This window comes from Ursus arctos, unplaced genomic scaffold (assembly GCF_023065955.2).
Source record: "Ursus arctos isolate Adak ecotype North America unplaced genomic scaffold, UrsArc2.0 scaffold_14, whole genome shotgun sequence".
Classification (NCBI taxonomy): domain Eukaryota; kingdom Metazoa; phylum Chordata; class Mammalia; order Carnivora; family Ursidae; genus Ursus; species Ursus arctos.
The window spans coordinates 28,283,750-28,386,497 of record NW_026622808.1 but is presented as its reverse complement, the minus strand read 5'-3'; the positions used below and the strand labels follow the sequence as shown (position 1 = coordinate 28,386,497).

General features: G+C 56.0%; 7 protein-coding genes and 1 long non-coding RNA gene across 16 annotated transcripts; 3 read left to right on the top strand and 5 right to left on the bottom strand.

Annotated features, from left to right (window-relative positions):
* Positions 1-5,653: 5,653 nt before the first annotated feature.
* Positions 5,654-32,754, bottom strand: KLHL26 (kelch like family member 26). The gene is made up of 3 exons (XM_026500557.4): positions 32,641-32,754; positions 10,728-10,910; positions 5,654-8,519 (listed from the first exon to the last, which is right to left on the bottom strand). Exons 1-3 carry the CDS (start codon positions 32,715-32,717, stop codon positions 6,938-6,940), a joined length of 1,842 nt encoding a protein of 613 aa, XP_026356342.2. The 5' UTR covers positions 32,718-32,754; the 3' UTR covers positions 5,654-6,937.
* Positions 32,755-47,087: 14,333 nt separating this feature from the next.
* TMEM59L (transmembrane protein 59 like) lies at positions 47,088-52,357 on the bottom strand. The gene is made up of 8 exons (XM_026500555.4): positions 52,108-52,357; positions 51,019-51,175; positions 50,808-50,917; positions 49,525-49,677; positions 48,832-48,934; positions 48,208-48,325; positions 47,990-48,107; positions 47,088-47,734 (listed from the first exon to the last, which is right to left on the bottom strand). Exons 1-8 carry the CDS (start codon positions 52,270-52,272, stop codon positions 47,606-47,608), a joined length of 1,053 nt encoding a protein of 350 aa, XP_026356340.1. The 5' UTR covers positions 52,273-52,357; the 3' UTR covers positions 47,088-47,605.
* A 6,136-nt stretch (positions 52,358-58,493) lies between these two features.
* On the top strand, positions 58,494-71,802 carry CRLF1 (cytokine receptor like factor 1). Of its 5 annotated transcripts, none has more exons than XM_057311645.1 (9): positions 58,494-58,637; positions 63,233-63,514; positions 63,818-63,947; positions 64,116-64,285; positions 65,300-65,457; positions 65,548-65,716; positions 68,055-68,242; positions 68,359-68,401; positions 69,481-69,578. In XM_057311645.1, exons 1-9 carry the CDS (start codon positions 58,526-58,528, stop codon positions 69,576-69,578), a joined length of 1,350 nt encoding a protein of 449 aa, XP_057167628.1. In that variant the 5' UTR covers positions 58,494-58,525. The 5 variants fall into 5 exon arrangements, with proteins under 5 accessions (XP_057167628.1, XP_057167629.1, XP_048083150.1 ...); XM_057311646.1 differs by having other exon boundaries at positions 68,354-68,401; positions 69,481-69,570; XM_048227193.2 differs by lacking the exon at positions 69,481-69,578 and adding an exon at positions 71,759-71,802 and having other exon boundaries at positions 58,495-58,637.
* Positions 69,526-72,323, bottom strand: REX1BD (required for excision 1-B domain containing). Of its 2 annotated transcripts, none has more exons than XM_026500554.4 (5): positions 72,188-72,323; positions 72,011-72,093; positions 71,424-71,628; positions 70,392-70,471; positions 69,526-69,775 (listed from the first exon to the last, which is right to left on the bottom strand). In XM_026500554.4, the coding sequence occupies exons 1-5, from the start codon at positions 72,287-72,289 to the stop codon at positions 69,757-69,759; spliced, it is 489 nt and encodes a 162-aa protein (XP_026356339.1). In that variant the 5' UTR covers positions 72,290-72,323; the 3' UTR covers positions 69,526-69,756. The 2 variants fall into 2 exon arrangements, with proteins under 2 accessions (XP_026356339.1, XP_026356338.1); XM_026500553.4 differs by having other exon boundaries at positions 69,526-69,756.
* A 1,491-nt stretch (positions 72,324-73,814) lies between these two features.
* On the bottom strand, positions 73,815-77,334 carry UBA52 (ubiquitin A-52 residue ribosomal protein fusion product 1). Of its 2 annotated transcripts, none has more exons than XM_026500552.4 (5): positions 77,220-77,334; positions 76,022-76,135; positions 75,667-75,753; positions 74,103-74,205; positions 73,815-74,012 (listed from the first exon to the last, which is right to left on the bottom strand). In XM_026500552.4, the coding sequence occupies exons 2-5, from the start codon at positions 76,122-76,124 to the stop codon at positions 73,919-73,921; spliced, it is 387 nt and encodes a 128-aa protein (XP_026356337.1). In that variant the 5' UTR covers positions 76,125-76,135; positions 77,220-77,334; the 3' UTR covers positions 73,815-73,918. The 2 variants fall into 2 exon arrangements, with proteins under 2 accessions (XP_026356337.1, XP_026356336.1); XM_026500551.3 differs by having other exon boundaries at positions 76,022-76,132; positions 77,220-77,326.
* A 693-nt stretch (positions 77,335-78,027) lies between these two features.
* KXD1 (KxDL motif containing 1) lies at positions 78,028-86,266 on the bottom strand. 2 transcript variants are annotated; one of them, XR_006409772.3, is made up of 6 exons: positions 86,140-86,257; positions 83,192-83,313; positions 82,044-82,196; positions 80,350-80,396; positions 79,089-79,389; positions 78,028-78,662 (listed from the first exon to the last, which is right to left on the bottom strand). XR_006409772.3 is itself a non-coding variant. In XM_026500550.4 (5 exons), the coding sequence occupies exons 2-5, from the start codon at positions 83,290-83,292 to the stop codon at positions 79,160-79,162; spliced, it is 531 nt and encodes a 176-aa protein (XP_026356335.1). In that variant the 5' UTR covers positions 83,293-83,313; positions 86,140-86,266; the 3' UTR covers positions 78,028-79,159. The 2 variants fall into 2 exon arrangements, 1 of the variants encoding a protein (XP_026356335.1); XM_026500550.4 differs by having other exon boundaries at positions 78,028-79,389; positions 86,140-86,266.
* Positions 79,970-81,860, top strand: LOC130543607 (uncharacterized). Its single transcript, XR_008959079.1, has 2 exons — positions 79,970-80,281; positions 81,677-81,860. It is a non-coding gene; the product is annotated as an uncharacterized LOC130543607 (long non-coding RNA).
* A 5,985-nt stretch (positions 86,267-92,251) lies between the features above and the next one.
* FKBP8 (FKBP prolyl isomerase 8) lies at positions 92,252-102,122 on the top strand. 2 transcript variants are annotated; one of them, XM_026500548.3, is made up of 9 exons: positions 92,252-92,336; positions 93,731-94,086; positions 96,880-97,049; positions 97,251-97,339; positions 97,622-97,839; positions 98,475-98,647; positions 100,425-100,502; positions 101,019-101,150; positions 101,591-102,122. In XM_026500548.3, the coding sequence occupies exons 2-9, from the start codon at positions 93,756-93,758 to the stop codon at positions 101,675-101,677; spliced, it is 1,278 nt and encodes a 425-aa protein (XP_026356333.2). In that variant the 5' UTR covers positions 92,252-92,336; positions 93,731-93,755; the 3' UTR covers positions 101,678-102,122. The 2 variants fall into 2 exon arrangements, with proteins under 2 accessions (XP_026356333.2, XP_026356334.2); XM_026500549.4 differs by having other exon boundaries at positions 97,619-97,839.
* Positions 102,123-102,748: the final 626 nt, after the last annotated feature.

Genomic DNA, 102,748 nt, shown 5'->3' with positions numbered 1-102,748 from the left:
CTGACTGCTTCTGCATCGTTGTGGCCCCTTCACAGCTGGCACCTTCTCATCTTTCAGGTCTCTCCTCTCTCCTCTGAGAGACCCTCCCTGAAATCTGTCCCCGTGTGTGTTCCATGACCTGGGAACATCCCACTCTCTGAAAGCAGCTGTTTCCAGGGTCCTATCTGCTCCCCGCTAGTCCGACTGAGACCAGAAGCTGAAAGCATATTCACCCTACCCAAACATTCCTGGGCTCAAGTTCCCTGTGTGATGCACAAAGGACACAGACATACCAATTCCTTAGTCTTCAGGCTTATTCTTTATCCGTTGAGGATTCTGTGCACTTTAAGCCTCATTTTTTAAAAAAATATTTTATTTATTTATTTTAGACAGCGAGAGAGAGAGAGAGCACGCACGAGTGAGGGGAGGGGCAGCGGAAGAGGGAGAAGGAGAGAATCTCAAGCAGAATGCTGAACTCAGAGCCTGACCCCTGGGCTTGATCTCACAACCCATGAGACCATGACCTGAGCCGAAATCACGAGTTGGTTGCTCAACCTGACTGGGTCCCCACAGCTAACACAAACTAGGCACAGAGGGAGAGTTAGGAAGTATTTGTAATCATTTTCTGCCTGGGAAACTCCTGTTCATCCCTCAAAACCCACCTGAAATGCCCCCCCCTCCAGAAAGCCCATCCTGACCCCTAAGGAGAGCTGTGTTCCTCCCTCTAGGGTCACCTGGCCCTAGGTTCTTCTCCAGCCAACCCTGACCCAAAGGGGCTGGCAGTGTCCAGTCGTTGAATAGTTTCACTTTAGTTGCACAGCACATCCAAGTGTGACCTAAGAAGTGAGTCCTTTTAAACCACTTCCTGCCGCCTGCAGGATATGGTTTTCTCTCCTCTGCTTCACGGTCCTGCCTAGCTCCTTTTGTTCCTGGCCAGCTTCTCCAGCATCTCTCCCACTCTTCCCTTTCTCATGTCCACCATTCCAGCCTTGCTGCATTCTGCCACAGGCTGTCTCCCTGCCTAGAATGCCCTTCTTCTGCATCCAGGCCATAGCACTCCTCAGCATGAAGCTTCTAAATACAAGCTAAATTAAAACCTAAACTCCTGGGGAGCCTGGCTGGCTCAGTCGGAGGGGCACACGACTCTTGGTCTCGGGGTTGTGGGTTCAAGCCCCACATTAAGTGTAGAAATTACTCGAATGAATCTCTAAAAATAATAATAATAATAAAATAAACCTAAACTCCTGAGCATTCCTTTGTGGTCCAGCCCTTACCAATTCTCTACCTGTGTGACGACGGAGAAGTGACTTCACCTCTCTGAGCCAGGCTGTCCTGTGTTAAATGCAGATGGTGGTACTTACTCCTCGTTGCAGGCTCTTGGAAAGATTAAATAGATAACGCGTGTAAAGCACTTAGCTCAGCGCCGCCTTCCTCGCAAGCATTCAATAACTGTTAGGGAAGAAAACCCTACCTCGAGATGTTAGTTTTCATGCCTTGCTTTTCTGCACTGCCTTATATGGAATCTTAGTCAATCCGGGGTACCCACATCTCGTGGAGGTGAATTCGGGCCATCGGAGCGGGAAGGCAAAGAGGAAAACCATCCAGGGCCCGTCTTTGACTTCCAAACCAGGCACTCATCAAAGTTTTGAAAGGCAAAGCAAGAGCCGGGTTTGATTACGAAGCAAAAGGGGAGAACCTGAAAGAAGCCAGAAATGCCAGGCATGGAACTCACCCCTTACCATGGAATAGGAAGGGGTTCGCTGAGGACCTAGGCCCCTTGTCCCCCCATCCCAGACTGAGTGTAGCTGAAAGTGGGGGGACAGGGCAGGGCTACCCAAGAGGGTAGCAAGAAGCTGGAACTGAGGGGGCAGGGGCCCAGGGGACAGCTCTATGGGATGGCAGGACAGGGGCAGCGCCAACAGTCCAGTGCCTCCCTGGAAACCACCCATGCTGAAGGGATGTCTGGGGTAGGCCTTCCAATGACACCACGGTGCCCTGAGACTTGGACATGCTCCCACTGAACTCCCCACACAGACTCTCTCCCTGCAGCCCAAAAGCCCAGGACGCTTATAGCCCCAAACCCCATGACAGAAAAGAGGACTGGCTATCGGGGTAGATTGACGACAGGAACCGTGGAGCAGGCTTTTCTTTTTGGCGGCCCAGGATCTGAGTCTCCATCCAAGTCTGGGGAGTCCCCACAATGTCAAGTAGGCCCCACTGACAACAAAAGCTTCAAAGCCACTGGAATGACTGATCAAACGATGGGCCTCAGTCCCCCTTTGTTCCTGTGTCCTGCCCTTTGCAACACTCCTAGGTAGGTCTTCCTTCTTAAGTTTAAGGGTATGTCCCCGGCCCTGATTCTGGACTTGACCATGTCATCTGCTTTGGCCGAAGGCATAGGGGCAGAAGGAAGAGACAGTTTCCAAACCGGGACCTGACAAGGGTCACGTGATTCTGCTTGTCCGCTGTAGAACTATAGAACATAAGTTGGCCAGCTGCTAGTCCGAAGCTGTGAGACAGGTGGATCTGAGACTCCCGGCTACTCCACAGCCTTGCACCTGGAGGCAGAGCATGCCCAGAAGAGGGCAGCCCAGACAATCACCCCCCAGCTGAGTCACAGACACAGGAAAAACAAACACCCACTTTTGCATGCCATTGAGACGCGGGGCTGTTTGTTACCCAGCAGTGGCAGCTAACACACTGAGGTACTCTTTTCCCCACTCCCCAGGCAGCTAGGGTGTTGACACAGGGCATGGGCTAAGCCAACAGGATGTTCGTGCTCTGGAACAAGTGGCGCAAAGAAGTAGCATCGAGACAGGGGCATCTGGTTTCCAGGGGCAGCTAAGGCTGAGTACCAAGCGCAGGCAGATGCCAGTGCCACCTGAGGCATCTGGATTCCATGGTGATGGCAGAAGTGTCTCCACCAACCAGTTCCCCGGCATGATTTCAGCTCATCGCCCTGGCTGCCTCGCCCCCTTGGTTTCTACTGTTTTGAGCCTGGTTTTCCTGCCTTCCTGCCACTTCTGTGAGGAAACGAACAGCCTTCCAATGCACATTTTGGCCATTTAAATCAGCCTGAGGCAGTTTCTGTTGCTTGCAATAAAAACCCTGACTTATATAAGATGGGCAATACCCAGCATGTTACATTTATAATATAATTTTGAAACTGTTTGAGTTACAAGTATCGGAATGTCTGACCACTAGTATCTTAGGCAACACAGTCATTGTGATTTCTCATAAAAAGGAGTCTGGAGGTCAGAGGTTCCAGGGGACAGGTGGCCCTGTGATTTCAGGGCTTTGGGAGGTGGCATCTCTGCACCTCGCTTAACTTGCTCCTCATGGCCACAAGATGGCTGCAGAAGCTCCTGGCATCATGTCCTCACAGGAAGCAGTAAGGGAGGAAAGGGGGCAATAAGGCCTCTCTTGTGTCCAGAAACCCCTACCCCAGACCTCCACTTAAAGCCTGCTGGCCAGATCTGGGAAATGCGCCCAAATCAAAAACAACTCTGGCAAAAGGCATTGCCAAGAATGGCTCAGCCAAATCCTAAATTAACCCCCGAGGCTGGGCACGCTGCAGCTGGCACCAAATCAGGGCTCTGTTGGTGAGGAGGGAGAAGTGGCTGCCAGGATGGCAATAAGCAGGGTCAGCCACAAGATGTAAGCTGGGGCCTTGCTGTATGCAGAAGTGTGGCTTCATGGCCCTTTTGTCCTTGGGGCCCACAGGCAGATGGTACCCATGGACCTGGAGTGGATGAGGCTCTGCTCCCACCTCCCCAACCCAGGACCTCTCGCTTGTGCGGTAAACATTCGGACCATGCCTCCAAGGCCAGGTGCCCCTAATAAAACCCATGCACAGAGTCTCCACCATGAGAAGCAAAATCTCTGGGGCCTGTGAGAACACAGGAGAAGGAGCTACATTCTCGGAGACAAAGCCAGGGGCAGGTTTCCAAGCTGGCCAGGTCCGGGGCAGATTCCCACCTCACACAGCTCCCCGGAGGCCCCCTTGGCCTCGCTTGCTGCGAGGCCCCAGAAGTCACACTTGGCCTGCCTCTAGCGGGCCTGAATCCCACCGTCCCGGGAGACAGTGTTTTCCCACAGCCCGAGCCCAGGTGTGGAGGGAGGCTCCTGCCGGCCACATCCAGGGCCTTGGTGGGGAAGCAGGCCATCTGGAAGCAGACGGGCTTTCCCCAAGCTCAGTCCCTACACACAGTGGCTCTCCATTCATGGCCCAAGCTGCCCAGGATGAAAGGTAAAGGGAGGAGATGAGGTGACAGGCTCCAGACCCCTTTAGGGTGCTATGCAGAGGCCCAGGCAGGTCCAAGGGTGAGTGTGAGTGTGTTTGTGTGAGCAAGCACGTGAGCATGGTGTTGAGCATATGAGCAAGGCTACGTGCGAGCACCGGTGTGACCATGTGAGTGTGCATGTCACAATGCGTGAGTGTAGGTGTGCATGTGAGCTTACGCATGTGCGTGCATTTGTGTAAGCCTGTGTGTGCAAATGCATGTTCCGCCTTTCTCTGAAGGACACAAACGTTCACAAAGTGAAGATTCAAGCCAGTTTCTGCTAAATTAAAAACAGCTTTTTCGTGTTTAAAGTTTACAATACGAAAAATAATTTTCCTTTCTTCCGGGGGGGGGCCAAGAGGGAGGGGCAGGGGGCCCCTGAGAACATTCCATGAACCAGCCCAGACGGTTATGCACAATCGACCCAGTTAGATACGGCAGCGCCCCCCCAACCCCACCCCCCTGCGCCGGCACCCCTGCCAGCTCATTGGGGACAAGATGTTCTGAGGTGTGAGCTGATCTGGGGGGACTTGCAGCTGGCAAAAGATTCTCACTGCCCCCCTGAAGGGGCCATGCCTCTAGCAGGGAAGGGTTCTCTTTGGGGGAGCTCAGGTTGGGGGGGGGGGGTGAAAAGGGACTGGAATGTTCTGGTAGGTCCCCAAGGGCTGCTGCTTTCCTTTCAATGCCCCTGGCAGCATGGGCTCCTTCCTGGTTCCCAACCCAGTTTTTATTTCAACGCTGCCCCCCACCCACACATCCGGCCACGCTCTGGGGCCCCAATGGCTGCTGTACGGGAGCACCAGGCCTGTGGGTGCATTTGGAGGGTGAACCTGGACGCCTCCCCTCAGAAAGCTGTCCGTGCACAGCAGGGTTTCTCCACCAGCATACAGCCCGGTTCGCGGCAAGGCCAGCCATGAGAGCAGGGGTTGGGGGCGATTCACAGAGCTCTTGGGCCCATATGGAATGGTGATGACTTCATGCTTCCTTTAGGACCTGCCCTGCGTCTCCCCCATCACGGCCTCCAGGGAGAGGGGCTCCCCAGCTCCCCAGTCTCATACCCCAGGACTGAGCAGATGGAGACAACCTGCCAGGAGCTGGGGGCTGTCTGGTGGCAAGGGGCCAAGCCACCAGGCCCATGTAACAACCTGGAGAGAGTCTCTCCAAAGGCCACCCAGCCGAGGCAGGTCTGCCCTATCTTCCAGGCACCTGGTGGAAGTTCTGGCCACACTTCTCTCTGCCCCGCACCCCTGAGCCAAAGGCCAGCCCCCCTTCCAGCTCCTCTGCAATGCTAGAAAAGGGCAAAAGAGGGGAAGGGAGCCCCTAACCACATAGATGACATGAGGAATCTGTGACCCATCAGGCCCCACAAGCTCGGCGCTGGGCCTGCTCCATCTTTTCACCATAACATTTTTATTAAATGAAGGAAAATATTAGGAGACGACATCTGCTAAGATATGAGGTTAATTCTTTACACGGTGAGTGGGTCACAGAGACACAACATCAATCGTCCATTAGCAGCAGAAGAGACACTTTAAGTTGCCCCGAGGGTACAAATCCCATTTATAAGACAGCAATGCCGGTGTCTTAAAAAAACCAAAACAGAACAAAAATAATAATACGAATAATAATAAACAGCTTTAGAGGTTTGACACCAAAACAAATGTGGCCAGAGGTGCCACAAAGCCCTTGAAGGGAAGAGGGTGCACCACCCGCCTGACTTTCCTTGCTGAGGGGGCCCAGGCCTGGTGGCCTGACAACCTGAACACAGGACAAGGCAGGAGTGGAGGGTGGGAGAAAGGGAGAGAAATAAAAATCATGAGACTTGTAGGAATGCAGACACACTATGAGTCCTAAAGCAGGTGTCCCCCTTGAACCAGGGGGTGAGGACGGGAACGGGGGCAGCTCAGCCCACTCCTCATCAAGGCCCCACAAGAAGCCCGGCACCAAATGGAAGGCTGGCCAACCGTGAGGACTGTCTCCGAGAGCTGGCTGTGTTTTTTCCTTCTGAAAGTGGACAACCACACACACCGAAGGTTTTGGGACCGAGAACAGGCATGGAGACAAGTGCGAGACTCTCCTCCAAGGCCACCCTTCCACCCCAGCAGCCTGGGCTTATTAGAGGCAGAACCATGCCCACCCTTGAGGTCAGCCCTGAGCTGGGTGCCCCCCTGCCACCTCACCAGCTCCGGAGGTCCACATGTTAGAGAGTTTAGGGGTGCTGTTTATTTTAAAAAATAGATGGTGCAAGAAACTTGGGGGGGCAGGGCACAAACCGTGGATTTGGGGGTCGATGTCAAAGAGCTCGCATTGGAATGTCTGAGGCTGCCGAGCTGGGGGAGGAGAGAAGTGGGACAAAGCCACACAACCACACCTCAAAGGAGACCCCGATCCCCTCCGTGAGCGGGGATGTGGGGCAGGTGAGGAAACCTCGGGTGTGAGGCTGCTGCCATGACGCACCAGCCTCATCGCTGGCGGGCTCCCTCGGTGGGCACAAAGCCAGGATCTGCTCCGGGACGGATGAGGGACCCCAGGAGGGGGCCTTACCAACACAGCAGGCCCCAAGACGTCAGCCCACGGGCCAGGGGTGGTTCTGTGGTTCTCGGCCCCAGCATGAGCTCACCAAACCCCTCGCACAGACAGCATGAGGCTGGGCCAGGTCCCAGGGGTCCCAGGAGCTACCTCCTGGTCCCTGACCGGGGCAGCAGGACAGGGGCACAGGCAATGCCTGCAAAGGACTCTGGGAAGTGCAGGTCACGCTCCCACTCGTCTGTCTCCGTGTTGTATACCTGCACGATGCCCGTCACGTTGTTGAGGCGCCAGTTGTAGCCCCCCACGATATAGATCTTCCTATCCAGCAGGCAGCAGCCAGCCTCCGACTGGCCGGCCCGCATGGGGCTCACACTGGTCCACTGGTCTGTCTCGGGCACGTAGTACTCCACCGCCAGCACGTCAAAGCAGCGGTCCACGTGGTCCATGCGGCCGCCAAGGGCATAGATGCGGCCGCCGGCACCCACCATGGCATGAAGCACGCGGGGCTCACTCATGGGTGCCTTGAACTCCCACTGGTCGGCGGCAGGGTCGTAGCAGTGCAGCGCCTTCTTGTCCTCCACGGAGATGCCGTAGCCGCCGGAAATGTAGAGGCGGCCCCCCGCCGAGGCGCCCGCGTGGCCCCAGGTGCGGCGCTTCAGGGAGCAGGCGTAGCCCCACTCGTTGCGCCGCGGGCAGTACCTCTCGACCGAGGCCAGGCTGCCGGCCCGGTTGCGGCCGCCCGTGGCGTACACCATGCCGCACAGCACATTCAGCTGGAACTGGATGCGGCTCTCCTGCATGGCCTGCAGGCGCAGCCAGCGGTTCAGGTGCGGGTCGTAGCGGTAGCAGGCGTCCACCGCACCCTCGCCGCTGCGGTACTGCAGGTGCTGGCCCCCGGCCACGTACACGAAGTTGTCCAGGACGGCCACGCATGTGTGGCTGCAGCCCACCTCCATCTCCGTGAGCTCCCGGAAGTGGCGGGCACCCGGCTCGGGCAGCTGGTACACCTTACTGCTGACAGAGCGGTCGCTGTCGGTGTAGGGCGTGCCACCGAAGGCGACCAGAGAGGGCACGTCGGAGCGCACGACCGTGCGCGGGGACTGCATCTCGTGCTGCCGAAAGGGCAGCACCTGGTAGTTGAAGGCCTCCAGCAGGTACTGCCGGCACAGCACGTCCTCCACCATGATGTCCAGCGTCTGCACGCTGTCCACCAGGTCTGAGGACCGCATGAGCGGGAAGCGGATGTGGCAGAGCACGTGGCTGGCACGCGGCCGGCGGGCCGGGTCGTGCTGCAGCCAGCGGACAGCCGCGCGGAACAGGTCAATCTCGGCGCAGCTCTGCAGCCGGTTGCTCTGCAGGAAGAAGACGAGGCGCTCCAGCGGCAGGTGTAGGAAGTCCTCCTCCTCCGCGATCTGCAGGAAGTGCTGGAAGGTGAAGGCATCCACGGACTCCTTGAGTGAGGCCAGGCTGAAGGTGGTGGCCATGTGGCCGATGTTCAGGCAGGTCTCCACACTCATGGCGGCCTTAAGGAACTCCTCGCACAGCTCCACCACGGGAAGCATCTGCAGGAACACAGCCGCACCTAGCACGTCCTGCACGCAGTCCAGGTCCAGCGTCACCTCGGCACTATAGGCAAAGTCGATGATGTGCCGCAGGCCGCGGGCAGACACGCCCTTCAGCTCGATGACATCCTGGCTCGCCTCCCTCATGCCACCCGTGAACATGGCCCTGAAGTTCAGAAACACAGCATGTGGGCTCAGGGCTGCCAAGGGGCCTCACGGCCACCCAGGAATAGCCTGGCCCCTGGACACCATGAGCAGGGCACAGCCAACTAGGGAAAGGGGCCAGATGCTCATTAAAAGACATGTTAAAAAAAAAAAGATTTTTAATCCACCAAGCCATGCGTCTTCCTACAAACAGCAGCTCCCCACTCTGCCCCTCTGCGTGGGGCCACGTCCAGCCTACACAGAGGTGTGGAGCACTGGGACCGACCTGGCTCAGAGGGAGGAGGCCGAGGGCCCACTCATGGCGGGGCAGGTACAGGTGGGCAGGAAAAAGCCAAACGTTGATTTTGGCCATGAGACAAGTGCCAGCCCCACCTTGGCACCCAGCCCTATAAGACCACACACACGGCAGGCTCAGGAGACAAGGTGGGGACCCCAAGAACCCCGTGCACCATGGTTCTCAGAGCCCAGCCCCTCATCAGCAGGCACACATGGGCAGGTGGCTCCATCTTCCCGAGCCCGAGTCTTAGTCTTGTCACACAGGGATGGGGAGGGGGTGAGGGTCCCCAGATCAGAGTACCCACTAGGAAGCCCCACCAAGGTCACTGTCATCTCCAGAGAGAGGTCCAGACAGTCAGGAAAACCCACCATTTGGCCCACAGGGACCCTAGTCCACTGTGAGACACCCCCCACCCCCAGTGAGTGACACTAGCCTTCAGCCTTTCTGTCCTGCTCTGGGAAGTGGCGCTAATGTGAGCACCAGTAAGAGAAACAGGACCTGGGTCACACCACCCCACGGCCCTTGGGGAGACCCCATCGGAAGAGGGGCAAGAACCCCAGCACCCTCTGGGAGTTCATGAGAGGTTCCTCTCATGGGGCAAGCACACAGTGTGACGGCTGACCAAGGAGAAGGAACTTCCCTCATCCCTTCATCCAACAGATGCCTGTCCCCTAGTCACACACCCAGTGTGGCCTGGGCTCAGGTCCCAGAGTGGGGACAGCTGAGCTTCGTGCTGCTGCAGGGCCAAGAACTCACAACTGCCCAAGACTCTGTGCAGCACCATGAAGCCTTCCAGGAGCAGAGCTCGGGCAGCCCCCCGGACCCTGCCCCTTCTTGTCCCCATGAGTCCCATCAGCTCATCGAAGGCAGAGGCAGCCACGGCGACGGGAGGGAGCTTTGCCTTTTAAGGCCTCGCTGGCTGCAGTGCCAGCGCAGAGGAGCCTTTAAAGGGCATTTCTGGCTGGGCCGGCCCACCCGTCCCCAAATCCAGAATAAAAATAGAAACGGCGCCCCAGATGGCTTGGCTGCTCTGGCTCCCCAGAACAGCCTTGTTGAGCCTGGGGGGCGGGCAGCTGGGGGGCGCACCGGGCAAGCCATCCCAGCCTTGCCACCCTAGCCTCGAGGACCATGCAGCCCTCGGAACACACCTAAGCTGGGGCTCTGCAAGGCAGTCTGCAGGGGCACTCCGGCTACCACTGGCAAAGTGGGGCCAGAGAACCACCCCCAGGACAGTACCCCAGCTCTCTCTGGCAGGGTCACAGCCTGGCAGGAGGAACTGGCCAGCTGGTCACTGAGGAAACGAGGAAGACTGTCCTCAGCCCATGACAGCCCCCAGCTGGTGAGAACGCCCCTAGACCTGCTCCAAGGGGCCCTCACTCCCCGACACAGCCCAGCCCAGGGAAGGGGAATGTAGGAAAGGGCTCTCGCAGCAGACTGACCAGTATACCCAGGAAGTCCTCACCTGTCATGAGAGGACTAAGACACAGCCTGGGACGTGTGGGGAGCCCCATCTGGGCATCCCTCCTATTCCTCAGCCTAAGTACAGGAACCTATGGGGGAGGAGACTTGTGTCTGTCTTATCTCTGCTGGACCCCAAGGCCAAGCACAGTGCCAGTACACACAGGTGTCAAATAAAGACAGAATGAAAACAAGGCCAAGCCCTGCCTCTCCCCCAGGGCAGAAGCTGCTAATTGGGTGCCCATGGGCCACCTCTATCCCCCAGGCATGTTTTGCTTGCCTGCACAATGTCCCCCAAAAGTTGGAGAAAGTTACAAACCTAGAAAAAGCTCCAGGTTTACCGAAGGAGTGGCCAACACCAGCCACTTTCCCTCAGAGCCATCCTGGCTGGGCTAGCTGGCTGGCTGGCGCTGAGCTCACTCCCTCTTAGCTGGGTGGGCCCTCTTTGGCCTGTCCCCCGAGACCTGTGCTCACCTGAAGTAGTCGCTGCAGGCAGCCAGGACCACCTTGTGTGCATGGAAGGTCTCTCTGTTGATGGTGAGTACAACGTCCAGCAGCTGGCCCTGGGCACGGAGGGCAGCAAGGCCCTGCAGGAGGCTGGTGCTATGGCCGGGCGCCGAGAAGGTGCACTTGAGAGCTCCATTTTTGTCAGCCATGCTGCAGGAGAGCAGAGGTCAGGGCTGAGCTCAGAGGCCTCAGGTCTGTCTAGTCTCTGCCCAGGACACTGGGCTCGCTCACCTGGGCTCTGAAGCTGTCCCAGGCACAGGCAAAATCCCCAGAACGAGCCCTGGAGCAGAAACAAAACCTGGGTCCCCATCACATCGACCACCTGCCTGGCAACTGGCCTTAGCGAAGGACACTGCCTCTCCGGCTTTCATTTGCCACTGTGAAAGGGGCAGGGTTTCTCCTAGGACCTGAGGAAGCTCTAACGCCCATTTTGGTTTTTAATTGAGCTAAGATTCACATAACATCAACTTCACCGTTTTAAGGCGAACAATTCAGTGACATTTAGTACACACACAACGTTGTGCAACCATCACCTCTAGCTAGTTCCGGAACATCTTCATCCCCCCAAAATAAGACCCCACCCCATCAGCAGTCCCTCCTCACCCCCCTCCTCCAGCCCCTGGCAACTGCCAATCTGTTTTCTGTCTCTGGATTTGCTTCCTCTGGACACGTCACGTAAACGGAATCATGCGCTGTGTGGCCTTGAGTGTCGGCCTTCTCTCGCTCAGCACGTCTGTGCGGTTCGTCCATGCTGTAGCACGAATCAATGCTTCACTCCTTTTTGTGGCTGACTAATATTCCATAGTGTGGACAGACCAACTCTCCATGTCACATGACTGTCCCCCATGCCCTATCAAGCCACCCCAGAGGGCAAAGCCCTCTTTTGTCCCCACTGAGGGTGGCCGTGGGATTAAGGTGCTGGCGCAGAGCCCCAGTGCGGGCATGGAGGGGGAACCTACGACTTCCAGGCAGCTCTGGTCCCCAGAGTCAGGGGTGTCACAGGCCAGGAGAGGCCAACCTCCTTGGAGGCCTAGCTACTCTGACACCGGCCCAGTGAGCTCCTGTGCTCAACACCCCAGGGGAGGGCAGCCACATGACCACAAATTCATTTGCCAAAGACTCTGGCTCTGGGGTCTACTTGGTGACTGCCCAGTGGAGGGGAAAGGCCCACTGGTCCTACTTTCCAGGGATAGGGACACAATAAGTAGTGTCCATAGTCCCAGAGCTATAAGACAACAGAGCAGGATTTGAACCCAGGCCCAGGATGTGATGGAGTGGGTGGGATCTCCCTGTCTGTCATGGCCAATGAAGTGGGCAGGGGGTGGGGCATAGCAAATTGTGGGGAAGCCACAAAACCAAGACTATCTACCCTAAGAGGATGGGTTTTCCTATGGGGGTAGTTCAATGGGGGGGATGGAGCAAGTTAAACAGAGACTGCTGCACCTCAAAATAGCGTTCAGGAGGCAAAGGCTGTCTTAGAACAAACAATGAAGTTTAAAAAAAAAAAAGAAAAGAGGTGGAAACAACCCAAATGTCCACCAAAGGGTACAAGGATAAACACAGTGCGGTCATCCACACAATGGAATAGTACTCAGTCATAAAAAGGAATGAAGCTGATTCATGCTACAATGTGAATGAACCTCCAAAGCATCCCACTGAGTGAAAGAAGCCAGTCACGCGAGGTCATAAATTGTATGATTCCTTTTCTATGAAACATCCCGAACAAGCAAATCCATAGAGACAGAAAGCAGATTCGTGGTTGCCAGGCTGGGGGAGGGGCGTGGGGAGTGACAGCTAATGGGCACAGGGTCTCATTTGGGGGTGAGGGAAATAGATAGAACTAGGTAGAGGTGATGTTTGCACAACACTGCAAATGCACCAAATGCCACTGAATTGTTCACTTTAAAATGGTAGATTTGATGTTATGTGAATTTCACATCAAATTAAAATAAATAAGACTAAACAAAAGGATATCTGAGCTTTCTCAGGTCCTGCATAAAACCTTGCCATGATCACCAGCACCCTCACAGTATATGAGAATTTCTGTGGTCCATTCCCCCTTGCCCCGCTCACCCCCACACCCCCTCCCCTCCAGCACCACTGTCCCCTTTGCTGTTTCATCTTGGAAAACTTGTTGAATATATTAAAGAATGAATGGTTTAGGAGCCCCTAATGCATCACTTCACACCCCCTCCCCGAACACGACAGGAGGGAACAATGCCATCACCTCTAGGGTCAGGCCACTGTGGGGTCAAGAACCCCCACCAGGACTCTCCCAGCCCATGCCTCACCCACCCCAGGCCAAGGCCAAGTACTCTGCTCTCTCCCCACAGCCTCCAGCTCTCTGGAACTTGCTTTCCCATTCCTGGGACGGACGCCTGCCCACAAATGAAGGCCAGGAATGTGGGCACTGGTCTTTCCAAGAAAGCAGGAGAAAGAAGGCTCCTCAGCCCTCACTGTCCAGCAGCTCCCAAAACAATACTGGGGATAAAAGAGCTGATGCCAAGCACAGGACACACTGTCGGCGTTCAATCAATGCAGCTGCTGCCAACTGGAGGTCCCTGACCTGCACAGGCCACCAGCCTCAGTGGCCCCTCCACAAGAGCCTCAGGAAAGGGGGGCAAACCAACCAAGGGACAGAGGAGCTGTAGGGCCTGGACCCTGGGGGGGGGGGCATGGGCCATGGCAGAGGGGACACAGGACATGGCAGGGGAGACATGGTCTGCACTTGGCAGACCTCCCACCCCTGAGAGGCTGTAGCGCATGTTTCAGACCTCAGCACCGTGCTCCCCTGGGCTGGTAATGCTGGGACACTGGTGGTGCCAGTGGCCAGAGCCTGGGTTTGCCTGGGAGATTTGCCAAGCAGCCTTCCTGAAGGCCACAGAGGCCCAGAAAGACTCCAAGTCTCTAGTTGGGTCTGGTCGCCTCTCCCTGCCAGGTGAAGGGGATGCCCACCTCGCATGCCCCCGTTCCCCTCCCACATGCAGCCCATCATGCCTGACCAGGCCACTGCTGGGAGTTCAAGCCTCTGCTCCTCCAGTTTCCCACAATGCACCCCAAGTTCTGCAGATCACAACAAGAATGTCACTGGTTCACGGACCCTCAGTCTTCAGAGTGTGCCCATCTTCTGGTCTGGGCTGCCCTCCAGTGTACAGCCCCCACCGGGACATCTCCAGACAGGCTCCCACTGTGTCCTCTCACCAACACCCCAACAGGCATCCAGACTGCCTGAGATAAGACCGCATGCCACATGAGCCTCTAAGCCTCCAAGGCTCAGGTCTGAGCCCCCTCCCCCCGTCCTCCTCTCACCTCACTGGCATTGTCAGCCCCTTGCCCCTTTCCCATGGGTGGGAACACACAGAGTGAACAAGATGGAGAGGCCTTGCCTTCACTGGTGCACAGTCTGGGGAATGGAGACCCAGAGTGGTCAAATCATCCAGAACCGGCTTCACGTTGCAGCTGAGTGTCCCACAGCTGGGGAGGGGAGAGGAGCCTGGAGCAGAAATGTGCAGAGGCCAGAAAGTTCGGGTGTCCCCAGCCCTGCCACCTCCACAGTTAGACAGTGACACTCAGCCTCTCCCTTGGAGCAGAGGGCTTAGCTGCATCCTGGGTGTTGGTCCCAAAGGCCTGGCTTCCACAAAACGCTGCCCTGAGAAGCCCACCCTCTCCCTCAGCCCCACCTGGGGCCTGGCCTGCACCCAGACAGCACAGGCAACCACCTTCCATCACACCACAGGCCCCTCCTGCCTGGGGCCAGGCACTCGACCTCTCTGTGGAGCACAGTGGCCTGGAGGCCAGGGATAGCTGATATGACCCCTCGGGCCCTCCCTCCCAGGGCCAGGGAGTGGAAAAAAGGTGCATCTCAAATTTCACCATGCGTGTGAATAACCAGGGACCACGTCAAGACCCAGACTCAGACTCGGCAGGTGTGGGCAGCCTGGGGATGGCAGTGCCACTCTCCACAGACCCCACTCCGCACTGCAGAGGCTATGGGGCGTAAGAAGGTAACACATAGACAGCATCAACACGAGGATCCCTTACACACATTCAGAGCTTGGACCTAAGCAGAGTGTCTCAAGGTTGGTCTAGGACCCAAAGGTGGGGAGATGCAGCTCAGTGAGTGAGACACGCTCCTCTAGGAAGCCTGCCAGGGCCACACCACGGCCCTTACCCCATGGGCTACTGGTGTGAGAGGTAGAGGGCAGGATTCTGACCCCTGCTCTGTCATCCATCAGCTCTGTGACTTCAACACATACCCTGGTCCCCTGGGTCTTCACTTTCTTGGGTGTCAAATGGGGCAGGCAGAAGCATGGATGTCATCGGGCTGCCATGAGGCTCCCCCTCGTCCCCAACAACTCCTGGTGAATGAGGGGCTGCAGCTACTTCCCACGGCTTCCCTTTGGGCTGAGGAGGTGGCATGGCCCAGTGAGGGGCCGCATCCTGCCACCACCCATACAAGCCACCCACATGCCCCTGAAGCCAAGTGCTTAGAACCTTGAAGCTTGGAACCACCCACAGAGCACTGGCACACAGCAGGTGCCTCTCTGTGGACACCTTGCCTCACAGATTTTGTACGTGTGTGCCCCCTCCCCCACCCCAGCCTTTGCCATTTTGCTTCAGCTGGCTTCATTTTCTTCTTAGAAGTTTCTGATTGATGACTTCATGTGCTTCCTCTAAGCTCCAGGGATTGGCATGCACATGCATGCTTCCTCCAGAAGAAAGATTTCACACCAGGGGCAACTTCATCCTGGAGCTGGTTGGTTCCTGGACATATGTCTACTATGGTCCTCCATATATAAAGAGCACCAAAAAATCAATACAAAACCAGCAATCTCACAGAAGGTACACAAAGGATGTGGGCTGATGGTTCATAGGAAAAGAAGCACAGCTGGCTGGAGAGACCTAAGAGTCAGCATGGCTCACAATAAGAGAAGTACACTCAGCAAGGGACTGGTTTCACCCCTCATATGAGCAGAAGCTTTCGCTGTCTGGCAGTAGACACTCACTTCGGTTCCCAGTGGGAGTGTGAAGTGTAACAATCCCCAGGAAGGCAGTTCAACAGACCTAGCAAAATTCTAAAGTCTCACATCCTTGATCGAGCAAGTCTACTCTGGGATTTATCTGAGATATACTTACATGTGCAAGATGATGGATGCAGGAGGATATTCACCAAATACCGTTTCTGGGGGCCAAAGATGAGAAGCCAGATAACTACCTTCCAAAGGGGTATAAAGAATTACTGTACCTTCTGACAAAGGGCTGACCTTCAGCTGAGTGCAGAGGCCGTGCGCACTCCAAGCATGAAAATGCTCCTATGCAGGAGTTAGGACAGCCCTCGCCCAGAGCCCCCGACCAAGCCCACTGCATAGCTGCTTATAGGGTATGAGGCCTGAGATGCACTGAGTGGGGAGGAAACAGCCCCTTTCTGTACACACCTCGTCCTCCCCCAGGCCCTTCTTCTCGTGCCCCTGGCAAGGCTCACGGTACCCTACGAGGCTGTTTTTCCTCTCTCATCTCACAGATGGCACAGCTGTCCCTGAAGCCCCAATCAATACCCCACACACACACCTCACAGCTCTGGGGAGCTCAGAGAAGGAGGGAAGAAGCCAGCAGGGGCTGGAGTCCCCAGGACAGACAGGCTTGGCTGGGCGGAGGTGGGCAGGAGGAGGGAGGGCTGAGGCCTGGGACCGATGACTAAGGGAAGGACCCATTACTCAGGCCAGCCCAGACAGGGGGCGGCCGGCGCGGCGGGGCCATGGGCCCCCAGGAAGGCGGCGGCGGCAGCCCTGAGCCTGTCCGAGTCTCCAGACGGCCACCCGAGCCACGGTCACCCGCACTGAGTCATCGGAGCCAATGCGTCAGCAGCCGGGTCAGGACGTCTCTGGAGGCCGCTTACTGCCGCCCCAGCTGCACCCTTGGCCTGGATCTGGCCTCTGAGGGGCTACGCGTGCCCCCTCAGGCCTGGCTTGGGCTCAAGGCTGTCCTGACCCCCTACTCCCACACTGCATCCCCTACCGCTGTCATTAGGCATCCCTGGCCGGGCCCAGGCCTGGTCTGGACGTGGGGACACAGCCACTGCATCCCTTGGAGTTTCCCCTACACCAGGGCTAACATAAAGTCAGACTGAGTAGGGTAAACACCCCCAGGCAGACCACCTGTGGCCAAGACGTCCACAATCCCCGGGGGATCCTCAGCTGTCCAAGCCCTTTGCCCACATTGTCTCCAGCTCCTGGCTGGCACCCCCTATGTGGGCTCCTTCCCCCCAACACCAGTCCTTCATGAGGTCACCTCCAGATACACCATGGGCTAGAATCTTTGTTCAAGGGTCTGCTTTAGGGGGACCCAGCCCAAGATAAGAAGGGCAAGCGGGGGAGGCCACAGGAAGTGCAGAACCACACCAACTGCGGTCCCCATGCCACAGTGACAGGGCCCCACAGTGGAGGTGGGGGCTGCCCGGGAAGCGACACCTGGTGGGGTGGGTGCTGCCCAACTCCTGCCCTCATCTGGCTGCTGACCCTGGTCTCCATGGTTGGTTTCCCAACCCTACAGGAGAGATCTGAAGCCCCGGAACAGTTCTTTTCATTGGAATGTCGAAAAAAAAAAAAAAAAAAGGAAAGGCAAGAACAAGAAAGAATTTCATGGAAACATTTCTTTGGGGTTTTGTAAAATCCTTTCCCACCCCCACATGGAGCCCAAAGCTCGGGCCAGAACAGAGTCTGCCGGTATTGCCCCTTTAACATGCTGTTCTGACATGCAAATTCCCTCACTTCCCCTCAAAACGGAGAGCACTTCCACTTTCAAAGCCAATTTTGGTTTTATTGTCCATGTGGCTCCACGGAGCACAGCAGCGCAGCACAGCTGGTTGGCTCACACCCCGGCCGATGTCGTACCAGGGAGCTCCAGGCCACTCCGCCCGAGGGTCCCGGGTGCATCAGCAGGGAAGATGCTGCACTTCACTGGAGAGAGAGCGGACAGAGACCCAGCGAGGGGACAGAGACCCAGAATGAAGTGGGGAGGGAGACCGGACCGGGGAGAGGGGGGTGAGTAGACAGAGACCCAGAGAAAGGGGGATAGAGACCCAGAGAAGGAGACAGAACCCAGAGGCCGGGTGGGGGACGGAGAAGCTCTGGTGGCCAGCTGGTCCACCTCTCTGCCCTATTTCACACAACACCCTCCCCCTACCCCCTGTCCTCCAGCCATACTGGAAACTTCTCTGCCTTCTCCCTCCCATCCACCTCTGACTCTTAACAAGGCAGGCCCACTGACTGAGCACATGCCAGGCGTGGTTCTTCCCATGCAACCTCACGAATCCCCCTCCAAGACAGGCAAACTGAGGCCCAGCATAGCCCCTGCAGTCACAGGCAGCTCTAGCACTGGCTTCTACTTCTTGTTCTACCACAACCTGCTGACTGCCAAGGCCAAAGCGCTGGCTCCTAGGCACGCAGCTCCGTGGGTAAAAGTGCATCTGAGCCAGAGTCCCATATGCCCCACAAAGGCAGACACCCCCAGCTACTGTTGCCATAGTTACCACAATATTTCACAGCTCCGGGTACTGTGCTCCCAGCCCAAAGGATAGAGTCACCATGTTCTGGCACCTTGCACGGGCCCTCAAATGCTCAGGCTGGCCAGCAGCCCCCATGCTCACGTCAGTGTGCTTTCTCTTGGGACTGCTCGCCAGAGGCCGGCCCGCCCTCCTCACCCCTCAGGCAGCAACAGGCCCATTCCTGGGGCTATCCCTCCTGATAAGGGCTTGATCCCTGGGCTCCCAAGGGAGCAGACAAAAGACCAGGGCTTCTGGGAGGACAAGCGTGGAGCCCAGGAGCAGATGAAGGCCCTCACTGCAGTGTCCCAGCAAGCCAGGACACCAAAGCACTAACAGAGATCCAGCGGGAACAAAGACTCAGAGAGCGAGGGACTGAGACCCAGACAAAGGAAGACAGACACCCAGAGGAAAGGAGCCAAAGACCTAGAAAGGGAGAGAAGAAATCCAGCCAGGGCCCCTAGATCCCATGTCCCCCACCGAGCCTGGGCCCTCTCTAGGCCATCAGTGGTTGTTTATTCCTCGCTCCCGGTCATCATGCTGTTTTTTTCCCACATCTTCTTTGATAATTTAAGACAGGATGCCCAGAGCCAAAGCATATCTGTGCACCCATGAGTGGACCTGTGCCAGGAGGGCAAGTACACCACACCAATGGACAGGGGCAGAGTCTCATCCGCCCCCTCCCACCCAACCTGCCTCCCAGAGCCGGAGGCGGGGACAGGGCCAGAGCCCACTCTGAGTCCATCCTGGAAACATGTTGCCTGTAGAGATGCCCTCCCAGAGTCCTGCAAAGGAGCCCCAGGCCACACTTGCTCACTCCACCTTCTTCATGGCATCACCATCACAGCCATCTCCCTACGTGTATGTCCTTGGCTCCTGCCTATCTGGGCTCACCAGGTAGTGACACGGTGATAGAAGAGAGGGGGTGTCAGGGAGTTCCCAGCAGGAAGTAACCATGCCACCTGCAGGCTTCTGGGGCTGGCAACTCCTGAGAGCCCCCACGTGACAGCCAGGGAGGCTGAGGGTGGAGAGGTCATTGAGACAGGCAGCCAGAGGTTCTGGAACCCACATTCACCTTGAGAGAACCATCCCGAATCCTCCCAAGGACCAAGGACCCAGGATCCAGCATGGTGAGAGAAGTAAAGCTTCGCAGGACTTGAACTTATGACCCTGAGATGAAGACCTGAGCTGAAAGCAAGAGTCAGATGCTTAGCCAACTAAGCCACCCAGGCGTCCCAAGAAGTAAATTCCTTAGGGCTGGGAGTAGTGGCTGGGGTCTGCCCTCACACAGCACAAGCTTCACAATGAGACCCCAGCGAGCCCACCCAGAAGCCCGCCCAAGATTCCGTGTCCACAGAGCCTGGCCTGGGGTGGCCCCGCTAGGTGCCGGCTCCACTCCAGGCAGGCCCTGGATCCCTGCATTCCCCAAATATTCACTGGGTCACAGCCAGAACTCTGCAGACACTGCCCACCCTCCCACCTGGGTAAGCCACCAACATCGAAGCCCATCACTCTCCTGCCTCAGCCCCCCATGGCCCTCCACAGCCTCATTCTTCATTGGCCACTGTCAGCCCAGTGTCCCTCAAGCTGGGCTGTGACCTCCTGCCTGGGCCCTGTGCCATCACCCCAGCCTCTGACTAAGCCTAGGACACATGGGGACCGGGCCAACTACCAGGAATGGACAGAAGACCCTGTGGCAGTACTCCTCCAATCCCAAATCTGCCCCACTCTGGCCACTTCTCAAGCCTAGAAAGAAAAGTGGACACCGGGACCCTACTTCCCTCACCAGCAGCAAGCTCTCTGCCTTCACAGTACCTCCGCGCCTCCCTGCCCTGGAGCACGAGCACCCACTCCATGCAGGGCTGTGGGCCAGGGTGCGTACAGACACGGCTCCCAGCTCACCTCCCCGTGGGCAATATGGAAAGGGAGATACCACTATTATCATCATCTTACAGACGGGGACACTGAAGCACAGAGAGGTCAGGCACCCACCCAAGGCCCTGGCTGGTACCGGCGTCCCTGTAGCCTCAGATAGGTAGGCCCCATATCACTTCCGTGTTACAGATGGGGAGACCAAAGCTGGGCTGAGACCACTCTCAAAGGACGTTGAACCGTGAGTGAACGTAGAGCTGGCCAGCAGGAAGGATATGGCTCCTCAGAGCTGGCAGGGCAAGGGTGTGGACTATCCCACTAATCCTTCAGCCACTATGAGGGACGTAATCCCACTCTGCCGGGTCACACTGGGAGAGCCACACCCAGGCCCCTATGACTCTGTGACCCCAGGCCGGCTCTATTTGTCTTCCCTGATCATTGCTCCATCTGGTACACCATCCGTTTCCAGCCTATCTCTCTGAGGCTGCAATAGGAGCCTCACCCGGGAGGGCAGGGCAGGTTCTGTCTCCCGCTGTGTTCCAGCACCCGGCACCATGTGTTCAGAGCTCAGTCTTGCTCATTGACTGGATGGCTGGATGGCTGAGTGGGTAGATGAGTGGATGGATGGATGGATGGATGGATGGATGGATGGATGGATGGATGGACGGACAGACGGATAGGTGGGTAGATGGATCAGTGAGGTGGCTGGTGGATGGTTACCAGGTGGCAGCACTGGCTGGCTGGAGCCTGACTCCTACCTCTACTTGCTGCAGATATCTACTACATACATCTGCTCTCTTCATCCCCTCCACGCAACCTCCTGGTCCAAGTTCTGGGACTGGGTATGTTATTCTTTGATTGGGCTCAATCCAGGATGCACTGAGCAGGATTTTTTCTAGAATGTCTGGCCTCCACCCTTTGCCCATATTGCTCCCCATGGTGAAGAGCTGACTCCTCCTGCCCCCACCTAAACTTCCTTTTTTTTTTTTTTTTAAAGATTTTATTTATTTATTTGACAGAGATAGAGACAGCCAGCGAGAGAAGGACACAAGCAGTGGGAGTGGGAGAGGAAGAAGCAGGCTCATAGCGGAGGAGCCTGATGTGGGGCTCGATCCCATAACGCCGGGATCACGCCCTGAGCCGAAGGCAGACGCTTAACCGCTGTGCCACCCAGGCACCCCATACCTAACCTTCCTCTTATGTCATACTTCCAAGTCCACACCAGCCCTTCCATGCACATTTGCCACATTACCCTCCAAATATTCTGAAAGGAGAAGGTCTCCTCTATGGCCATGCTTGCCCTCATGACCCAGCCAGTGTTCTCCACAGCCTCCTTTTCCCCTCAAAGCCCAGCCAGGGCCTCCACGTGAGGGGCAGCAGAGGCAGACTAGCAGACAAGTCTCAGGCTGAGGCCATGCCTATTTTGTTCCCACCCACTGACACAAGGCTGATCCCAGTCAGAGCCCGTCCCCCCACATCACCTCCCCTGCACTGGGCTTGGAGATGGAGCCACGTGAATAAGCAAAACCCCTTCACTCTACAGGTCAGGCAAGTAGGTGCATGACTACGTGGCCCCAAAGCACCGCTCGCTCGAAAACCCAGTGAGATTCTAGAACTACCAAATTTCAGCATCTCAGTGTCCAGCCCAGCTACCTCACCCAGCAGGACAGGTGCTGAGGCCCCAAAGGAGACCATTCTGCCAAATGGCACATGCTCATGACCAGAGGTGCTAGGCCAGACACTGGCAGAGGCAGATATGGAGATGGCTCAGCCTGGCCCTTCCAACAGCAGCACAAATTCAGGCGTCAGAAGGGGCCTGTCATGAATACCTCCATTTTAGGGGGTGCCAATATCCCTCCCCTCTTCTGGTAAGGGCCTCCTGCTTTCCTCAGGGAACCTCTTATTCCCCAATAGTAGGAATCAGGAGACCCATCTCTGGGCTGAAAAGGGAGACTCGTGACTAATTAGAGCCTCCTAGATCCCGGGCCACAGGATGGGGGTGTGACCCATGTGATCCAATCAGAGCATTCCCTGGGACTTTTGCTGGAGTAACCAGAATGGAGATTCACATTCCCCCTGGGGTTGCTAAGATAGTGCGGAGCAAGGTGGGGTCACCTCGCCCAGCCAGGAGGAAAGGCAGAGCTGAGAGAAAGGAGTCACAGAATCCAAGGGAATCATCTGAGCTCTGAATCTATCTCGATGTACCTAAAACTAGAACTGTCCCTAAACCTTTTTTTTTTTAATGTGAACAATGAACTTTTATTTTCTAACTGAAGGCAGAGAATTGAGTTTCTGGCACTCATAACCAAAGGGGGCCTTCAATCTCAGAAGCCTCTGATCCAGGGCTCCTGTCCACCACATTCCAGATCAGCCTTTGAAAAAAACACCATGGAGTTACCACTTCTCCAGCTGCCACCTCTCCCTGAGCTGCACAGGCTTTCTACCCGAGGGACTGGGGGGGAAGCGGGGGGGGGGGGGGTTGAGGAAGTCCAAGCTGGGTGATCTGTAGCAAGTGGGTAGTGGCCATACTCAGCCTGAGTCCTGCCTGCCTATGACAAGACAGCCGCCTCCCCATGAAAGGTCAGCAAGCTCCCCATGTCCCCCACCACGAAGCTCTAAATGCTAAAATGCTGGAAGCAAGCCTAAGGCTGGAGCTGCGGGGCTGTGCGATGCCATCAGCCTCAGCAAGAAAAACACCACCCCTTGCTTCCGTAAGTGACTCACGTGGAGCGTAAACATTTGTGTGCTCCCAACTGCCCTGCCTCACCCCCTTGCACGACAGAGAAGGGGAGAAGAGAGAGCAAGAGACACCCTCCTGGAACCCACCAGATTTCACCAAGGCAAGCACACAGTTAACAACTTTCACACACAGTCCTGTCAGTTTTCTACATGGAGGCTGCCTCGGGGGTCCTCATGGGGGCTCCTTTACGGGCCTGCCGCCTCCGGGAAACAGTGCCACCCCCTCAACCCCACCTTGGGAGACTGCCCTACTCGCAGCTCCGGTCTCTGCTCCCGCTTCCTTCAGCAGGCTGCTTCAAATTCTCACAGCCCATCGAGAGGAGAGCTCTCCGGATATGCAGCCCAGCCCGCTCCCGCCCGCTCCGTCTCTGACCCCTGTGGAATTTTGCAGTTGTGGCGTCAGAAAACAACTTCGGGCCTCGATCTCGGGTGACCCCCCTCGAGGCCTTTAAAAGCCCAAAGGTCCGCCCCTCAAGATTTCCTCTAGGCTGAGCTGTTCAATTCCGGAAGCTGCTTCCCTCACAGGAAAGTTCTGCGATTCCCCAAAGGTGCCGGTTACTTCCTCCCGGATCACAATATTTTCAGCGTGTGGTGAGGCGGTGTGTGCGAAGGAATCAGCCACTCGGCCGGTCGGCCAGGGGTCTGAAGCCGCGCTGGCAGCGCCCCAACACCCGCTCCCGCGCCGCACAGGAGGAATGCTAGGGAAGCGCTCTCCTAGCCGAGGGGGACGGGTTCTGTGAGTCCTGAGCAGCCCTCTCCGGAGGGAACCGGGAAAGGGGAGGGGGCAGGAGGAAGAGACTGGAGACTCGGGGTTAACAAGTGTTAAGAGCTCGTCTGCACAGCTGCGGAGCGGCTACCACAGGAGGAAGGCGGGTCTGCCGGCAGTGGGGACCCCGCAGCCCCGGCCCCCACTTCCCACTGCAGGCAGCTGGACAGGGAGAGTGGCTGGCCGTTTCCGTCCTCAGCACACGGGCTGAGATCCTGTTCGCTACCCAGACGAAGCACACGCAAACAGGGCACTGCTCGCTGGCTTCTCTCCAATGGGCTGGTTCACGGACATCGTGCCTGCTTCTGTTTCTCTACCCAGACCATGCCACTAAACACCGTGAGGAAAAGGGGGATCCTCAGCCCGCAGCGTGCAGAAGGCTGCTCCAGAAGCCTCTAGGTCAGGCCAGGTCCCCTCAAAATCCTGTCACAGACTAGGTGTGGGTTATTTGCTGGAGCAAATCAGAGCCAGCACGGGGAAGCTCTGCCCTGGGGAGCACACATTCTAGGGGACACGGTCTTTAAGCAAACAGAATGTACCGTGAGCACAGGGCAGAGGATGCAGAGAGGCGGGTGGACAGAGCCACCAGGCCCCAAGGAGGCGACCCTGGAGCTGTACAAAGCACTGGGACAGGACACTCTCCCCAAGGAAGAGCCTTGGTCAAAGGCCAAGGGGTGCCAGAGGAGTGCTGTTGGGAGACCAGTAGGGCTGCGGAAGCAGAGGGCCCAGTGGGTGGGCAAGGCCTCACTATGAGGGTGCGGGTGGGGGTGGAGAAGTAAAATTTGTTCTGAGAGTGAAGAACCTGCCCCAGGTGGCAGGCAGAGCAACATGGTCTGATGCCTATCTCAGGAGGGACCCACTGGCTGGAGTGTGGGGCAGCAGCTGGGAGGGCAAGAGCCAATGGTGGCTCAGAGCAGGGATGAGGAAGAGATGGAAGAAGGGGCCAGACAGGGATGTGGCTCCAAAGTGGAACCAACATAACGTACCAACAGATGACGGGAGGAGACAGTAGTGTGGTGAGTGCTCTCAAGGCGAAGCTCAGAGCAGGGAGGGGGGCAGAACTGAAACTGGGGAGACCTCCCAGGGTGGCTAAGGCTAGGCCAAAGCCTCTTCTCAGGAGAAGGGACATTCCTAGCACCAGGAGCTGCTCTCTGGAAGACCTGAGGCCCTTGAGCAAGGAGAGGCACGAGGGCTTTCCAGAGCAGAGACAAGCCCTCAAGCCCTCCAGGCCGGAAGTCCACCTCTGCCTCCCATCTCCATTGGACGCTACAGGCAGCACAGCCACAGGCAAGTGGGGCCTCGTCCTACTTCCTGCCTGCCCACCTGCCTGATGAGTCTTTCTCTAATACTCACTTCTCAGTCCCTGGAGGAAACCTGAGAGCCACTGACCCTGTGCCTGGCCTCCACCGGTGATCAGCACACAGCACGAGTTCAGTCTCGAATCTTCCCCAAACTCATGCCTACCTCACCACCTCTACAGCTCCCACCTAGGTGCAGGCCCCTTGTCCCTCAAAAGAGGGATCCTTCCCCAAACACAGATCTGACCCAGGCCCCCCACCCACTCAAACTTTGCACCCCCCCCCAGTCTCCCAGCCTCCTCCCTCCCACCCCCTCCAGCTCCTCTCTGTCCTCACGACCCCTGAAAAGCCAGGCTGCTCCTCCTTCAGCACCTACACATGCCACTTGCTTATACCCAGAAAACAGTCTACTTCCCATGACCCCCTTCCCCCAAGCTGATGACACTAACCCTCAGACTTAGCTCAACCTCATTCATGAGGAGGCTCTCAGAACCTTCCAGAAAAGGCAGAACCTCCCACTTGGCCTCAGGATCATTTATGGCAAGCATGGAGAAATGATTGCACAACTGTCTTGCTAACCCTGCTGGCATGTCCCACGTGGGCAAGGCCTGACAGTCCTGGGGGCCCACATGCCCAGCACCCAGCATAGCAGCAGGCACACAGGAACCATGTGACGATCACCAGAGGAAGAGAAAGGTGTCAAACAAGTCCCGTCGACAAGAGAAAGGAGCCAGGGATGCCAGAAGTCACCTCTGTTGTTGAATTGTTTCTATCTGGGCCTTTCCTCCCCATCCCCTTACTCCTCCCATCCTTCTCCAGGGCCTTCAACCCAAGTCTGCAATATACCCTAAGACCAAAGGGCAGGAATGCAGAGAAAGTCCCACTTTTAAAGTGTCTGGCGGAGGGGGGGTGGGGACATGCGAGCACAAACCTCCAACCTGGTCTCGCTAAGCTCTCCCGTGAGGATTGGCAATAAAAAATAACTGGCGTGAAGAAAAGCGGGATGACACACGGCATGGGCTCCCTGGAGATGGCACTATGATAGCAGAGGCTAATAAAACCTTTCTACCCCTATGGCCGACGACAAGAAGGCCGTCCCCCAGGGGAGTCGCAGCTACCAGGTGGAAGCGGTCCAGCTGTGAGACAAATGCTCCACAATTCGGGGCGAAGAGAGCAGCTTTCAGAGCAATTTCACATCATGAGCTCGCAGGACCCTGCTGGGGAGGTAAGGAAAGGGGCACCTCGCTCCCTGAGGAGAAGCTGAGTTTCCTGGCCCGGCCTTCTAGCACCTCCAGTCCAGTGCTCCCTCCAGCTTGCCTCAGACTCAGCTGCCCCAACCCCAATACCCTGCAGAGACCCACAGAGCTGTGCTCTGCCCTGTTGCCTGGCGCCAGGCCGCACAGAGCCATCTATCCTCTCCGTGTTGCAGAAGCAGCTTGGACTTGGAATGTTCCATTCTCCTACTGCCCCTGCCATTGACCTTCTCATGACCACCTAGTAACACTGCCACCATCCTCCCAACTGCTCGGCCAACTGCATGTTTGTGTCCCCCCCTGAAATTTACATGTTAAAATTGAATCCCCAATGTGATGGTATTAAGATGGCCGAGGGGGTTGCTTTCTGAGGTGACTGGGTCATGAGGGTGGAGCCATGAATGGGATCAGTGTCCTTATAAATAGGGACTCCAGAGTGCCTGGCTGGCTCAGTTGGTAGGGCATGTGACTCTTGATCTCGGGCTTGTAAGCTCAAGCCCCACACTGGGTGTAGAGATTACTTAAAAAAAAAAAAAATTAAATTAAATCTCTTTTAAAAGGAGGGGATCACAGATTGCCCCCTTGTCCCTTCTACCACGTGAGGACATACTAAGAAAACAGCCATCTCTGAACCAGAAGGTGGCTTCACCAGACACCAAACCTGCCAGTGCCTCAATCTTGGAATTCCTAGCCTCCAGAACTTTGAGAAATATGTTTCTGTTATTTATAAGCCACCCAGTCTTTTGGTATTCAGCAGCCAGAATGGACTAACACACCAACTTTCTCTTTTCCCCACCTGCCACACTGACTCGCGGGCAAGCCCTGCCAACAACAGTCCGCAGTCCCGTCAGGCCCCATGTGGGCGCGGTTGACAGAACGTGGGCAGCGACAGGACTGCAGGGTAACATCGCCACTTCTGCATTAACATTTAGATGCACAGGCAATGCGCCGGGCACCCTCTGAGCACACCCTGGCCCTAGCTTGCTGCATCCCAGCTACCCTGCCCAGTGGGCCTGTGGTCCCACTTCCCCGATGAGCAGTCTAAGGCGCAGAGGGTCGCAGACATGCCCAAGGTGCACAGTGAGTATGTGGAGCAGGGACCACAGACACAGGTGGGTCTGATGAAGCACCTGCTACAACCAAATCTCCCAGAATTCTCAAGAGGAGGATTTGAGGCCCCATCTCTGAAGGGTCAAACCCCTACCTCTCCCTCCTGGCTGTAAAGAGGACAAAGCCAAAGGAACAAGAACCTGCTCAGAAGACCAAAAGGTCCCCCAGTCTTTCACCCAAGGGTTGGGGGACTGGACTCTTCCAGGGCCTCAGGGCTGAGTGGCGACAATCTAGGACACCGCCAGAGAGGGCTTGTTAAGAAAGTTTAAACAAGCAAAGGTCACCAAGCCAGAAGCAGACCGATGCCTCGCTGAACTGTGCCAAACCCGCTCACACTGTGTCTGGGCCATAACTTCACATGAAAACACCTGTGGCCGGCATGTCCCTCACCCGATACCCTAGCCTCAGCCCCCAGGAGCAGCGTGAGCCAGCAAGACGGGGCCCCATCCAGACACCTTTGGGGAAGATGGGCTGAGGAGTGAGGATGCCAACAACCCAACATCGAAAGAGCCTCTGTGGCAAGAAGGTCCCTCCAGAACTCAGCCGGCCGGGTACCTCACAGGGATGGAATTTTAGCTGGGGAAGTGCAACTCCCAGGAGAATTCCTCCACTTCCCCCCTACTCAACACCCCAAGTGGCCACAAACCTCCTCTCCCTCCTGAGCCTGGACCCTGGTGGAGAGCCTGAGGTGGAGCTGGGAGGGGCCCACTAGAAAACAAGTGTCTTTTGTGTGAGGGAGCCTGCAGCTAGGACCCCACCTCCCCCTGCAAGCCCTCGGCTGAGACAGCCACACTCCAACCATCCCAGAGGTCCGGCTTGGTTATTAACGACCATCTCTACTAGGCAACGAGTTTTTTGTTGATCCCTCGAGATGGGAAGGAAGGAGAATAAGCTTTTCTCTTTCTTTTTTCCCCCTTGGTTGCAGAAAAGTGAAGTTGGAACAAACAAGTTATATAACGCTGGGGGCGGTGGGGGGGTGGAGGAGCTCAGTCCCTCCTGAGGACAGTTTCTTGAGTTGTGGGACCGTTGGAAAGGCCAAGGGGAAGACAGGAACCGCCCCCATCCCTGGCCAAATGACAAAACCCTTCATGGGACAAAAAGGCAGATGCAGGCGCCTCCTGGCAGATTGGAAAACCAACCTCACAGACAAGGCCAGCCTCCCCCCAGCCCTCGGTAACCCCACAAGTCTCCCTGAAAAGGCGAAGGGCTGACCTGATCCCATGGAAGGGACTTCCTACCCGCCAGACTGCAAGCCCTAGAGAGCTTTTCCACACCCCTTTCATCCATCCCTTTCTCTCTCCCTCCCCACCCCCGGCCATATTTCTTGAACACTTACTTCCTCTGTGCAGCCCTTGCTCTAGGATACAAGACAGCATGAGGCAGACGATCTCCACCCTCAATGCATTTCCATTATAAAACACACCAAGGAGTGCTGGGTTGAGATAGCGTGATCACGACACACAACAGCCATATGACCCAGCAACTCCGCTCCTGGTATACACCCCAAGGAACTGAATACAAGTGTTCTGACAAAAACTTGAACTCATGCGTGTTCATAGCAGCACAGTCCAAAAAGCCAAAAGGTGGAACCAACCTAAATGTCCATCTGTTGGTCAAATGGATAAACAAAATGTGGTATGTCACACAGTGATATATTATACGGTCATAAAAAGGAATGAAGTACTGATACACACTCCAATGTGGAAGAACCCTGAAGACGTTATACAGAGTGAAAGAAGCCAGACACAAAAGGTCACATATTGTATGATTCCGTTTATGAAACAGGTAAATTTATAGAGATGGAAATTAGATGAACACTTGTAGGAGGCTGGGGTAGGAGGAATAGGGAGTAATTGCCAATAGGTACAGAATTTTCTTTGGAGTGGTGCAAATGTTCTGGAACTAGACAGATGGGATAGTTGCTTAACGTCGTGAACATACTAAATGTCAGTGAATTGTTCACTTTTAGTGGGTGAGTTTTATGCTATATAAATTGTACCGAACAATCCAAGGTGACCAGAAAAAGCATTCTGGGGGCTGAGTTCGGTGGTCAGGCAGATGGCTCTGAGAGGCCATGACCTGGGAGTGTGGAAGGATGAAGAGGAATGAGGCACAGGCAAGTGATACACCAGGCCTTGCTGGCCCCTTTGGAATAAATGAAGGAAGGAATAAATGAACGTTACAAGGGCCTCTAGATCTCAAGGGATCCTTGGCAAAATATTGTGTGCCACAATCTCCATCAAAACCTGATCCTCTTCCCACATGCTCCATCTCACCATTTAAGGGATTCTTGCCCTTCTCCCCATTCGAGCACCACAGGGATAAGAGCCCCTCCCCTATCAGTTGCTCTAGACAACGGTAATTTTTCACTAGGATGGATGGAAGGGGGCAAATGGGAATCTCAGAAGTGGGGGAAATGTCTTTTTTAAAAGTGCCTCTGGGGCGACTGGATGGCTCAGTCGGTTAAGTAAGCATCTGCCTTCGGCTCAGGTCATGATTCCAGGCTCCTGGGATCAAGCCCTGTGTTGGGCTTCCTGCTCAGCGGGGAGTCTGCCTCTCCCTCTCCCTCTGCTCTTCCCCCTGCTTGTGCGTGCTCTCCCTCTCAAATACATAAATAAAATCTTAAAAAAAAAAAAAGGGGGGGGAGTGCCTGGGTGGCTCAGTCAGTTAAGCATCCAACTCTTGATCTCAGCTCAGGTCTTGATCTCAGGGTCATGAGTTCAAGCCCCATGTTGGGCTCCATGCTGGGCATGGACCCTGCTTAAAATAAAATTTAAAAAAAGAAAAGATTTCTTAGATATGACACTAAAAGTGTAATCCATAAGAGAAGAACACTGATAAACTGGCCTTCAACAAAATGACAAAATTTTGCCCTGTGAAAGATATCATTAAGAAAATGAATGAATGAATGAATGAAAGAAAGAAAGAAAGAAAGAAAGAAAGAAAGGTAGATGAGCCACAAACTGGGAGAAAATGTTTGCAAATCATATATCTAATAAAGGACTTGTAGCCAGAATACATAAAGAATCCTTAAAAGTCAACAATAAGAAGACAACTCAATTAGAAAATGGGCAAAAGATTTGAAAAGACACTTTACCAAAGATATGAATACCACAAGACCATGAAAAAGTGTTCAAAGTCATTACTTATTAGGGAGATACAAGTTAAAACCAAAATAAGATACCAGTATATACTTAAAATGGCTGAAATTAAAGACTGGCCACATCAAGCGTAGACGAGAACAGGGTGCAACTAGAACTCCTGTACATTTCCTGGTAGAAATGCAAATGGTACAGTCACTCTGGAAAACAGCTTGGCAGTTTCTTAAAATGTTAAAACCTACATCTACCATAGGACCCTCCTAGGTATTTACCCAAGAGAATGAAAGTATATATCCACACAAAAACGCATACCTGGATGTTCACAGGGACTTTATTTGTAATTGTCAAAACGGAAACCCAAATGTCCATCAACCAGTAAATGAGTAAGCAAACTGTCATCCATACAATGGAATACTCTGCAGCAATGAAAAAGAACATGCTTCTGATACTTGTGACAACATAGATGAATTTCCAAAAACATTCAGTTAAGGGAAAGAAGCCAGACATAAGAAGCCACACATTGCAGATTCCATTCATATAAAATTTCTAAAAAGGCAAAACCAGAAAGCAAAAGCAGATCAGGGTGTGATTGAGGCTGGGGGTGGGAGTGTGGTTGACTGCAAGGGGCCTGAGGGAACTCTTTGGGGTGATGGAAGCCTTCTCAAAAAACTGGATTGTTTTAAAGGGTACATAACGCTATAAATTAATTAAAACTCAATCAACTGCTCAGCTACAATGAGTGACTTATATGGTATGTAGTTAGTTACACCTTGCTGTTGCCCCCAGACTATCCCATCCCCAAGGCAGGGAGCTGGGGTTAGCTGTCCCCTTTTATCTGTTCCTTACGTGTCACCTCATGCCTGGTCAACAAGCCCTGCCAACTCTAGCCCCTGAATGTCTTAAAATCTTCTGATCTCTCCTCACTCCCCATTGCAGGGCTATAAAGCCCAACTCATGCCTCGAGCCATCAGGTCTTTCAGGTCAGCACCAGCCCAAGTCTCCACAATGAGGACTGCCTCCACGGCACACAAGTAGTGAACGACTTTATCACTTAGCACACTGGAATTATTTGCTCCCATAAGCTCACCATCAAGGAAGAGCCCAGATTTCCTCCTTGGCCAAACAAGGGTGGCAGGCTTCCCTGGGAGGCCAGGATGGGAGGATCGGGGCCTTGCTGGCCCTGTGAGAAAAGGGAGGTTGTGCTACCTAAGGCAGGTGCTCCTCCCCTCTGACAATCCAAAACAATGCATATCAACACCTTCAATTTTTACACCAATTCTGGGGTTCAAGCAACCCATCTCAGGACCTGGACAAAGGAAAAAGGAGCCTCCCTTTGACCAAAGGGGGTGAATTCTGCCCCCTTGGTCTGTGGGCAAGACCTTGCTTCAAGTCCTTTAGCCTGGGGGAGGATCTGAACCCCATGGGGATGGGAGACAGGAGCACCAAGGATGGACCCTCCTTAGACTTTCAGGGTCCTCTCATCATCCTCAGGCTCCCCAAGACCCACTCCAGCCACTTAGGACCCCTGGGAACTCCAGACCCTTCCCTGCCCATAAGGACTCACCGGGACCCCGGGGGGCAACCACAGCCTCCCCTTTCAGGTTTTCCTAGGCCCTTTAGGCCTCTTTCAGGCCCTCAAATTCACTTGAGCCCCCTACCTCCAGCCTTCCACAGTTCTCACCCCTTCCAGGACCCCTCAGCATGTCCACAGAACCATCTTTACACACTTCAAGGCAGGGTCCTACAGCACCCTCCAGGAAGCCTTGGGCCTCAGCCCCTCAAGCTCCCATCAGTCCCCTCTTTAAGTGTCCCCAAGACAGCCTCAACAAGCTCGAGACTGCCCATGGTCCCTCCTCAGGCCCTCTCTGCCTCCCAGACCCCTTGGCATCCCCAATTCCCCCATGGCCCATCAGTCAGGAGTCCATGGGTTTCCCTTCGGACTTCCACGCTCCTCAATGCCCTGTCAGACCCCAAGGGCCGCATGCACATACCTCGAGGTCCTGGGGCCCCAGCCCGCCTTCAGCTGCCTCTCAACAGCCCTCGGTCCCCCCAGTATTCCATGACTCCCTAAAGCCCACAATCCCCCGTAAAGACCCTCGAACCTGCACAAGTGGCTCCTCAGCCCCTCACGACCCCCAGGACTCCCCACACGTCACCCTGGCCCCGGGGCAGGTGCCGGCCCACCCTGCGGACGGTCTCACTTGCTCGGACGCTCGGGGCCCGCGCCCGCGCCGAAGCCACCGCCACCAGCGCCTCCGCCGCCACCGGACTCCGCCATCTTCCCGCCGCTCCCGCCGCCGCCGCCGCGCGTTCAAGTGACGGGAGCCGCGCGCGCCGGCCCGGGAAACAGAGAAGCGGCGGGGGCGGGGGAAGGGGGGGAGGGGGCGCCTGTGCTTCAGGGGGCGGGGCCTGGGCAAGGGTGGGGCCTGGCCTAATGAGGGGGTGGGGTCTGGGCGGAGAGGGGTGGGGTCTGCGTGTGGGCGGGGGCGGTGAAGACAGGGGCCCGCTCAGCAGAGGGGAGGGGGCGGGGACTGGGTGGAAGGCGGAGTCTGTGATGAGGGGCGGGGCGTTGTCTAGGTGGCGGGGCCAACTCCGGGCAGGGGCGGGGCAAAGGCGAGTTTTGAGGGGTTGATGGGACCTGGGAGAGGGCTCGGAGAGTAGGGGCTGGACGGAAGGTGAAGTGCGCCAGGTCTGGGGAGGGGTCTGTTCTACGAAGGGGGAGGGGCGAGGCCGAGATGGGAGGAACAGGGAGAAACCAATCCAAGAGCTCTGATAACTTTACCTCCTCTTCCAGGGCCACTCACTCCCCAAGACACCCTCAGATGTGGGAATTCATCCCCTACCCAGGCCTCAGACTTATAACCGGGCTTTGGGTCCCAACCCTCCCCTGACCTACCCTCCCAGAGCCTCCACCCTCAAACCCAAGAACCTCCACCTTTAGAAACTATTCAGATCCCCAAACCTCCTGCTTCACCCATAATTCTGGTTTTCACACCCCCCAAACCCCTGCGCTCAGATTATCTCCCCTATCCTCTACTCCAATCCTAACTCCCACTCCCCCAGATCCTTGCCCACAGACCATTCATACCCATACTTATACCCCCAAAGTCCACTCCGCCCAACCCAACGGCCTTGGACCTCCAAATTCCAGCCCCCAATTACCCAATCTTCAGCCAAGGCTCAAAGTTGTGCATCTATGTCTTTCCTTTTTCTCTTTGTTCTCCCTCCTTCCTTCCTCCTCCCCTCCTTTCTTTTCACTGCTCTGCACTCTGGAACCCACGGAGCCCAGGGCTAGCAAGGCCTTTGTAAAGCTTCCAGAGCCCTTCAAGGACACTCCCCAACCCCCAATCCACTGAAAGCCTAGAATCTCCACCCTAGAAGGGCCCAAGTTCCCAGGATCCTCTCTCCAGCCTTGTGCCCATTTATACTTTCACCTTCTGAGTTGGAAAACCCTCCCTTGTGCAGCCTTGAGCAGGGTCCAGGGGTCCAAATGAAGTCAGTGCTTTCCCTGCAATCAGTGTTAGGAGAAAGGGGTAGACATGCAAGCGGCAAGGAGGAAGCAAGGAGGCTGCCTGGGTGGGCTCCTGCAGCTAGAACCAGATTCAACTGATCCATATGCCCCCAGGGATCAGGTGGGTACACAGTAGATACTCAATCACTTTGTTAAATGCTCAGGAGTTGCCTTGTGCAAGTTGACAGATATCAGGTGCTGAGGGGCCCTGCTGACTTCTCCAGCACACAATAAGCGCTCAATAAATGTTGAATTGTGCATGCATGAGCAGCTCAAGTTCTGGCAAGCTCTGCACACAACCCTTGTCCACCTGAGGTCGGCCTGCCACTTGAGCCTTTGTTCCAAATAAACTACATGCAGGCATCAAACCCCGCTCAGCAGAGACCTACAGCCCACACGCCCGCCGCACATACGGCTGCAGTCAATGGCATCCATATGCACTCACACTTCATAAACACCAAGATTCGACCCACATGTCAGACAGACATACGGCTGAAGATAAGCAAGAAGAGGTTCACGGGGCCCCTGGCTGTGTGCTCACACGTAGCACACTGCAGACGCATGGTGCAGGGGACCTCCGAGGTATTCCGGGATCGTGTGGCACAGGACAGCCAGTGCGAAGGCCCTGAGGCAGGAGCATGCCTGGAGTGTTGCCTAGCAGGGGAAAATTGAGGGAGAGGGAAAGGGGAGGAAAAGGTGGGGTGGGTGGCAATGAGTAGTGCTCTGGGTCACGGAGGACCTTGTGGACCACCATGGAAGCATTTCCCCTGCATGAAATGAGGAAAGAGAGGGGGCTTGTGAGCAGAGGGGATGTAACCAACACCAACAGTCAGGGGAAATAGCTTGAATTAGGGATATTACCTAGGAGGCAAGGATTCCAGCTCCCTGATGGGGCTCATCCCAAGGTGGTGGCTGGGGAGAGGTGGGGGGTGGTCCTAACTGGGATGGACTTTGCAGCGGGAGCCCACAGGAGATGCAGCAGTTGGGATGTGAGGGTGAGGCAGAGTGAGGCCAGGGACTTCCCCCAGGATTCTTGACTGGAGCCTGATTGGTTGTCATACCTGGGCTGGGGACACAGGCAGGTTGGGGGACCCGGAGGGCCCCCGAAGGTTACTGCACACCCTCCTCCAATAATGCTGACCCGTGGTCTGGCAGAGCTTGGAAGCAGGACACGGCAGACAGTGTCCACAGGTCTGGCCGCCATCTGGCCCACAGCTGGCATTGTTCTCCCAGAGGCGGGGGCCTCGCCACCTGCTCCCCCGCTCCAGACCAGCTGTGGGACTCGTGGCCCCAGGTCAGAGCTCGGAGGCCTCCTTGTGACCTCCAGGTGTTACAGAGGAGGAAACGAAGGCCTGGAAGTTGGGGGATGCCTTGTTTTCCTACAGCCTCGTGCTGGGGCTGGCGTCCGCCCTGTCTGCCCTTCCCCAGTGAGTGGCCTCAGAACAAGCGGCTGATGCTCCCAGAGCCTCCCTTCGCTCCTTTGTGAACTAGAGAGAGTCAACAGCTGACAAATGCTCGCTATCTTTGCTATTACCCTTCGTTCTGCAGCCACTTCTTAACAAGCCTCAAGTCCTTGGGCGGGACGCTCTAGCTCTTTATACCTCAGTTTCCCCATGTTTAAAGTATCCCCGCAGGACAGAGTGAGGCCAGGGTGAAGGACACTCAGGGCAGCTCAGGGGGTAAGCCCCAAGTCCATGGCAGCTGTCAGCATTTTTCCTCTCCCATGCCCACTCTCTGTCCCCAAGCCCTGCTTGATTTTTTCCCGATAACTCTGTATGGTATTTTAGTTTTCCTTTGTTTAAAATTGAGCTGTGTCTGAGTGGCTCAGTTAAGACTGTTGATTTCGGCTCAGGTCATGATCTCAGGGCGTGAGATGGAGCCCCACGTCGAGCTCCGCGCTCAGTACAGAGTCGGCTTGAGATTCTTTCCCTCTCATCCTCCCCCTCATTCTCTCTCTCTGTCTCTCAAATAAATAAATAAATCTTTAAAAAATAAAATGAAACAAAATTAAAATGAAATAAAATTGAGGGGCGTCTGGTGGCTCAGTCAGTTAAGCATCTGCCTTCAGCTCAGTTCATTATTCCAGGGTCCTGGGATCGAGCCCCACTTTGGGCTCCCTGCTCAGTGGAAGGCCCTCTCCCCCTGCCTGCCGCTCCCCCTACTCATGCTCTCTCTCTGTCAAATAAATAAAATCTTTTAAAAACCACAAAAATTCCATTGTCCCAGAAGGAAACCCTGTCCCCATGAACAGTCGCTCCCCATCCCCCCCCCCCCCAGCCCCTGACAACCATCAGTTTGCTTTCTGTCTCTATGGACTTGCATGTTCTGGATATTTCCCATACACGGGGTCCTACAACACACGTGGCCTTCTCCGCATAATGTTTTCAAAGTTCCTCCGCATTGTAGCGTGTATCAGCCCTCATTCCTTTTATGACTAATATTCTAGAGTGCCGATGGATCACACGTCCTTTATTCATTCATCCACTGATGGACATTCGGGGTGTTCCCCTTTTGGTGACTGTGACTAGTGCTGCTATGAACAGGTACGTACAGATGGAGGAGTCCTGTTTTCACTTCTCTTGGGTACATCTGTAGGAGTGGAATTGCTGGATCACAGGGCAGCTCTGGGGGGATCTTTCTGAGGAATTGTCATGTATTTCTCTTTCTTGTTTACCATCCACCCTCCCCCTGGAATGTCAACTCCGCAAAGGGCGAGGACTCTCTTTCCTTCCTGGCTATGGTAGTTGCACAACATTGTGAATGCGCTAAATGCCACTGGATTGTTCACTTTAAAATGGTGAATTGTGGGGCGCCTGGGTGGCGCAGTCATTAAGCGTCTGCCTTCCGCTCAGGGCGTGATCCCGGCGTTCTGGGATCGAGCCCCACATCAGGCTCCTCCGCTGGGAGCCTGCTTCTTCCTCTCCCACTCCCCCTGCTTGTGTTCCCTCTCTCGCTGGCTGTCTCTCTCTCTGTCAAATAAATAAATAAAATCTTTAAAAATAAATAAATAAATAAATAAATAAATAAATAAATAATAAAATGGTGAATTTTACGTTATGTGAATCTCGCCTCCATGGGGGAAAAAAAGGTGGGGCATATAGACCACTTCCTTCCAGGATTATGCGTGGGCTCAGTGAAGAGCAAACACAGTCGCCCTTGATCTTGCTCTCTCTGTCAGCCCAGCTGACAGCACCTCCGGTGCCTCCTTCAAGTCAGGTCTGAGCTAGGTCCACCGGCTCTAACTTACCCACAGTCTAGAAGGTTACCTGCCTGCGGCCCCTCCCCCCCACCACCATAGCTATGCCTCCTAGGGTCCTTCTGGGGGCTGGTGACCCCCAGACTTTTCCCCTGGCCCTCACCATGACCTTGCAAAACAGGGAAAGTGAAACTCAGAGAGTGGAAGAAGCCTACCAAGGCCAGGAGCAAGAAAGGGGACCCTCCCTCTCTGACTCTGAGGCTCGAGCCCTCCCAGAGCCCCATGCTGACCCCTTTTCTCCTTTCTTTTAATCAGGCATTCAGCAAGCACTTATGGCTTCCTGTGCACCAGGCCCTGTGGCGGGCATGGGACACATGTGCCAGACAAAACGAAGAGAGCCCTGCCCCTTGGGGGGAACAGCCTCGCTGAAAAGACATTGAATACTCTCAAGATACCGGTTGAATGGTGTCCGCCCAAAAGACGTATCTACCTGAAATCTCAAAGCGACTTTTTTTTTTTTTTTTTTTTTGGAAGAAGAGTCTTGGCAGATACAATTAAAGTGAGGATCTCAGGATGAGATCATCCTGGAGCAGGGTGGGCCCTAAATCCAATAACTTGGTGTCCTCATAAAAAGAAGGAAAGCTGGGGGTGGGGGTGGGGGCGCCTGGGTGACTCAGACGGTGGAGGGGGAGTGTGTGACTCTGGATCTCGGAGTTGGAAGTTCGAGCCCCACATCGGGTGTAGAGATTACTTAAAAATAAAATCTAAAAAAAAAAAAAAAAAAGAGGGAAATTCAAAGAGAGAGAAGGCCATGTGAAGAGAGAGGCAGGGACTGAGGTGATGCTGTCACAAGCCAGGGAACAGCTGAGCAGCCAGAGCTGGAAGAGGCAAAGAAGCATTCTCCCCGAGAGCCTTCAGAGGTAGCGTGCCAGCCAGCGCTTTGATTTCAGACTCCTGGCCTCCGGGACGGTGAGGGAATACGTTTCCTGCGGTTGGTGGCCATTTGTTATAGCGGCCGCAAGACACTGTGCACGCAGGTGCAGCAGAAGGGAAGATCAGAGTGGTCTCTGGGCATCCTCCCACGTTTTTCACACCCATCACAGGTCTCCTCCTCCAGGGAGCCTTCCTGGCTGCCCGGCAGAGGAGGACTATTTTCTTTCTGCCCAGCCTGGCGGCCCAGGCTGTGTCTAGCTTGGGACCTTGCCAGGGTCCTAGCCTCCTGCATCCAGCCTCAATGGGCAACAAATCTGTTGGTAAATGAATGAATGAATGAATGAATGAATACGTGAATGAATGAATGAATGAATGAATGAATGGGGTTTTCCTGTGCAGACTATGCTCTGACTCACCTTAGTCACTTTCAGCCCTGTGGCCTCTCTCAGGCTTCCCAGTGTCCCCCACCATCACCCCAGAAGCCAGCCTCCACTGGCTCCTCCTACAGGAGGCAATGGTCCCCACCTGTGTGTGACCCGGGCTGGGGACAAACAGAAAAACCCAACTTTAAAGATAGATGGAGACAAGTTGCATCTTGGCTGCCATTTTTTGTTTGTTTGTTTGTTTGTTTTAGTTACCAATGCCGCAAACTGTGTGTTCTCACCACATCCCCAAAGGGAAGGAACATGTATTACTATCTCCTCTGGATCCTTTGCTAAATTATACCTGCAAAGACTCTATTTCCAAATAAGGTCACGTTCTAAGGTTCCAGGCGGATGTGAGTTAAGTGGGGCTACCACTTAATCCACTACAGGTATTTATCCAACCGAAAGGAAAATATGGTTTTACCGAAGACATGAACACGAGGGGTCATAAGAGCCCCAAACTGGAAACATCCCCTAGGGCCATCAACAGGTCAGTGGGGAAACAAACGGCAATACCATCACATAATGGAATACTACACGGCAAGGAAAAAGAACAGACCACCACTGAGTACCTCCCACAAGTGGATCTCCCCGGTCCTGAGTGAAAGAAGCCAGCACGAAGAGGACACACGATACGATTCCGTTTATGTGACATTCACACACAGGCCATACCAATCTGTGACAGGTTGGGGCCACCTGGGGCAGATCATCAGGGATGAGAGGCCTTTACCACAAAGAGGCACAAGCACTTAGGGTGATGGAAATGTTTTCCATCTTGGTGACAGAGCAACAGGGAGGTTTACATTTGTCAAAACTCGTTGAACTGCGCATTTAAAAACAGTTGTGTTATTGGACATCAATTATGTCTCATTAAAGCTGACTTATTAAAAAGCAAACAAAAAGTGAAACTGGTCAAATGGAGCCCACGTGATAGAGGTCAGACCCAGGGCCACCTCTGGGGGGTGACCAGCTGGAAGGGGGCATGAGGGAGTCCTCCCACCCAGGGCTGGGAGTGCTCTGTATTTGGGTCACAGGAATGTAAACATTCACGGAGCTGTAAAATGGGCACGCCTTGCCATTTGTAGATTACGCCTCACTGAAAATGAAAGACCCTGGGGTTCAGAGAGGTAAGTAACTCTCCCAAGGTTCCAGCAGGAGAGCGTCAGAGTTGTCCTCCTCTGGAGCTCAGCACCAACTCCTGGTCTCGTCCCTGACCCCCTCCATTCAGTCGCATGGGGGTCATAACAGAAGACTCTGTTGTGTGTGTTACAAGGAGAAGGACAAACCTGAGACGTGTGATCGGATCAACGACCGAGGCCTTTCCAGATGGTGGTAACGGTCATAAAGGCAATGGGCTGAAAGTGACGAGGCGGAAGGGACTGCTTTAGCTAGGAGGTTAGGGAAAGGCTCTTTGAGAAGATGATGTCCCAGCTTTAATAAAAGCAGGCGACAGAATGGTCTAAGATGTTCTGGGACATTCCAGAACATTGTAGAAGGGCCCAGAATGTTTCAGAATATTCCAGGTGGAAGTAATATGTAGGGTCCACGCCTGGTGCCAGAAAGAGCCTGAGGGACAGAGATGAGACCACATTGTCTGGGGTGTTGTGGGCAAGGCTTGGAGTGAGAAGGGAGAGTGTCGACAATGATGTATTGAGAGCAGCCTCCTTGGTGTGTGGGACACAGCTGTGACTGAGACTGCTAACGCGTCGCATCTGGCAGGGGGAACATTTATTAAACCAATCATCACACAAGCAAAGAAGCAATAAGTTAATCGTCAACATGATAGAGGCTTGATTTGGGGCGTAGTGACTTAGAGGGGCCAGGCTGAGCCAGGAGGTCAGAGGGGGATATTCGGGCTGAAGAGTTGCCCGGGAAGACAGCAGAAACTTTTAGGCAGAGGAAAAAACCTGTGTGGGGATCCTGAGGAGGGAGAGTGCCAGGAGCCGCGGGGAACCTGACAGGACAGGGTGTGAAGGGGGGGCAGTGGGCAGTGTTACGTGACATAGGACGCCTGGAGGCGTCAGCTTCCCTGTTGGGTTCATGCCTGGCCCTGAGCAGGAACTGGGGCAGCCCCCAGCTAGGGCCCAGCCTGAACTGCCCCCCACCCCTGCCCCAAGGGAAAGACATGAGTCCCCATCCTTTTTCTTTTTCTTTTTTCAGATTTATATTTATTTATTTGACAGAGAGAGAGAGAACACAGGCAGGAGGAACGGCAGAGGAAGAGGGAGAAGCAGGCTCCCCGCTGAGCAGGGAGCCCCCGGGGACTGGATCCCAGGACCCTGGGATCCTGACCTGACCTAAAGGCAGACACTTAGCTGACTAAGGCACCCAGGCACCCCGAGTCCCCATCCTTTCCTCCATGTGTTTACAAGTGTTGCCAGGTGCACCTTGCTCCCTCTCTCCCTTCCTGGACAGATTACCACCTCTGGGCCCAGAACTCAGGCCTGTCACTAGGGAACCAGGACTGCTAGTTGCCATGGCAACACTACACTACAGGGACACATGGGCGCTCCTGCCTTATGCCATGACGCCAGCCACCCACCCACCCACCCTCCATCAGGCCTGTATCAGTGTGGGAGGAAGACACAGGAAGGGGCAGAGGGTGCAACGTCCTAGATGACTCACAGAGCTGGGGGGAAAGACAAGGAAACTGAGGCTCAGAGAGCTATAGAGAGTCAGAGCTCTTCCTCAAGGTCACTTCTGCCGGCCCCTACTCCTTGGAAGAACCCTGGACAGAGGCAAAGGGCCTTCTCACTCCTGAGACTCCAGAAGGGGCCAGGAGTTACTTGGAAGAGGAGTCTGAGGGCATTTGCTTGGCACTTGGGGTGTCTCCCTCAGAGGTCCCAGGTGGCCCTGCTGGGAGAGTCCTCAAAAGTCTGCCAGTATGGGCGCTAAGGTCACACCAGACCCAATCACGCCCTCCCTGTGCGTCAGTTTGGGGTGGGGAAGGAGACAGATCATGGAGCCATAAGCAAGTCAATGGAGGAGAAAGACTCAGCAGGTGATGAGCTGAAATAAGGGCCTCAGGGAGGAAGGAAGATCCTGTAAAAAATGAACCAGGGACAGGGCCAGATTATCCAGGGAAAAAGAATTCTGGGGGGAGGGTACTGCCGCGCAAAGGCCCTGAGGTGCGCGCTATAGCAAGGGGAGAGGAAAGTAGAGGGAGAAGCAGACAGGAGGTGGCGGGGGCCAGGCCATGCGGGCCTCGTGGGCAGTGAGCGAAGCCCTCAAAAGGGTGGCTGATAGGTGTGAACATTGGTTTTCTCTGCACACACAGACACACACCTCCCATGCACACATGCACACACCCCCGGCACGCCTCTAACACACCCACGTATCGGAGACACCCTGCCCTCTCAGATTCTATCCATCCCTGAAAGCCCAACCAAGTCAGCTGCCACCTCTTCAGGCAACCATCACTCAACATGTATTTGGAAGGGACTCCTCTCCCCACACCACACACCCACGGCGCTCATAGTTTCTACCCACACCACCTGGCATTATTCATTCCACATCTATGAGGCACCCACTCTGGGCCCAGCCCTGGGCTGGTCACCAGAGCTTCCAGAATTCATAGACTAGACACATAGCAGCAAAACATACAAACTAAAATAAATAAATAAATAAATAAATAAATAAATAAATAAATAAATAAATAACCACTCTGCCCTTAGGGGGCTTAGTCCCAAGAGAGGGGAGGGGGATGAAGAGACTGGGACCCGTCACAGGTTTTCAGTTCCAAGAAGCCCAACACAAACTGGCTTAAGGCAAAAAAGGGACAGGGTGGACTTCAGGCGCATTTGATCCAGGACTTGCAGCACTGGCAGGAAGACGTGGCCTCTCTCCGTCCCTCCGGGAGGCTCTGTTGTGGTGGGAACCAATGCCCTGTGGCAGCTGCAGACTCACATCTTCCCAGCTCAGCAACCCCAGCTAACAGCGCGTGCCTCTCTCCCAGTAAATCCCACCAATGCCTGAGAAGGCTCGGGTCATGCTGCTCAACCTACCCTAAGCCCCCTAAGCTTGGTCCCACCAAACCAGAGCTCTGTCAAGGGGGAAGAAGAGAGGGGCACCTGGGTGGCTCAGTCGTTAAGTGTCTGCCTTCAGCTCAGGTTGTGATCCCAGGGTTCTGGGATCGAGCCCCGCATCAGGCTCTCTGCTCAGCGGGAAGCCTGCTTCTCCCTCTCCCACTGCCTCTGCCTGTGTTCCCTCTCTCGCTGTGTCTCTCTCTGTCAAATAAATAAATAAAATCTAAAAAAAAAAAAAAGAAGGAAGGAAGGAAGGAAGGAAGGAAGAAGAGAGCAACAGGTGGCAGGTAGATTCCTGTCAAATCCGCAGAGGCCTCCGAGCAGAAGGAGCAGCTATAGCAAAGGCCTGGAGGCTGGACCACTGATTCATGTGGAGGCTACCGCGGAAAACAGTGAGGACAGGACCCATTTTGTCTTCAGACCAAAAGGTAGGAGGGATATAACAGGAAAGGTGGTTGCCAGGTTGGAGAGTATTGAAACCCTTTATTTTTGGGGCACCTGGGTGGCTCAGTCGGTGAAGCACCTGCCTTGGGCTCGGGTCGTGATCGCAGGGTCCTGGGATCAAGTCCCACATCCAGCTCCCTGCTCAGCAGGGGAAACTGCTTCTCCCTCTGCCCCTCCCCCTGCTTAGGTGTGCTCTCTCTCTCTCTCTCTCTCTGACAAATGGATGAATAAAATCTTTAAAAAAGGAAAATTTAAGGGGCGCCTGGGTAGCGCAGTTGTTAGGCCTCTGCCTTCGGCTCAGGGAGTGATCCCAGCGTTCTGGGATCGAGTCCCACTTCGGGCTACTCCGCTGGGAGCCTGCTTCTTCCTCTCCCACTCCCCCTGCTTGTGTTCCCTCTCTCACTGGCTGTCTATCTCTGTCAAATAAATAGATAAAAAATCTTAAAAAAAAAAAAAGAAAACTGAAAACCTGATATTTTTTAAAAAAAGGAAAATTTAAAAAATAAAAAAGATAAATGATACATAAGTTAAAAAAACCCTTTATTTTTCAAGATTTTATTTATTTATTTGAGAGAGAGACAGAGAGAGCACAAATGGGGGTGGGGGAAGGCAGACGGAGAAGCAGACTCCCTACTGAGCATGGAGCCAGACATGGGGCTCGATCCCAGGACCCTGAGACCTTGAGCGGAGCCAAAGGCAGATACTTAACCGACTGAACCACCCAGGAGCCCCTATAGCCTTTAAAATGTAAGCAGAGCAGGGGCGCCTGGCTGGCTCAGTCGGTAGAGAAAGTGACTCTTAATTAATTTCAGGATTCTTCATTCGAGCCCCACGTTAGGTGTAGAGATTATTTAAAACTAAAAATCTTCAGGTGCCTGGGTGGGTCAATCAGTTAATCGTCTGCCTTTGGCTCAGGTCATGATCCTGGGGTCCCGGGACCCAGCCCCGCATCAGGCTCCCTGCTCAGCGGGAAGTCAGCTTCTCCCTCTGCCTCTGCCCCTCTCCGTACTCGCGCTCTCCCGCTCTCTCAAAGAAATAGATGAAATCTTTTTAAATCTTTTTAAAAGTAAATAAATAAAAGGTAAACAGAGGAAATCAGGTCGTGTCAAAGGGCAACAGGGAGTCATGGGGGGGTCAGCAGGGGAGGGATAAGGTCTAACCGCATGGAGGCAACGGACTTGACCAGGTGAGGCTGCTTCTAGAGTCTGAGAAACAGGGAGACATTCAAGCAAAAATAATTAATAATCACCTGCCCCATGCCAGGTCACATCTGAGGCTCTTGGGAGCTGCCTTCACGGCGTTTATAAAATTACGTTAAAGCAGGCCGACCTTGAAACAAGTGATTATTAATTAGCTGTAAACGTCAGGGCAGGGGCCGGAGCCGAACATGAGGCTAGCAAGGGATGCTGGCCCACTCTGAGGAGGCCAGGATGTCTTTTCCTGAGGAGGACCCCTTTTAGATGAGAACTCGGGCAAAGCAGGGCCGTGAGGGCGTTCCTGGCGTAGGGACATGCAAATGCAAAGGTCCTCGAACAGGAAGGAACAGGGTGGGCTCCAGGACGCCAGAGAGAACCACTGTGGCTGGAGCATAGTGGGCAAGGGGGAGAGCCTCCGTAGAAGTGATTGGAGATGCTCGTGTGGACAGATTGGGGGATGCCTCATTGGCCCATGTGGCTGTTTGGACTACTTGTGACAGCAGGAAACCCCGGGCGGGGCGGGGGGGGGGGGGATGATATCCAGGATCAGATTGCTTTATCCTGACACCTCCAAGCTCCTGCATGGAGCTAGAGGGTGGCTGGAGGGGAAGCAGGGAGCTCCAAAGGGAGGCAGGGGCAGCTGTTGGACGAGAGGTGGTGGTGACCTTGACCTTGGTGGTTGCCAAGGAGATGGAGAGAAACATGTGGGCTGGAGGTCAGAGGAAACAGGCCCTGCCAATGGGATAAGGTGGAAGGAGGTCAGGGAAGACTCAAGATGCCACCCAGGTGTTCAGAGCCATTGAGATGGGAGGCGGTGGGCAAGGCGACTAGGGTCCCCTTTGAGCTGGACTGAGCCGTTACAGTGGCCATGGAAGAGTGGTGATGGTCACACAACATTGCGGATGAACCTAATGTCACAGAATTGTACACTTAAGAACCGATCCAAGTGGGGCACCTGAGTGGCTCAGTCAGTTAAGCGTCCAACTCTTGATCTCAGCTCGGGTCTTGATCTCAGGGTGGTGAGTTCAAGCCCCGCATTGCATTCCACACAGGGTACGAAGCCTACTTAAAAATAAATAAATAAAATTTAAAAATTTTAAATTTGGGGGTGCCTGGGTGTCTCAGTCAGGTAAGCATCCGACTCGACTTCAGCTCAGGTCATGATCTCAGGGTGATGAGATCGAGCCCCGCACTGTTAAGCTCCTCGCTCAGCGGGAAGCCTGCTTGAGATTCTCTCCTTTCTCCTCCCCACCTAAAATAAATAAACCTTTAAAAATAACTGATTAAAATATGTGATATATGGGGTGCCTGGGTGGCACAGCGGTTAAGCGTCTGCCTTCGGCTCAGGGCGTGATCCCGGCGTTATGGGATCGAGCCCCACATCGGGCTCCTCCGCTGTGAGCCTGCTTCTTCCTCTCCCACTCCCCCTGCTTGCTTGTGTTCCCTCTCTCGCTGGCTGTCTCTATCTCTGTCGAATAAATAAATAAAATCTTTAAAAAAATAAATAAATAAAAATAAAATATGTGAGAGAGATATATATATATATTTGACCATCAAAAAAAAAAGATAGAGGAAAAACCTTAAATGTGCACTAACTCTACCTAAATAAAATGAAAAATGAAGTACTTAGGTCTCACTGGCCACGTCGCAAGGGATCCATAACGCCACGTGGCTGCGGGTGTTGCAGACAGAATGTTTCCCTCATTGCAGGAAGTTCTATTGGGCAGCACTGGTCTGCTGCTGCTTCTTGCCTCCACCCAGGGACCGTTTCTTGGCAACATTCCAAGAGGCTGCCTTCAAAGCCCACCGGGACCCAGAACAATACCCAGGGGGCGAAACTGTCTTTTAATGTTGGATCCTGATGCTCATGGTATCAGGCAAGGTGCTGGCAGGAAGGGATGCCTCAGGAGTCAGTAAAGGGGCTATTTGCAAAGGTGTGGGCAGGGTTGGGGAACTGACATGAGGGGGTGCAGCACCCCGGGGGAGCAGTAGTGGGGAGCTGTGACCACGCACAGGCTGAAGGTTGGGGGATGCAGGGAGGGACACCAGGAGAGAAACACCCTGACTTCTCACTCTTCCCTCCTCCTACCTCCTGCCTGTGCTGGTCCCCGCCCACTCCCACCCCCTCCCCGGCTGACTGTAGCCGAATGCAGAGAGCCCAAGCGGATCTCCTGGGACGCAAAGCAAGGTGAAGGATGGATGGCTGATAATCAGCCCCACTTGGTTCCCTCTAACCCCCTGCCCCCCACCCACCTGTCCCCCATAGGCCTCCATCACCCCCTGAAAACCTCCACCCCACTGACCACCACACCACTCATCCCAAACTCTCCCCAGGAATCTCGGACTGCCAGCAATAGAAACCACTTCAGTTGACTGAAGCTAAAAGGGGATTTTTTTGGAAGGATCTCTGGGAGTCTGCAGAATGGACAGGAAGGATGGAGAGCCAAGGCTCTCATCGGCATAGGCTGCTCCTGTCCTACAAGCTTCCTCTCCGATGCAAAGTACAGGGCAAGAATGCCAAGTCCGGACCCCTTGGACAGGGAAGGGGATAGGACCCACGGTCAGTGCCCTGAAGCTGCCCCCAGTGGGGCAGAGCTCCATCCCCGAAAGAAAGGGGAATGGAAGCCAGATGGCTGCAGCATTAACCAAACATTCTCCTCAAGATTCGACCTATGCATTTCAGAGGAGGGACCCCAAAAGGGAGGCAAGAAGGGGTACCGACCCATCCGGGCCAAGCAGGTAGCATAAGCCACTCTTCCAGGGACATCCCTAGTCGGAAGTGTGATGTGGGCTGGGCAGCAGCAGAGGGGCTGTCCCCATCTCAGGAAGGGCCAAGTGGACAGGGACCATGGCCTTGCTCAGGTTATTTTCCCAAGGGCAGATGGAAAGACAAACAGAAGTAGGCTCAGTCCAAAATATCTTTTATATACACGGTTTATTCCTCCCGACCCCCACACTGCAGCCCCAGCCTCAGCCGCCCTCCCAGCGTGGAGCTGCCCACCACCAACTCTCTCAGGGGCCTCCTCTCTCGGGACTGGATCTCTGGAGGGGGGGGGGAAGGAGGGAGCCCTAGCACAGGGTGGTTCCCCTGTGTCCTCAGCCCCCATCCTCCAAAGGAGAAGGGAGGAAGGAGGGAGACAGCACAGAACTGGGGTTTGAATACTCAAGAAGCTACAAGATAGAAGACAAAAGTAGCACACTCTGGGAAAGGGGGAAGCAGGGAGGAACCAAGGCCAGATCTCTCGTCCCCCCCCCCCCCCCAGTAGGGGCATGGCAATCCCAGGACCCAGAGGGGCAAGAGGCGGGACTGGGGAAAGAAGGAGGATCAAGGATGGAGGAGCCCAAGGATGGTCCCACCCTGACATGGACTCCTGGGCACAGGGCAAGGGAGGCCCGAGGAGCCCCTGCACTGGGTGATGCATGGGCCGATCGAGACCTACAGCTTGGTCAGGTCCAACTTCAGCTTGTAGGGTGGGGGGCTGTCCCCAAAAGCATGCGACGGGGGAGGATACAGGGGCCAGTCTGGCTCTACCATGAAGCCCTTGTGCTGCTCCAGGGTCAGGGGCTGCAGGGGGAGGAAGAGGGAGGGAGGGAGGGCTACTGAGCCCCCACCAAGCCAGGGCTCCTTCCCACCCCTGATCTCAGGTCACCCCATCTAAGGGTTGGCATTGTTTCCCCCCACACACTCCATAAGGAAGCGAAGAAACTTGCCCAGTGTCCCACAGCAAGTCAGGGGACCTTGTCTTCAGCGGAGAGCGGGTGGCCCAATTCAGAACCAAGGAGCAGCCCTTCTCCCACCCCTCCGCCCGGCCCCACCCACCTGGAACTTGAGGTGCTGGCCAGGTGCGGTCACCAGGGTGGAGCAGCTCAGCCACAGCATCACCAGCACAGAAAGGAAGAGGCAGCAGGCCAGGATCCAGCGAGGGAGCCCCGAGCGCCTGACCCGTCCAGAAGGCACGCTCAGCGGTCCTAGTGGGGTTTGGGAGACCCTTCCCTCCAGCTACACTCCCATCCCACCCCCAGGGTCCTGCCACCCACCGGGACATGCAACTGAGGAAGTCGTTGTCCTGCAGCTCATCGGATTCCACCTTGGCCTTACTGCTGGTCTTGACTCGGATCTTGGCCTTCCTTACCTTGTCCAAGGGGCCTACAGGGTCTGAGAGACAGGTCATCTCTTAGCAGCCCCCAGGCCTCCCCCAAGAGGCCATGGCAGCCATGGAGAGGACAAAGGAGACCAGGCCCTGGGGCAATGGGGCATGGAGTCCTGGAATGGATCAGAACCCTGGGAAATGGACCATGGAATCCTGGGAAATAGACCATGGAACCTGGGAGCGCTAGGAGATGGACCACGGAACCTAGGAAGATGAATCACAAAACCCTGGAAGACAGACCACGGAACCCTGGGAGGTGGACCAGGGAAGCCTGGGAGGATCATGAATCTCCAGGAGAAGAATAGCAGACCCCTGGAGATGGACTGCGGAATCCTGGGAAACAGACCACAGAACCATGAGAGATGGATCATGGAACCCTGGAAGATGGACCAAGGAACCCTAAAAGTTGAGAAAGAGAAATCCCATTCCTAGAGGGTTCATTTGCCAGGAGGATTCCTTCTGGCACCGGAGCCACCTGTAGAAGGAACATTGGTCTAGCCTTGGACCTTACCCACATGCACCTCCAAGGCCTCAGGGTGGGATCCCCGCCAGGTCACCTCTACTCGCTGCAGACGGGCCCCCTCATGCCCCAGGCTCTCTACCACAGGCTGGGTCTGGGTCAGGAACAAGACAGCACAGAAGAGCCATTTAGAAACGCACCACCTTGGCCCTGATGTGTGTCCCATGTAGGCTACATTGTCCCATGCCCAGCCGGCACATAGTTCCGCTGGGTGCAGAGAGGACACCCTTCAGTGGGGCTGTGTCCTGTGACATCTGGGATATGGTTCCCTGCTCCTGCGGGCCTCTCAATTCTTCTTGACCCGATCCTTTAACTCCTGAAGTAGGAACATTATTTAGGCCAAGCCCATAGGATCACAGGGATTGGCTGAGAGATGGTTACATGACCCAGCCAGGGCCAATCAAAGTAAGTCTCAACTGAGCAAAACCTTCGGAGAGGTTATACTCTAGAGCCTTAGGCATCTACCCAGCTATCAGGTGGGAAGAGCTTGCCTGGGAATGCAGCTTCCGCCAAGGGCAGCAGAGTCAAGGAGGGGAGTGAGACCATGAAGCCCTGAACCTAGCTGGGTCTGAACACTGATCCCCCGAGGACTTGGCATCCCGTGAGCCAACAGCCAGTGCATCCCGCCGTCTTACCCTGATCACCCACTTACCACACTGGCACAGCCCCCACCAGAGCGCTCACCTGGAACACCACAACCTTCCCGTTGTCAGTCTGCAGGTAGTACGTCCAGGTGGAGGAGACAAAGCCCTGGGCCGAGTTGACAAGGTCATTGCAGAGGGTGGAAAACAAGTCCAGGAGCGAAAGGGCCCCACTTGGAGCTTCCAGGACCTTTCTCTGCCAAGGGAAGGCCCAAGGCACAGACATGTCACCAAGGTAGGGAGGTGAGCTGGGAGAGTTCACCGTGACCGGAATTTGCTAAGTGGTTTGGGGCGACAGGGCATCATGCCGTGAATGCTGCATTTGGCTCGCTGCTGCCCTTGGAGAAGGGGATTGCCCTTTCTGAGCCCTGAAATGGGGATGATTCTCTTCCGTCCTGGGGTTGTTACAAGACTTTAACTAGACGATGGCACAGCACCAATGCATAATATGTAGTAGCTGCTATTATTAAAAATTCCCATCATCATTCTTATTTTGACAGCATCAGGAGAGAATTCAGAACAGGAAGGAATGATAGCGCAGCGTGCTTTTATGAACAATGAAGTCCTGGAGGGGGTGGAGGAAAACGGGTGAAGGGGAGGGACTTTCTGGGGAACCTTAATCCAGGGGTCTCTGGCTGTGATAAATGATTTCCTATGCCTTAGTTTCCCCTGATACAGTGTTTCCTAGACTCACTCACGGACATGATGGGTGAGCAGTTATTCTCTCTCCCTGGGGTGGGGGGGTTGCTCCTCCCTGAAACTCAGTTCGGAGCCCCACCCATGACAGTGGCCACCTGTTCACCAAAAGGAAAGTGCTTAGACCAGCACCTGGCATGCAGTAGGAGCTCAATAAAGTCAGCTCTGATAGCACTGAGGATGAGTGAGGTGAGGGGTGGTCACAAGCCTGGGTGGCACCAGCTTTAAATCCCATCTCTTGCCCAGCCCTAACTGTGTGACCTTGGGCAGTAGCTTCGTGGGCATGAAATGGGAGTGACACTGTCCCAGGTGCCTCTAGGTGGCATGAGGAATTTGGGACGGGCTGTGGTCAGGCCCAGACCAGGACAAATGATTGATATCCACTGGCTGTTTTCTGCCATTTACTCCCTGTACGGTGGTGGGAGGGGAGGCGCTTCCCATATCACAGAGATGATAATTAAGGCTTGAGGCAAGATATGACTCCATCGAGGATCCCCAGTGAGGATCCCCAGTGAGCCCAGAATGGACTACAGAGCCTGGGAGACTCCAGACGTGAGTGTAGATTGGGGGGGCGGGGTAGAGAGAAGGGGGAGGGGATGGTCCCAGGGCCACAGGTGGGAGGGTGCCCACCTTCTGCTCTGGCTCTGGCTCGGGTTCAGGCTCCGGCTCCGGGTTCTGGCTCCAGCAGCCCTCGCTGCAGGCCTGCTGCTCCGTCTCCTTCACGTAGGCCTCCACACAGGCTGGGGGTGGGGTAAGGTGGGGAGGGGGCAGGAGGGGTGACTAGAGGGGGACCCTTCCCAGGCCACCTCTCCCCACCCTGGCCCACCCGGCCAGCCCTCACCTGCTTCACACTCAGTCTGGGTGGCGTTAGGCTTGGAGCTCCTTGCCACAAATCGGCAGATGGAGAAGAGGCGGCAGCCGCGCTCACAAGCACTGATCAGGACAGCCCTGTCATACTCATAGGGGGACTCAGAAGGGTCCTCCTCCTCAAGCTCTGCCTGGGAAAGGGGACATGGGTTTCAGGCGGGGGTTGGGGTGGAGGAGGGCTGCACTGCACACAGTCAGAGCAGGAGGTAGGAGATTTGTTGTCCCCTCCCTCTCCCCCCAAACCCAGAGAGACTGAGGTGGGGAGGGGAAGGCTAAGAATATTAGTGGGGGTTCTTAGCTCTGAGGAAGGGAGAGGGGGGTGGACCATGGAGGACACTGGGTTTGGGCAGTGGTTGTAAAATGGATAAGTTGAAGAGAAATGACCCCCCCCCCCAAGGGTCCAGGCAGGAGGGCAGAGATTGAGGGGGATTCTCAGGCCTGAGGAAGGAGGGAGGAGGCTAAGAGGAGGAGGTTTTGTCATCTCTTCTGGCCTGGGAAAATGGAGATCCAGCTGGTGGGGGGTGGGTGAGGATGTGAATGGGGGCTGGTAGCCCTTGGAGAGGTAGGGAGGAGGATGTGGAAGGAGGAGGAAGAGGAAGAGGAGGAGGAGAGGACCGTCAGACCTGAGGGAGGTGGGGGATGGGCGCCCCAAGGGTCTTTGCGCAGCAAAGTGCGGCCAGAGCCAGCGAGGGGGCCTAAGAAACCTCAATCCCCTCCCCGCCCCTCCCTTGGAAGGACCCCCCAACTCCGCATTCATCGGAGGGACTCGCATCTCCAAACCCTCTCCCAATCCGAGGGACCCCCCCCCCAGTCCCTTCCCCGCGGGAGGAACAACCCCCATCTCCATCCAAGGGATCCCCGACCCCAGCGCTCGCCTCGACAGAAGGGACCCCAGTCCTTCCCTCACCAGAGGGACCCACCTCCATTGTTGAATCCCCATTTCCGACTCCTTCCCGCTCAGAAGAACCCCTATCTCGCGCTCCCAACGGAGGGAACCGCATCCCCCGCCCCTCCCCCACCGGAGAGATCTCGGGTCCTCCGGCTGGCGCCGCATGCGCTTCACCTGCGAGAGCTGCGGACCAGGATAGCGGTCGCGGCACCGCAGCTGGCAGCTCTGCGTATCCCCGAGTTGCGGGGCGAAGGGGTCGCGGGCGGGCGGCGCAGGGGTGGCAGGTGGAGGCTGCAGCAGCAGCAGCAGCAGCGGCGGCATCAGCGCGACCGAAGCCATGGCCGTGCCGGGAGCGAGGGGCTCGGGGGGACGCCGGCTCCTGGCAGGCACCGAGGATGCAGCGGCGGCGGCGGGGACCGGGTCGCTGACGTCACCCGAGCGAGGCAGCCTGGGAAGGGGGGGCGGGGGATGCGGAGAACGGGCGGGGTAGCCGCGCTGCGGCACCGTCGGGGTGCGGGCGGGGCGGGGCAGGTGGACCGTGATCCCCTGCCGTCTGTCCCATCCCGGGGGTGCTATGGCACCGCCCTCGTATCCACGGGCTAGAGGATCTCAGCCAGCGCTATGGGGCCAAAAGGAAGCAAATAGGGTGATTGAATGGGGTGTCTCTTGGCCAGGGGATTCAGGGATGGCCTCCCCGAGAAGGCAAAATTTGAGCTGGCCACGCGGGGAGGGCAATCCAGGCACAGGGAACACCGAGTGCCCTGAGGCGGGAAAGAGAGTGTTGGAAGAGAAGGTAGGAGGGCGGTGCTGCTGGAACCAGAGACTGGAGATGAGGGACATGAGCGAGGGTCACAGCGCTGTGTCAGCGAAGGTGTCCGGAAGGTCCGTGGCATCATGTCCTTTGCCACCCAAGTGAGAGAGATGGCAACTTTGTAATTGGTTTGCCTCTTGTAGGAAGCCCTCCCAGGCCCTTCAAGGTCCCCCCAGCCTCGCCCACTTCTGGCCCAGCGGTGACCCACAGGCCTGGGGGATCTAGCGCTCTCTACCCCAACTGGGGGCCTCTCGGCCCGGGGCTGAGTGAGAGGGGGCACAGAGGTGCAAGTAGGCGCGGGTGGGAGTGCTGCTAAAATTCCTAATTCTTGTGGGAAAACTTGGGACAGACAGGACACTTCTGGCTTCCATAACTGCCACACTCCAAGGTGACAGATTGGAGCCCCATGGATCTCGGTTTAAGAGGTCTCCCTAGCTTCCTCTCTGTCGGGCATGATAGTGGAGGCGCCTCCCTAAGCCTAGGTCCCCCGCAAAGACGACCCCCCCCCCGCCCGCTGGCATGCCCCGTGCAGGTGCCTGCCGAGGTCGCGCTGCCGCCCGCGTGGCTTCCGTCTACGCTCCGCCCCCACAGACGGGGCGGCAGCCACTTGGGGTCGGCGGGTGAGAGGGCGCCGCAGGTTCCGGCAGAGGAGGAAGGGACCCCGGGGGGGGCCTGGTGCACCCCCTCCCCGGCCGGCCGCGGCGCTTTCATCTCCGCAGCCTCGGCCGGCCCCCACGTGGCTTAATCAGGCGCGGCTGTGCCTGGCGGACCCTGAACATCTGGATCCCGGCGCGGCCCCTCCCCCGCCCCGCCCCTCCTGGGCTACTCCGCTGCGACCCTGCGGCAAGGGCCTCCAGCCCGCGGTTTTCGCGAAAGCTAGTGAACCCCGGGTCTAACCCGCCGGAGTCAGAGCCTGTGCCTTGGGAAATAGCCATTAGTTAAGACCAATGCTGTCTCCCATTTCACGGTGGGAAACGTAGGCTCCAGGACCCCTCAGCAGAGCTAGGATTCAAGCCCACACTTGTCAACTCGGAGCCCTGCGCGCTTCTTCTACAATTACTGTGCTTCATTCATCCCAAACAAAGCCCTTCCCAGGAATTTTCTTGCAACAACCTCTAAGGAAGTACCGGTAGCGTTGTCTAATTTACAGATGAGGAAACTGAGGCTCAGGGTGGGAAAAGGGGTGGGCGAGCGACAGAAGCAAAGAGAGGCGGGAGGAGGTTGTGGCATCGGACATAAGAGGCGTCACTTAAAGCGCAACAGGAGGGAAAGACTCCCCGCATCCTTTTGCGGAAGGGGAAACTGAGGCTGGAGAGGCTGGGGCGCTGGCCTAGGTTGCCAGAGAAGAGCGAGAGGGCTTGGTTGCCGCCCACCCACCCCCCTTTCCGCTCCACTAGGCCGCTGGGGGCTGGAGCGGAAGGAGGACTTGACCCTGGCCCCCCAGGTGAGCCCCCGCGCCCCTCCTGCCGTTCCCGAGGGAGCAGGTCCAGGTGAGGGGCGGGAGGGCCGGCGGGCGGCCGGGGTCGGGTTTCAGGAAATCCGCCGACATTCCTTCGGGGCTTAAGAGGGAAAGTTGACTCGGCGCCGCCCCTCGCCCCCCCCCCCACTTCCTACCCCCCGGGGCGGCCCGGCCGGGGGCGGCAGGCGCGGGGCGCTGCGGCCGGCCTGGGCGTGAATCAGCGGCTGGCCGGGCGTCCGGGAAGCGGCGGCCGAGGTCAGGGCGGGCATCGGACAAGCGCCCTTTGTCCCTTGCCGCCCTCACCACGACCCCGCTGACCCCCACCCTCAAGCTGGGTACAGGCTGAGGAGGAGGCACGGCACGGTGGCGCCGGCGCTTGCTGACGGAGGGGCGGAGGGAGGGGAAAGGGGCACAGCTGTCCGCCCCCCCCACACACACACCGCAGCTGGCGCCTCCTAGAACCCAGACGGCCGAGGTTCTCCAGGGTGCCGAGGGGCGGGGAACCCAGGCCTCCGGGGCCAGTGCGCAGAGGCCCTGACCTAGACCTAGGCAGCACTCCTGAGGCCCCACCTCCAATGCCTATGGGGTCTGAATTTCTCAAGTTCAGCGCACAAAGCTTTGAACCTAGGCATCCCAGGTACCCGGCTCAGGCTCCAGAGTAGAAATGATAAAGCTGCATCTTCTCCTGCACACAGGTCCTGAACCCAAATTCTGCTGTCCCAACTCATGTCCAGGTCCCCTGCTTCCTGGGAACCCAGGCCTGGAACACGGGTGCTAATCCCGTACTGAGGGACCCTGAGCATGGGAGAAGCAGTGCTGTGCTCTACTCACTCCCACTGGCTCTGGGTTCCTAGGGACCACTGAAGGTGCTGTTACTACTGCCTTCTCCCCAGGGTCCCCTCGATGCCCTTCAGTTACACAGGGAGCTGGGGCTGGAGGGTTTCCTCCAACCTAATCCTTAGATGCAAAGTGTGCGGACTAAGAAGGAGCCCTTCCCTGGCCCAGGTGGGGCCCTCTCTCCATCTGCCCCCTCAGTACATTCCCAGCCACCTTCAAGGACTTGGGTCAATATTTGCCAGAAGTTGCGTCAATGCTGGTTTCCCTGCCAGCGCAAAAGGCGGTCGGACTGGGAAGGAAAGGGTTAAACCTCTGGGAGCACTGCGGGCAGGGAAACGAGCACCTGGGGGTCAAATCTTTCCTTAAAGTCAAAGGTACGATGTAAAGGTTACCCGGGGGAGAGAGGGCTTGCTCCAGGGCAGGGCTGGGCAAATGATCCTTACCCTTCTGTGGGTAAGGACCAGAGAGGGATGGCTACCAGCTTGGGTCACATAGCAAGTCAGGGGGCGTGGGCCTCACTTGGGACCCCAGGCAGCATCATTCACTGGGACCCCAGGCAGCATTATTCACTAGGACTGAGTTTTCTTGCCACTTGGAAGAACTGAGAATTCATCCTTCCATTTTGCAAATATTCATTGAGCTCTTCTGTGGCCCTCACTGGGCCCAGCATGAGGTCCTAATGGCTCTCAGGGCACTCACAGTGGAAAGAAAATAAGTCTCAAGAGAAAGACAATGTTCAAAAAGCTGTGTTAGAAAGATAATTTTTAAAGGTGAAGGGGATGAAGGGTGCCTGGAAAGGGTGGGGGGCCCCTCTGAGGTGACACTTGACTCATGACCTGATGGAAGAGAAGGTGCTAAGTGGGGGGAAATTTGGGAGAAGTGCATCCCTGCAGAGGGAACAGCAAATCTGCAAAGACCCTGTGATAGCAACAAGCATGGTGTGTTTGGGGAAACAGGGCTGCAGTGACTGGAGCAAAGTGAGGGAGAGGAAAGGGAAAAGGAGAGTGGAGGAGAGGAAGGGTGCGGGGGGGGGGGGGATAGGGCGGCTGGGCAGAGAAGACCTGCTTTGCTTCTTTTAAAAGCTCCCTCTGCCTGCCATGCAGACGAGGAAGGGCAGGAGGGTCCCTGGGGATGCCCAGGAGGAGGCCGGGCACTATCCCAGAGGGAGATGGTGGGGCCTGGACCTGGACGGGGTGGGGAGAAGGGGTCAGAATCTCAGAATGGGGATGTGTTTTGGAATCAGAGCCAACAGGATTTGCTGATGGATTGGACATGGGGGATGAGCGAAGGAGAGAGTTGTCACGCACGCCTCCAGGTCTCTGGCCTGAGCACCTGGGTGGATGGGGGAGCCTTTTCCCCGAAACCCAGGGATGACTGGGGGAGGAGCAGAGATTGGGGGGAAAATATCAAGATTTCTCTCCAGAAGCCTGAAGTCCTGCAGGAGGGAGTCAAACTTTGCAGGGCAGAGGTTGTGGGGGAGGGGCTGTGCATCTCCTGAAAACACAGTTCCAGTCAAGAACTGCCACCGCCTCTTAACCCTCCCATCACCGGGCAGGTGGAACTATAGTCCCATTTTTCAGAGGTGGCAAACTGAGACCTGGGGACCACCCCTGCTCCAAAAGAGCATGCCCCCAGCGCCGGGTACTGTGCCAAGGGCTTAGACTCTGGCACCTTCTGCGGCATTGCATCTTCTCACAGAAGACCTTAGGCTGGCTGGGAGCCGCCCACTGTACAGAGCAGAAAACTGAGGCCGAGAGGCCTGGTTGCATCAGTAAGCGGCAGCATACCACTCCAGGGCTTTACTCTCCGCCTCAGAAACCCATCCAGGATCCAGACTGTGGGTGTGCAGAGCCTCCAAGATCCTGTCCTCCAATCCTCTTTTCTCTGACAGTCTGGGGTCTGAGCTGGGGATCCAAGTAACAGGAGTGCAGGGTAGCCTTGAGCAAACAAGCTGAGGACTCCAGAGCCACCCTCACACTTTTACCCCATTGGCTGGTTAGGGATATGGAGAGAGGGTCCAGGCCTCTAAGGGAACCCCCCTGTAAGGGGGAGTTAGAGCCCTTCCTCTCTCTGGACACACCGCTGGGGGCAGGGCTGAGACTCGAACCTCCGGGTTGGAGGCGTCCCTGGAACTCTCGTCTCAAGCACCCCCTAAACCTCCTTGGAGGCCAGGAGCCCTTCTAGCTTGGGCGCCGAACCGGGTGCTGAGCGGGGCGGGGGGGGGGGGGTCCGGCGCCGGGGCCAGGGGGGGTCCCGAAACCCAAGCAGTGGCCAAGAATAATAACACGGAGAAGGATCCCGGAGCAGAAAAAGGAAGACAGACTATGCGTCGCTCCGGGCAGCCGGCGTTACCTGGAGTCGGCGGGCGGCGGCCGCCGGAGCGATTACTCACTGCGTGGCGCACCCCACCCGCGGGCCGCTGAACTGATGTTTCCGTGGGGAGGGGTGTCACCGAGTCGGGGGGGGGGGACTCCTTACAGCTCTCCTTCTGGGAATCCTTCCCGTTCCGCTTGCGGGCACTGGGCAAACCCCCGTCCCCGCTCCCACCAGAGCCCATTTCTCCCCGTCTGTCCACGCGGGAGCTCCCTCCTAAGGTCCCCGGGAGCCTCCCGAGGAACCTCAGCCCTGTCCTGCGTGAAGGGGACAGCTGAGCCAGGGCGAGGGCCCGGGACTCCGTTGCCTTCCAGCCTTTTCTCAGTCTTCCCTCCAGCAAAGCCTGGGACCGAGGCTGCGCGCAGAGGACCGAGGAGAGGCGGGATGAAATGGGAGGCTGGGGGCGCTGGGCCGAGAGCGGTGGGACCGGCGCGTCCAGGGCGTGGGGCTGGGGGGGGTGGGGTTGCGACTCTCAGGCCCCTGGGGAAGAGGGGGGGTGGAAATGGGAGCAGGCGGGGCTCAGGGACCACTCGGGGGGGCGGGGCCAAAATCTGGGGTGGGGGCCGAGACAGGATGGGGGGAGGAGCGGGCCAGGGCTGGGGGCCGCAGGAGACACTTAAGGGGCACAGGGCTGAAAGCAGGGTGCAGGGAAGTGGACAGGGGTATGGAAACGGGATTGGGGGCGCCAGGTCCCAGACTGGGGGTGGGGAGCCTGGAGCTGGCGGGGTTGGAAAGAGAGTTCTCAGGCTGGTAGGGGCTGAGTGGGGGCTTCCAGGCCCCGGGACAGGGCGCACGCGGTGCGCAGCGGGGCGGAGGCCGGACGGGTGGGGCGCGCGGTGCCCGCGGGCGGGCGGGCGGCGGGGAGGCCGGTGCGGGGCCCGCCGCCCCCCCGGGGCCGGGCCGGGCCGGGGGCGGGGCCGGGCGGGGCCAGCGGCGCATTAGCGCCTTGTCAATTCGGCTGCTCAGACTTGCTCCGGCCTCCGCGCCCGCGCCCAGCGACGTGCGGGCTACCCTGCCCGCGCCCTCCCGCGCCGGCCTCGAGCCCCGCGCCCAGCGCCGCCGCAGCCGCCGCCCGCCGCCTCCTGCCGCGCGCCCCCGGCAGCGCCGGCCCCATGCCCGCCGGCCGCCCGGGCCCCGCCGCCCAATCCGCGCGGCGGCCGCCGCCGCTGCTGCCCTTACTGCTACTCTGCGTCCTCGGGGCGCCGAGAGCCGGATCAGGAGCCCGTGAGTACCCGGCGTCCTGTTCCCTTCTTCCCGCCTGGGCCGAGAGCGTGCGCCCCGGGGGCAGCTGCGGGGGGAGGGGGCGCGGGCGCCACCTGGACGGCCCGGGAACAAAGGAAGGAGCCCCCGGCGCGGCCCTCGGGGCGCCCTCACCTGCGGGGCGCACGGCGCCGCAGTCCCCCGGCCCGAGGGTCCGGCTTCCGCGCCCTAGGCCTTCTTACCTGGGCCGCCGGGCCGGGGATACCCGGCCCTGACCCGGGGGGTCGGCGGGGGGGGGCCGCGGCCTGGGACTCTCTGAACTCCGGGACGCGGCGGGTGCACGCAACAGTGCCCGCGGACTCGGAGACCTAGAGGCCGAGGGGCACCACTCCCGGGCAGGGGCGCACGCGGTAGGCGCGTTGGGTGCTGGCCCTGGGCGGCCCCCCCCCCCAGTGGAGGGATGAGCCCCGCGAGGAAGGCGGGGCGGCGGGAGGGGGGCCGCTCTGGCCGCCTGGCGCGCGGCCCGGGGTCCCCGGGGACGCGCCTCTCCGCGGGCCGGCGCCGCCGCCCTCCCCTGGCGGGACCCCGCGCGCGGGGGTCCGCGGAGTCCCTGCCACCGGCGGGCCCGGAACCATTCCTGGCCAGGCTGCGGGTGGCTGAGAGCCTCCAGCGAGAGAAATCTTTGTGAGAGAGTGGGTGAGAGTGAGAGGGAGCAGGAGCCAGAGAGTCCGGGCACCGCGGGCCCAGCCTTGGTGGGGAGGGGGGGGGCAGGGGGAACTCACAGCCCCGCAGGCCGAGACCCCTGCCCTGTCAGGAGCTTCTGGGTTGCTGCATTCTCTGTACCCCCACCCGAAGCACACCCCCTCCAGGACACCGTCTCTACATCCAGACCCTCTCTGGGACACACCCAGAGACACACAAAGACACACTGGCTTGTGGCCCGTCACCCTCGCCCTCAGATGAGCGCACACTGCATCCCAGATGCACATTCGCACACCATCGGGGCGCGCACACACACATTCCATGCCTGACACACACACATTCGTGGTCACATACATTCCGCGGGGGGAGGCAACACAGGGGTATACACGCAGGCACAGCCTGCCCTAACCGTTCACAAGAACTCCACGCACCCCATCCGGGCGCTCCGGTCCTTTCGGGACAGCACATAGTGCTCCCCAGGCCATCCCAAACTGCACAGAGCTGTTACAAGCTTCCTGTGGTGCGTCTCCAGAAAGGACAGGGTCCAGGCACCCCCTGGGGGCACTTGCCGAAAGCCCAGCGTGCCCAAGGTGCCTGGGCAGGTGAGGGGCTGCCCCAGGCCCTCGTGGGGCCCCTGGCAGCTCTGCTAGGCAGTGAGCAGCACCCGTAAAGGCTACTCTTAGTGGCCGGCTTTGTTTCCCAGCTCATAGAACAGCAGGCAAAGGTGGTGGTGGTTGGGGGGGGATTGTTGTGCGTGTGTTTTTTCCTTTAAGGGGGAAGAAATTAAATAAAAGATTCTCACACCTCAGCAATATGTTTCTACTTACGGTGTGTCTTAGCACCTGACCAGCAGGCGGGTGGGTCGTAAAGTGTCTGCAGGTACCAGTGGGACGGGAGATGGGGACCCCTGTCGGGACCCCGGGATGGAGGCCACCCTCCTGCCTTGCTTGCAGAGAATCTCACACTTTTCCCTTTTAAAACACATGGTGTTCCTTTTTAATAACGGCAATGGCTCCAGATTGGGAAGGGAGAAGGAAAAAACTTTTAAAGGCCCCAGCTCTGTGTGAAAGGCAAGGAGGCAGGGAGCAAGGGGGTGGCGGGTGGCTGTCCAAAAGCTGAGCTCAGGGATCTGCTTTGGGGAGCCTTCTAGGAGGTCCCCCCAAACCAGGCAAGGGCCCCTGCAACCTTAGTGGGCTGTTCCCAGCTGCTTCGCCTGGCTTGCAATGCGTGCATCCCGGTCCCGGGCGCCTTGGCCCATTGTTTGGGGAGGCCTGAAGGGAGCTGGGAGTCAGCTGGGACCCCAGAGCTGGGAGGGGCTGTGATCTTAATAGTTCCTAGGTGCTGCAATGTGCTGGGTTCTCTGGACATCGTGATCACATCTCATCAATCTCCCCAACAGGTAGAACTTATTTGCCTCCGACTTTATGGAGGAGGAAACTGAGAACAGGAGAGGGGAAGCCCGTTGCTCAGGTGTTCCAACTGGGACTGGCACCGACGTCCCAGAAGTCCTTCCTCTGACCTTTTCTGGTGGAACGTGGGGGGGGTGGCTGGCCTGTCCAGGCCCGCCTGGCCTTGCCCTCTCGCCCTGTCCCCCGCCCAGCCCCAAGAGGGCAGCTGCAGCTGCTGGCAGGCAGTCCACGCCAGCCCAGGCCCGGCGGGTGTGGCAGAGGGGCAGTGCCCCCCAGCCAAGACCCCCCAGAGAGCCCCTTCCTGGCTAGACCATGCTGGTGGGTGGGGGGTTGGAGGGGCGTGACCTACCCCCAAAGGGTTGAGAGTGGGCCTGGGGTCCAGGCAGGCCCGGCTGTGCCTCCCACCCTGCTGGGGGGGCCCAGGCAGGAAGCGGTGGGTGGGCCGGGGCAGAGACGCTGGCACGCCCGAGTTCATGCCGAAGGAATTCCGAATTAGCGGGCGGCTGGCTGCCTGGGACCTCCGGGGCGGCCCCCTGGCCCCCGCCCCCGGCCGCCCCCGCCTCCTCGGCTCTGGCCCGCTCAGCCGGCTCCTTCGCACGGACGCTGAGACCTCCGGCGAGCCCTGGGCCAAGCCCCAAACGCAACTGTGATCCCAGGCTCCAGCAAGAAATGGCCTTCAAGCCAAGTTTGCCCCGGAAAATTGTCAGGGCCGGCCGGGAGAACCGCGTCCACCCCACCTCGCCCATCTGGGGCAGTGAGGGCCAGCACAGGGCAGTTGCTGGCATTCAGAGTGCTTCCGAAGGGGCCGGGATCACCCTGTCCTTGGCTGCCATCACAGAGAAGCTGGGCTACCCCCCTGTCCCCTGCTGCCCCCTACCCCCCTCCCCAGTCCCTTTTTACAGCTGCCTGGGGATCCTTTTAAAATGTAAATCCTCCCCTGTGCAGATCCCTGGAATAACCCCTCCCTGTAGATCTGGTACTGCTGACCTCCCAGACCTCATTCCCCACCACTCCTGCCCCAGGACCTTTGCACTTGCTGCTCCCACTGCCTGGTCACTCTTTACTAGATATTCTCATGGTGACGTCTTTCACTTTATTCAGGTCTCAGCTCAAATGCCTCCCCAGATAGGCTTCCTGGGCCACCGAGCTGCCACCACTAACATGTGCTTCACTTTCTCCCTTATTTATTCTTAGATATTTATTTGTTCTTTCTCCTGTTGCTCCCTTGGATTCAAGGCCCACGAGGGCAGGAATTTTTATTAGCTTGGTCACCATTGTGCCCTCAGCTCCTGGCAAACTGTAGGTGCTCCATGCGTGCATGCATGAATGAATGAATGAACAAATGAGTGAATGAGTCCTCAAAACTGTTCTTGGTGGAGGGGGAGACCCCTTCCCAGAGGCTCAAAGAAATAAAATGATTGGGCCAAGCTTCCACAGTGAGCTGGGGGCATTTGAACCCAGGTCACCGTGGCTTAAAAGTCTCACAGGTTTGTCCTTAAGACAATATTTTCACTCCTCTCAAACGTGGTTGATACCATGATTCCCACTTCCCAGATGGGGAGACTGAGGCTCAGAGAGGGGTATCAGGGTCTTGGACTGTGCAACCCCTCGCCCTTATCTGGACCTTGACTTCTCCTTGGATAAAAACAGACTTCTCTTACGTTCTAACCTCCAGAAGGGGAAGCCCTTGGCATCCCTGAGAGCCTCGTGGCCAGCACCCAGTTCACACACAATCCTGTTTAGAAAGTCACTTTCCATCTAATCTTCACAATGGCCCTAGGGATCATGAGCTTTCTTGTTCCCATTTTGCAGATTAGGAAAAACGAGTTGAAGGAAAGAACAATGATGCCAAGTCCCTTTGGATGGGGGTTGGGGTCCTAGAGTTTGCCCCAGCCTCCTTCAGTTCCAGCAATAGCGCAGAGCAGAACTCTGGAGACCAACAAATCGGGGTTTAAATTGTGTGCCCTGTCTTCATTCAGTGACTTTGGGCAAGAGATGATCTCACAGAGCCTCGGTTTTTTCATCCATAAAATAAGCAGGATTCTAGTAAGAGTCAGGGAACCCCTTTTTAGAAGCGTCTTTCCCCCCAAAGACACACTATGTGTGACGCTCTAGGGGTACCAGTCTCTTATTTCTAAATGCCAAAAATAAAATGCATTTTTTTTTTTAAAAGGCAGAATGTAATAGTCGTCAGGACTGAGTGGGCATTTAGGCCTGCGTTTTGTGTCCACTCCCAGAGCCTTGAGGAGGTCCGTGAGGAAGCGTCTTGGAAGGACCTCAGTTGTGGAATCACACAGTCCTGGGGCTGAATCTTGGTTTTGCTACCCACCTTGGGTTGGTCACTTGGTCTAATTGAACCTCAGTCTCCTTCTCTGTAAAATGGGAGGGAGACCATAGTAAACAGCTCCTTCGCGGGTCTGCCACGAGTCCTGGAGGTCCTATCATGGTTGGGGGGGGGGCTCAGGGCGACTCATCTCAGGCCTGACAGGCCCTCCTCTCTGACCCCAGACACAGCTGTCATCAGCCCCCAGGACCCCACGCTCCTCATCGGCTCCTCCCTGCAGGCCACGTGCTCAGTGCACGGGGACCCGCCAGGGGCCACAGCCGAGGGCCTCTACTGGACCCTGAACGGGCGCCGCCTAGCCCCCGAGCTCTCCCGGGTGCTCAACGCCTCCACCCTGGCCCTCGCCCTGGCCAACCTCAACGGATCCAGGCAGCAGTCTGGCGACAACCTTGTGTGCCACGCTCGCGACGGCAGCATCCTGGCCGGCTCCTGCCTCTATGTTGGCCGTAAGTGGGCCCCCAGGACAAGCAGGGGTAACTCTGGAGAGGGGCATGAGTCACGGGCCCTCTGGCCCAGGACTAACAGTGACAGTGCTGGTACAGACTGAGAGGTAGGGACCTCTGGGGTGGAAATGAGAGCCTGGAACCCCCAGCCCCTATCCCCAAGAGATTCCAGGCAGGTTGTCCCGCCCACATCCGCTCTCTTCACCCTCCTTCCACTCCAAGGTGGGGGCCCGGCTGGTGGCTAGCAGCTTCTCCCCCTATCCAGGGCTGGTGCAGGCCCTCAGCCCCCTGCACCCCCTTCCCCAGTGCCCCCAGAGAAACCTTTCAACATCAGTTGCTGGTCCAAGAACATGAAGGACCTGACATGCCGCTGGACGCCGGGGGCCCATGGGGAAACCTTCCTCCACACCAACTACTCCCTCAAGTACAAGCTGAGGTTGGTGGTGGGCCTTGGGTGACGCGTGTTCCAGCCTGGCTCTGGGGCCTCAGCAAAGCCCACCGTCTCCAAGCCGGGTGTCCTGTCTGCACTCTGGGGCTGCCATGGGGAGGTCTGGGGGGCCTGAAGGGACCTTCCTGTGCCCTCACACCCCCTCCTGCCCCGCAGGTGGTACGGGCAGGACAACACGTGTGAGGAGTACCACACCGTAGGGCCGCATTCCTGCCACATCCCCAAGGACCTGGCTCTCTTCACGCCCTACGAGATCTGGGTAGAGGCCACCAACCGGCTGGGCTCGGCCCGCTCCGATGTGCTCACGCTGGACATCCTGGATGTGGGTGAGCCCCCCACCCCAGCTACTAGACCCACGAAGGATCCTGAACCCCCTCTCCTAGCTCAGCTCCCGGCTGCAGCTCCAGCCCGGACCCTGCTCGTTGGGGCTGGGAGGAACTAGGCATCCACCCATAGGTCCCCAGTCCCCTGAAGCAGCCAGGATACCCCCACTCTGTGGAAAACACCTGGCCTGGCTGCCTCCCCCTCGGCAGCCCAGGTGTGCAGGAGGGGGCCCCGGGGGAGCTTGGAGGGGGCGCCCAGGTCGGGAGGCGCCCCAGGAAGCCTCAGCCTGGAGCTGGGGGGGGGGTGCGCAGGCGGGAGGCAGGAAACGGATGATCTGCGAGCAGAATTGGGCCTAATCTAATTAGGGTGTTTCTCAGCCCCAAGCAGGCCTGTGCCTTAACCCTTTCAGACCCTTACAAAGGCCTCAGGGGGAGAGGACAGACCTCCGTGCTGCCCACAGGGCTCCCAGAAGGATCCCCAGGAGGCTGCTAGCCGCCCTCCACCCCAGTCTGCTTCTGCTTTGCTTCCTCAAGTCCTGAAGCTTCAGCGGGCAGGTTCTGAGCCTCAGTTTCCCTCTGCTCCAGCAAGGCAGTCCTATTGAAAACCTCTGCAAAGTAGGAAGGATCTGGAGGTGCAGGTGGGCAGTGGAGGGTCAGGAGGAGCTTCTCAGGGGTCTGGCAGCCTGCTGGCCCCCTGGCCTCCTGGGCATAGTAAGAACAATGTCATCAGCCAAGCAGTGTCTGCTTTTCCATAATTCCCTGAAGATGGGATTATGTTTCTCCTGTCACAGATAATAATGGTGATAACAGCTAACATTAATTGAATGCTTCTAGGTGCTGAGTGTTTCCCAAATATTATCTAATGTAATCCACCCGCCTGGAAGGGGGGAGGGGGGAGAGGGCAGAACCGAGGCAGGTGCCACCCAAGCCATGTGCTCTGAGATTTGAACCCAGATGGGGGCCGGTCAGGTCCAAGCACGGCTGAGTGATTAAGCCCTGCCCTGCCCCGTCTCTCAGTGACCACCGATCCCCCACCCGACGTGCACGTGAGCCGAGTTGGGGGCCTGGAGGACCAGCTGAGTGTGCGCTGGGTTTCCCCACCGGCCCTCAAGGACTTCCTCTTCCAAGCCAAGTACCAAATCCGCTACCGAGTGGAGGACAGCGTGGACTGGAAGGTGCCTGACAATCCCCACCCCCCCACGCCACGCTGCGCCTCCCCTGCCCCCGCCCCCGCCTCTGGCCTCTGACCCTGCCATTGCCACCAGGTGGTGGACGATGTCAGCAACCAGACCTCGTGCCGCCTGGCCGGCCTGAAGCCAGGCACAGTCTATTTCGTGCAAGTGCGTTGCAATCCCTTTGGCATCTATGGCTCCAAGAAAGCAGGGATCTGGAGCGAGTGGAGCCACCCCACGGCCGCCTCCACCCCTCGCAGTGGTGAGCATCCCAGCAGGGCTGGGTGGTCGGGAGACCAGTCCCAAAGCAGCCAAAGCCTTTGTTTCTTTGTTTCCTCCAAGACAGCAGAGGTCTCAAATTGGTGGCCCTTAGGGGCCAAATCTGGCCCTTGGATCCATTTTCTTTGACCTGCCATTTGAAGAAAAAAAAAAAAAACAGTCTGACCTACTTGCAGACATTTAAAAACAGAAAGTTTTCACACAAATATCCTAGGTTTCCTAGAAAAACTAATTGTCTAGAAAATGTTGGAGCACCTGGCTGGCTCAGTTGGAAGAACATTTGACTCTTGATCTCAGAGTTGTGAGTTCAAGCCCCATGTTGGGTGTGGAGAGTATTTAAAAATGGAAACTTAAAAAAAAAAAAAGATTTTATTTATTTATTTGAGAGAGAGAGAGCAAGCAAGAGAGAGCATGAGTGTGGGGGGGGCGCAGAGGGAAAGGGAGGAACAGACTCCTCCCTGAGCAGGGAGCCTGATGCAGGGCTCAATCCTAGGGCCTTGAGATCATGACCTGATCAGGTCCCGAAGGTAGACTCTTAACTGACTGAGCTGCCCAGGTGCCCCTAAAAATAGAATCTTTAAGCAAAGAAAATGTAACAGGACACAGCCAGTGTGTCCACAGCTCCCGTCAGCCCCCATCATTCAGGGGTCTCACTCTCCAGTTGCCCCATCCCCACCTGGCCCATTTTGCCCACCTGTACCCCCTCCCCAGCCCCTAAAGGCAAGTAAGTTTGAGACCTCTGCTTCTAAGGCTGATCGGCTGCCAACTCTCCCTCTGATGGGCCTTGGTTGCGTTGCCCTTCTGGTCAAGGTATGGGGATGGGGGAAACCTGGGTGTGACTTCCCTTGCTCTCTGAGGTTTCTCTAAGCCCATGATCCTCCATTCTCTCCTTTCTGAAATGTTATGAAATATGTTAATTGAAATGTCTGGCCTCAGCTTTTCCATCTGGAAAGTGGGTACAATAATCATACCCACCTCAAGCTATTGTTAGGGTTAGATGACATAACCCAAGAAAGTGCACTCATGCTGGGCACTGTCTAAGTGTTTGCCGGTACTAGTTACTAAGGTGCCCATCTCTTGCTCCTCCATGATTTCATCCCAAGGAAATCCCTTTTCTCAGGTGAGGACACTGAAGCCCTAGGACGTTCAGCCAGCCCCCAAGGTCACACAGGGATCTGAATTCAGTTTCCTGAAGTCCAGGCCCATGCTTGCGGGACTATGGGGAAACTGAGGCCCAGAGGGGTCCCAAAGTCAGGGAGGGGCACAGTCAGGCTCCAGCCAGTTCCCCAGCCCCCATCCTGGGCCCCTCCAGGTTCTGGGGGTGGGCGGGATCTAGCGGGGCCGGGAGGGGCCTGCGCCTTGGCCCCTGCTCGTGCCCAGCACCTGCGATTCTTGCACGGGAGCCAGCAGGCGGCTGCGTCCGCTGGAGAGGCTGGGGAGGCCGGGGGAGGCCAGCAGGGGCGGTGGGGGCCGTGGCCGTGCCAGGGCCTGTCAGCGGGTTCCCGGCGTTATTTATGACGTGAGGCCGATGTCCTTATCTGCCGGCCTGCTAGGGGCTGGCTGCGGTGCGGCCGGCAGCTGGACTGACAGGCCGGCCTCCCACCTGGTCCTCCCAGCCCACTCCCCATCCCACTGGCTCCCGCTCTCAGGCCTGTCCTGGGGACTGCCTCCCCGCTGTCCCCCCTCCAGGTCTCCTCTGTCTCCCTTCATCCCTCTGTCATTCTCTTCCCCTGTGTCTCTCTGTATTTTTGCCTTTTTTGGTTTCTGTGCCCCTATACACCCATGGTCTCTGTCTCTGCCTGCTGCAGCCCTCTCTTGATCTCGCCCTTTTCTGTCCCTCTGCATCTCCTTGGCTGTCCCCCATCGCTTTGGCCCTCCCCACATCTCCCTGTCTGGCCTTGTCTCCATCTTTCCATCTCTGCCTCTCTCTCTCTCTCTCTCTCTCTCTCTCTTTCCAGCTCTCACTCTCACTGGTGACTCTCTCTCGCCCTTTCTCTGTCCCTTCCTCGGTGTCTGGGTCTCATCCCTCTGGCCCTGGCTCCTCTCCTTCTTGCCCTCCCTTTCCCTCACACCTGGCTCAGGCCACGGGAATCAGGTTCTGCAGGAGACATGGGGGAAGAGCCCCCTTCTTCCCCTGCCTCCCACCTCCTCCCGGGCTCAGCTGGCCTGCCGTGCTGGGCGGTGGAGAGGACCCGATCCCGGAGACACCGGGAGGGAGGTGCCCAAGGGGAACACGGTCCCACCGAGAAGCCGAACGTCCCTCTCCTGCCCTCGCGCGCCCTCTGCCGGGCGCGCCGTGACGCTGCCGCTCCCCCCATCAGAGCGCCCGGGCCCGGGCGGCGGGGCGTGCGAGCCGCGGGGCGGCGAGCCGAGCTCGGGGCCGGTGCGGCGCGAGCTCAAGCAGTTCCTGGGCTGGCTCAAGAAGCACGCGTACTGCTCGAACCTGAGCTTCCGCCTCTACGACCAGTGGCGAGCCTGGATGCAGAAGACACACAAGACTCGCAACCAGGTAGGAAGGAGAGACCGGCGGGCGAGGGATGGAGTGGTGGGGGCAGGGAGGGAATCGGGCTGGGGAGGGGGGAGGTCCGCAGGCCGCAGACACTGCCTCCTTCCTTCCAAGCACAGGACGAGGGGATCCTGCCCTCGGGCAGACGGGGCACGACGAGAGGTAAGGGGAGCCCACCCAGGCTGGGTGGGTGGGCAGGGAGGGAGACGAGGGCCCTTCCTGGTGGCCACAAGGCGTGGGCCCCCCACCCTCAGCCTTAGGGTTGCTGAGATGGAATCCCTTCCTCCATCTCCTATTGATCAGCATTTATGGCCTTTAGCCTAGTAAAAGCATCTGACCCCCGAAAATGTCCGAAGTGGAATATAATCCTCAGAAATGAACATACTCACTGCAGTTAGCATGTATGAGCACCTACTGCATGCATGCTCACCTTGTGCCAAGAGCTTTACCCACAGGACACCCCTGGGGACAAACAGATATTCTTACTTCTCAAATGGGGAAACCAAGGCCCTGAGAGGGGCAGTACCCTACCCAAGGTCCCCAAGCTGAAAGTGGCAGGGACAGGACCTGAACTGGGGCTTCTTCAATTGCTCTGTGGTACTGGCCCCTCCCAGGCTCCCTGCTTAGCTTGGCTTCCCCTCTGCCTGCAGGTCCTGCCAGATAAGCTCTAGGGACTGGGGCCACCCTCCCTGCTGCGTGGAGACCCGGGGGCCGCACCCAGGCTGGGGGCTAACTCTGTACCCTCACCTCAGGGCACCCAAGCACCCTCGGCAGGAGCTGGGATGGGTATTCTGAGGGTAACAACATCTTTGGCCTCCACGTGAGGCCACTCTTGGGTGCAACTCCAGTGGGGGTGTGCGTGAGGGTTGGCTAGGCTGCCCAGAACCCCTGCCAGGGCTGGGGGTGAAGAGGGGTCATTACTCCCCCTGCCCCATCCAGGACCCCTGCAAACAGTCTTTTTAAATAAACAAGCTATTTAGGTGCCCTGACTGTGAAGATATTTGGGGTTGGATTGGCCCAGGGTAGGGACTGGGGGGTTTAGGGGAAGCATGAGGAATCCTAATGACCCTGTGGGATTGGAATCTTTGCATCCCAGAATTTCAGACTCTCCAGGATGTGAAATACCTGGTTTTAAACTCATTGGAAGGTGTGATTCCAAATGCCAGTTCTACTGTCAGGGAGCAGGGGTGCGGGGCCTTGCACCTGTCATTCCTGGCCTTGTGGGGCCTCCTCCTCCCCAGGGACACCCCTCCCAGCACCCCAGGACACAGAGACAGTGGAGCAGCTGCAAATGAAGGGTCCTTTATTGTGCGAGTCACAGAAAACTCAAGGGCGGTGAGCAATCTGGTGAAGCAGGACCCCAGCCAGCTGACGGTCCAGGGGTGGGCTGGGTGCCATTCACCCCACTTCCCGTAGCCCTCGGCGTGTCCCTGGGGAGCCACCATCACTCGGCAGATTCTGCATCAAACCTAAGGTCCTGAAGAACCTCGCTGATTGCTTCCATGGTTTTAATTACCCTACAACAGTGGATGGGAACTATAAATAAAACCCAGATGGGGCGAATTAGCCGCCACTGCGCAGCTCCTAGGGGGCTGTGGCAAGCCCCGGCCCTCCCGCCTGCCGCCAAAGTTCCAGGCAGCACCAGTGGCCACGAGGACCATTGGGATGCCAGGGAGGAGGGGTGGCCTGTGGGTGAGAGTGGGCAGAGAGAAAAAGCCATCTGGGGCGGGTGCCATCCAAAGGCTGTGCTGTATTAGAGCGGACAGCAAGTGGGAGTGCACTCATGCGTGCTGGAGCGGGGCTGGAGGCAGGAATGTGCAGGCCTGTGTCTGCTGGGCCTGGGCAACCACGTCCAAGCTCTAAGTCCAGCCATGTGAGCGGGACTGGCATGTGTGAGGTGCCCAGCTGTGTCCCGGAAATGCACAGCGAGTCTGGTGTGAAACTGCAGGGCACGTGCACTGGGGGCAATGTGTGCTGTATGTTGGGGAGCCACTGGGTAAGGACTCCAGTGTGCATACCCTAAGGGTTGTGTGCGGGTCCAGAGGGTCAGCCAGCGCGACTGTGCCAGCCCTGGGGCACACCTGGCTAGGCATGGGGGCCTGAAGGTGCACGAGCCTCTACCACTGCCAGCCCACTAGGAGGGAGTGCTCACTTCATCTTCAGCGGGTGCATCTCCAGAGCGTTCTCCTGCCCAGACAGCTCCGGTGCCCCCATCAGCTGCAGCAGGGCCACCTGGTGTGGGCAAGGAACAGGGAGCATATCATGGCTGGCAGAGGCCCTCCCCCGCCCTCCCACACAGACCCGGCAGGGAGGCACTGAAGCACCCAGGAAGGCAGCCACGACCGGAGTCTCAAGGGGCGGTGCTTTGCACGGGAGGAGTCTGGGATTCAGTTTATAGGGGCTCCTGGGGAGCACCGAGTGGGCAGGCGCTAGAGTGAGTACAGGGGTGGTGGCACGTGGGTGTGGCCGCAGGAAGGCCTGGTATGGGAAGAACGGAGAAGGCTCAGCCAGGAACTGGTGACACGGGTGGAGTAGGCAGGGCCTCATGGTCTCAAGGACGGGAAGGGTGGAGGTAGGCCAAACACCTAGACTGGGACTGGGGTCTCCTAACGCAGCGAGGCCTGGATATCCCAGTTTGGAGTGTGATGTGGGCGTGGCTTCACGTGGGCTGGGGCTGGGAATACTGGGTCTTGGCCAGGATTGGCTGTAGGGGCAGAGTGGGCGGGGCCTTGGAACCCTGGTGGAGGAGTAGGCCCAGAACCCAGGCTGGGATATAGGATTACTCAAGAGGGGGCGTGCCGTGCAAATTCACACTCTGCAATCTGCAGGGGGCTGAGGACCAGACCTGAATCAGTGGGAACAGCCAAAGGGGTAGGAGCGGAGTGGGGGCAGGCTCTGTGCATCCCGGCAGAGCGCCGGGGCTTCGGAGGGGCTGAGATGAAATGGGCGTGTCCTGGGACTAAACAAAACCGGAATGACCCGGAGAAGGACTGGAGGGGTCAGGGCCAGAGAATCTCGAGTGAAACCTTAGCGGAGTTTTGAGGTGGGAAAGGAAGAAGTGGGGTCTGGGACGCCGCGGGTGGGGTTGGGGGGCCGGATTCTGGCCCTTCCCTCATGAGGCGCATAGTGGGCCGTGACACACCGGGCGCTGGGTCGGGGACAGGGGCTGGGGGTGGGGCCTCACCGTGGCCAGGCGCGTCTGCTCCAGCTGTTGCAGGCTGCGCACGTGGCTCGCGAGCAGCGGCTGCCCTCTGGGCCCGGCCAGCTCGGCCTCCACCGCCAGCACCTCCCGCGAGGCGGCGGCGAAGGCCTGGGTCACCTCGTGCACCGTGCTCCGGTAGCGCGGGAAGTCGTAGGGCGGGCCGCTTCGCAGGTACTGGAGGTGGCCTCTGCGGCAGGTGGGGGTCCTGAGGCTACGCCCTCAGGCTCTCAGGCCCTGCACCTGCACTGACCACCTGAAAGCCCCCAGGAAGTGTCCCTGGACCCCAGAGTGTGGAGGACGCTCTCTGACTCCCGCAGGGTAACCGGAGATGGGCCCACTCCTGCGCTTGGGGAAGGGAGAGACGCCACGCGCAGTGGCCCATCCGGCAGAGGGGCCGCGCCCCGGGTCCCAGAGGGGGAAAGCAAAGATCTGGTCCCCTGGCGAATCCCGCCCCACCTCCGACAACTCAGCCGCAAGGCGATCCAGCTCCGCCCCCAAGCACGCCCATCCCCAGCGCCCGCAGGGGGCTGAACTCTGCGACCCCGGCCCACCCCTGTGCCCGCACTTACTCCTCCAGCCGGCGGAAGGCCTGCGCGCGCTCAGCTTGCAGCTGGTGGATGCGCTGCACCAGCGCCCGGATCGGGGCATCTTTCTACGGAGTGGGGGGCATGGCTGGGGCATGAAGCCGGCGCCCCCAAGCCTGCACCGCCCACCCCGCGCCTGTTCCTGCTCGAGCCAGGGCTCACCCAAGGCCACGCCGGCTCCTCGCGCTCCGGGACACCGGTAGCCACCGCAGTACCGGGCACCGAGGGGACAGCGGAGTCCGCCGCGGCCTTGGCAGTGATCATGACTGCGCAGCCCCGGCCCGGCCCAGGACTAGGGTGCTCAGCAGCGCCAGGCGCCCCCTGCAGGCCAGGAGGTCTTCCGACCCCAGCCAAAACGGAAACCTGAGGACCTGGAGCAAAGACCGGAGGGTTAGGCCTGCCCTGCTCCACCCACCCACCCCCGCCCCCAGCTTGATCAGGTTGAGCGCCTGCTTTCCATCGTCTGTCCTGGATGTAAGGCGTAAGGCTTCGTATACAGCAAGGCCGTCCCTCGGTTTGCATACATTTATCCCAACATCGACTTCATTTCAACCTCACATCCTCCCCCCACTCCAATAAAGAAAACAGAACCCTTGTCGTCCAAGGTAACATGGCTGTGACATGAGTATTTGAACAGAGGTTCTGATACTGGAGAGCCCAAAAGGCTGGAGTCCAGCTGACTTTAACAAATTTATCAGGTACTATGTGCACTCCTCAGAACTGGGCCTGTGCAAAGGCCCAGAGAGTCTGGGGTAGGGGTTAAAGTCAACAGGGCCTCATTTTAAGTGCAAGGAAGGCTTCGCAGCTCTCTGCTGGGGATACACTACGTAGTTTGAGCTTTCAGAAGCTTCTTTCTCCAGGGGTAAATGTGGGAAAGACCAGAAAGGTGTTGGTAGCCTAGCCTAGGGAGCAGGGGGCAGTTGACAGGGAGGAGACCCATGGAAAAACTGAGACACCAGCCTTTGGCTGGCACCCCAGGTCTCAGCTACTACAGGATCACTGTCCTGGCCTGGGTCGTCATCTGACACCTAGTCCCAATCACCCTGAGATAAATAAAAGGATGGCCTTCCCAGAGCCAGTCCAGGGCACTACAAAGCTTATCTGATTCTCAAAAGAGTATCAGCACGAGTTTTATAAACACCAAGGCCCACGCCTCCAAGACTGACCTCATAGGTCTCGGGAAGGGCCCAAGGGCTCATGTTCAGCAGAACAGAGGTTTTACACTAGGTGGGGTGTTTGTCTACCCACCCACACCTCAACACCCCCAGGGCACAGCAGGAAAGTCATCAAAGTGCCTGAGGAGGGGGGCGCCTGGGTGGCACAGCGGTTAAGCGTCTGCCTTCGGCTCAGGGCATGATCCCGGCGTTATGGGATCGAGCCCCACATCGGGCTCTTCTGCTGTGAGCCTGCTTCTTCCTCTCCCACTCCCCCTGCTTGTGTTCCCTCTCTCGCTGGCTGTCAAATAAATAACTAAAATCTTAAAAAAAAAAAAAAAAAAAAAGTGTGTGAGGAGGGCCCAGCCAGTGACGTGGCTGACCTGCAGTCCCACAAGAGCCTGGGCTGGGGGCTCTCTATCCCCATTTATAGATGAAGAAACCCGGATGTGCAGGTTCGCTAGGCTACGTGGCAAAGGGCCGAGACCACAGCACATTTTACAGATGAGACAACCACAACCTAAAGGACACAGGATGCTCAAGGGCTAGGCAGACTCAAGTAACAGGCGGCCCTAAGGGACATGCCCACGACGGAACCAGCTCCTCGTTGGACAGACCACCACACAGACACCAAGTTACTGCTCCAGTCAACGAAAGGGAAACTTTATTGAGGCTCCAGGGCCTTGGGGCTTGGGCAGGAGGCCGCCCTGCGGGCAAAGGAAGAGCCGGTGGAGGGGCCTTATTTGACCTTCTTTTTGGGGCGCAGGTTGTTGGTGTGGCCACACTTCTTCTTGCGGCAGTTGACAGCGCGGGGGTGCAGGCGAGCATAACACCTGCACAGAGACAAGAGCGACTGGTAAGGGCACACCCTAACTCCAAGCCCTCCCCACCAAGGCAGCCGCCCCCGCCCCCAGAGGACCCACTTGCGGCAGATCATCTTGTCGCAGTTGTACTTCTGGGCCAGCTGGCGGAGGGAAGGCTCGATGATGCCACCCCGGAGGCGAAGCACCAAGTGCAGGGTGGACTCTACGGGAGGGTTAAAGAGAGGCAGTGACTGAGCCCAGCCCCAGCACCTCCGGTGCAGAGCAGGGTCCTCCAGACCAGAGCTTCTCAAATGTGATGGGGTGTTCGACACGGAGGTGGACACACTGGCTCACGCCACCCCAGAACCTCCCTCTCACTTCCCACTTGCCCTTGGGGAGTCTGAGGCTAATATATGCCAACTATAGTGAGCATTGGGGTTTCCGGACAGACAAGGCAATTTCTAAGTGATGCAAAGATGATAAGCAAAATAATTAAATCTAGTTGCTACAAAAAGTGACATCAAGGGGGTACCTGGCTGGCTTATTCAGTAGAGCATGTGACTCCTGATAAAAATAAAATATTTATTTATTTATTAAGATTTTTTAAGATTTTATTTGTCAGAGAGAGAGAGAGAGAGAGAGAGAGAGAGAGAGAGTGTGTGTGAGCAAGCAAGCACAAGCAGGGGGAGCAGCAGGCAGAGGGAAAAGCAGACTTCCCGCCAAGCAAAGAGCCAGATACGGGACTTGATCCCAGACCCTGAGATCATGACCTGAACCAAAGGCAGTTGCTTAACCAACTTAGCCACCCAGGAGTCCCTAAAATCTTTCTTTTTAAAAAAAATTTTATTTATTTTAGAGAGAGAGAGAGCACAAGCAGGGGAAAGGGTAGAAGAAGGGGGAGAGAGAATCCCAAGCAAACTCCCTGCTAAGCCTGACTTGGGGCTGAATCCTAGGACCCTGAGCTCATGACCCCAGCTGAAATCAAGAGTCCATCGCTTAACCTACTGAGCCACCCAGGTGCCCCAAAATAAACTCTTGGGGGGAAAAGAAAACAACAACCAAAAACGTGGCACCAATTTTCTTTATAGCAGTGATAAAATTTCTCTTATCATTTTCCCCCCAAGATTTTATCATTTTGAAGATTTTATTTGTCAGAGAGAGAAAGTGTACAAGCAGGGGGAATGGCAGGCAGAGGGGGAGACAGGCTCCCTGATGAGCAAGGAGCCCAGTGCGGGACTCCTGGGACCATGACCTAAGCCGAAAGCAGATGCTTAACCGACTGAGCCACCTAGACATCCTTAAGATTTTATTTTTAAGTAATGTCTACACCCGACATGGGGCTTGAACTCACAACCCTGAGATCAAGAATCCCATGCTTTCCTGACTGAGCCAGCCAAATACTGTTTTACCGCATTTTTAAACAAAACAGTCTTAAAAAAAAAAAAAAAAAAGGTAAGCAGATAAGCAAGAATATGAGAAACCACTGCCACTTGGAAACGTAAGTGGAGACCATAAGATGCCTCCCCTCGATGAAAACATTACTTCATAAAAATACAACTCATCAGCACCATCTGATCTTCACCTTAAGACAGCCACCTCCCCCCCATTGCCAATGAGGCCATCAAAGCTTGATCCTTGGTCCTAGACTTAATGGGGCCCTGTCCAGCCACCCTACCCCCAGTACCTTTCTGGATATTGTAGTCTGACAGAGTGCGGCCATCTTCCAGCTGTTTGCCCGCAAAAATCAGACGCTGCTGGTCAGGCGGGATGCCTGGAGAGAAGAAAGCTCAGTTACTGAGGCTCTGGCAAGCATATTATTAGCAGCTTCTCCTCTCCCCACAGGGATGCTCTGGCATTACCCCCAATCTGTCAAAAGGGAAACTAAGGTAGAGAGAACAAGCTGCCTTCCCAAGATCACACAGGGGAAGTACTGGCCAAGGCTGAGGTCTCTACGAGCCCAGCACCCATCTTGCACATGACAGTGGCTCCTCTGGGCTGGGGACTCCTGCGGGACAGACTCTGGACTCAGCCCAACTCACCCTCCTTGTCTTGGATTTTGGCTTTGACATTCTCGATGGTGTCACTGGGCTCGACCTCAAGGGTGATGGTCTTGCCCGTCAGGGTCTTCACAAAGATCTGCATCTCTGCGTCTGCTGGAGGGTAGGGAGTAGAACGGAAGGGTGAGAACTGCAGGTCTGAGCAGTTTGAGCTTGAGGGCTGGCAAACCTTGGCCCTGTCAGCCCTGTGCCAGCATCAACCACAACCAAAGGCCCACCCCAGTGCCTGTCTCCTTCCATCCCTCTAGGCCTGCAGCCCAAACTTGTCCTATAATCAAGGATCATGCTTCCTCCACCTTACTCCCTGACCCCTGTGGCAAAGTCTGCTTCATGGGAACAAGGACCGTAATTATGCTCCTTGGGCCCAGCAAATGAGATTCTGTCAACTTTGATGATAGAATGAGTAGTACATGGCTGGGGCACTATTTTGCCAGACACCTTTTCTTCAAGTGTGGTCTGGAGATCCCATCCTCCTTCCCCTACCCCTCTGTAAGCCACATTTGCTCCACAAGCAACCCTTCCTGCAACCTGAGTGGGAATCCCATTTTAGTAGCCACCCCTCCAACACACTTTCCTCCCTTGCAGTTCTCTACAACTCCAAGCTCAGACACCCAACACCCTGGCTTCCTTCCCAGTTTATACCCAAACTCGCCAGACCACGCTTCCTACCTTTGCTCCAACTCATAAACAGTATCTGCCAACCACGTGCCAAGTACTTGTTTACACATAACTCCATCATCATCTCCCCCCCCAACAACAAAAAAAGCCTAGAAGGTGGACGCTACCACCCTCTCCTTACGGATGTATTAAAGAAGGCAGGTAGAAAATAATCTTGTAGGGGGAAGAGGACTTAGTAATTCTAAAACGACTAGCGCACTACATGGCACGGGAAAAAGCTATACGCTTCATACCCCTCCTTTATTAAGGGGTTTGCCCGGGAAGACCATCCACGCCCCCAGGCCTTGTGGGAGAGCTGGGGCTGGCAGGGCACACAGGACCCTCTCCCAAAGGACGGTTCACATCCCGGGACCCAGTCCGGGCTCGGAATCCCAGCTCCACGAGGCCAACTCAGCCGTCCGGGCCACCCTGCCGAACCAGGCCCGCGCGGACGGGTGCCGGGCCGCCTCCTCCGCTACTCGGACGCCCGCGGCCTCCCACAGCCTTCCGCCCGACCCCCGACCTGGCGCGAATCCGCAAGGCCGCCGCCACCAAACCGCTCGGCCACCTCGTTGAAGAGAAAGAGGGCGGCGGAACCGGAAACCAACGAGTTGCCGCCGAGAGCGCCTGCGCACCGAGCACGCTGCGCGCTTGCGTCACAATCCGCGCCGCACGTTTTACCCCACCCATCGGCCCCGCCCCGCTGCCATGTTGGGTGCTGGCAAACGAAGCCGCGGCGCATGTGGGCGAGTGTAGCCAACCCGCTTCCGGGCTCGGGCCTCGTCCTCCAGGTCACGTGAAGGGAATGGCCTCACCTTTCCAGGTGTTTCAACCTGTTGTCTGTGGGTTAGCCAAAAACTGATGGCATGTAGCCGCCTCTCGGGGAATGCTTGCTGACTAGAGTAGAGACCATTTGTGCTAAAGCGAAGGAATGAAGCAGGGGGTCAGCGCGTCCAGGACTCAGGGGTCAGGACAGGGAATGTAGGAGGAGGCGCAGGGGTGGGACGTGCGAGACTCTTGGGAGCCACCTAACACCAGGAGTCAGTTATTTGAAAACTTTCTGGACTCTGTGCGTGGATGAATTTCAAGGCGGTGCTTACCAGGGCAGTGAGGGCAGGTGGAGCTGGGGCACTCAAGAAAATGGAGTGCGACCCAGGGTGTTTTGGGCTAAGGAGGGCTTTAGTTAGGACAAGGGAGTCTTGTGGATAGCTAAAAAGTGCAGGAGCGGGAAGGGTGGGGACTGAGAAGTTACTTATGGGTTTGGCAGCGTAGCTCTTTATTTCCTTGAACGCTTACCAGCGCCCCCTATTGACAGGCAAAAGCACACACTCTTGGGTCTAGGAAGATGCCTTTAATAACAATTTCTAAATGCTTAAAAGGTGAGGAAATTCTACAGTGTCTATTGAGGGATGGGACCCAGCCTGGCTCCCTGAGGAGTCCATCGTGAGGCAGATCTGGAGAAGTTATTCATAGAGGTAAGGGAACAGTGTTGTAAGCAGTGGGAAGAGCATGTGTGAGTACATAGGTGGTGACAGGAACTTGGATTATTATGGTTGCTACCACTGGAGACTCCCACCAAGAGCAACCACATCTCTTTCTAGCTCAGTGGTGCCTGGCCGTCCATACCCCTCCTGTCTCACATCCTGCACTTGTTCCCCGTATGGCCTACTGGGCCCAAGGATGGAAGGAAGCCACTGCTAAGTACACCCTTCCCTTTTTAGTAACAGAGTCTTTTTATTGATAACTTCCCAATAGCATCTGTAAACATCGGGTACAAAAATATTCCGTTTAACTCTGTTTTCCAAGGTGGCTCAGCTTGCTCCGTGGAGGCCCTGGGAGAGGCCTGCTGGGCCTTCAGGGTTCACACCTCTGGTCAGAGAAACACAGGCCTTATCAGGCTTGCAGCTGAATGGCCAGCCTCCACCTTGAGCCTTCTACAATTGTCTCAGAAACCTCCTTGAGATACCTATTGGAGACAGTATTCGATACTTTTGTTGGAAGAAGGGACAGGGAGACCAGAATTAGTAGGTGCAGGGACGGGCTGGGGTGAACTCAGACAAGACAGTGCTGGTCCACTTTGAGGAGGTCTCAACCGGGGCACTGGGGCAGGGGCTATCTGGCTCTGGTCTCTGGGAGCCTTTAAATGTCGTTTAGAGCAGACCGCAAGCTTGGCTCTGGAAAAGCTCCTTTATGCCCACCCCAACAACTCCAGCTGAGCTGGTCACCCCCTGGCCTGGCAGAGGGGTCTGCAGAAGACAGATGTTCTCAGTGCAGAAGAAGTAGGAATGACAGACCCCCTAGGAATTCCACACCCCAGAGGGAGCCAAGTCCCCCCAGGAGCCCTGGGTGACAGAACAGGGTGGCGAAGCTGCTGATCTCCAAGCAGGATTACCTGCTGCCATCTCAGACACCGGGGGAGTGCTGCCACTGCCCTGAGACCCCTCGGGGCTCCAGGGAGTAGTGTTACTCGCCCGGTGTCTCCTCATCATCTGTCTGGCTTCGACCATTGATGGCAGGGGAGCTGGACCGGACATGGGAGAGGTCCTCGAAGCCGGGGCTGAGGGAGGGTGAGATGGTGTCAGGGCTGGTGTCACAGGAGCCCGTGCTCTGTTCCGAGGTGGCAATGGTGGTTGTGGTGCTGGGTGGGATGGGGTCTTCATCCTCATCCTCCAGGAGGGATGCTTCTGGGATGTCTGGGGGATGGAGGCGAGGAGTTGGCTTAGTCACCATGGTGGGCACCGTGATGAAGGATTACCTGGCCAATGACCCCTGACAGCTCCCCTGCCACCCCATGGGGCAAATGTGGCCCAATTTATAGAGGAGGAAACTGAGGCCCAGGCAGGTGAGAGGTTTTCCTTCAAGGTGCGGTCAGGACCTGGCTTCTCTGGGGTCAAGCCAACATGGGCCCTTGGGGTGAGCCTGGGCCTGATTCTGCTCTCTTGACTGTGTTGCTGGGCCAGGCCTCTCACCACCCTTGCCTCGATATTCTGCTCTATAAACCAGGCCTGATGACAGCATTGCCTTTTTTTTTTTTTTTTTTTTTTTAAGTAAGCCCTATGTTCAACGTGGGGCTTGAATTCACAACCCCAAGATCAAGAGTTGCATGCTCTACTGACTGAGCCAGCCAGGCTCCCTGACAGCACTGCCTTTGTGCCTATGGTTATTAGCAGCCTTGGGGACGGGGGGAGATATTGGCCCATTTGGCAGAGGGGGCAAACTGAGGCTTGGCATGGGGGATGCTACACTTCCTCTGAGAAGTCACTGCTCCTTTGGGCTACAGTTTCCCCCTGTATGAAATGGGATACTCACAGCCCCCACTTCATGGGTGGTTAGAGGTAAGAGCCTGGCTCATAGGGCTATGTTACATCCACTTGGGCAAGGGCTGTCATCGTTCTTATCCACATTCCCCTGTGTAACCTCCCCCCAGGAAGGGGTCCTGGTCGCAGCACCTGCTCTGCAAGTTGCCAACACCAGCCAAGCACCTCCGCCCCTGCCCCCTGCTCCAGGTCTCTCTGGATCTACTGCCCACCAGGGCCTGGGCTCAGTGTCAGCCCCTACGGTGACCTTCTAGAAGCCAGGCCTGGGGTAAGGGCACTGGCATCTGCGGGTGCAGAGGCCAGGCATGGGGCACAGGAGCCCTGGGTGACACTTACGGCTGAAGGCCTCCGGGTGCTGCCTGGCCAGCTTCCCTTTCAGCGTCCTGCAGGGGAAGGGAAGGCATACAGGGCTGAACCTGCCAAGCAGACAGGCTGGGCCTGGTGCACGCCAGGAACCCTTGCTGCCAGCTCCAGGTGGGTGGGGGATGAGAACCCCCCCCCCCCACATACTGTTTGTCACTCTCTGCTCCCAGGCTGGAGGGAGGCCCATGTGCTCAGCCCTGCAGACCTCTCAACCCTAGGGCAGGTGGCAGCCCCCCGCTGTCACAGAGCTTGTGCATGTCCTCGGTGCTGCGTCTGGCTGGGCCCTCTACCCGCCATGCCCTTCTTAGGTCTAACCCTCCTCTGCCCAGATAACCTTCCAGGAAGCTTCCTCACCCCCTCCTCGGCAGTCACTCCTCTGGGTGACTTGTCCCAGCCTGTCCCCCATCAGGGGGATGAGGGTGGCTGTGTGGGGCCAGGAGTGGCTACCCACACCCCAAATACTGAGTGCTTGGGCCAGAGGAATAACCTGGGGCTAGGGAGTCAGGGGAGTCAGAGTCTGCTTGACAGAGGGGGTCAAGGCTATGTGAGAAGGAGGTACTTGGGTGGGGTTTTGAAGGTTGAATAGGAGTTTGCTAGATGGCTCAAACAGCAGGTAGAGTTCTGCAGGGCAAGGGAACAACACACGCAAAGGTCATGGAACAGGAAGGACTCAGCATGATGAGTCTGTAGGGCACAGTCATTTTGTAGGGCTGGTTTGTAGGAATGTTAAACTGACGTTCACAGAGAAAAGCCTGCTTCATTTTTAACCAGCTATTTTTCCTCTTTTTCCCCAAAGTCATGAAGTTATGTTTACAAAGAATGAAAAGGGGGTCTTTGGGGTGGAGTCTCATCATTGATTGTGGCCAGACAGTCCCGTTCCCCCCCCGCCCCCGAAGTACCACCACTGCTGGGTCCCCACCCACGGGGCAACGGAGCAGAAACAACAATCTTCTTCCTGCACAGATACGCACAAAGGGTGCCAACGCTTGGGGTTCCTGCTCACCCCAACACCACGCCTGGGCAACCAGCCCGATGAGACGCCCCAGAAAATACGAGCTTTTATAAAGGATTTAATTGGCCTGTCTCATGATTTCTGCTCCTGAGTCTGCCAGTGGGTGCGGCCGCCCCCAGGGCCAAGGAAGTGGCTCCGTCAGCGGGAAGGACGGCCACAGCTCTGGCTCCTTCTAGGCCCGGGCACGTGGCCATGCTCGGTAGCGGTGGCACTGACGCAGGCTCTGGGCGCTGCATGGAGCGTTCTGTGTGCTCGGGGTTTGAGCATCATTTTTCTCTGTCCTCACAGAAAACAGCTCAGAAGGGGACCCACGAAACCCAGCAATCTCATCCGCCTCTTGAGAGAACACCTGGGCTGGGGACTGGAGGACCAGAGGCTTGCCTCACCCTGGCCGCACTTGCCTGCCTTTTGCACGATGCATCTGGTGCTATGCTGCATTTTTGAAAAGATAAATAAAGCTTAAATTCAGAAACTTCAAGATGTTTTATCCCAAAGTTCGGATCTTCTCAGATGCTAAGTGAGCATTGAAGCCTCATAAAATGAATGGGCTGAATCTCCCCCATTGCTGTTATGGGGAATGGATGGTCCTTATTGAAGAGGGGAGGAACCTGAAACTCAGAGGGGGAGGCAGAGGCGGGAGGAGCTGAGGACCCACCTGATCCTGCGGAAGATACTATCCAGGTCCCGCTTCATCTCCACCAGGGTCCTCGTGTGGTGCAGGAAGCGCTCACTCATTTGCTGCAGGCGGGCGCTCGACAGGTTGTTGAAATTCAGCAGCATCTCGTTGGTCTTCTCAAAGCGGTCCAGCCTGGCAGCAGAGAGAAGGCACCAGCCCTACAAACCAGCCCTACAAAATGACTGTGCCCTACAGGCTCATCATGCTGAGTCCTTCCTGTTCCATGACCTTTGCGTGTGTTGTTCCCTTGCCCTGCAGAACTCTACCTGCTGTTTGAGCCATCTAGCAAACTCCTATTCAACCTTCAAAACCCCACCCAAATACATCCTTCTCACATAGCCTTGACCCCCTCCGTCAAGCAGACTCTGACTCCCCTGACTCTCTAGCCCCAGGTTATTCCTCTGGCCCAGTTCTGGCACCATGGGGCCCAGGAAGGTCTGTGTCTGGTTTTGTCTCCCTTCACTGTGGGAGTTCACCAGGCCAAGCCTAAATCTGACCCAGACAAACCCAGCATCCCTGTCACAGGCTGAGAGAAATGGAAGGGTGTCAGGTCTGTGCTGTGTCATAAATGGAAGGAAGAGCTTTGTCTTAAATACACAAAAATCAAGCCACAGGAGGCTGTGCTTCCATCCCAAGATTGTGTAAGACTTTCTCCCCCACAGAGCAGGTTGGAATTAGGGTGAGGCTGTGGCAGTCACAGTGCCAAGCCCCAAGGAGGGCAAAGGCTGTTGACGGGCCCTCCAAAAGACCATGGGTACTCTCCAGAGACAGCCTAGGCTCTGAGAGACCAGGCTCCTAATGGAGACTAGCTCATTGGCTTCCTTAAATCCCCTCCTGCAGCCCCTTCCTTTCCCAACTCCCCACCCCAGGCCCTGGGATAGGAGCTGCCGCGGCCCCTGCCAAGCCATCCGCAGCTGCAAAACCATCCCAAAGCCCTGCTTCCTGTGCCAAGGCCTCGCCTCCAGGCCAGGAAGGAATTTACTTTGGAGCCAGCCGGCAGATTTGCTCATTTCCTTCATTTTATCACCAGTGTGGGCCCAGGGTAAGGGCGGGCAGGGCAAGAATGCTGGCCGGCGGGTGGATTCCTTCCCACGCCTGGGGGCCCACAGCCCCTGGCCACCACTCACATGTTTTTCTGAGCCAGGATGATAGCGTTGACGTCGTCTGTGTTCACCATGCTCAGGATGCGGCTGCAGAAGACCCTCGAGGCCGAGTCCGGGGGGTCCATCTCTTCCTCCTCCTCCGCTGCCTGAGAACAGGCAGGAAGAAAGTCTTCAGTCTACGCCAGGCAGTGGGGTAGGTGGGGCAGAAAGGAGGGGTGGGAAGCCTGGGCCCTGTGACCATAACTCGGTCATACCGCCTGAGCCTCAGCTTTGTCATTCTGAGAATTCAGGGGTGTTGGGAGGACGTATCTATAAATTGCACCCAAGCACATCAGAATCCCATCACCCACCTCTGTGGCCCTCACTCTCCATGGGCCCAAGGCCATGGCCACCTTCCACCTGCACAGATCTGCCAGCCTCCTCCCACATCCCCCTGACTTTGCTTGTCCCATCCCAGGGCTTTTGCAGCTGCTGTCCCCATATGCATGACTGCCCCCTCAAATCATCACCACCTCCAATATTTTCTCCCCCAAGAGGTCTTTGATGACTACCCCCTACTCCAGTCACATTTAGCAATTTGTTTTTTCATTGGCTCATTTTTTTCCTGAAATTATCTTAGTTATCAGTTGACCGTTTGTTTTTTTTTTTTTAGACTTATTTATCTTAGCGAGTGTGCGTACACACATGCAAGTGGTGGGGAGGGGCAGAGAGAGAGGGAAAAGGAGAGAATCTCCAGCAGACTCCCTGCTGAGTGCAGAGCCTGACCCCGGGCTCGATCAAACGACCCCAAGATCATGACCGGAACTGAAACCAAGAGTTGAACTTAACTGACTGAGCCACCCAGGCGCCCCCATCAGTTGACCTTTTTGCCTGTCGCTCCGAAAGCAATGTCAGCTCCAAGAGAACAGAAGCACATCTCTGCCTCCAGAGCCCAGCCCAGAACCTGGCTCATAGCAAGAGATCACCAGAACTTAGCTTGGCGGCTTTCAGACTCAGCTCTGACAGCAGACTTTTATTAGCAAATTAAAGCCAAGAATTTCAGTCAGGCTGTGGGCCCCAGCAACCTACATGGCTCTGTGGCTAGGCAGATGACCATGATGGAGGGTGGGGGCCACAGGTTCAGCACTCACCCTCCAGGGGCTGGGGGTGGCGGTGTCAGGCAAAACTCGGAATCTTGACATAGCTTGGCTCTGGGGTCCACATATCTAACTCCCGATACAAAGGTCCAGCTGCAATTGGTTGCGATTCACATGCAGGACCAGGAAGGGCTTTCAGAACCCACTTGATCCACCCTCCTCTTTATTGAGCACTTACTGCATGCTACCAAACCACTGTTTGGTACACACAACTGTTATCCTTAATTACGAATTAGGAAACTAAGACTCAGAAACTGAGAACTGGACCATTGCCACATAGCGAGTAAACCTGAGTCATGACTCAAATGCCCACAGTCTGCAGGATCCACAAAGGTGTAAATGTGAACAGATGTTCAGTGCCCACCTATGCCAGAACAGCTGTTTCTTACAACTGACTTCTGCCAGACTTCTGAATTTTTCCAGAAAAAAAAAACCCAGAAACGTGGATGGATGGATGGATGGATGGATGGATGGATGTGTGTGAGTGTGTGTGTGTGTGTGTGTGTGTGTGTGTGAGAGAGAGAGAGAGAGAGAGAGAGAGAGAGAGAGAGAAATCGCCTCATTTACAAATGTTAGCCATGAATATTTTTCTCCCCGCAAAGCATGGAGGCCAAGAGTTATTTGTTTGCAGCCCCTATGTGCCTTCTGGAAATAAACTGCCACACCTGGTGAAGTTCCCCCCCACCTAGTAATCACTATGTTTATTGAATTCCTACTATGTGCCAGGTACCAACACCCACAGTATCCACATTTCCAAAGAAGCCTGATCATGCATAGGACACCTGGGCAGAGTTCCGTGGCAGGAAGCCCCACAGCTACTGCTTGGCAGGTGCAAGATTTGGACCTGTGGAAAACAGCTCTGCTTCCAAGTAGGGCTCTTTCCTGTCTCTGGCTCCCAGATGTGAGGGCTGAGGGATTCAAGAAACACTCTCCACCCATCTGCCTTTGTCAGGAAGACTTTCCTAACAGCTAGTCTGGCCCACATCCAAGGTGGAAACGACCCAGCAAGGGCTCTGGTCCCTGCTCCAAATATAGTTATGAGGGAAACACGCAGAAAAGGAGGCTGTGTGACCTTGGGAGAGTCCCCTCACCTCCCTGAATCAGTTTTCTCATCCAGAAAATGAGAATAACGAAGAACCAGAATCTTACAGCACTGTCTGTGGGGACTGAAACCAATAGTGATAAGGAGCTGGGCTCGGAGCAGGCTGTTTCACCACGGGGAGTATAAAGTCCAAGGGTGGAGCCGGGGAACAAGCATTTTAGCAAGGGGCTCCCTGGTACTTCCAAGAACAGGAGCAAACACATGTACAGCACTTCATTTAATCCCCAATCATCCCTATGAGGCAAACACTATTATCTCCAAAGGCAACTAAGGCTCCCAGGGGTGGGCTCAGTTACCCAAGGTCACACGACAAGGCGGAGACGCCATGATTCCACTCAGTTATTTAACAGAATTTAATTTGGCTGCCCAAGCTCAGCAAAACCCGCGAGTTAGGTGGGACTCTTATACCCCCTCACGCCCCGCCCCTGCAAAGCGGGGAAACTGAGGCCCAAAGAGGGCAAAGCCCAGGTCCGGGTGACACTGCACAGCCTGAACACAAGCGGCCCCCGCTCCCGCGCCCCGGATCCGGAACCGGCCCGTGGCGCCACCGGCGCATACATTGCGCGGTCGGGGAAACTGAGGCCTGTACGCAGGAGGGGTGCCCAGATGTGGCCAGCGGCGCGCCCCACCCCGCGACAGCCCGGGGGCCGCGCCCGACCCGGCCCGGCTCCCCAGCGGCCCCGACGTCCCCAGCCCCACCCAAAACTCGGCCCCGGCGTCGGTGGCAGCAGCACCTGCACATCTGGCGGCCTTGCTCGCGCTTCCGGGATGGCGCCCGAGCCCCCCCGACGTCACCACGCACCATGCGTGCGACCGCGCGTGTAGGCGACGTGCTCGGGGCCGATCTGCGTGTTAGGAGGCGCGGCAGGAAGGGGTGGGGCTTAGGTGCAGCTCCCGTTCGCGAGTGCATCACAACGAATAGCCAATCAAGCAGTCCCTCTCGCGCTTGCGTGGTTTCCAAGGCCGCCAGAGGCCTGACAGCCCGGAAGGGGGTGGGGGACTCTAAAAGCCATCCTACTTAGTAGGTGGTTAGGACCGAGGTGCGGCAGCGGCAGGTACTCCCTCAAGGTCATGCAGTGCTCAAGTGGCCAGTGGTACCCAGCGCCAGGCATCCTGGTTGGTAATCAGATTTATCCAGTTCAAAAATCCTGCTCCGCTTTTGGTGACCTATCTCTGGTCCAGGATCCCATCCAGGAAGGATCCCATGTTACGTTTAGTCATGTCTCCGTAGTCTCCACTGGGTGACAGTTCCTCGGTCTTTCCTAATCTTGTATGACCTGTAGTACTTTTGAACAGTGCTGGTTTTGTAGACCACTCATCAGTATGGGTTTGTCCAATGTTTCCTCAGGATTAGACTGAAGTTTCTCACTTTGGGCAGGAATCCCATGGAAGTGACTTTGTGTCCTTCTCAATACGTCATATCTGGAGTCACAGGATATTGATGTGTCTCATTACTGGTGATGTTGACTTTGGTTACTTGCTTAAGGCAGTGTCTGCCAGTTTCTCAACTGTTAACTTACTCTTTTCCCCTTTGCAATAAGTATCTTATGGGGAGGATACCTTAAGAGACCATGTAAATAACCTAGCTTTTTTTTAAAAAAGATTTTATTTATTTATTTGACAGAGAGCCAGAGAGTACAAGCAGGGTGTGGGGAGGAGATGGCAGAGGGAGAAGGATAAGCAGGCTCCTCGCAGAGCAGGGAGCCTGATGTGGGGCTCCATCCCAGGACCCTGGGATCGTGACCTGAGCCAAAGGCAGACCCTTAACTGACTGAGCCACCCAGGAGCCCTGATTTTTTTTTTAAACATATTTTCACCCACTAGTTTTAGCATCCATCCATGGCTCTTGCCAGCAAAAATTACTATGGTGATTTTCTATTAATTAGTTATTAATTGGAATTCTATTGTCAACAAGAACTGTCCATTCTTCTCTAGTTTTGCATTTATTCAGGTATATATAACACTATGAACTCATGTGTATTTATTTTACTTTGCAGGTTACAATAATTTCTTTTTTTCTCTTTTTTTTATGTAGGCTTCTTGCCCAACATGGGACTTGAACTCATGATCTGAGATCAAGCGTCACACGCTCTACAGACTGAGCCAGCCAGGCGCCCCTACAATTAATTCATTACTTACTTTGCTGCCCCTTTAGGTTAGCTTCTGTGTTCTTTTAATATGTCTCCGTCTTGGGGCACCTGAGTGGCTCAGTCAGTTAAGTGTCCGACTCTTGATTTCGGCTCAGGTTGTGATCTCAGGGTCAGGGGATCGGACTCTGTGCTCAGTGGGGAGTCTGCTTGAGATTCTCTCTCTCCCTTTCCCTCTGTTCATCCCCCTCAAGTAAAAAATATATATTAAAAAAATATGTCTCCATCTTTCTCTGAGTACTTCCTTACTTTTAGCACTACATGATGTTCCAAACTTGGTTTGGAATATCCCTGGAATCAGCCATTTCTCCAAGGCACCTGGTTCCTTTTCTTGGAGAATGGTATTGAGAAACCAAGATCTGTGTGCTGGGTGTCCTCACTGCTACTGGGGTATCATTGTTCAGAGACCTTCTCAGCAATAAGAGTTAGAAAATACACGTGTGCATACTAACCAATACATACACATGTATATTTACTTCTATATGTGTTCTCTTTTATCTGTCCTGAAAACCATGAGTTCATAATGATACAAAGATGCACTTTAAGGGGCGCATGGGTGGCACAGTCGTTAAGCGTCTGCCTTTGGCTCAGGGCATGATCCCAGCATTCTGGGATCGAGCCCCGCATCAGGCTCCTCCGCTGGGAGCCTGCTTCTTCCTCTCCCACTCCCCCTGCTTGTGTTCCCTCTCTCGCTGGCTGTCTCTATCTCTGTCGAATAAATAAATAAAATCTTAAAAAAAAAAAGATGCACTTTAAGTGAGAGCATTCAAGTTAAATGTATGAATGAAACAGGGCAAATAGTACTTGCTCAATAAATGTTAGCAATCAATTATTGTTAGTTATTGAGGTCTTATGATGTCTATATGTTATATATTATGCACCTAATTTTTCCAGGTCTCAGTTTACTAACTACGAGTGATCACAGAATCTGCCTCTTAAGGTTATTGAGAGCTTGGAAATACACACATGCCCTTGGGTACATGGAAGACTATGAGTCCTGAAATTGGACATATCTGAGTTATATTTTTTTAAAGATTTTATTTATTTGACAGAAAGACAGCGAGTGAGAGAGGGAACACAAGCAGGGGGAGTGGGAGAGGAAGAAGCAGGCTCCCAGTGGAGGAGCCTGATGCGGGGCTCAATCTCAGGACTCCGGGATCACACCCTGAGCGACTGAGCCACCCAGGCACCCCAGACATAGCTGAGTTCTAATTCCAGCTCTGTCACATTCTAGCTGAGTGGACTTGGGCAAATGGCTTAACCTTATAAAAGCATACAAATTAATTCCTTACAATAAGGCTTGGCCCACTATAAGCCCTCCATAAACTAAGGGTAAAGTTTTATTACTCCCATATTCTGCTGCCTTTATTCATTGAAAAGTTAATGAGGACCAGGATTCTTATACATTTAGTTCAACAGTTTTAAAAATTGTTCAGTAAACCCTCTAGGTGCTTTCTCTGGGTGTGGCCCGTATTCTGGGGATCCAGAGAGTAGTTGGTCCCTGCCTAGCCCTGGAGGATGAAAGGAGACAGGGTCTGACATAGACAGTTCCAGTACCAAAGAGAACAATGCAGGGCTATAGAAAGGAGAGACACAAGCCTGGAGGAAACTGAAGAGTGGGGTATGAGGACTCATTTGGGGTCAAGGAAGTACATCTGGATGGTACATCTGGATGGGGTTTTGAGATAGGATTAGGAGTTTTCTCGGTGCTGACAATCATTCAGGACTGAGAGAATAACAGGAGCAAAGGCAGGATGGTGGGAACGCCCATAGCATGCATTTGATTTCTGTAAGAATCTGTGAGCCAGGCAGCAGCCAGTGCTGAGGGAAGAACCTGGGTGGGGGATGCTCGGAATCATGGCTCTTGTCTGCAGACTGCAGCAGAAGAGGCCCAGGCTGGAAAAACCAAGCTTTTCAAAGGGTCCCTCGGGCTCTGTTGGAAGCCAGGAAACATTTATGAGGGTCCTGGAAGGGGTGGGGCTACAAGTTAAGGCTAAAAGGGACTAGATTGGCCCCAAATGTTTTGTGCAGAGTGGAGTAGAGACAAGAAAATATTTTTCTCCTTTGTGCGCTCAAGGGAGAGGGTGAAAAGTGATGGGAACACTCAGACCAGTGGTGGGGACATTGTTGAAGGGAGGCCTAAGTTTGGGAACTGGAAGCAGCTCTCTGCCACTTTTTTAGTTTTATTTCCTATTTAGTGCTTATCACAGCTGCAATTAGAGTCTTATCTGAATCACTGTGCAATATCCAGTTCCCTAGGTGAAATGAAAGTTCAATAGGGAAGAGACCTGACCTATATTGTTTTTCATCACTGTGACCTTGAACAAGGCAATTACATTATTTGTGCCTCGGTTTCCCCATCTGTAAGATGAGGATAGTCTTGCCAAAAAACATGCATCCGATCCTAAAGAAGGCAAGAAAAGGGAGAGAAAAGGAGCACAGAGCAGGTGAGTCAGAAAAAAAACACACAGGAAGTAAAATTTAAGCCCAAATAGGTCCATAATCATATTAAATGTAAATAGGCCAAATGCCCCAGCTTAAAGACAAAGATGGGCAGACTAGATCAGAAAGCAAAACCCGATTCTGTGGTGCTTACAAGAGACACACATACAACATAAGGATACAGAAAGGTGGAAGGTAAAGGTTGCAAAAGTATGGTGCATTTAAAAAATAAGCCAAAAGATGGGGCGCCTGGGTAGCGCAGTCGTTAAGCGCCTGCCTTCGGCTCAGGGCGTGATCCCGGCGTTCCGGGATCGAGTCCCACATCAGGCTCCTCCGCTGGGAGCCTGCTTCTTCCTCTCTCACTCCCCCTGCTGTGTTCCCTCTCTCGCTGGCTGTCTCTCTGTCACATAAATAAATAAAAATCTTAAAAAAAAAAAAAGCCAAAAGAAAAAAAAATGAGCCAAAAGTGAACACGTGCCATCTTAATATCAGACAAAGTCCACTCCAAGGCAAGAAACATTGAAATAAAGAGGAGTACATCATAACAACAAAAAGTTCAGTTCACCAGGAAACTATGACAATTGCAATACCGTGCAGTCAATGGCATGGCCTCCAAACTGCAGAGCATTTGTCTCATATGGCTGACGCGAGGATTAAATACATGTGAAGTGTTTGCCTGCACCTGTGATGTCTGAGTGTCAGCCATTACTATTACTGTTGCAATAGTTGCTGTTATCAGTTTATACTTAACTTTGTTGTTTACTTATTAGTATCATTATTGTTTATTACAGTTCTTCCTGCCCTTATAATAGAGGTGGGGCTGGATGGTTAAGAGACTCCACTGTGCAGATAAAAACACTGAGGTTCAGAGATGAAGAGGGAGTAGTCCAAGTCCTTCAGAACCAGCACTGGCCCAGGGTTTATTTGATGTTCTTTCCCAAGAAATTTCTCACATATCTTCACCACCCTGGCACCTCTCTGGCTGGCTAGCCTGCCCTCCTTCCAACCACAATGATTTCCCTGAATTCCCTCCACCTCCTCTCCTTCTATGCCAGTCACTGTGTAGGCCCCTGTGCTAAAACAATGACAAACAACAGACCCTTCCCAGACTATGGGGTTTTTCCAATCTAGTGGGCAAGGCAGAGGTAAGTCACATAATGGTACAGACATACAATCATGATGAAATGAAGGTTCATCATGTTGAGAGGATAGCCTTGGGGAGGTCAGGGAGAGCTTCCTGTAGGAGATGACCTTGGAAGGAGCGCCAATCTGATGACTTAATTACCTCCAAAGCCAGTTACCTCCTCCAGTGTTAGCTACCTCCAATAGCTATTCATTCATTCATTCATTCATTCATTCATTCATTCATTCAAACTCCCATAACACAGGTGCTAGGCACCATTCAAGGATGCAGGGGGGACAAAACAGGCAAAATTCCTTCCAGGATGGAGTAGAGAGGGATAAAGGGAGGGAAGCAAAAGAATGAACGAGATCATTCTGTAAATGGGTAACTCCTGGGAAGGAAACAAAATAGAAGGAAGAGTAAGCGTCCCCCCCTTTTCAAAACAAGATCCGTAAAAACCCGTCTAATCTAAGCTGCCACCTTCTTCTGAGGTCATGGGTAATTTATCATTCTCTAGCAGAGGGTGCAGGGAGGAGAAACTCCTTCCAGCAGCCCTGCTTGCCAGCCGCTCACCTAACCATTAATTGAGTTTCTTCTATATGCAAAAGGCAACCTTTCGGGGATTGGACAGACCACGCGAGGGGTTCTGTGTGCCCTTGGGTGATCGCTCCCCCTCGAGACCTTGGGTCCATATCTGTAATTAGAGCTTACGGGTGGGTTATCCAGCAGTCCCAGAGCTGCACTGACGGTCAAGTCTGAGCTCCTTAAGGAAATACCTTTTAGGGCTGTCCTCCCAACAGCCCCCCCCCCACCCCCCTGCCAAGGTGAGAATGCGTGGATGGGAGTGTTTAACCCCATTTCGCAGATGAGCAAGATGAAGCTCAGACTGGAACGGTGAGTCCCTCTAGGCAGCGCGGCGCCGATTGGCGAAGAGACTCCAGTCCGGAGACCCCGCCCCCGCCCCCGCCCCCGCTTCTGGTGGCGCTTCAGCCTCTGCCCCTTTAAGAACACCCCGCGGAAACAAGCAGGAAGGGGGTGGTGCTTGCTCCCGAGACGGATGTGTGCACGGACCAATGGGTGCTGCAGTCGCAGCAGCGGCGGCCAATGGGAGCGGTGGGGGCGGGGCCAGGTTCCCGAGCCTAGTTCCCGAGGCGCGGCGGCCGCGGCTGGGGGCGGGGAGGGGGGCGCAGGACCCCAGACTGGGGTCCCGGAGTCGGAGGCACGTGTCCCGGCGCGCCGACGGGGTTGCGCCCGCTGGGGGCGCTGCCCAGGCCTGGGCTGGTCTGGGTGCCGGGGCGACGGGGGCTGGGGCCGATGGGCGGGGCCAAGCGCCGCGCGGGGGGGAGGCGAGCCGGGGGGCGCGGAGGGTCGGAGTGCTAGAGGGGGCGCGGCTGAGTGCGGGCGGCCGGGGGTGGAAACCGAGGGGACTGAGGGGAGTGGGTGGGGGCGGTGCTGGCAGAGAAGTGCAGGGCCGGGGGCCCCGAGGGGTGCCGGGGGTCGGGGGCCCAGACTGGTGGCGTCAAACAGGCATGAGGCGTTGGGGACCTGGGTGGGAGGTTGACGGAGAGCCAGGTCCGGGCGGGGGGATGTCTGGAGGGCGTAGGGTGTTATGCGGTCGGGAGAGGAGCGTCTGGGGACATCAGGGTGTTTACGGGTCGGCTGAGCGGCTGTGGGGGGAGCTGGCCTGGGCTGGGGGCGGTGGTTGGGGGCGGGGGGAGGGCGAGTTATGCGGGCGCAGGGGATTGTGGGGGTGGGGGCTGGGAGGGTCTCAGAAAATGGGGCCGGAGCCCGGAAGGAGCAGGCAGGTGAGGGTTAGGGAGGAGATGCTGTGGGTTAGAATGAAGGCTGGGCTCTATCACCTCCGAGCTTGGGGCCTGGGGGAGGGGGCAGTTGTTCATAGCCAGAGGAGGAGGCTGTAGAATGCCGTGGGGGTCTTGACCACTCCTGTAAAGGAGGCTACTTTGAGAGAGTGGTCTGGAGGCTTGAGGAGAGGAGAAAGCTCCCAGGGAAGGGTTTGGGCCAGGGTCCTTGGTGTTGGGGGAGTGGTATTAGATTCAGGGTTTGGAAAGAAAAGGCTTGGGGTTTCTAGTGGCAACCCTTAGGAGAAGGGGCTGCTGGTGGTAGGGAGTCCTGGTAAAGACACAGTCCCTTTGGGCTCTAAATATAGATTTCCTGAGCCTTCAGGCCCCCTAAAAAAAAAATCCCAGCACCCCGTCTGGGCATTTAATCAGATAAAGCCCCAGGTTCAAATTCTATCCCTGCAGTTGCCTTGCTCTGTGACCTTGGGCAAATAAATAGCTTTGCCCCTCTGGGCCTCAGTTTCCTTTTCTGCAAAATATGGGGGTGGGGGATGTTTCCTACTTCTCTGGGTATTTGTAAAAACTAAAAAAAATAATTAGCTGTAATAACAGCTAACATTGCTTGAGACTGATTGATGCCCAGGGTTTGATGTGTGGATCAAGCCCGGGTTGGTCTTTACCCACTGTCTAGATGAGGAAACTAAGGCCTGGAGCCCCTAAGTCACACAGCAGGTGATTGGCAGTGTGGTGAATGGATGCAGAGGAGAATTTGAGGGGCTGGGTGGGATTCTTACCCATCCATTCCCCCCACCAGGGCCAATTCCCATCCCCCCAGCAGCATGGCATCCTGTGCTGAGCCCTCTGCCTCCGGGCCTGAGCCCACTGCCCCACCACCTGCTGGGGTCCCACCACTTGAGGACTTCGAGGTGCTGGATGGGGTGGAAGACGCAGAGGGCGAGGAGGAGGAGGAGGAGGAGGAGGAGGAGGAGGAGGAGGAGGAGGAAGAGGAAGAAGAAGAAGACCTGAGTGAGCTGCCACCACTTGAAGACGTGGGGCAGCCTCCACTGGAGGAGGCTGAGCAGCCTGGGGCCCTGGCCCGAGAGTTCCTGGCCGCCATGGCGCCTGAGCCCGAGCCCGCCCCGGCCCCGGATGAGTGGCTGGACATCCTGGGTAAGGAGCAGGGGTGGCTTGGGTTGACCCACACGGCCTGGACCGCTGAGGTTCAGGAATGACCTTGGCCTAGGCCCCCTCTTCTCCCTTGAGCCTCATTTCCCCCCTCTCTGCCATGAAGTAGGTTGGAAGTAAAACATGTAGCCACGGTGATCGCCCGCCACAGGCAGCTGGTTGAGACACTTCATATTTAAAAACCTCTTTCATTGTCACATGCTCGCATACACACACGCACACGCACGCACGTTGTGTTATATCCCTGTTTCCCAGAGCTGCTAAGAGCAGCTCAGAGAGGCTAAGTCGCCTGCCCAGGGCCACGCAGCCGGTACGCCAGGTGCTGGCAGCTCCCAACCCCCCACTGCTGGTTTTTTTTTGGCATTTGTCTGACAAGTGCCTGTGTCCTGAAAAATGTGTCCAGGGGTCAGATAGATCTGGAGAACATCCCATTTTGTTCAGTCCTCTGTCTGGCTTATAGCATGAATTAGCATTGCAGCTGCTCAGAGAAGTCCTACCAGAAAAACTAGGGAAACCCACACACGTGCCCCACCATGTACCCCATGATAGCGACTCCAGAAACTAGAGGAACATATTGGTACTGGTACTGATATCTAGTATATTAAATAACGTTAGTATCCGCTAATAAATATGGTAGTGAAACGTTAATCAGATCACGGATACTGATTTTAAAGCAATAGTATCAAATAATCCTGATTTGATAATGCAAAATTGTTACTATTATCATCTCTACTGCTGATAGAAATGTTACTTCTAAAAATAACACCAGGTTGGGCCACCTGGGTGGCTCAGTCGGTGAAGCATCTGCCTTCAGCTCAGGTCATGATCTCAGGGTCCTGGGATCGAGTCCCACATCGGGCTCTCTGCTTGGTGGGGAGTCTGCTTCTCCCTCTCCATCCTCCCCTCTCCCAGCTCATGCTCTCTCACGTTCTCTCTCGTTCTCTTTCAAATACATAAAATATTAAAAAAAAAATAAAAATAACACCAGGTAATATTTACTGAGCAAGCATTGGGTCTGTGCCAGGCCCACACGTCATATTTTAGCCTCACAGCAACCCTGTGATGTAATTCTTACCATATCCCCATCTTTTTTTAAAAAGATTTTATTTATTTATTTGAGAGAGAGAGCGTGCACGCATGAGAGGGGAGAGGGTCAGAGGGAGAAGCAGATGCAGGGCTTGATCCCAGGACTCCAGGATCATGACCCAAGCCCAAGGCAGATGCTTAACCAACTGAGCCACCCAGGTGCCCCACCATATACCCATCTTACAGATGTGGGAACTGAGGTTCAAAGAAGTGGAGGTGTTTGCCCAACAGACGCCTTCTTGGCTATATTAGAATTTGGGAAGCTCTTCTTTACTGATATTAAGAGCTGCCCTGCTCTTACCTCTGAGCACGAACCTGACTGTCCATTTATATTTGAGCTAGCCGCTTTCTGAGGTCAGAATTTGGGCTTCTGTACAAGGAAACTGAGGCCTTGAGAGGGTACATGATTTGCCCAGAGTCCGCCGTGATGAGAGGCAGTGCCTGGTTGTAACCCTACCAGCACATCCACCATTGGTGCCCAGAAACTTAGAGACACAGGGATTCTTAGGGATCCACTAGATCAGAGGTTCTGAGACTGGATGTGGGGCATGTACAAGTTGGGGAACAGTACAGAAATTTGGAATATTCTAGAATATTACAGAATATTAATAGATATTTCCCTGTCCCTCACCTTTAGTCAAAGGTCTATTTTAGTCAAACGTCTATTCAAATATTATGGAATCCAGGTAAATGTCAGGAATATGGGTAACTGCAGATATCAGTCTGATGGGCCTCACAGGTGTAAGCCCTCAATTGCCTCAGTGGTGGTCGTGGGATGACAGTGGCTGTCTTTGTTGTGGGGGTTCCTTGAATGGATTCATGAGGGTGTTGGGCCTCATGGCTGTTCAGTAACTATTCCCCATGACCATTTGGCCATTCCTGTGATTGCTTGGGGCTTGGAGGAAAACATGGGCTGTGGGCCCATCAGGGGCACTGTTGCTTATAGGCCCTTTGGCTGCTAAACTTTGAAATGTAGTGATGTGGTGCTTTGGTAGGGACACACTCATGGTGTCACAGACACTCTGCTAACCAAGCAGACTGCTCACTGGGTGACACCAGGGGTCTCCCTGATGATCCCGTTTCATGGCTGGGTAAATCAAGGCCTAAATGTTGAAGGGCTGGATTGGAACATGGAGAGGGAGTGGAGGGTGGCTCCAGAGTCTCTTTCCTGGACATCCCTCCCAGCCTGATTCTGCTGAGCAGGATGACTTTTCTCAGCTCTTTGCCCTGGCTGAGTCTTAATTTTCTTTTCTTTTTCCTTTTTTTTTTTTTTTAGATTTTATTTATTTATTTGTCAGAGAGGGCGGTGTGCGCACAGGCAAGGGCAGTGGCAGGCAGAGGGAGAAGCAAGCTCCCTGCTGAGCAAGAAGCCCAATGTGGGGCTCGATCCCAGGACCCCAGGATCATGACCTGAGCCGAAGACAGACGCTTAACTGGCTGAGCCACTCAGGCGCCCCGAGTCTTAATTTTCTTAAGATAGTGGTCAGATGGGCCATTATCGTTACCCCTCAAATTGATTCTTTCATGCCTAGTGTCCAGCCAGGGACAGTCCCGGGTGCATGGGATCATTTACTCAGTAAGTGGCAGAGCAGCTGTTTGAGGCTCAGCTGGGTGCTGGGAGAGGGGTGCTCGAGAAGCAGGCACCCATCTCACCTGCCTGGTGACAGGCTGCTTGTCCCTGGTCCCCGGCAGGGAACGGGCTGTTACGGAAGAAGACGCTGGTCCCGGGCCCACCCGGCTCAAGCCGCCCAGCTAAAGGCCAGGTAGTCACTGTGCAGCTGCAGACCTCGCTGGAGAATGGCACTCGGGTGCAGGAAGAGCCAGAGCTGGTGTTCACCCTGGGCGACTGTGATGTCATCCAGGTGGGAGGGGGCGAGGGGCCTGGCAGCCGGCCTGGGCCAAGTGGAGGAGGCCGGTTGGGATGGAAGGGAAGTGGTGGTGGCTGGAGGGCAGGGGCTGGGCTGGGGGGTGGGGGGGTGGCGGGTGGTGGTATGGTCAGGGTGGGCATGGCATTGCTACGGTGTACCTGAGCCTGCCTGACCCTCTTGCCCCCACATACCCAGGCCCTGGATCTCAGCGTTCCGCTCATGGATGTGGGGGAGACTGCTATGGTCACTGCTGATTCCAAGTACTGCTATGGCCCCCAGGGCAGGTGAGAACCTGTTACCAGCAGGGTCCCCATGGGGAACCCCTTTGCTTACCAATTTTATAGAAAAAGAAACTGAGACTTAGGGAGGAGACATCACTCACCAAGTCAGGTAGCCCATGAGTGGCTAGTTACTTCCCTTTCGTTTTACTGAGGAGGGGGTGACGGTGGGGCCAGCTCCCAAGTCTTGAGCCCTTTCCCCCTGCTCCCTAGCCAACCCAGTGTGTCTGGGGTTCATTCATGGTGGCCGCTGGGTCTGAGTGCTGCTCTTGCCCCATCCCCCAGCAGGAGCCCATACATCCCCCCACACGCGGCCCTGTGCCTGGAGGTGACCCTGAAGACTGCCGTGGATGGGCCTGACCTGGAAATGCTCACAGGGCAGGAGCGTGTGGCTCTGGCCAACCGGAAGCGGGAGTGTGGCAATGCCCACTACCAGCGGGCCGACTTCGTGTTGGCTGCCAATTCCTACGACCTCGCCATCAAGGCCATCACCTCTAGCGCCAAAGGTGACTGCCAAGTCAAATCCTGCCACCCCCTCCAAAGGCATCCACTGGTGCCAGAAACATCAAGCCACAGAGGGACTCAGACTCAGAATGTTCTAGAATATTCCAGAATATGGATAGATGTTCAACTATTCCTAACCTTTAGACTAGAGTCCACCGTAGAGTTTTGATACGTCCCTGATCAACGAAATGTTAACAGAACACGGGTAGATGTTGGAATGTGGGTGACCGTAGACCATGTCAATCCGTGTGCCCTGTGGTTTTAGCCTTCACATTGCTTAGGCTCCATCTGACTGCTTAGGAGTGCCCTGAGGATGGGCTGGTCTTGGCCCATGTTAGAGATAGGGAAACTGAGACCAGAGAGGCTTGAGGTCCTCTGAGGAATAGATGGTAGAGGCCCTGCCCCTTGGAAATCAGAGCCCCTCTCTCCAGTCTCTTGGGACTGGGGAACTCAGAGGCCCTCCCCACCCAGTCTCCTGGGCCACCAGGTGCAGAGGGAGTGGGCCTTGGCCTGGGTCACACAGTGTGTGGGGCGCCTCTCCCTAGGGTAGAAGGCAGCCGGCGCTGCACAGATGGGCGGCTGTGGGGGGCTGGTGGCGTGGTAACCACTGCCGCAGTTGAGCGCCATCCCCCCACAGTTGACATGACGTTCGAGGAGGAGGAGCAGCTCCTGCAGCTGAAGGTGAAATGTCTGAACAACCTGGCAGCCTCACAGCTGAAGCTGGACCACTACCGCGCAGCGCTGCGCTCCTGCAGCCTCGTGCTGGAGCACCAGCCCGACAACATCAAGGCGCTCTTCCGCAAGGGCAAGGTGAGCTGCGGGCTGCGGGTGGACGCGCCACAGGCCATGGGCAGATGGGCGTAAGCTGCAGGTGGGCAGGCTGATTCCCCCCACCCGGAGCATTGGGGCTGGTTCCAAACTCTGGATTTGAGACAGGCACAGGTATCAACCAGCCAAGCTCTCTGGGGTACAGGTGGGGAAACTGAGTCCCAGACAGGTGCTGGGGTGTGGTCTGGATCATAGCAATTCATTGAGGCCAGACTTGAACCCTAGGTCTTAGGTTTTCTCTTACCCCTGACACTGCTCTGTGGTCCTTCGGTGACTGCTCCTTGCGTGTAATTCTCCATGGTTCACATGTCTCTTGGAGTAAAAAGCCAAGTCCTCATTGCAGCCCATGGGGCTCTGAGCCATATGGTCCTCCCGCCATCGCCTTCCACCTCTCTTCTTCCTTCTCTCCAGCCTACTCAGCTTCACTGCTTACTGCCCAGGTCAGGGCTGATCCCACCCTAGTAACTTTGCACAGGCTCTGCCCTCTGCCTGAGACGTTCACACCCCAGATCTCCCCATGGGTCCCTCTTTCACCTCCTTCAGGTCTTTGCTCTGATGTCACCTCCTCAGGAAGCTCTCCCTGCCACGCCCACCTGACCCCCTGCCTTGTCTTCATGTTTTCCATGTTGCCGTCGGCACAGGCAGGTGTCATCGTGGCTGTTATGTCCCTTACTAGAAGCTGGAGATTTTGTCTGTTTGACTCACTGGTAAATTTCTAGCCCTGCAAACAGGGCCAGGTACACAGTGGGTGCCCAGTAAGTGCTGTGGAATGTAGGGATGAATTTGGCCTGTGTAGACTTGACCATAATTGCTTTTGTCCCCATCTCGGTTCATCCCCACCTTCGTGTGTGTGTGTGTGTGTGTGTGTGCGCGTGTGTGAGTGTGTAAGGGGAAGAGGTTCAACACCTTTTAGTAGCAAACTGAAGAAATTGAGACACAAGCAAATGGTGGGTCTCCTAGCCTGTTTATGAGAGGCATGAGCAGGGCCTCCCTCCAAGCAGCATTTTTTTAAGCACTTGTGTGTAGGGTTCTGTGTAGAAACGTGGGACAAAGATGCTGTCTCTATTTTTTCAGGGGTCTACAATCCTCTTGGGGACAGTGGGATTGTCTGCTCATGTAGCCTCACACATGTATATTTGCTGGTTGTAGGTGACAGAAACCTATTCAAACAGATTCAAGCAAGAGGAGGAATGAATAACTTGTGGAATTGCTAAGTACAGGGTGTTGGCTTCAGGCATGGCTGGATCCAGGCGTTAGCAATGTTGTAGGGTTGCTGTGCCTGTCTGCTGTGGGTTTTCCCCTCAGGGTGACCAAGATGCTTCTCCCTGCCCGCTTAAAAGTTCAAGGCTTCCATTCTCCCCACTTAGTATCTAGTCTCTCAGTGACACCAGCATAGTTCAGGTGGATCTTATCGGCTGGCTTGGAATCATTCACTGTCGTCACAGCTTTGCAAAAGCTCAGTGGCTTCTTGAGTCAGCTAGGGTGGCAAGGGAGGAGGTGAGGACAGCACCCAGGTTTCCTGCAAAGGCTGAGACAGACATGCTGGGGAGGAAGCAGATTGGATTGACACTGAGCCTAGTGGGGTGTTTATGTAGTCTGAGGGCTCGGGAATGGTATAAGGGTGGCTGGATCCCTGGGGTGATTGTTGGTGATAGATTTGGGATTAGTCGGGGTGGTCAGGAGCCTGGCAGGGCTGGGCCTTTTGAAGAAGATCATGGTGTATTGTGGTTCCAGTGATGCCATCCACTTCCTCTCCCAGGTGCTGGCCCAGCAAGGGGAGTACAGTGAGGCCATCCCTATTCTGAGGGCAGCCCTGAAGCTGGAACCTTCCAACAAGGTAAGCAGAAAGGGGGCAACCTTGGGACTTGCCCTGCCAGCCTGTCTGGGAAGTCATCCTGTGGTCTTCATCTTGTCCTTCTTGCTGTGGCCCTCCCTGTGGTGTTCCAGCCTGGGCAGTGACAGGGAGGGGGTGGGTGGCTGAAGAACCCCAGCCAGCTTGCTGAGACCCTTGTAACCCCTGCGGAGATAGTCTGGGCTCAGCCCTCCCCTGCAGGGATCCCAGAGGCCAAGGGTGCCACCAATGTCGCCAGTGTCAGCGTCCTCAGCTTTTTTACCAAAATCTTCCTCTCTCCTGGCCACCTTGCGCTCTGCCCCATCCACTGTTTACCTAGGGGGATAGAGATGGCAGCCCCCACTTTGCTGATGCCCCAAGAGGGGCAGATGGAACTTTCATGTCCCAGTGGTCTTAGCCCCAAAGTGACCAGGGGCCCAGAAAGGCAGAGCTTCAGAAACAATGGTCAGGTTGGCTGCTGCTGCTTGTGTTCTTAGCCCAACTGACACCCACCTTTTGCAGACGATCCACGCAGAGCTTTCCAAACTGGTGAAGAAGCATGCGGCCCAGAGGAGCACAGAGACCGCCCTGTACCGGAAAATGCTGGGCAACCCCAGCCGGCTGCCTGCCAAGTGTCCTGGCAAGGGTGCCTGGGTGAGCTGGGGCTGGCAGGCACGGGGATGCTCCCAGAGGAGGGGTAGGGGGTAAGGGCGGGGGACGCCATCCGGAAGGAGCTTCTTCGTTTTGCAAGCATTGATGTCCTTGTCAGCTGGGCTGTGTTGGACCATGTTGGGGACACACAGAAGCCTCAGCCCTGTGCAGCCAGGGCTAGAGCGGAAGAGGAACACAACTTGGAGGGCTCCGGGTGGGGAATGGTAATGGTAGCTCTTCCAGAGGGGAAGGGGAGGCGTTCTAGAACAGGGGGACACTTGCCTTGAGTTTTGATGTATGAGTAGGAGTTTGCCAGAAGGTGGGAAAGGCATTGTCAGGCAGTGGTTTCCTGGGAGGCCTGTTTGGGCCATGTTGGTAGCTGAAGCCCAGGGTATCAGTCTTGACCGCCCTCCAGCCTTCTCTTCCCTCCCCTTTATCCACAGTCCATCCCCTGGAAGTGGCTGTTTGGGGCGACTGCTGTTGCCCTGGGGGGCGTGGCTCTCTCTGTGGTCATCGCTGCCAGGAACTGACCACCCAGGTGGCCACCACCCCCTCGCACACCACGGACCCCGCCCCGCGCTCCCTAACTTCCCCAGGCTCCCTGTCCACTGCCCTGTCTGATCTAGCCCCCTCCTCTGGGGCGGGAGCAGTGAGGTGTGGGGGCCACGTGGCCCCAGTGAGCCAGGAGGGACTATGGCCCTATAGGAGGAAAGTGAGGCAGGGCCCGGGTTCCATGTCCAGCCCGGAGGGAGGGGGCCCTCATTCCTCCAGACCCAATTCCCATTCCCACCCCCACCCCCTTGGGTTAGGTCTCAACAGAGGCCAGCCTCAGTTTCTCTTTCCCAACAGGCCTGGGGGCAGCCCTTCCCCAACCCAGTCCCTGTCCAAGCGTCATCCCCCGCCCACACCGCCTGCTGCCCTCTGTCCAGGTTCTCCCTCCCACCCCTCCAGTGAAATAAAGCCTCCTACCCCGCACTCTACTGGCTCCAGTACCTTCTTCCACTGTCACTTGGGGCTGGGCCAGAGACAGCCTGTGTCACATCCAGGGTCATGCAGTACTAGAACGGGGGGTGTCTCCTCTCAGGCCACGGCAGACCTGCTTTACAAAGGGGACAAGAGAGGCCTGGAGAAGTGGGGCGATGAGTTCAGGGTGCTCAGCTGGGCTCTGTGGGAGTTCACACCCAGTTTTGCTGGGTACTCCACTTCTCTTGTCTCTGTTGCCCCATCTGAAAATGGGGATCCTGACAGGATCTAACTGGGGACAGTGCTGAGACGTCAGCAACCACAGGGGGCTGGCTGTGCGGCAAGCAAGCAGCCCCATGTCTGGGTAACAGCACAGCCAGTGCAAAGGCCTTGGAGCAGGACTGAGCCCGGTGCATTCAAGGCTGAGAAGAGCGTGTGGTCAGCAGAACTGGACCCTGTGGGGCCTCAGGGACTATGGGGAAGGGTTAGGGTTGATTCTAGGAGCTCCTCTTGATCTCCTTTAGTTTTCCCCCCAACCTGGGGCTGTAGGAGCTTCTCCCTTAAATGCTGCCCACCGTCAGAGCCAGAACAGGCAGAGCCAGTGGTCAGGCCTCTGTCAGCACAGCACCTGAGACCCT

Coding starts and splice junctions, on each gene's coding strand:
- KLHL26 (XM_026500557.4), bottom strand. CDS start 32,717: ATGGCGGAGTCCGGTGGCGGCGGAGGCGCTGGTGGCGGTGGCTTCGGC. Junction 10,911..32,640: donor GGCCCCGAGCGTCCGAGCAA/GTGAGACCGTCC, acceptor GCTCTCCTGCAG/CATGGCTGACAAAAATGGAG. Junction 8,520..10,727: donor GCCTGCAGCGACTACTTCAG/GTGAGCACAGGT, acceptor TCTGAACTTCAG/GGCCATGTTCACGGGTGGCA.
- TMEM59L (XM_026500555.4), bottom strand. CDS start 52,272: ATGGCTTCGGTCGCGCTGATGCCGCCGCTGCTGCTGCTGCTGCTGCAG. Junction 48,935..49,524: donor GGAAGGTTGTGGTGTTCCAG/GTGAGCGCTCTG, acceptor TTCCTGACCCAG/ACCCAGCCTGTGGTAGAGAG. Junction 48,326..48,831: donor GGCCTTGGAGGTGCATGTGG/GTAAGGTCCAAG, acceptor CCTGTCTCTCAG/ACCCTGTAGGCCCCTTGGAC.
- CRLF1 (XM_057311645.1), top strand. CDS start 58,526: ATGCCCGCCGGCCGCCCGGGCCCCGCCGCCCAATCCGCGCGGCGGCCG. Junction 58,638..63,232: donor GAGAGCCGGATCAGGAGCCC/GTGAGTACCCGG, acceptor CTCTGACCCCAG/ACACAGCTGTCATCAGCCCC. Junction 63,515..63,817: donor CTCCTGCCTCTATGTTGGCC/GTAAGTGGGCCC, acceptor CCCCTTCCCCAG/TGCCCCCAGAGAAACCTTTC.
- REX1BD (XM_026500553.4), bottom strand. CDS start 72,289: ATGATCACTGCCAAGGCCGCGGCGGACTCCGCTGTCCCCTCGGTGCCC. Junction 70,472..71,423: donor AGCAGACGCGCCTGGCCACG/GTGAGGCCCCAC, acceptor TGCCCACACCAG/GTGGCCCTGCTGCAGCTGAT. Junction 69,757..70,391: donor ATGCACCCGCTGAAGATGAA/GTGAGCACTCCC, acceptor CCACTGTTGTAG/GGTAATTAAAACCATGGAAG.
- UBA52 (XM_026500552.4), bottom strand. CDS start 76,124: ATGCAGATCTTTGTGAAGACCCTGACGGGCAAGACCATCACCCTTGAG. Junction 75,754..76,021: donor CAAAATCCAAGACAAGGAGG/GTGAGTTGGGCT, acceptor TCTTCTCTCCAG/GCATCCCGCCTGACCAGCAG. Junction 74,013..74,102: donor GACAAGATGATCTGCCGCAA/GTGGGTCCTCTG, acceptor GTCTCTGTGCAG/GTGTTATGCTCGCCTGCACC.
- KXD1 (XM_026500550.4), bottom strand. CDS start 83,292: ATGGACCCCCCGGACTCGGCCTCGAGGGTCTTCTGCAGCCGCATCCTG. Junction 82,197..83,191: donor ATCCTGGCTCAGAAAAACAT/GTGAGTGGTGGC, acceptor CTCTGCTGCCAG/GCTGGACCGCTTTGAGAAGA. Junction 80,397..82,043: donor AGTATCTTCCGCAGGATCAG/GTGGGTCCTCAG, acceptor CTTCCCCTGCAG/GACGCTGAAAGGGAAGCTGG.
- FKBP8 (XM_026500549.4), top strand. CDS start 93,756: ATGGCATCCTGTGCTGAGCCCTCTGCCTCCGGGCCTGAGCCCACTGCC. Junction 94,087..96,879: donor TGAGTGGCTGGACATCCTGG/GTAAGGAGCAGG, acceptor GGTCCCCGGCAG/GGAACGGGCTGTTACGGAAG. Junction 100,503..101,018: donor AGCTGGAACCTTCCAACAAG/GTAAGCAGAAAG, acceptor CACCTTTTGCAG/ACGATCCACGCAGAGCTTTC.